The 144179-nt window shown below is 45.5% G+C and overlaps 4 protein-coding genes across 8 annotated transcripts; 2 read left to right on the top strand and 2 right to left on the bottom strand.

The window, feature by feature from the left end:
* The first annotated feature begins 25852 nt into the window (after positions 1–25852).
* LOC126522082 (uncharacterized) lies at positions 25853–59806 on the top strand. 2 transcript variants are annotated; one of them, XM_072288697.1, is made up of 10 exons: positions 25853–26248; positions 34106–34231; positions 35096–35257; positions 39845–40084; positions 46860–46982; positions 49559–49669; positions 50567–50701; positions 53360–53479; positions 54264–54386; positions 59426–59806. In XM_072288697.1, the coding sequence occupies exons 2-10, from the start codon at positions 34153–34155 to the stop codon at positions 59452–59454; spliced, it is 1122 nt and encodes a 373-aa protein (XP_072144798.1). In that variant the 5' UTR covers positions 25853–26248; positions 34106–34152; the 3' UTR covers positions 59455–59806. The 2 variants fall into 2 exon arrangements, with proteins under 2 accessions (XP_072144798.1, XP_054922128.1); XM_055066153.2 differs by having other exon boundaries at positions 25854–26267.
* Positions 59563–85006, bottom strand: NKAIN (Sodium/potassium-transporting ATPase subunit beta-1-interacting protein). Its single transcript, XM_050170583.3, has 7 exons — positions 84592–85006; positions 84262–84399; positions 84079–84159; positions 82025–82219; positions 78410–78470; positions 61175–70280; positions 59563–60078 (listed from the first exon to the last, which is right to left on the bottom strand). The coding sequence occupies exons 1-6, from the start codon at positions 84643–84645 to the stop codon at positions 69820–69822; spliced, it is 990 nt and encodes a 329-aa protein (XP_050026540.1). The 5' UTR covers positions 84646–85006; the 3' UTR covers positions 59563–60078; positions 61175–69819.
* A 133-nt stretch (positions 85007–85139) lies between these two features.
* Positions 85140–86362, top strand: LOC126521869 (COMM domain-containing protein 2). Its single transcript, XM_050170590.3, has one exon. It carries the CDS (start codon positions 85470–85472, stop codon positions 86073–86075), a length of 606 nt encoding a protein of 201 aa, XP_050026547.2. The 5' UTR covers positions 85140–85469; the 3' UTR covers positions 86076–86362.
* A 110-nt stretch (positions 86363–86472) lies between these two features.
* Positions 86473–128467, bottom strand: LOC126521866 (SH3 domain-containing kinase-binding protein 1-like). Of its 4 annotated transcripts, none has more exons than XM_050170580.3 (12): positions 128369–128467; positions 125862–126164; positions 123862–123992; positions 110597–110678; positions 109273–109457; positions 107560–107725; positions 103050–103475; positions 102117–102235; positions 99188–99292; positions 98863–98959; positions 97950–98140; positions 86473–94631 (listed from the first exon to the last, which is right to left on the bottom strand). In XM_050170580.3, the coding sequence occupies exons 1-12, from the start codon at positions 128370–128372 to the stop codon at positions 94479–94481; spliced, it is 1962 nt and encodes a 653-aa protein (XP_050026537.2). In that variant the 5' UTR covers positions 128373–128467; the 3' UTR covers positions 86473–94478. The 4 variants fall into 4 exon arrangements, with proteins under 4 accessions (XP_050026537.2, XP_050026538.2, XP_054922127.1 ...); XM_050170581.3 differs by having other exon boundaries at positions 123901–123992; XM_055066152.2 differs by lacking the exon at positions 103050–103475.
* Between the last annotated feature and the right edge of the window lie 15712 nt (positions 128468–144179).

The raw sequence follows: 144179 nt of genomic DNA, 5'->3' as shown, positions 1-144179 counted from the left end.
CTATATTCTGCTTCGCTGCTGGTGAAAACTTACGGCAGCGGCGCAATCATTAACACGATTACGCCGATTACGAAAATTTACACCAGCAGCTAAGCAGAATATAGTAATTGGCTCTGTGTTTGCGTGGTTCAGCTTTGCACCACCAACTGGCGCCACCAATCTGGCCGCTCACGTTTACGCCCCCGCTCATCCGGCAAACCGCCCACGCTTGCCGGAATACGGACGCACTAAAATTCTCCAATAAGACGACGACGCTGGCGACGGGCTCTAACCTCTGTTTAATTTCTCTTGCAATAAAAGGCCCTTAACATTAACCTATACGTATATATTACTCATATATACGACTATAGCCTATTTGCCCTTCCCGAAATAAATGATCTAGCCTCTGGAGTGTTTGCTAAAGAAACTAAATCACCAGCAAAAACACTCTGCGACCAAATTTGCACCATAAACGCGGACCCACTATACCCATCGTTTAGTACGGTTAATTAAATTCATATTAATTAAATCGATATTACATAAGCATCGTTTTATTACGGTAATCGAGCACTTTAGACGGCGGATGACAGCAAGCAGCAAGTAGATGACGTGGCACAAGTTGCAGCCAACTACGCATGACGTCATAAGTAAGAGATGCTCAGTCGAACAGTGAGCGCCTGCCTGCTTTGCATAAATAGTAGTTTCTGAGAACTTATCAAAGACGAATCGATTAGTGCCACAAGCGGATCGAATCGAATATCGAGGATTTTTCGAATAGTTCCGGAATAAACTCCAGCTTTCTCACCACCAATATAAAAAAAATGCCACATAGTGGTATTCAAAATATTTGTAAGTTTATGTCATTACACTGCACATTTATAACGCATAGCTTTTGCATTATCATATAAAGTTCAGAAAGGTGGGCTTTTGCGCCTGTTAATATCTGCTTGAACATTCGCGACCAAAGCAGGTATGTGTGTCCTCTTGGGGAGCGGGGGGAGCATCGAGCAGTTCCTGATGGTTAACGGTTACACTTCCTGCGTTAGGAGTTGACTTTTATCTTGCTTATGGAGCGCTTGTATTCCCCCCCCCCCCCCCCCACAACACACACTTTTATTTAGTTCGATTTGTCGCGGCAGATGGCGCCACTAGCGTATCAAAAACGTGGCAACAAAAACGTAGTATTAAAATTTACTCCGATGGAAGAACGCAAGTGCAGCATCTATAAATATGGTTCCAAACAATACCCAGCGACCAATGCCCTGTCTAAATAAAATTTATTTGCGAATGATCGTGGTCTAGCCACGATCTAGCCATGTTGTTGTCGGCGTCGCCGTAATGTTCCGTACAAAGTCCAAGTGCGATAACAGCGCGACCGCGCATCGTTTGCTGCAGGTGCGAGCGAAAGCTTGCGAATGTGAGCCGAGGATAGTGGCTTGATGCAGCTGTTTCATCTCGCGCTCGCAAGGGAGGAGGGCAGGGAGGGTGCGAGCCGTCTTTTCATGCGCGCAAAGGGAGGAGCGGGGAGAGCGACCCTGAGCGACAAAGCGAGCTCTAGCACATCATGTCCGGCGTGGATGGCAAGAAATGCAGCGCACTGTTGCTTCAATATTACGCTTGAACGTGCTCATGCAATCGCCGACCTGAAGTATTTTAAGACAATTGGAAAGATATTAGGATTTTCTAGTAGTGACTATTTGATTCGAGGAACGAATCGAATATAGGACAATATTTCGTTCGTTATTCGAGAGTTTCGAATATTCGCACCCCCTTAGTAAATACGCAGTCATCTACAGACAAAATATTTTGCGCACGATTTCGAGATATATGAGTAACATATCAAAATACGGAAAAGAAAAAAAGAAAAAGAGCTACGCAAACGGTAACGCGGCGCCAATAACTGAATGTGCTCTACAAACCACGTATTGACAATGTCAACATAAAGTTACTAATTAATAATTTCTAACTATTTTAGTATTAAGAATACGAGAAACACTGGAGGCTTATTTAAGAAGTCAACAAAATATGCTTGATTTTCTCCGCAGATAAGTATTTGAAGTTATAAGTTTATTGTAGACGTCCCTAAACATGAGTACCCCAATGAAACTTGTTGGGCTAACTAGTTCATAATGTTTTGAGTTTGTCAGTGTAGCTACCCTCTCGCACCTGTCTGTACTTTTTTTTTGTGCAGCATATTTTCCTAAACAATAGTAGATATACCCTTAGACTTTGTCCACGAGAAAACAAAAGTGTTAAATGGTCCCGAGCGATTCTAACAGCACATAAAGATTTCAGTTGGAAGTATGGGAAACAAGGATTTCTGTAGCAAACTGTTCATTGAAATAAGGCCACGGATAGGACCGCGCTTGCTCCGTGTAAGCTGTGGCACCCCGTATATCGACATATCGGAGAGATTTCTCGCGCAGGCTGCGGTTCGTTCTAAGTTGCCGTGACTACAGATGCTTCTTTTTTTTATCGGCGTTCCAAAGAGCGATGTTTCCTGCCAGCGCACACGGTTACACACTGCCGTTGCCATGGTCAGAGCATGCAACAATGTAGCCGGAAGGAGACGGCCCCCATCGAGGGCCAAGGGCGTTGAACCAGTCTGTTCGCATCGGCGCCCGGATGCGAAAAAAGTGGGCGCTAATGAAACGGCGCCTCGCTGCGAAACAACCCTTGTCCCCCCCCCCCCCCCCCCCCCCACCTCCGCCCCCTCCCCACCACCCCTGCCTTGAATGGCCCGCGCTGCGTGCGCCCTTATATGTAACGGGTTGCACGCTGCTCAACGAGCCCGGGAAACACTGAGCTCGAGCGGCTCCGCCCTGCAGTACCGACGCTGCAGAGCTTTCGCATAACGGTGCTTCCGTGGGAAACTCGTCTGACACTCTCACCGCGCGCTGGCGTTATGGGCGGGCCCGGGAGAGACGGCGAGCTGCTCTTGCCGACAAAGATATCGTGTGAAGTGAGGTAAATTGATGGTCGATGGCGATCGAACGAGCGATCGACATATCGACCAATCTATCAACCATCAGTCAATAAATCAATCAACCACTCACTCAATCGATCATCAGTCAGTCAGTCAGTCAGTCAGTCAGTCAGTCAGTCAGTCAGTCAGTCAGTCAGTCAGTCAGTCAGTCAGTCGATCAATCAATCAAACGATCGATCGATCGATCGATCAATCAATCAATCAATCAATCAATCAATCAATCAATCAATCAATCAATCAATCAATCAATCAATCAATCAATCAATCAATCAATCAATCAACTCAGTCAGTCAGTCAGTCAGTCTCGCATGGCAGCACGAACTACCGATGTGTGTAATTATGACTAGAGGATGAGCATATAGGATGACGAAACCCAAAGACCAGGTTGCGTGTGAGAAAAAATTTATTTATTTCTTTAATTTACCTACTTACTTTACCTACTTGCTTGCTTACTTGTGTTGCTCTCAGGGCCAGAGGCATCATTCATTCATTCATTCATTCATTCATTCATTCATTCATTCATTCATTCATTCATTCATTCATTCATAGTACCCTCTGAGCCATATGACATTAAAGAGAGGAGTTGTTAGAAAGCAATAGAAAAACAAGAAGAGTAACTCTGCTAACTTAAGGATCCTCCTGCTTATTTATACCGGTGTCCCACGTCCACGTTCGATCGCGATCAAGCCCGATCCAAATTTTCTATCGCGATTGGCTCCCTACTGCAGATTGCGCAAAGGAGCCAATTGCGACCGAGAGACTCGATCGCGATCGGGCCGTGTGACACCTGTATTAGCTAATGTTTCACGATAAAGTTGTTATTGGTGATGGCTACGACACTTGGGGGAGGTAATTCCATTCTGGGTGTAAGGGGATGAAAGACTGAAAGAAAGACTTCGTACAACATGAATCAATTTCTACCTCACTACGGTAACCGACGCGGTTTGAAATGTATTCAGGCCCCAGTATGAGGCCGTCGTGAAATGTGCTACGTCACTTCTTTTTCTTTTTTTTTTATGAGACAGTGAACGAGGGGCGACAGTGCGGCGGTTAGGTAGCGGAACAATAGCGTATGAGGTTACACTCGCGGTACCAGTACAATGTGAAAGGATGAAATGAACAATATTATTTTGTTCTAGTTCATGTGGAGTAAAAAGGTTAACGTGACTGGGATCCCATATCACAGATACAAATTCGAGTTTGGAGGATATTATGGTTTTGTAGAGCAGCTGCTTTAAACTAGACGGTGGTTGTTAATCCGTCAGCGTTAACAATTTCGGGGAACATGTCACTATCGTATGCGAACAATTGTATGTTAGAGGATATTATAGCAGCAAGATAGTTAATATAAATAAGAAACAATAGGGGGTCTCAGCACTGACCCTTGTGGTACAAGGGTATGTGCTGACTGTACTTTAGGGAGTGGAGAGGTGTTACTTTTAGCGGTAACTAATTGGAGGCGGCTAGTAACGAAATGTTCATTTAAGAAGTTTAGGGTCGACATTTAGCAAGCTTGGTTTAAAGAGCAGTTCATGGCATACCTTGTCAAATGCTTTACTAAAAGAAAAAGGGTCAAAATAAGAACAAGAAGAAAAGAACTGTTGTTGCAAAATTATTAATCTAGGATGCGATGTAACTGATGTAGATACAAGTTTAGTTTCACAGGAATATGATTTTTTAGAACTATGCTGTGCCTTGGTGAAATACGAGTTCATATGAGTATAAACGCGGACTTTGCATACGTAGAAACACGTTATAGAGGCTTTGATAGATTCATGTTAATACAATATTAGCGAAAGGAAAACAAAGGCAGGAATGACTAACACATGAAGCAATTGTATAACAAGCTAAACCAAACATGTACAGATACGTACTTCTTTATTAGTTACCTAGTTGCACAGTATTATTTAAAGCAATGCGTAACTGGGAGCGAATAACCGTTGACGTAGATGAACCCCTTCCCCCCCCCCCCCCCGAAAAAAAAAAAGAAATCAAGGAAGAAACAGCCCCGTGGAGTCTTGTGAGGTCCGGGGAGTAAATGATTGAGGGCATATTTGCATTTGGCATGACATAATTCCCACCTTTCGCGCATGATCGAAACGAGGTTTCCCTCCTTTCCTGCGTGATCGGAACAAGGTTAAGTTCGTTGCCATCCATCTGACTGCGGCATGCGGAAGGCTGTATACGCGTACAACGAAACCAATCTCGGTGTCCTCGAAATGCAAACTGCCCAGCTAAAAAGAAAAATTCGCGCTGGCTTTCGGGGATCGATCCCAAGACAGTGGTCCACTATCGGAGAGTCGCACCCTGAAATAGAACAGCGCGAGACGATCCAGGTACACACGAAGAGAAAAGGGCACGAGAAGAGCTTGTTAAAAGCTTCCTTGTCTGTCCTGTGGCTGGTCCTTTCTCGCCGTTCTATTCCAACGTTAAACCAACTAGTCCAGTTTTCCGTCCTCTTTTTTTCGAAGAAATGCGACTTAAGGAAACCAACGAGCACAAACTTCTGACAAGAGGAAACACAGGGGGCACCTCTCTTTCTGTCTTTGTTCTTGTTTTGGTAACAGTGACTAACTATCCCGACAACACATAAAATAACTCATCAATCGTAGTTAAGAGAAAGTTCAAGGCAAAATGCAATGGACTTGCTGAACTCCAGTCACTCACTGGGTTATGCGGAAAGTTCCGGCAAAGGGAAACATGCTGATAATAAACACGATCATGACCATCATGGTACCACTACTAAGACAACTTTAGACAGGTCAATTATTCCACACACACATAAAAAAAAAATAAAAGGAAGAGCTGTGTGCTGAATAGAAAACCTAAAAGAAGAGATCGCACAGCGCCATTCTTTTCTAAGCTTAACGTACTCAACGTTAAATCAGTTGTTACAACCAAAGTTCAGTTGCTATGTATACATTAAAGGAAATTCTATGTAACCAGTGTGCTCAGTCATCATCTTCTCTGCAGTACATTACACAATACCATCACAGGCACAACCGACTCAGAAAGCCAATGTTCAGAACTAAACATGGAACACAGACCACTTGCTTAGCGAATACCCGATTTCCTAAAGAGAAAAAGAAAAAAGGAAGGAAAACCTCGAAATTTCTGGTATGATTCGCCTGTGCAGGTCGGCTTATGGTCTAAAAAAAAAAAAGAAAAAAATGAAAGCTTAGGGATTATCTCCTGCATGGCTCTGTAGAGCAAAATTCTCGTGCTGTATATATAGTCCGGCTGCGATCGTGTTAGTATTTCTATATTTATTTATTGTGTAAGGATTTACTCAATTTCTCAACGTTGATATTTGTCAGAATTATTCGTGATTATTTCGCATTACTGAGAATAATGCATCTATAAATTGTAAATAAATTTCAGCTTCTTGTATACACGTTTGTTCGTTGCCATGTGCATTCATTTTTACTTTTCTTGGTGTTTTGATGATCACCATCTTCGTACCTACACGACAAATTCCACGAAAGCCAGGGAATTAAAATACAATAATAGACATTGCTGAGAAAAAAATATTGTGCAGGAGCCATCGAAGACGACTGTCAATGTAAGCGAATAGCCGGACGCTTCGCGAAACATATAGTCACTGTATTAGAGAAACGATGCGCTTGAAGGAGTATATACATTTGTTATAGAGAGGATATTTAAGCACCATTTGTTTGTTTCATCAGCAATTAAGCGCCCAAATGAACAGAGCCGTTAACCAGCACATCTGTATCACAGCACGCGAGTTTCAAAGAGTTTGGCAGCTGGCGTTCCGCGAACATTGGCCACAACCAAGGAGACAAAAAAAAAAAAAAATGCTGGACTGGCAGTTCCAGCAGTTTCTTACCAGTATACAGGTGAATTCCAGATTTTGTGTAGACTTCCACTCTGAAAGAATGGCCGCGACAGCTGAAATGTGCTCACAGCTCACTTCCTTTTGGTCAGTTACTGTAAATTCTTAGGTTAATTGGAAGTTAAAACTTCGTGGTCTCTGGTTAAAATTTTACCTTTGGCTGCGTACTTATATCATCATGTGCTGTAAAATGTGGCGTCTAGGCTTCCTTCTAAAACCAGTGACAGGAAGAAGTCCAGTCACCACCAACCTCCGACCTCCGAAGAAGAGCGTCGAACGATATATATTATATAAGGCAAAATTAACCGTCCTAAATAGCACGGAGTGGATAGAAACCTTTTTCGCTATTCACTTAGTTTTCATTTTCCCCTAGAACCATTGTGGATTGGAATAAGCTGGCCGATAAAACTGTAACACAGGACTCCTTATAACATTTCGAGACATACTTTTTATGAAAATCATTCTCCGCTTGCTGAGATTGTTTTGAGGTCACTGTTTGACTGTATGATTTGAAAATCACTGAACTACGTTGCTTGACTTCTTGTTTCTTGTTAATTGCTTTTTTTAGCGCTGGTGTGAAGAAACTTGAGTGCAGTTCCCCATTGTTTTGTATTCATTTATTGTTTTGTACTCACTCGTGTACCCCGCCGCTAAGATCTTGTATAAGATCGCAATATTTATAAATAAATAAATAAATAAATAAATTCGCTAACGTTCTTTTTTCGTGCCCATGGTAGATGACCTTCACTTTTTCGAGACATCAGCTCCACTCCATCAATTTTTGTATTAAACCTCCTCGACCGCAACTCATTTTCGCGACAGCAGGCATCCTTTGCATCGGCGCATTTCCATAGGCAGAGAAGTCCAGTCACCATCCGTTGTGAATCAGCATGCGCCGCTGACACGTGTTTGTTTTGTTAGATTCACCGGCCATGCCTCTTGTGAATCGGCAGTGGCTGCGGTGACGTCACAAGATAAATACTATAAAAGCCACACTAACCTTTAATAAAGCGTTCGTTCTTTGCCAACTGCTTCTCGAGTTACTTCACCATCGACCTCCGACCGCCGACCATCGCCCATGAAAACGGGCGAAAGAGCCCATTGGAAAGTTTTTCGCTTTAACAGCCGGCGCTATCATTGACTTCAAGGTCAGCGATCAGTATCGTGGAAGAGAATCGAGAGTTTTATATTAGGGCACGGAATTGCGGCTTGCGTACGCAAGAACGAGAGGCTACGGTACTGCGCATGCGCGGAGGGGTCCGCGCATGCGCAGTACCGTGGCCCCTCGTTCTTGCGTACGCAAGCCGCTTGCGTCCCCCAATCTAAAACTCTCTAATGTGTCCTGCATAGTAATGGGAAAGAGGAGCAAGACGAAGACGAAATTTAAGAGAAAATTGGCTTCAAACCCGTAAGAACAGCGACACTGGCTGATTGAACCTGTCTACGCATACGTCTGTGAACTCGCGCCAGACATCTGACTGGCTCGCTTGCCTGCCGACTCGCAGGTTACAATCTCAGTGGATAGCATACGAGTGGACAACGTGTTTGTATGGCGACGGTATAAACTGACAACGTTTATTTAAAGTGCAGGTTGTGTGTAGTTGTTTGTGCACACTTGCACGTGTACAATGCCACAACGAGGTCCCGAGAAATAGATTGCGTCCGAATCATTAACAGGAAACAAGGTCATCCGAAACGCGCACTTCCTGCGTCGGGACGCGGAAAACGAGACGTTAAAGAGGCTGCAGTGTAAGCAGATTTAAAGTATATATGTATATATAGTGGCCGCTTGTCCGTTATCTGGCCTCGACGAGTACAAACTTACTGCCCTTAGGCTTTGACAAGAAACGAAAAAGAAAAGGACGGAGAAGCAATAATTAGAATGCTTCGACGAGGAGATAGAAATGGGAAGAAAAATGAGTTTTAACACGAGGCGGACAAACAATCAAAAGACGGCAGAAGACGAAGCGACTATAGGGAAACGACCACCATGAACGACAACGCCGATGTTGGTGAATCAAAGAAGAAAAAAAGAATTATCGGAGAGGAAAGTAATTTCGGAGAGGGCAGGAGCAGCAACCAAATCCACGCGAAGAGAAAGAAAGAAAGAAAGAAAGAAAGAAAGAAAGAAAGAAAGAAAGAAAGAAAGAAAGAAAGAAAGAAAGAAAGAAAGCAGACCAACCGGCCCGTGAGGCCCATGAGTCCGCAGAGCGAGGGTCCTCCTGAAGAGGGAGAAGTTCTTCAGCGCTTGCTGCAACGCTGAAGGACGCCGATTAGGAAGGGCATGAGTGCGAACAGGTTCCCACCGAGCGCGCACTTTAGATATCAATATTGCCGGAACGGCGCCGCGGAACCACGATGTGTCAGCGCAGGTTTGAAGCGATATCTCCGCACGAGCGTGTAGGCATACACGCGCCGTACCCGGAGAGCTCGACTTCCTCGAAACGGACTACGCTCCGTTCCGCGCGGATTCAGTTCGAAATACGAGCACTTCGGCCCCCGCGTTGTTTCTTCGCTCTTTCTTTCTTCTAACTTTTGCCCTCGCGAGTTTGCTTCGTATATTCGAGAAGGGTGGAGTCGCGTGCCTGTGGCATTTTTAATGATGAGATATGCGCACCGGCTGCTTGAATGAGGGAAGAGAAACACAAGGCGTTCGCCACGTGTTCTGTTCGTCCGAGTGACCGTTGAAGAGAGAGAGAGAGAGAATAAAAATGTAGCCGAGTGTGCTGACTTGATGCGCAGAGCAGTTGAATGTGTACCTCAGCTCTGACGAATGAATGCAATATTTGGCCAATCAAGCGGACTGGATCAAGGATGTACATCCTGCTCTAACGAATCTCACGGTAAGGCTCGTATAATGCAGCAGCGTAATCATCTGTACGAGTTATTCGGTTTTTTTTTTCGAGGGTATAGCTGAATACGGAGTAACATCGCCCGCCAGGAACCTCTCACGTATCGAGCTATAGGTCGTCCATACCGCGGCGTTATACCTGAGTTCGATCGATCTGCCGAGGTGCTCGGCCAGTCTGAATGACACCCTGCAAATTACCGCCTCCCTTACGCAAAGCAATCCTACGGCAAATATCGAATCAAATCGATGAAAACGACAAACATAGGACTATGATCTGCTGGCGCCTGGCACTGAAGCTTTGTTGACAGTATGACAGCAGCATCAGAACACGAAGTATAGCGAGCGGTAGAATCAAAATAGGAGGGCTCCAATGCCCATTGGCCGTGGCACTTTGAGTCACTTAGTACGAGGCGAGAGTGTCCAACATCTCGGAGTGCCCATAGTGCGCGTGTTCGGGAATACTTCCGATTGAGATCAGAAGTGCGCGAACACCCCCGAGCATTAGCTCGTAAAAGCTCGTTGCACATAATAACGCTAAGACGAGCGATAGAGCATGGGTTACTGTGGCTTAGAATGTCGTTTCTAGGGAGCCTAGCGCGACATGTAGGCTGCCTAGTCGTTTCATTTTCATAGCAGCCCTAGCGGCCGGTATCGGCGACAATGGGATGATAAATGAAAGCATCGCAACGCCCTCTGGCCGCTGCAAGGTGCCCATGCGGCATCGAGTGCGGTGGTAGTACTGCGGGTAAGCAAGCGGTATCCGAACGTTACTGATGTACGAGCATAATGAAAGTGCTTGCAAAAAGGATTCTGCTTTTAAAAGAAGCCCTGTCAAACTTCGTTACGTCGAGGCACGCCATTGTTGGTGTAGCAAGGCACGCCACGTGACTTCGGAGGCGACGGCTTCGTCAAACTGCGGTCGTCGCTACCGTTCGCCGAGCTAAAATGCATCGCAAAAGCGTAGTTCACTCCCCTACGCAAACACTCGACAAGCAATATCGCTCGCTCGCACAATTAAACGACAGCCCAGATAGTAGGAACTAAGCTAAAGAATTTTCGGAATCAAAGACCATTGCTGGAAAACAGTGAGCTGCAAAATGAGTACATCGTTTGACATTAGCTTACCGAGACAACGACATGCGCAAACTGGAGCAGAGTAACGCCCGCGAATTTATTGGTAGGTACGGTGCCTCGGTCACCAGTTAGATACATTCTGGCCAAGTATTTGCAGTGAGAGAGAGAGTTGAGAGAGGGGGGGTCTTTAATTCTAGACTGGAGCGGTATGCCTGGCAGCATGCCTAGTATGCTACTCCAGATAGGTATGATAAAAAACGAAATTATGTGCGCAGTTTACAGTGGTATAGACATTCTGAAGTCTGTGAGTGAGGTCTCCATCTATACCTCTTCCTTTCCTATACCCCAGCTGTCCCTAACCACATCCAGTGCTGTGTCAACGACCGCGAGTCGATCAATTTCAGCGCTTCCTTCCGACGTGGGGCGGCACGTGCAAGAAGTTTGCTCGTCGAAGGTGAGTCAACTCCAGACCGCGAGCATTTCCCCCACCCCCACCCTCCCACCCCGAACAAGGCCCTGGCTAAACGTGGTGGTAGTGCCAGCCACACTACAAGAGTACGTCTACGGCTTGCGTCGCGTTGAGAGCAGGCGAGTTCTGTACTTCCGGCATAGTAGCGGCAGCAAGGCCTTCGAAGCTGACTGCCGCCGAAGCGAAGTGAAAAAACAAGCAACTGCAGAACCTTAGGGAACCAGACAGACTAAGGTGATGCGAACAAAAGTGGCGTCTACGTAGCTGTTTTATAAAGCAAAGGACATGTAGTGTAATAAAAGTCTGAAGTCGAATTCGGAGGGGGAAGAAAACAAAACAAAACAGAGAACGAAGAGAGCACACAAGTCGACGGCGCATCCCTGCGCCGTACCGTATACCGACCGGCAAGAAATTACGACCTGGAGAGATGCGCGCAACGCACGAGCAAGGCGGCCGGGGCGGTTGATTGCCAGTCGGTCGGCGTCTGAGGCGAGTGCGCGGCGCATTTTAACGCCGCCACCGCCTTGCATGCATGCGGTCGCTGCGGCAACAATGGACGGGCAGGTCGTACGGCTCGTTGCATTCCGGAGAAGGCAATCCGCGCAGTGGAGAACCCAATAATACGCTTCTCCTGTACGTGAGTTTGAGCTCGAGGAGGGGGTCAGCGACATACGGCAAGAAAAGAGACATAAAACAATTATTTCGTGCAAGTCACAGAAACCAGCAGGGGCGCTGCGCGGCGTGAGTGGAGTCCTCAGTCCAGGACCCCATGATCCACGGTCGGCTGGCGTGCTCTCTAGACTATACATCGAGCTCGCTTCGCGAGTCGACGCTAGACATCGTTGCAAGGGCACAGAATTTGCTTTTAACCAGAGGATACTATATTGAAACAGCGCTCAACGCCTGCAAACCATTTGCAAGGACAACGACGACGACGACAACAACCAAAAGAGCAGCGCAACGTACGGGCCATACCTCGTTGCGGCGTTGCGCTCAGGATTGAGAAAAAGCGCAGTGGCCGCCTAATTTACACGTAGGGTGATAATACAATGTAGGTCATTTTAGTATAAGTTGATGGGCGCTGCTGTCTGGTTGTGCATGCTGTGCTCTGCACGAGCGAACTTAATCAATGCGGCGCTAAAGATTGCTCCTCTGCCCACAGGTGAGTCGCAACACCGTACGTGAGGTCACCGAGATACGGCGGCGGCGCCGTCAATTTCGTGGTGCATTTTCGGAACAAAGGCAGTGTTAGCGACGATATAGTGGTGCGGGAGAACTTACTTGTCGATGCTCAGCCTAACCTTAGGGTATTCTCGCACCCCGTTTAAAACCGCACAGCCTTATATAAGTGGTGTAATTTTGCCTCATAACAATTATTCCCATCAATATTCTTACGTGTATATTTCTTTTTTCTTTTTTTCTTAAGCTGTGGGCCTTCTACTTTCCTGCTGGGAACACCATGCGCCTCTCGACCTCTCCTGACGAGAAATTAACGGGCGAACAGCGTTAAAGAAAGTAAATGCCCGCAAGATCGGGGATGATTAGATTACTGTTCACTCTTAAAAGAGAAAAAAAAAGCAAGCTTAGGTCTATTGCTCGTTGTATGTTTTCCATAAACAAATAATCGTAATCCATCATGTGTGCGTTTTCTTCCGCGAAAACTTAGTGCTCGGTATAATGTCCTGTCAGGAATGCTATACGTCGAGCTGATAACGAGCGTGTCATTCGTGACATGGAAATACCGGGAGCGCAGCTCTGAAGAAAGGAATGCCTGCAAGGTAGACGACGACCATTGTTTGGGGACAAGATAAGCTCCAACGGATAGAAACTGTATTTTAGGGCGTGATAAAACAAAAATTATACACTTGAGGGCTCATACTCCGTAAAAAAGTGCATTCACTGCCAGTGGCGTAGCTAGGTCGTCTGGCACCCGGGGCCCACAGGTCTTCTGTCACCCCCCTCCCCGGGTGTAGCCGGTGGAAAGAGGGGTGTCTTCAGACGTATATGACACCCCCCCCCCCCCTCTCTGGCCCCTTGCACCTGGGGCCCAGGGCCCCCCGCCCCCCCCCTGTTGCTACGCCACTGTTCACTGCTGTGGTCGGGCTTAATAAGAGTAAATGTACTCCACGGACGAATACAAGAACTATTCAAAATGGAGTTAGATATATCAGTTACTCTCGCATAAAGGGCCCGCGACGTCGCGGAGAGTCACCACCTCCCTGTCCCGTCGTGGGCGGAGCCACCAACTTGCTCGGGGAGCCTTCGGTTCCCCCCCAATAGAGTTCCTCAGGACATTCTAATGAAGTTCTTGTCACTGTCTCGCATAAAGGAGTTGTCATCGCTCCGCCTTATAGTGTTATAGGGCAAAAGAAATGTGATAATCCTCCTGAGTGAGTAAAGTAGTGGTGGCGCATCGTAGATGATTATGGGGAAGATTACGACAGCTCCACCATGCTCGTGGGCGGAAGTGGGCCACCTATATAGACATTGGCAGGTCCCACCGTCCAGATAGGCATATGCGACGCGCCCGAATGAGACTGCGGGCGTGATCGACTACTACCAAGTTCCCTCGGTCGCTTTTTTTCTTCTCTTTTTTTTCCGTAAAGAGGGAGGGAACACTTTTTCGGAGTAACCTCTGTTAACTTGTCCCCTAAAAATGGTCCTGCGAAGTGGCCGGGGGACAACGAAGAGGCGGACACACGTGGCCATGAACGACGCTGGCTAACACTCCCACGGTCGGACCTCGCGCACACGCACTGATAACTAAGAAAGTGGATGAAAATGTGGTTGGCAGCGTGTCTCTGTAGCTAAAGCATCGCACGCGGAAGGTGTGGGTTCGGCTCCCACCTGGCGTCAAGTTGGCCTCACGTAGTTGTGCCTAACAAAAAAATCGAACTCGCAGGCTTCCCGTTAAGTATATACCATACAGAGTTTCCTATAAAAATTATTAGAGGGCGCTATCACGCTATAGTGTCTGATGATGTACAGAATATTTAACAGAAAAAAAAAAACATCAGGCAGATGTAAGCAGAATGCTGGAACGATCAGCACATGTAGCGTACCTGATTCGCTCAAGCGGGCTACAGGTGACTATTTGTCACCGCCTCGTTTCAAAGGTGATGCCAATAAATAAACATAATCATCATCGTCTACGGTAGCTGCAAATAAGCATGGCTGTGCAGCCAGTTTGAGAATCGTAGGTGTAGTACACGGAATTCCCTAAACGTCGTCCTTTTGGTTTCAAAGGGCTTTCTGACTTTGCAAATTGATCATTTTCAGTAAACATCGCGTTATAAACGGAATAATTCGCAATGAATGCGCATGCGCGCGGAGGCCTTCATGCATTTAGAAAATTATGATTACACGATAACGGCGCCACTAAAGCGCCTGGAGTCGCAAGTACGAATTAGCCAAATGCATCTATACTGTATACCCATCGTTCCCATAACAGCTGAACGATCGCAGCGCCAGAGTTACACATATAGTAATTTTTTTGCATGAGACTCTGCATATGCTAGACATCCAAATCCGCGCCGCAGTACTCCCTTTGTGCATACACACCTGTGGCCCGAGATCGGCACACGAAAGCTGTAATTAAACAGCGTTTCGTCCCATCGCGACGCTACCCCCGCGGTCAATAATACAGGAGGAGCGGCGTAGACATCCCCCAAATGTACCGAAAACTGCCGAGCCGCAAGCGATCCTCCGGAGCAATGCAATCAGCGGCGGCACCGAAGTGGGTCATGGGCATCCGGAGCAAGCGGGAACGCTTCTGTGGAGCTGTGCCCCCGAGCTGTTTACACTTCGCGGTCCGTATGGTTACACGCACAGAAACTTGTGTGCCCGTTCCCTCCACGCACGCATGACATCACTGCCAACGTTTATATGTTAGAGAAAAGGTGAGGAGGTTAACCAGGAAGTGTCCGGTTTGCTACCCTGCACAGGGGTAAATGGCAAAAAAAAGAAGAATTGAGAGACATAGGAAGAAGCTAAAGGATTAGCGAAACGGAAATCGCCGCACAAAATGCTGAGGCGGCGCACGTCACTTTCAGAGCCTATCTCGCAGATCCGTAGACCGCAGGAAGCGAACGACTAGCGCTATCGCTGACTTTAGCACACAAGTCCGTTGACGACTGCATATATAGTATCTTTAGCTTCGACAGTGGCCGGCTGCCCAGTGTCCCTAACGCGACATGGTGGAACACTGAGCTGCGAAACAGTACTGTGGACACGGGTGCGAAGAATTAGGGCACTGTAGCCACACGTGAAGCGCATGTCACAGAACCAGCTGACCCATACAAATTTGTCTTTAACGCGGTATTATACATAGCGCCTGCTTCTCACGTATACTATAATGTGGGCTGATATGCCAGAAGATGTGCCATTGTTTTATCACAGCGACACGTGTCACAGGTATACGGCTGCCGACCCATCCACTTATAAACTATTGCAAGACTTGGAAGTATATAACTGTGAACACTAAAGGCACGAAAAAAACACACGAGACGTCACACCGCTACCTGCTTGCTGGGATAGCTGTTACGGCAACTATCCCAGCAACACCTGCAGTACATAGCTGTTATGTAACGCAGCGTTAGGAATGAGCTGTTAGAACAGTACATCCAAACAAGACAGATTTTCGCAGGAACATGGTGACTTGAGGCGATCAACAGTGGCCCAGAGAGGAATGTTTCAGGCTGGAGGCTACGCTTCGACAAAGGGACCGGTCATCGTAAAACAGTGTTTGCCCTGATGAAGACAGGTCCCTATGAAGAAACGTTAGTTCCAGACTGAAACATCTCTTGTTTTACCGCTGTTGATGAGAACAGTACATGTCTCTCGAAGCGCTAAAGGGAAAAAATGACCGTCTATCCCGCCATATGTAGGCGTACGCTTGATGCGGCGTTTATCGCGTCGTCCTCAGGCACTTGTCGCTGGTATCTAAATCTAGTAGATTAGTTGTTATGTGGGACGCGGTGGTCAAATGTTCTACACTAATTTTGGTAATATAGATGATGATGATATGTAATGCGTCACGTAATGGTGATGGCGATAATAGGTAATATGTCACGATGATGATGGCCGCCTCATAGCGGGCGCCAAAAGTTTAAGAGCGCATACGCATTCTGCCCCAGCGAATGCTGTTTGGGCACGACTCGACATTTAGAAAAAAAAAAAATCCGAGGAGGCCTAAGCACTTCTGAAATGCAAAAACATCTTCGTCCAATTGAACATCGCTGAGCTGTCCTTCGAGTTTTGCGCTGCGAGTAGTGTGCCATAACGGTCCGTGGTGCCCGAGCCAGCAAGCAGAAGCAGCAGCTGTTGGTGCCAACGCCGCCGTAACTGCTTCGTCGAAGCGCGCTGGTGACGCGGCGTAGCGGTGATCTCCTCTCCCCTCACGAAACACCTGGCGCGCTAAGGCGGCAGCAGATGTTCCGGTTCGCAAGATCTGATTGATTGATTGAAAACTTTATTGTTCCACCGAGCTGGGGTGCCCGCCTCTTAACCTACACGTAGGTAGGGGGGGGAGGACGAAGCAGTCCCCGCGCGTTGAGGACGGTGAGTCTTCACGGCCTCAACGGCCAGGCGGATTGCTCGACGCTGGTCGTCTTCAGCCTCGCTCTGGAGCAAGGCCTCCCAGGCGTCTCTACTGTCAATGTTTTCCTTGGCCCCTGGGGAGCCAGCACACTCCCATATTATTGGTCTAGCGTACCTTTTTGCTTACAAATTTTGCAGAGAGCGTCGTTATAGTCCCTCGTCTGTGTTAAATAGATCCAATGTGGTGATGTATATGCTCCGTAGAGGCGCGTTCGTGACGTGGCGCCGCAGCCAATAAGAATTTAGTTGCCGTTTCGCTGCTACAGACGCCGCCGGCTTTTTCGCTCAATGGGCTATTTGATGCTTTCGCATCAATAACTGCGGATTCAGAAAATAATGACGTCACATCACTTACCACTGTCGCGTTTACGTCAGCTCCTCCACCGAATGCCATTTCCGAGCCACATTCGCGTTGAAGAAAGCTGTAGTTTTGAGAATTCTGCTAACAGTTGACATCGATAACCAGATAATTATTATTGCAGGAAGACTCACACTGTTCTGTGCGGCGGTATCAGAGGAAGCACTGATATATAGCGCGGTACGCGGACTAGCTACATTGGAGAGCCAATATATATATATATATATATACCTTCCTCCTATTTTTATACGGCCGGTCACATCTTGCCATCGGCTTCGTTTAATTTTTATTTCCCGCTCGGTGCTGGTTCGTGCAGCGTATAGAGGCGCATATGGTAACTACCGCGTAGAGTTACTGTATAAATCAGAATTTGCAGCGCTTCTAGGGGGCAGCCATATTTTGCCGGGAATTCGCGGAAAGAACGAACGGGCAGCCGTGGTAACGCTTAGTCTGTTCGCATGCTATACTGCCAGCGTTCGCTCGTCATGACTGACGTCAGCTGCCCCGTCATCGAAACTGCAGTCCTGCGCGAGCTTTAAACGGGTGTGTGAGAGTAAAAGGCTCTGTAGGGAGCCTGTGAAGGGGCATGCAAATGAATGCTATAATATCGCCTCCTGAGGAAATGACGGTCTCTGCAGTACTCGCTCTAGGTCGATATCCTGCTGGCGCAAGTCGCTTGGAGTGCCAATTTTCGAAAGTGAGGACGCCGGTATCGGTGCCGATTGAGGTGCCTTCTTTTCTGCAGTCTTCAACACATACTTTATTTTGTCGTTATAGCCTGACACGATGATGATCATCATCATTATCGCAAAGCTAACGGTCTACGGCGTCAAAAGCCATCTCTGCACAAACAGTGGCGGCCCTAAAGCGTCGCAATTAAAGAGACCGTTACCGGCGAATCTCCGACGTTGCCGACCCACCGCCTCGTCCACGTTCCGGCGGCGGTGACGGCCTCGGGCCAAGTGCGGCAGCAGGCAAAGGGGTCGTCGCAGCCTTTCTCGGAACAGGACCAGTCGCTCGCACGCGGCGCGCGCTGCCTCTCAAGTTCAATGAGACGATTCTCGCGCTCTCGAGAGAGAGAGCGGCGCGCGGTCCAAGTTCAACGCTCTCCTCGGCCGTCTTAATTGGGCGCGCCGTCTACGCTTGCGGATGAGGACCGCTCGACCCCGCCGGAGGATGGGCAGCGAGCACCCGCACCTGCGCGCCCTCTGGGCAGCGCGCCGTTTATGCGCGGCCGGTCTGATCGTTTTCGGCGGGCTGTGCTTAGATGCGTGCGCTCTATGGTTGGCGACGACAGGCGCGCCTGCGGTCTGCCATCCCGGAAGCGCATTTGCAGAAATGACCCCCACCACCGCACTAGTGCTGCCGCCAGAAGCGAGAGGGCGCTTTCCGGGTCAGGCCTGGCTCCGCTCCCCGCCGCGAGTGGGGAACGCGACCACGGGGTCGGAACCCCTTTTTTGTTCTTGTTTATTGGAGGTGGTAATGGTGGCGGGGCCACCCACCCACCCACGTCTTTGTCCGCTCTTTACGGCGTCGGTTGTGCGCCCACCGTTGCTACCCCCCGATGCGCAGCAGCGTTTATACCGCGCCCTCGTGGCAAGTGCACGAGGATAGCTCGAGCAAGCATTCTCGCAACTTGAGTGCTGTTGTTGCGCAGGACGGACGGTTCGCGACGATGAAGAATAATGTGAGCGACGAGAATGGTAAAAGAAAGATGCTGCCTGCACGACATAAGGATCGCTGACTGAATTGGCTGGTGACACGCGAAGAGTTTCTCGAAGGTGACATGCGATTCTGCCGTCATCGGATTTTCCCGAAAGGAGGGATATTGCGGTTTTTCGAGCAAGGTTGATGGTGCTCTTCGTGAAATTAATGAACCTTTCATTGCAGTGTGCAAGCGAATAATGGATTTCAGCGAGCTTTCCAAGACAGTACAAGAAATGACAAAGCCTTTTACAGCGAAGCTGTTAAGGGCTACTTTCCCCACTATCATGTCTGCTTGTGGAAAAAAAATCCGGGCCGACCCGCGGCGGAGGTGAAGCAGGCGTTATGTACTCCCCATACGTGGGCCGATCCCGAAGATAGTGCAATTCTGGGCCGACCCGCGGCGGAGGTGAAGCAGGCGTTATGTACTCCCCATACGTGGACCGATCCCGAAGATAGTGCAATTCTGGGCCGACCCGCGGCGGAGGTGAAGCAGGCGTTATGTACTCCCCATACGTGGGCCGATCCCGAAGATAGTGCAATTCTGGGCCGACCCGCGGCGGAGGTGAAGCAGGCGTTATGTACTCCCCATACTTGGGCCGATCCCAAAAATAGTGCAATACCGGGCCGACCCGCGGCGGAGGTGAAGCAGGCGCTATGTACTCCCCATACTTGGGCCGATCCCGAAGATAGTGCAATGCTAGGCCGACCAGCGGCGGAGGTGAAGCAGGCGTTATGTACTCCCCATACTTGGGCCGATCCCGAAGTTAGTGCAATGCCGGGCCGACCCGCGGCGGAGGTGAAGCAGGCGTTAAGCACTCCTCATACATGGGCCGATCCCGAAGATAATGCAATGCCGGGCCGACCCGCCACGGAGGTGCAGTTCGCCATTAAGGGGCCCACGTACACAGCTTCGCTTGGTCATCCTTTTTCACACTGTGAAAGGGAACTGAGTTCTTTATCGATTACATGTATCTCTCACGGACGTGCGCAAGCGCTCCCAGAAAACAACCACATAGTATATATACTACAGCAACAACTATTTCGCTGTTCCTCTCCATCTCATTTATTTTATTTTTTAAGGTAACACGGCTTTTTTTCATGTGAACAAATCAAACGTGTATTATTAAGCCATTTTTTTGATGTACAGGGTGTATAATTCGTAGATATACACAGCATATAATTAAAAAGAAAAGAAAAGGTGAATACCCTCTTTGAATCTACAAAGCTTTTCGTTCGTACAAACCTGCCTGCCACTGGCTGGCTGCCTTCGCGCGCGCTAATATTATGTTCGTAATCACGGTTGGTCAAGGCCTGTTCTTCCGAACTGCTATAGTGTACAAAGTGTCTCGTAAATACGGGTCCACATTAATTTACGTAATTCGTATGCGAAATCCCATAACGGACTATTGAGGCGCAATGACATGAAGATAGAAAAAATAATATTTAGAAATTGGGGTGTCTGACGCGCGTTCCAGAACCTCGACTTGATTATGAGACAGGCCGTAGTGGAGAGACTCCAGATTCATTTTGACCACCCGGAGTTCTTTAACGTGCACCAAAATCTAAGTACACGAGCGGTTTTGCATTCCGCCCCCGCCGAAACGCGGCCGCCACGGCCAGGTTCGAACCCACGACCTCAGCAGCTACCGCGGCGCGTAGGGAATAAGTGACATACTTGCATGTCTTGCTGCCTCGTAGGTGCGCTTCATACTTTACTGCAACCGCAACAGTAACGGTCATCTATCGACACGATTATAACACTATGCTATTTATTTTCTGCGGCCAAAGAGTAAAGAAGTACGCAGAGCCAACGCAACATTGAAACATAAATGTTTGAGTTAGCAAGGTAGCAGCATTAGCGAAGAACACGAGCAGTGCCTCGACGCCTGTGGCTGTTAGCTGCGTGTGTCACTTGGACTAGGGCGACGTACGATGCCTGTTGAGGAGAGAATGTTGATGAAGGGTGTACATGTACAGAGAAGTACGATACACTGATATGTAAATGCATTTAACGGTTATATACGCGTTGTGTCACAATGACACATGCCCATTTTGAGATTTTCTATGAATGGGCGTATAATATCCAGTTGCACATACGATAGTGGCCCAAAGTTGTCTAGATCTGGGCGCATAGACGGTGACATAAAACGAGTGGCAGATACCTGCAGTGTGGCGCAGCCAAGGGGTGGCACACCGGACGCCTGCCCAACCCCCCTCCCCCCTCCTGAAATATTATATTAGTATGTGGCTGCCCAGCCCCCCTCCCCTTCCTCACTCGCCCCGTCCCTGGTCAAGTGGGTGACACCTCCACCCCTACCACCACTCGCCGAAAATAAATTTCTGGTTGCGCCACTGGCACCTACAACTTCTATCTCCGCATCCTTGTCATGCCCTCGTTCGCTACGAAATTTGACGTGGACCACTAACGACGGTGGCCCGGAGTATCCGAAACAAAAGCTACGCTATCTGCCCGAAGCACGTGACCTTGCCTCGCGCCACGCACGAAATCTTATTTCTTGTGTCGTTTCCATAAAGCGGGCTGTCCCGTTCGCAGGAATGCCCGCAGGCATGCATAGCAGCTGACGAACAGTCGGGCCATTGTCCTTCGACCTACCTGCAGAAGCATCTTCCGCCCACTTCTATGAGTCGGTAAATCATAACGGCAGTGCGGAAGTGCGCCGGCGCGACGGAGGCGGGTTGGATTCGGCAGCAGTGCAAGATAACAATGCCGCGCTGCTTCGAGTGACGACCGACGAAGCCGTTAGGGATGTTACTGCAACCGGGGTTCCTCCGTAGCTCGAAGAGGAAATCTAAAATACAACGAAACGACGAACGCTTAGGCCATGACGCGTCACTGAGCACACGCCATTGTTCGGTCATCGTTCCTCTGTCAGAAGGGCGAGCCTGCCGCCGGTTCCTGATCCAAGGTAGAGGTCATTAGGCGGTCCTTCCATGCTGCATATAGCCGAAGGTTGGGGTCTTGTCGCGACGACACCGGTTTTTAGAGATGTGAAGAACGGAAGACGACGACGATGACATCAACCCCATGTGGCCCGCTCACTGGGAGGAACCGGCCAAGGTTCGGGTGACGTGGACAAAGCAGTAAAATTTGAAAGCTAAATCAATTAAAAAAAGAGATCAGGAAGAAGAGAAGCAGGTCATGTAGTGCGCTTAGAGCCGTAACCGCGTGTCATGGAGATCGCTGGGAAAGGGCACCGCCCCACAGTGGACTTCAACGGGTCGACGATGATGTTAAAGAATAAATAGCAATAAAACGCGCAAATGAACAAACAGATAATTCCGGTATTTCACGTGCCAAAACTACAATCTGATTATGAGGCACGGCATAGTGAGGGACTCCGGAATAAGTTTGACCACCCAGGGTTCTTCAACGAGTACCTAAATATAAATCCACAACATTTCTTTATTATTATATTTTTATTTTGCTCTCATATGATGCGTTCGCCAAGGCCGGATCGCAACCGCAACCTCCAGCGCAGCACAGCGCCATAGTTATAAGCTACCGCGGCGGATGGTTGCGCCACATCAGAAGTGCAGCGAATTATTCAATGCACGGTTAAAATCAAAAAGGGAGAAAAAAAGCAGAAAATGAGAACAACACAAAGTATACAATTGTAGTATAGGCGGGATTCGCAGATGATGTCTTCATCTGCAGTGAATAATACATCCCTGTCTGTACGCTTCAGTACGGATGCTCGAAGAGATCGCGGGACAGGAATTACTCGAGGTGATGCAGGTCAATACCTGAGGCGAAAACGGAAGCTTTTTCACGTGCACTCGTAGAGTCACCACAGCGGCGGCTCGGTTGCTTTTACGTGATACTGCTGAAGCAGAGGTCGCGGGTTCAACTCCCGGACGCGGTTGCCGTATTCGAGCGGGGGCGGAACGCAAGAACAATCCTATGCTTAAATTTATACGCACGCTGCAGAACCCCAGGTGGGGAACATTTACCCAGGGTCCTCCACTACGATGTCCACTCTACGGTGTCGCTTTGGGACGTCAAACGACATCAGTCATTATCAGAGTTTTCAAATTTTGTTGAGGTAGGTCGGCTTACGGATGGAACTCGAGGACAGAAGGACAAAAAGACGCCCACGGCCTGGGCCGTAGCCCGAACTGAGCTGTCCTTAAGTCACCTTAGATCCTGTTCTTCTTCCGTCAGCTTCATTGTCTCATGTGTACGAGGTCGCTCTTGCTGACGACTTTATCACACTTCGCCCGATCGGTTATCCCCTTCCTTCCACAGCTTCTTGCTGCTAAGGTCATCCGTAATGGTGCCTTGCCACCTTTTTATAGGCGCGGACCTCGTGTCCCCTTACCGCCGGAATCCATCACCATTATCTTCTTACAGATGTAGCCATCGTATCTTTCTCACCAGATGGCCAAGTCATCTGTCTTCCCTCGTGAACCCTGATCCAGCGCGCTGCCCACAACCACGTGACTGCTCCTCGGACGTAATGGTGACCAGCTCCGTCTTCCTCTGTCACTCAACGCATCCGTCTTGGCAACCTCATTTCAGTCGTTTTGGCTCCGTTAGATTCCTTCGTTATGACCGTTTCGATTATATACTGCTAACCGTACCACCCTCTGTAAACATCGCTTTTAACTTGGCTGCAGTATACTGTCGCACAGAACACCTGGAACATCTGTACGATTATTTACTCCACCTGGACTCTTTCGGTTAACTTCTCTTTCACTGTCGCGCTCTTCCCTCACCGATGAACCAAGGTGTACTCAAAGCGAGCTGTTCTCTTGACCATTTGTCACTTATCAGGCTGCGACAGCATTTAAAAACTAGAAACCGGGTTTGCGTTGTCCGTCCTTTCTGTTACGCCGATGTCGTCATCATTATCAGACCGCTTCCTCATCCTTACTTTAACTCTCGTCATAGGGCAAAGTGAAACTAAAGTTTGCCCACCCGCGCCGCTAAAGGAGTCGAACTCACGTCATCGCGGCAATAATTGAGCATGTCGGTACTCGACGCACAATCGCGCAGCTTTGACGCTTAATAATTTTGTGCGGAGCCTTGCGCACTTCACGTGCTATTGAGAGTGGCGCCGTCTGCGCATGTATTTTCGGAGGTCGCAAGAGGCACTACTGTAGTGGACAGTGACGACGCTGTGTGCATCGCAAGTCGTTACTGAGAAGACGACGTTTCCTGTTGTGAGAGGTCGCTGCTATCGCACTAAACGAGTTGAGAGCCGGGTTGGGGAATCGCCGAGTTCCGCTGATTTCTTTTACCTCCTATCTCATTTGTCCAGCAGCATATTGGTATAATGCCATGATCCGTCCAACTGTCGAAGCTCCTCTAGCATGTAAGTTACCTTGCCTCGCGCGTGTTGACTTAAACTTCACGAGACAGAGGCTCGTGAAGAGAGAAGGCTGCGAAGAGAGAAGGCTGCGCGGTGGTCCTTCTCTCGATATGCTCTGGTTTCATACGATTGAGAACATTGTCGACGACGCACTTGTGCCCACGTCAGCGTGCTTTGAATGACCCAGAGGCTGGCACGCGGCACTGAGCTGCGCAAGCATACGTGATCAAAACGCAACCTCTGGATCGGCTAACCCACGTAGACTGCCCCACAGATTTACAATCGTGAAAACTTTAACTACTGCACTGTCTGAAAAAAAGTTTGCCACGGGCGTTTGGGCAGTCTGAACGCGTAGCAAGTGGATGCAGAGAAGGGCGCGGAATCAACAGGTCTATAGCTAGAATAATAATCGCTCTAGACACTGACCGAGGAATTCAACAGCGCCACTTTCACTAAGCGCAACGCCGAGGGGACTCGTCGCCTGCACAATTAGCCATGAGAAACAAAGACTAAGCGGACACATGGTCTTACTATACCGAGTTCCTCCCGAACATGGTATAGACGATGTAATTAAGCGTACGATGTATGAGACTCGTCTCATTTAGCGGTGATTTGGGCAAAACATGTCGAATCCCTTGCTATTCTTGAGGCCTCCAACACGTATCATCGGTGCGCCTCCGACGTTCAACACAACCGGTACAATCAGTCCACAACAAATTATATACAACTCCTAAACAGGAACGTCTTTCTCGTACCTTCCCGATCGAAAAGTCCCGATGAGAGCCCCAAATGAAGCTCTCGCGATAAACAATCAGCACAACGCGTCGCGGTAACGGAACCGCTGCGGTCTGCTTCTCGTGCCGCTAGGCGATGCGGGTAAGCGCGCCGTTCGCGGTTGTAGAAACGGGGCCAACGAGCGGATCAAAAGTAATTAACCCGAAGGCAACGTTACGATAGAACCGCAGCGTGAATTGGTCTCCTCCCACGTGCAGCACCACGTACACACACGCGCACACACCAAGGGAATGAGCGGCGCATATCGTTCGGCCGGCACGGAACCGCCCCCTTGTTCCTGCGTGTACACTCTTCGCAACGCCGTCTCCGTCCAGGAGAACGACGCATAACGAAACTAACAAGAAGCGAGGCGCGGCCTTACGACCCACGCACGCGCACACAAACACGCACGTGCTCCCGCACCGCACTTGGCCCCTGCCTAATCCCTCTCGAGGGCCAAGGGAGCGCGCAAGGCGCGAACGGGCCCCACACACCGCCGCCGCGCCCCCGCGAATCCGGATCAGAGCGATGGGACCCGAGGGCACGGAGCCCCGTCTGCCGTGGACCGACGACGGCCGTCGGCGCGTTTGTTTGAGTAGCACCGTCGGCGCAGACCGCGTGGTGCCCCAACCTTGTCTCTTCCTCCCAACCAACCCCCCCTCCCCGGTGCGAGTGCCGGCAGGAAGATCAAAACAGAAAGAAAGGAAACCCGTTGTTCTCGTTCCTTTTATGTATTTCCTCCTCTCTCTCTTATCCCTCACACTTCGGCTGGTCCCTCTTTCCTCCGGTTCATCGAGAGGCGCTTCTAAAGATGAGCGGATCGGAGAAAGAGAGAAGGGGCGATAATGGTCTTCGTAAAGAGAGGTAAGAAGAACGCGCACTCTTCGCAGTGGCCGGGGCTACATCAGCAGCAACAGCAGCAGCAGAGGAACCGCGCGGCGGTCTGGCGCGCCGACGGAGTCTTTTCCCCCTCTCCCCTTAAGAGCGGCCCCAGTGACCTGGGATACGCCCGGCTTCGAGGAGGGATTCGCCGTCAGTGGAGGCGCCAGATCCCCATCACCTGCGCTCAGCGACCGAGCTTGGCCTCTCCGCCGGCGCGTCTCCTCCGATCGTCTTTCGCCCAGCGGCCCATTGACGGCAATCGGCACGCGAACGAACGAAGCCAGCGGAGGTGTTCGAGCGACCTGCTGCTACCTCGTCCCGTCGGCGTCTGAAAGAAAACGACGCAGACCGGGCGGCCCAGCCGCTTCTTCCAAGGCATCTCCGGTACGCCGGCGACGACGAAGTGAGTCGGTGTAGCCCGCACGCGCGCTCGCACGCTTCCTTCGGCGCGTAGGTGTGGCGCGCCGCGACGGTCACTTTCTCCGCCACGCTCGCGGATGTTGCGGGAAAGCGTGAGCTTGTCAGCCGCTGAAGTGTAGAAAGACGACGGTATGGGAAGTTGTATTGCCAGCTCGGTCGAACCGTGGTAGAGCCTTCCGAGAATGTGATACGAAACTCTGTGGATAATAGCAGCCGAAGAAGACTCCTTACGGACGTCGCGCTTCAAAATATCGAACGTTGACGGGATCGAGTTTCGAGGTTTTACGAAGTGTGGCTTCACGGCACACTCAAGTGGTGCAGCCCGAGACAGCAAATACTTGTTTGCTTCTTGTTTATCTGCGATGTATACGGCTGTTGCATTTCAAAAGAAGCCGACAGTCACAGGAGTGGTCGGAATCTAAAGCGGAGTGTGCAATGTAGCTGGTGTGATGAGAATGCTTTGAATACCTGCGGCACCCCATACTATTCCGCCACAAACGTATGCTACGCAGACGGGAACAATCGTAGGCTTATTCTACATTCGTCTGCAAAAGTCGACCGCTTAAATACATTCTATAGGCAGGACGCGGTTCGTATGATTGCACCACTGAGGCCACATTGCGAAGCGCTCAGCGTCCGCGCACGATGATTTACAAATACGCGTAACATATTACCGAAACTTGACAGATAAAAACATAACTGTTCACAGCGTCCCAAGTAATGTTCGTAATAAGAAAAATGCTGTGATGCAGGGCTTTGGGATACTTTTGAGCACTTCACTTTTTGTTTTGAACGTGCAGCTTTAGATCTAACCGCACGGGCGTTCTTGCATTCGGGTCCCATCGGAATGCGGCCTCCGACGCCGGGAGTCGAAGCTACGCACAGCACCTGATAGCCACTGCCACTTATCTACACCCAGCGCGTTTGTGAAGTCGTACGAAGTGTTCTCTACTGGTAACGGCAAACAACTTTTAGAATGCTGCCCGACAGGACGTGATTAAACGCGTTTTTTATTTGCTGCAGTGAAGGCAGACTACTTAAATATGCGCACCATGGTGTGAATGCTGAAGTTTCGACATTAAACTGTCAAACGTGTTCGAAACATTCGGCTGTCCGTATGTCACGCATACTCAAGATGGCGAATTTGTCCTATCGCATTTTTGCGTCGTCCTGTTTGCGTTTTTTTTTTTTTATAATAGAGATGCCTCGACTTGTCTCTTCAAATGTATTCTGCTCAACCGACTTCGAAAAGGTGCTTCTGAAAGACCGTCGTGAGACAGGTTAGTTTTTTCCTTAGCAGATGACCGGTCCCTGCGATAGCCATATCTTCTCAGTACAAGAGGAACCGCAGATTCTGACATTTGGTTCACGTGCTCAGTGGAGAGACAAACTGGTCCGAAGTTATCATGGATTGGATTACGACCGAACGCCTCTAAGTCATAACCCCGTGTAAGCTACGCAACGACAATGTGTGCACTTGCAGAGAAAGAGGGTAAGATTAGCTCCAAGTCGATTGCGAGAGCAATCGATGATGCCAAATGAACCCAGTGAGCGCTGCACCCGAGGTCGAGCATTGTAGGCGCCCAGTGACCGCTCTATCGTTTGCATACGCACTCTTGCCGACATACGTGAGAATTGTATACTGACGTGCAGTTGCAGTGAGACCTATTCCGACCAAGCCTTTAGCGCTCGTTAATTTGTTTCTTTTGCAGGCAGAGCTAATGTTTTCCTGTATCACTGTCTCGCAAATTCTTACTTTAATTGGTCCGTCTCCTCATTTTTGCGTTTCGTGACCCGAGTCTGCAAAATAAGGCCGCTCAAAGAGGAGTGCAGTAAGTGTCCTGGTCAACTCTAGTGGAGGCTGTATATACTTATATACTTTGCCTATTGACTCACGAAGCTGGCTGAGCAGCGCTCATTCCACTGTTACTGTTGTGAAATTGGCTTTGAGAGTTGTAAACGCATTGGTGTCATGCTTACGTAGCACGAAAACTCGCAGTAATCGGGGCTCTGATTCACAGTGATTTTCATTCGTGCGGAATGTGTTTGCCTATGAGCGTGTATATTCGCTAATTTTTGGCGTATACCTCTTATAACTCTTAAGTGTATACGAACCGCTTGTGTGAATATGAGCCGAGCTGCACATGAAACGAAATATCGAGGTGACGTCCCCCTGAATCACGTCTCTGCAGGACATTGGTCGTAAGCGTTTATGAAAGTTGTGACGGTTACCGTCGTATCACGCGCAGCTATAGTATTTCCTCATGACGATGCGTATAACACGCAGGAGGATATTTTTTGGCGCCGCAGCACCGATTTAACTCAAATTGATTAATTTAAAAGGGATATGAAAGACCTAACGACTGGTGAATGGAAAGACTTTTCACTTCACTACTAATGGTTAATCCAAAGAAAGAAAGAAAGAAAGAAAGAAAGAAAGAAAGAAAGAAAGAAAGCTCAAATTAACAACGCGCTGGGCTCGAACCCAGAGTTCTCAAATTACGAAAAGGTACAACCAGAATCGACACGAAAGTGCCCGTATCGTACTCTCGTGTCTGTCGTTGTTGCACCAATCCGCACTTCTTCGAACGTCCGCGCTCGTTCCACTCAAGCAAAGCCAAACTTTGGTATATTGACATCATTCGCGAGGCTGGTTCGCCGATCGTCTCCATGCTCTAAAGCAAGGTGACGTCACGTGTATCATAGACGCATACTCAGAGTTGTAAGGCAGAGGGCGCCATTTAGTAAGTTGCGCTTGATAACGTACAATTCTGAGAGGACTCTCCAGCGAGTCTAGTGCATTTGTGTCAGAAGGAACGAGCGAGGTCTGGTGCCAACTGTAAACACATATATTTCGTATGGAGTGTTTCAATCCTCGACTGAGTGGCTGCGAACGCGCATATATACCGGCTGTATACAGAATTTCTAAAAATCAACCCGTGGCAGAACACAATTCCAGTCTTGAGATGGATTACTGCAAGAGGCGGACATCACTTGCACGGTGAATCGAAATGCATAATCGAATAATTAACAAGGTTCATCGATTAAAGTTTTTAAGTAATTACTTTACATATTACATATTACCTGCATATTGCAATTTGCGAATTGTAGCCGATGAATTCGCAAGGTGCATTCACCTGGAACGAACCCTCAAGATAACATCAGTTTCGAGATATTCATTCCCAAAGTATGTGAGGCGTTTCAATATACTTTCGTTCTTCAATGCATAAGAGTGAGTTTTCTTAAAGTGGAAGAAAAGTGAATTTTCCCGCAAGTTTGACTGCGCATATAGTATATAAAAGCTGGTGCCATCCTCAAAATTCATTCCAACGGGTTATGTCTCGCAAACTCACCGGCTACTGTCCATAAATCGCAATATGTGCGATAAAACAGCTGGTTAAAAACTTAACTTAAAATGATTTCTGCTCATAAATCAATTATCCATTTCGACTTCTCTGTATATCATTTCCACCTGTTCGAGCAATTAGAATTGTGCTATCTGCTACATGCGATTTCTATAAATCCGTCTAGTCTGAAACAAAAAAGAAGAAATCTAATTACCTGGCTATACACTGTGACACAGACACCGATAGCAAGCGGTTGCTGCACCGTCTTAAATGAACGCAAAACAAATTATGTAAAGGTTAACTATAAAATCGTGGTATACACCGATGAAACTGCGAATAGCCCAGTTTCGCCACAAGCGGGGTTTCGATATATCGAGAAAAGACGTGAAAACGAAGAACAGGTGGCGACGCCGCATTGAAATTCCCACACCATCTTCCCGTGACGATATATATTTTAGCGCTGTCTCGGCCACGCTGCTTAGCGCCTTACAAAAGAAAGGAAAAGATGCACTGCATTGAAAAATGAAGGGAAACGCGGCCTGGGAACTTCTGTATAATCTTCCTGTAAATAAATAAAAAAAAATTAAGGGCACAGAAAGTACCGAGCTTATAGATAACACCTCCTAGATAGCAGGCCTGTGCCCTCTGCTTTGTGATGTCGTGCCACTTGGACCAAAATTTCCGCTGCCAAACCCGCGGCTTACTCGGGAGCATCCCAATTAGATTCTATGGCAGTCGCGCAACGTAGCATGACGTCATGAATCGAAGTGCACCGCGACCTTGTACTATCTAGGTGGTGTTGGCTTACAGCACAAAATTTTTAAAATTTTACTATAATTTCCTGTGCTGACGAGCAATCCTGTACTGTCGAAGGAATACGGGGATAATCTTGAAAGTGCAATCTGTGGGTCTCGTCAAATTTCGCACAGTTCGCTGGGCGCACGCGCGGCACCGGCGTTGAATTGCACTGTGAGTATATAGTTTACGTTGTCTAAACTATACCAATACCCAATACACAAATCTTTCCGTTGGTATAAGCGTTCCTTGTCGTTGATCGCCCTCTAAGCGCTCCATTTCCAGTAACACAACTGACTGTCTTCTGCCCCCACGAACAGTTGTACCCTGTAAGAACCAGAGTGTCGGACCGAAAGTTTTTTTCCGTGCCGGGTTTAGTTTCGGTTCACCGAAAACGGTTTGGTTCCGGTTCAACTCTGGAGCGAGAAAAAAAAAAATAACGGTTCTACAAGCCGGTTCGAACAGGTTCAATTTCATTTGCATAACCGAATAATTATTACAGGAAAACAGCGCACATTTATTTTTTACAAGAACTCGACGCTACTGATAAGCTGCACTGAAACATCACGCTTGTTTGTTCTTCAGGCCGCACGCAGTTAAAAAATAATTATGCAGGTACAACACCAATGCTGGAATCTCTGTGAATCGAAGCTTTATTGAGGGAGAGAAAGAGAGAGAGGAGCATATATTGAACAAACGCATATAGAGTGCTCCAGCCTGCTACTCTGCTCAAGGGGAAAGGGAAGGGGAGAGAAATAACAGACTGAGGTGTAATGATGAGGACAGCATGCGAAAGGCCCGTTCACAGCCTCTGATATAGGCCTGTGTTACCTAAATGTTCTAAGAGAGCCTTGATGGCTCGCTTCATTGATATGTCCGGTCGATGGGCCAGTAAAGCATTTCCACCGAAAGGCCTGTTGTTAATTGGTGCTAACGAAGAGATCAATGCCTGCCGTTCACAGTCGTACTGGGAGCAAGAAACAAGCAACTGTGCTCCGCTGCCTCAGGTATTTTGCACGCATCACAGTGTGGCAAGTGCTCGCGCCGGACGCGATGCAAATTTTGTCGCGTTAACACACCCTGACACCCTGAGTCTGCCCCCTGATGCAATACGCTGAAAACCATGCTAGCAGTGGTACCACTTCTGTAATCACGGGAAGATGGTCATGCATTTACAAGTGAGATAGTATAGTTAAACTAGAAGCGCAGACAATGCATGGATTAAAAGCTCCAGAAATGGTAGCCAACCTGAACCGAAAACCGTTATATTTTCCTTTCGGTTTCACTCCGGAGTGAAAAAAATCGCAACGTGCGGGTTGGGGCAAATATGAAGGTTTTCTTTTTCGGTTTTCATTTTAGTTTCGCTTCAATCCCTTGCCAAGAATATTGTTTAGTGAATACGCAGCGTCTAGCAAGTGCCGTGAAACAGAGGGATGCCTATGCGCCGTCTCGCCTTCCCCTAATCGCGTGCCAAGCGCCGGCAACGACATCGTGCAATGTCAGAGCCGGGTTGCGTATGTCGACTGGCAGGGGCAACTTGGAACATGCACCCCCGCGGATGCAGTGGGCCATAGTGTTTCTTACTAAAATTACTACAAGGAACCCTGGCGCTGCGATCGACTAGCTACCATAAGAATGGCGGTTATTACATATATCTGTCCGACATTCGAGCTTTTGGCTTCAGACGTTCTCTCGGCTTTGTTTACTAAGCTTTATCTGCATACAGAGGCCTAAATTTCGAAGCAATCCTATATTAATTAACGCCACATTCATTAACGCATTAAGGCAACGAGACTCTGAGAACTTGCATGTAAACACCGTGAATTATGCCATTTATAAAGCAATATATGTTTGAAGGCACAGAGAACGAATTCGCTTAGGCAAATCCACGCTAACCACCATTCCCACGCTGGCTGAACCGCCTCGCCTGCAGCTCCCGTAGACGCTAGCGCCAGAGTTCCCCCTAGTGAATATTGCAGGAAGCTATACGCAGCGTGCGACCGAGATGTCTCCCAGCAGCCGCCTGTGGTCACGCAAACAGAGCAGAGTCCATGCCAATGCCGGCGCCGTGGTTGTGTGTATGCGAACTTGTAGCACCAAGAGTAATCCAAGCTGGCGCAGGCGCCGTTGCACATATATATATATATGCACACACACACACGTCGGAGCGCGGCTGCGTGGTACACGTCTCCGTTGCAGTTGCGGCTCTTTTCTGTATACAGTGTCGAATGTACGCAAGATGCTGCCCAATACCATGCGATGCCGCACACTGTGGAAGCCCGCAAGCTTTCCAATAAGGATCCACACTGCGAGAAGACTTACTCGACAAGGAGAAGACACACCGAACGTTTTAACAAAATTAATGAAATGCTTGGGTTTTACGTGGCAAGAAAACCACGATATGATTATGGAACACGTCGTTAGGGGGTTATCTCCTGATTAATTTTGACCACCTAGTGTTCTTTAAAGTGCACCCGAGGCATGTACACGAACGTTTTCGCATTCAGCCCTAATCGAAATGCGGCCGCACGGGGCCGGGTATCGAGCCCGCGACCTCATGCTTAGCAGCGCACAACGCCATAGCCACTAAGTTACCGTGGAGGGTCGAAAGTTCTTCGTGTTTTTTTTTCTTTTTTTTTCCAAGCCCTGTGTCTTCAGTAGCATGGCATAAAGAATAGGCTGTATTGCAGTAGAACCCAGTTGAAACATTTCTAGTGGACTTCGGAAAAAAAATGCATAATCCGGGAAAACGTAACCTCCGATAGCGCATGTGGCAGCACTATAGATCTGGCAAAAACCTAACCTTACGCAAAACTTTATTTGAAGCCGAATAAGAACCCAAGAAACTACTGAAAAGCAAGATAAATAAAACTCTCTGTCGCGGCTTGGCAATAGCCATCAAAATTTTAAACGCTTTATTTTTTTTCTTTTGACCGTAGCGGTGGGTCGCACTAAATGAAGTGTGTCGCGTCACAAGGCAGACATGTTATAAATACACTTGTGAGCGTTTTAAACTGGTGGTTGTAACATGGTTGTTGGGTGATGAAAGACCTACATATAAACACTGAAGTGAAGAAGCACTCCCTATTTGGGCGGTTGCTTTTGATCGCACTGGTATGTGAACTGAAGTAGGCGTGACAGAAATAACGTATTGCTCCTAACGTGACCTTCTAAGGTGCTCTTCCACAATGTGATTTTTTTAACTGCTTGCGCCATTAAAGCGTCCTTTAACTACATGTACTTCCACGCGTACCTTTTTTTTTTTTTTAGTCTAAGTGCATCTCAGAAGCGTCATTGAGTTTTTGTTCTAAGATTATGCTGTTAACCTGTAATTATTGGGAGGTTATGAAAACGAACACAAGTTATTTTTTCGCTCCCGGGATGAACTCAAACTGAACCGTTTTCTCTAAACAGGAAAAGGAAAACGGAATGGAAAAACAAAATGATTCATTCGACCCTCTACATAACATCAAATGGAACGAAATGCGTTTACCAGTCACTATATTTAGCGCCTCCCTTGAGAACATCAGAGTATGGCCAGAGGCCGCACGTCTAGACTGCTGGAACCTCTATAATGCGCTGTCACGCAACTGGTAAAGATCTATGCCTATACGACAGGGCAATCGGGCAAGAAACCATTCTGGCCAGAACCAACTCGCAGGTTCGCCTCCTCCTGCAGGCGATTCCGCGTTGATCTCGGCCCACAGCTGAGCCCTTCTCGAAGCCATGGATCTCGGAGGACGGCGCACGTTTGAGCTCTTGCTGCACCTCGCACTGGCCGGATTCGCCTACTCCTACTTCAACGGTGAGTTGCCCACCCGCTTCCATAGAATGGAGGCGCGAAGAGTCCATCCGGCCTATGCGCGGCCTAGTTTTCGTTAGGTTTTACAAAGCGGTCACGTGTTTCAGTGCAACCTCGAAATTTATTAAGCAATGTTACACCGAGAAAGCAACAAACATTGAAACAAAGTGACCTGTCAATATCATATATAATTCCTAGAAAATTCTATTTGCAGATGTTTAGCTGAAAAGTGTTTGGTTACTATAGCGGTAAAAAATGAAGAGCAAACATCTCCTAACTGAACTTCGCTCTGCACGACACCGCGTTGCGGGTAACACCAGTGTGAAGCGTACGTCATACATGGAGTTAGTGAACGACAAGCATGAGGGGAAAGGGAGGGGATCAATTTACTAAAATCCATACAAAACAGCGTACAATCAAGCTAAGGAAAGCGCAAGGAAAATTAACCACGTTCTTAAATGAATGTTGAAATCCTTAAGACTGGCGGTTAAATTTGTGATAAACTTCATATTCTTACTGAAGGAAAAGGGAAGTGTACGCACGAAATAACAAACTGCCATCTGCTGTTCGGCTCACACGCACCAATGCGCGAAAAACGCCGTCCGGTTCTAGCTTCCTCGCTGTGCGCGAACCACCGAAAAAAGCTGAGTCATCGTATTCGGTGCAGGCGGGTTGACCCATCCCTACTCAGCACTCGCTCAGCCATGTACCGGCGAGCGCGTGTACACAAAACCGACCGGCGATCAAGTACATTGCCACAGGTCGACCCGGCCAGCTGTTTCATGCAGACGTCCTGCGCCTGTGCCACACCTTCGGGAAGTTTACAGAGTCGGCACGTTCACTTGTCTGTATGCACACGCGACGCAGGCGCCGACAACTCGCTGTACACGCTGGACGGCCTGGGCCTGCCGCTGGTGCTACCCGGCAGGTACCCGTCGAGTCGCAGTCACGCCAGAAACGTGGCCAAGTTCTACGGACACCCCGTCCTGCCGAGGACGTCGTGGATGACCGAAAGCTCGTACAGGTCAGGTACGTGTGCCGCTCTCGTGGAAACGATGCTGCCGTAATCGCTTCAGTCGTCGAGCGAGATCGCCGTCAGAACTCGCCTCGCGCTGTGTTAGGTCGACCGTGTGACAGTGTGCTATTATCGTTCGACACCAGGGCGACGTCACGGCCTCTACAAGCTTGTTGCTGGGCAAATTGGTTTTTGGTAGTAACGCGATACGAACTGTAGCATAGTTTTGTAGCATGTGGCGATACAAACTGACCGGGCGCCGTATTCACGGGGCTTTTCTCTTCGTAACTGCTGTTTGCCATTAATCGGGTGCTTTCAGTAATGGCATGTCCAACACCGTAATTGGCTATAGCACATTCTCTTACGGACAGTTTCATAGCGTGAGAACGTTTTTGTGAATGTGAGACCAGACAAGTGGAAGTGGCACAGTATAATGACACCATCTTAAACATCGGAAATATGCGGATAAAGTTTCACCTTGGCAGTTATCTAAGCTGTAGCCAGCCAATAAGGAGCGTGATCGCACGAATGCGCGCGTGCCGCGCCACACGTCTTTCCGCAGCAGAAAGTAATTTTCATGCAAAGCCTACATATATAGAGCGCTGGAGCGCGTTTGGTAGCTTCCTTGCTAGATAGAAGCAATTCAACGAAGAACTGCAGCCACTTTTCCGACCACACCGGTGACCCAAGGACCGCAAGACAGACGCATACTACAAGGCGCCCGCATGCAAAATGGGATAATGTTTCGCGTTGTGCTGGACTCTCGCAAGCATAGTCAACGACTTGAGAAACGCCAGCGGGCCAATGACTGACTAGGTGTAGTGTGGTAGAGCGGACAAAATGACAACACAATACCAAAGAACGGCCCGACAGTTATAAGGTCGACCCGCACCTCATTTAATCAGATCTCAAGAAAACGAGTCGTGTTATTTGATGCTTGAAGGGCAAGGTGAATAAAGCGCCGTGAGTAGCTGGCTGAAACGCTTAGAATAACATGTCGTTATTCATCTCACTATAAGCTATAGCGCGCGATAAAAGCACTCGGTGGAAGACACCGCTTCTCTATATTCGCCCTAGCTCGGAGAAAGCCGTATCTATATGCAGAGATTATACAGAGTACTTGTACAGCAGGCCATAATACCCGAGTTTGGTACCCTTTACTCTACGGGCGCATATTTCAACACGAACCCCCGTGTTTATATTACTTTACCCAGACGCATACGGTTGGCGATCAAAAGCACCGTTTTCAACCAGGAAATATATATATATTTCAACACTGGAAACACAGGAGACAGGTGGTACTTTTTCATTCGAAACATTTTATACCCTGGTCGATAAACGAACAAGCGTCCGTTTCTTTTTTTCCTTCTGCCGACCGTATACTGTGTCACGCGCATGCATGGCCAGACTGTTAAGCCAAACGGCCTGGTTAATAAACACCGCTCTCAGGAGCACAAGGAAACCATGATCGCGCAACCTGTAGTCATCTATCTGGTCCTTGCCCTGATGCCCCACAAATGGTGTGCTGCAAAAGCGTATCGATCCCCGTTTGCGTCTAATGTTCATCCTAATCGCGGCTCTGAATCACGACGGGAGGGGGGGGGGGGGGAGACAACGTCCATCGCCGAAAATTTCCTTCTCACAAACACTCTCACGTGCTATAAGAGAACGCGCCAACAAAAGCGCTCGCCGTGCACATTTAGTCTAATCACTATACGCAAGACCGGTTGCGCCCACCCACCCGACTGCTCCACCCACCTCATGTCGAAGCATCAATTAGTGCTTTTCCCCCAGTGAACCACGAACTCGCGTGCGTGTGTGTACACACAGCAATCGGTCGCCGGCTACACGATGCATGTCAATGGTTCACGAGGCGTAAACAGACACAAGGGGCCCTTGAACCCGGGCGCCCAGCAGGTCGATCAGCGAAGACGAAGGGCAGCGAGAGTAAAGGATGTGCGTGCTCGTCCTATAGCGAAGGACGCGTATTAGCGAAGGACGTTCGCTCGTGGTGAAGGAGTGCCACCGATTCACCGCGCGCGCGCGTCTCCGCGGCCCGTCCCACGATCACGCCGCTGCGCGGCCTGTGTAAACACACTGCAGCGAAAACAGGGACGCTGCAGGCGAGGAAGGCGAAAACAGCGCCGATCCGTGTTTGTTGCTCATATGTGCGGTCTGCATGCGCGCATACATTATGACGGCCGGCGGATAGTCGAGAGAGACCACAAACGGGGTCGCGTTTCGCCGCGCCGTCAAACAACGCGGGCGCGCGCATCTTTCGCCGATTCTTTTTTTTCGGACAGCTAGCTACAGCGGGGCCGCGATTACCATGCGCCCGAGCGCGCCCTCTGAGAATTAAGCTCGGCGCATCCTTTCACTGGCGTGGACGAAACGAGAATAAGAAAACGAGAGGCCCGTCCCTTCGCGTGCTGCTTCTGCTGACACCGCGTCATGAAACATCCGCGATGACAGTCCTGGCTTGCTTGCTTGCTATAGCCTGCTTGCCCCGTCTCTGCTACACATGCAGGCGTCTTGGACACGCTCTGAGATAACGTGCGCGCTGGGGGTAATGAGTATACTCGCCTAGCATGCATCACGGGAGGAGCTCCTGTATACACCGCTTCGACCTTCATTCTCCGCATCTCTGTAGATGCCACTCGTGCTCTTCCAGGTTAATCGTCCTCGCTGGCCGCGGCCGCTGCGAGCTTCTCCCCCGGCCGTCGGGCGCCCCGTGGACGTGACGGGGGGACAAGCGACCTGACACCGAAATGAAAACGCCCGCTGGGCCGCCTTATACACTTATACGCTTGGCGGGAGTGCGCGCGTCGTATGTGCACACTTATATATATACTTACATACGTGCACACACCGCGTGACCCTGAATCGCTCCGTCCTTAGCCCGAGAGAAAACACGCGCGTCCGGCAGCCCCCGTTTGTGTGCGCACGTGGTCGTCGTTGTGGGGAAGTTGCCGTCGCACACGTCGACGTATCGTCGACGTATACACGCGGCTTCGGTCGGCGCCGACCTGGCGCCGAAATAAACGACGCCGAAAGCGTGTCGGCGGCGGCTCCGGTTTAGTTTCGCTCGGTTTGTAAAACGCGGACGGGGACGAAGAATTCGGAACGGCAGAACCGCGCATCAGATCAGATTCACGACTCGCTCGATCGACTCTTGCCTGCAGAGCAGACAGGGACGCCCCCTCTTCGGCTAATGTTGCTGGCTCGATGAACGGATAGGGCCACGTGTTAGACTTCTTGGAAGGACGCGCGTGGTCAGAAGGGGCGATCTGGGTAACCCGTATGGTATAACGCCGCCCGAAAATCTTTATTCGGCTATCAGCTCAGACCGGCCGTGCGGTCGGAGCGCGTTCCTGGAGACCGGTTTCACGTGCGCGGCGGTGTAGGTGAACGCGGCCGAGATAGCACATGGGCGCCCGTTCATTGTGACCGCCAAACAAAACCTGACTTCGTTTGTGTTAGTACGGGTGTGTGCTTTCAGAGAGATTCGTTCGCGGATATAGAAACAAGTGCCAGTCCGATTGCCTAAGCACCGTTAGTAGCAGATTGGTGAAGGGAATTTTATTGCGTGTATAGACGCGTGTCGCGACAGGGATTTGTACCCATTCCCAAACTCTGTCTCTTTCTTTATTTTATTTTTTTTTAGACATACCCTGCGAGTATAAACGAGCAACCTGAAATGCCTTGCATTTCAGTGAGGCGCAGGACTAGATTTTTTTTTCCCTTCTTTCGCGTGTGTATTTGCGTCATTGTGGAATGTGCGTGCGTGTTATGTGAGAGAGGAGGTGACGTCAATTTCTCAACAGTGTGTTAGGATAGCCGATTCTGCCTTACTTCCCATTGGTCTGCAGTACGCCATTTGCTCCAAGGACGAAATACGCAAGCTACTCGGCAACGAAAGAACGCAGGTTCGACTTAGAGTCCACTATAGCTAAAACTATCCTTTGAACGTTTATCATCAAATGAGAAAGAGAAAGGTGTTTAATGAAAAGCAGAGAGATCGGCCGGAGGCGCTGTTTCTGGTCTGTGCTGCTAGAGAGAAAGGATGAGGATGAACAATATATATAAGGAAGCAAGAAGTTAATTGTGATGATGATGATGGTAATTAAGTACAGTGATATGCGTCCCTTACAAAGATTTATTTGAGTAAACTACAGAAAGTCTACACATTCTTTATATAAGATTGGTCCAAAGGCAGTCTATTTATAGTGACCTTACACTTTTTGTCGCATGTTTGACTATAGAATGTAGACGAAAACCTACAGACAATATATATAGACCAATTCGTAGACTCCGACGCACTTATGGCCTCACATATACGCGTACTATAGTATACACATTTATACCTTCAAACTACACATCCGTTTGAGTTGTACCTCCACACTTTCGCACGTTGCAAACAGGGTCGGGTCGTGAAAGGTTGCTTTCTCAGATAAAGAAAGAAAGAAAGAAAGAAAGAAAGAAAGAAAGAAAGAAAGAAAGAAAGAAAGAAAGAAAGAAAGAAAGAAAGAAAGACGGAACGCCACTCCCGAGCGTTGTTGCCTCACGTGCTTTCTCTCCGTGTGCCCGCGGCGCCAACGCAGAGGCCGTCTGCCGTCCGCGGCAGCTGTCGCTGTGCAACGACGTGCTGCCGTACAACTCGACGCTGCTGCCGAACCTGGTGGGCGACCGGGACCGCGTGTCCCTGGACCGGACGCTGCTCTTCTTCGCGCTCATGCTCAAGACCGAGTGCAACCCGAGGCTCAAGCAGCTGCTCTGCTCTCTGCTCGAGCCACCCTGCCGCGCTGGGAGGACGCTGCTGCCGTGTCGCAAGTTCTGCAAAGGTATTCCCGTCGTTGTCACATCCTCTGCCAAGAGAGAGAATAACTTTATTGAATTGGGGAAAGGGGCGTATGGGATTAGGAGCTTGATGAGTGGCGGCCCAAGTCCAGGGCTCCACTGGCTTCTGCCGCTATAGCCGAACGTGACCAAGAAGAGCCTTCTGCACCTTCGGGTCTGAGCTGGCGAGTTGTGCCTCCCATTGCTCCAGTGTGTTGGTTAGATTATACCTAACTAAGTAGGCATTCAAATTCGGCGGACGATTTTGGCATCCCCATGAGGTGTGGTACAAAGACGGTGGCCTCTACCGAACCTGGCCATGCACATGCGCGAGAGCATATTCTCTACGGTTTTACTCGTGGAGGAAAACCAACCAAGTCAACGTTGAACGAGCACCGTGTTATCACTCTGATGCATCGGAGTATACATTCAAGCGGAGCAGAGCCCTCGAAATGTGCTCGGGCACGCGCATATGCCAATCTTAACAAATGCACAGTCTTTATTTGAAACGCGACATAACATATATGACTGAAGTTGTAATGCTTGTGTGTTCATTTGCTTCGAGTGTGTCCTAAGTTGCGTTTCAACGTTCTTCTGTATGTCTCACCAAGGAGGCCGAATTTTTCTACGCTCAGCTTATGTAGTAATTGCATGTGTTTTTCGTAACTTCTTTCCTTTATTTCTTTTTTTGCGGAATTCAGTTGAAATCTGGTTAAAACTCGCCTAAACCTGTTGAAACCTATTGTACACTTCTTGGACATAGTAGTTGTATACTAGTCACATGTCTGATTCCACTGTGTGTCTCCTGTTTAAGGGCTTCATCGCCGCACGATTCCAGCGAAAATATTACAGAAAGCTTAGAGGATTGATGGTACGAGAGAGGTATGTAGAACATACGCAATATAATAATATAACATAACAGAACGTTATTTATTACTTTTATATATCTGTGTAAACACAATAGTAAGTACATCGCACTGCCACCATGCGCTTGCTAGCTAGCGTAAAAGGTGTAGCCTATCCTCCATTCCGACCAGCTTTAATGCAGGTTTACACATCACCGCCGTCTGTTCGGGCCTCCGCCTAAGTTTTGCTTCACATTGAGGTATGATGTACAAATCAAATAGGGGTGAACGTGAATTATCACCGTGAATTGCCAAACGCGAATTGCCACGAAGCTTCACCAGAAAGTTGCAACACGAAGCATTGTGTTTGTTAACTGCAAACAGTCCATTTGTTCTCGCAGTGTATTAGTGCATAAGAGAAATTAATTCATTATCGGTTCCACAGATGCAAAAAAAAATTTGTCGTTTATCGTTCAAGCAGAGTGATGAATATGACGTGCAATAGGACGCGAGACGCTCTTTCCTGTCCTGTTCGTTTACATCGTTCCTCGTCTTATTACACCAATGACAAGAGTCACGTGACTGTTTACTTCTCACTGTAGAGAGAGCATGAAACGGGCGAACCCACAGGTTGCTAGTGGGGGGCTTCAAATGCTTCAACTTTTGCATTAGGTTCAATCGTCTGACTCTTTCCGATAAAAATATTGAATAATTTTCACATTTACCCTCTAACTACTTCACCGAGTCATATTGATGCGTGTAATTCTGTGGGAAAAGCAATCCCGTGGAAATCGCTTAATTGTTGAACTTCCATTTTTTTAAAGGAATTTCGAATTCGTGATACGGAACATCTTGCCACCATCGACAGAGTGTAATAATGAAGCCTATATACCACCGGCAAAGTTATTTTTCCCCTGTTTTTATTTTTATTTTCTTCTTTTAATCCCCCCCTCTCTCTCTCTTCAGATGCCTCCGTAAGAACAGACGCGACTATCGACCTCCAATAATACACTTCCCAGAGAAGGGAAGTGATCAAAACGCACGTAATTCGACCACTGCCTTGTCGGCTGTCCGAGACACTAATACGAACGCGCAGTTTAATCGAGCTAGGTCGACCCGCGGAGTCATTTCCTTCAGCGAGAGTGCCATGGGAATCGGTCCACACGGCGCGTTCCTACGCGAGCGTCCTCCTGGACTACTTTCGGCCGCGCAGGAACGTTCCCTGCCTCCTGTGCAGGGGCGCAGTAGCCTCTTTTCCAAGGTGGGGTCAACAGAGCAATCGTGGAACGACGCGAGAGGAGCGATGAAGTTAAAGACGACCCGGAGGGAACGCGAAGTTTATGGCGCAACGATCGCAAATAGCGTGGTGGATCGCGGACGGAAAGAGACTTGCCGGACACGCGACAGGCGGAAAGTGTCCGTCTCCCTCCCTCCTTTCTTTCTTTTTTTTTCCCCCATCCTGATTTTCCCCCTCCACCTCTTTACGCTTCATCGTGCGTCCGGGAATGAACCGAGTGGACAAGTAAATAGGCCTTGCTTATATAGGGCGGTCCGAATACAATATCTGTGCAAGATTTGTGTGCTTCTTTAGCCGGTGCATAGTTCAAGCAGATTACTGCGCTTCTGGTGTCGCCTTCTCCTCTCGTGTCGCCCTCTACGTATTGCGCTGTTAACTCCAGGATGGAAAACCAACAAGCTTAAGCTGCTGTACTAGCCAATTATGTTGTTCTAGGATAGGTTCTTTTTGCATAGATTGTGCAAGAGGCGAGAGAGGCGACGACAAGGAAAAAATATACTGTGCACAAAAAAGAAAAACGAAGAAGAAGAATGACCGAGCTGTAAGATTGCCTCCCCACCCATCAACAAGCATTACTGCTAATATTAAATATGGCTAATCAGTTCTGCGGAATTACGCAAGGTGCAGAAAGGTTCATGAAGAGGAAATTTGTCATCCATCGAATGTAGCACGAAGCTACAAAGAAAATCAAAGCGGTTTCCTCAGAAAGAAAAGCTTCGCAGTTCAGGAAAAATCTGTGCTTCAATGCGTGCACTGAATTCGGGATCATGAAAACTTCGAGCAATGCAGTATGTCGAATAAAGCGATTTCGTTATAAAGAGGTATCAGTGTGTTTGTATAAGCTGGTTGGCGTTTCTCAACCGGATAGCGACAATCGCACCCGTTGTTTTGTTCTGTTTCTCTCTCTCTTTCTCTTTGCTCTTATTCTTCGTTTCAAAACGCACAAAATGTGTCATAAGGCCTACCGGCCGGGTACACAAAATTATGTACAGCCGACGATATACAATGAAACAAACTTGCCTAACAGGACTGAACACGATCGTTTGTGACGTGACCTTCGAGAAGACCGAGTAGCGCGATGACCTTCTCGATACGGAGGTGCCGTCCAGCGACACACGACAATACATAGCTTGCACAATCCGTCCAAAGCGTAACGCTTCTTCCACCTTTCGCCGACTGTCAGTTTGCAGCTGTAGTGCTGCAACGCTCAACGCAACGCTCAACCGCATCGCTCAGCGTTAAAGTCGGCGTAAGCGAGTAGGACGATAGGTTAGCTGGTTTTCCGTCGACGTGACGAACACGTACTACACGCGGTTACATAGAGCTACCGTGAGGATGGCAGATCACGAAGACGGGCTGCTACCAAGACATAGTGCAGATTTAATCTTGAACGTCTAGCGTAGGTGTGCAAACAAACGCATTCAGAAAGAAACGAAAGCCAACGCAGCTTGGGTCTTGTGGGTGAAGTGTATAAGGTCAGGGGTAGAGATTCGTGTCTGCCGCAAACAAAGTGCGACACCATTTTATGTCTTGTACCGCTCCTTACTTCTAGCTCTCCCGCATAACCTCCAACCTCCCTCTCTCTTCCTCCATGTCTCTTGGTTAGCACAGTTCCAACAGGCACACCCATCGATGCGCTTTGGGCGGAACATTCGACCCGCGTTCGCCGGGCGGCTGCATGACGGTGAACCAGTGGGGACACCGCTCTTCTTTCTACATTCTCTCCGCTTCGACCGCCGCGGGTCGTCGCTGCCGTCGTCGTTGTCGTCTCGAGAAATAATCGTTTTCGAATTCCGCGTCGCAATCGATCGCCCAGCGGACGCCGTTCCAATGGCCCCCTTCCGAAACCGCCGAAGCCCCAAATAGTAGTCCGCTCCGGCAATATCGTGCAGCGTTCCGAAAGCTAGACGTCGAATCACTCAATAAAGATGGCGGCCGCGCGGCGATCAGCGCTCGGAGAGACGGGAACGCGTGCGCTTAAAACAGCGCCACATGTTGCGCCTTTCTTTATATATATATATATATATATATATATATATATATATATATAACCTGCTACTTTGCATTAGGGAAAGAAAAGGGTACTAAAAGAGAGGGAGAGAGAGAGAGTTGATGGCGAGGACGAAAATGGTGGTGAATTAACTCGAACAGCGAAGACTTTTCACAGTTTCAAATCCACACCGCTCTCGTGCAACTGTTGTGTCCATTGTGTCAACGCTTGGCTTTGCTCGCAGCAAATCGCGGACATATGCCCAAGACGAGGTGTTCTGTAAGTCTTGGGTACACCGCACTCGATCGCAGTCCGGACATTCTGCCCGGCCGATAAGCCGTATAGGTAAGCGCCGAGTGAACGCCACACTTAGTCGTAACCTGTGCAGCAAGGCAATCAAGGCTCGCACATTCAGACTGTTCGTTCGTAATCCAGAAGCACAATCTGAAATGGACGATTGCACTTAGGACTGCAGTGCTCAATTTCAAGTTACGTTCACAGGCGGAGATGATTGTAGCTTTGGAGAGTACACACATACATGCGGCATTCTTAAACACACACACCCACACACATACACACACACACACAGACACACACACAGAGGGAGACGGAATGCTGGAACCCATTTTACAACGGTTCTATAGTGTGCAACCTTGGGATATGAGCTAAGGAGTTAAAGTTTAACCCAAGGAGTTAAAGCACACAGGCACACGCACGCTCACAAATCCTAACGTCCACGATTACAGCAACGGCCGCCACGGCACCGTGCCAACGAGCAACACTTCTCACGTGCCAACAGCTTCGTGAGTATCGAGCTATAGCATTCACAACGCTGTCGTGTTTTAGCGATGCGGAGAGCGCCTCTTACGTCGCTGTGTGTCCGGCGCACGCCGGCGGACGACCTCGATAACCACGGAGGACGCTGCGTACGTAATGAACGGGTTACGTACTCCGGGCCGCGGGCTAGCGGTGCCCGCTGGGGCGTCCGCTCGCGCTGACTGACTGATTCGCGGCGGCTGGAAACAGCCTCCCCACGCCTCCGGCTTCGATGCGTTTTCCTTCGCGACGGGTCGTTCCCGCGAAAAAACGCTAATCCGCTCGGTGCGCGAGCAGCAATTAGACCGACGTGCGCTGCTGCCCGCGCGCTTCTGAGACGTGCGCTCGCAGTGCGGAGCAGGAAGTTCCCACGCATCAACTCGGCTATCGAAGAGGAACCGAATTAATGCTTCGGTTGAATGATCCTCAGCGTGGAAACCATACCGTGTTCAGTACAGTGCCTCCTCTATTAACCACGTCTCTATGGTACTCTCGAAAAATAAAGGAAGACGCGGAGAGGCGCTCATTTGCGAGCTGAGGCAGAGGTTGGCCTCGAGCTGATTGCTTCCACAGCCAACGATCCATAGCGCTGTTGTTTGGAGCTGGGAGCAACGGAAAGAGGGAGAGAATAAAAAGTATTATATGGGTGGCGCGGAGGTGCGACAAAACATGTCAGCAAATGGCCGATGGGCGCATGTAGACGATCGCTTCCAGACTACCGTAAAACTCTGCATACAATATATAGGAAGTGTACTTCGAGCTATTCAAGCGCTAAATTTGCTTCTCGTGTTAGGTACGGGTGGCAAAGTTCTCGTTTTTCTTGAATGACCAAGAACCAGGTGAATTCGTTAGCGCTTTATATGACGAAAAAAAAAAAAAAATTCTGCTTCGCATCGTTAGAATGATCACTTGCATTATATGCGGTTTCATGTATAATATGCGAGATATTGTACTAAGTAAAAGCCTCGATGAACTTGAAGTCGAATTTCGGTTCTAATAAGATCTCAGTGAAACCTGTTCTGGCAGCAGCTTAACGTCAATATAGGCTAAAGAAATACTAAATAAATCCGAAACTCCGTCCAGGCATTGTCACTGTAGAGAAGCGACATGTACATTTCTAGCATTTAACAGTGAAACTTGAGGCAAAGGGCAGAGACGGCGAGGCACACAGCGCTGGATTTCAACAAAGATTTACTTGAAAAAGGGAGGCGCGCTTAAACGCGAAAAAATACAGTGACAAAGAACGACAAGATACAGTGGGGCGGGGAAAGTGAGAACAGGAAAGGACAGGGCATAAATCTTTGTTGGAAGTCAGCACTGTATGGCTCTAATAACTGTTCTTTAAGTTGCGCTGATCTGCTAAATATGCCCTACCAAACAATCCCAAACCGAAGATTTTTAGTGACATGAACATTATTTTGTTGGAAACCCTGTATATCCGTCTCTTAGATGGCGTTTTAAAAAGGTTTTCGGGGCTTATAGTTTACCTTTCTTAGACTTACTGTGTAGAGGTCGTCATTATTAGTCCTCTTGGAGAACAAGATTGTTTTTGTATTTGCACAAACGATTTTATAGCTGGAGCACCAAAGGAAGACTCTGGAACTAACGGTGATAGAGAGCCTCTAGAAACATGCCCCTGCAGTAATCTACCTACCTACACAGCAATATCTGTCGACCTGGCAGCAGTCTGTCAGGTCTCGTCTGTGGCAATGACGAGAGAGTTGTGGAGTAATTTACCGGGCTAAGAGGGCTGACTCAGCGGTCTTCTTTGCAAATTAAGTTATAGTGTGTAGATGGCCTCTCAACAGCTCGTGCGGCGTCGCTATGCGCAGTGGCGACGGAAAACTGCCAGAAGCTGATCCCAGCGACGCTGGCACTGTCTCGAGTGTTCGACTGCCGCCGCTACCCGGACTCGGACAGCCCGGGAGTTTGCCTCAACCTGGCCAGAAGTGCCTGTGAGTATTTAGCGTACATATGGCCTACTTATAACACGTCCTCGAAGGTGTGCAACATGTATATGACATAATGGTACGTCGTCAGTGAACACACGGAGAATGTCTAATTGGTTGTGGCTAACAGGTAGGCGCGTATGGAATGATACGTCAGCTCATACCAAGATGAATATCGCGGAGTTGGACAGTTTGGGAAACGCATATAGCCAGGGCGGAAGGAAACGATGACTAGGAGAGAGCACGACGGCAGGCAGCTGGCCTCGGCAGGCAACCTCCTCTAACCCCCCCCCCCTTTTTTTCCTCTTGGGGCCCACCTGCTCGTTGAATCTTGGGGTATAGGCCCTACGTGATTGCCGTGCTTTTCAAGACTCGTCCAAATCGGCCCTCGCCAGCCACCTACGCTCCCAATACTATCCGCGAGCTCGGCGGCTAGAAATTACCGCGTGCCTATCACGTGGTGAAGGCGTATTGCTAATTAGTAAAGGGCGCGAATATTCGGAACTTTCGAATAACGAATCGAACAGTCACTATTCGTAAATGCAAACACTTCGTGGAACACTTTTCGAATATTTCAAAGCGCGCCGAATTGAACATAAAATTGGAGCAAAAGTACGGTAAATTTTCACCCCCGCGGGCGCAGTATATAGACATAAAACAGAACTTGCTTAGTGGAGCAGGATACGTCGCGTAGGTAGCCGTACTTTACGTGCTATACAGCGATCATTCGCACTCTCTGAAGAGTCCTGTGCACGCGAAGAAACTACTTGTTTGCTTTTAATGCTCCATTTGTGCTTTTAATAAAGAACGCTTCACTACGTAACCACAGAAACTTGCCAACTCTGAGAATATCAGGATGCGAACGTCGTTTTATATTAGTTTTCAAAGCGGTTGTTCACTATACAGAAACTATTCGATTCGCTTCTGGCACTATTCGATTCGTATTCGATTCGGCCTCAAAATAATTATTTGCACACCCCTACTAATTGGAGATATATTGGCAAGGTCCTTGTCCTGAAGTTGATTTGTAATAGGTTTTTTTTCACTATTAATCTAGCGGGGCCGTTTAGTTACAACGTAAAAAAGAAAGCAAAAGAACATAAGGTTCACTAAAACGTATCTTGCCCCCTTTCACCGTATACCCGCAATAGTTAAATGCGAGTCGACCTATAACGCTACCTATGCGGCAACGCGCTTTTATACAAATTTGAAGCAAACATGCAAGACGACCCGGATGACCTCACTTTGTATATATACGTCCATATACTTCTCTACAAGAGAGGTCAGGTTATGGCGAATGATGGATGCCGGCGGTTATATGTTCAGGCCTCTCTACACCCCACGGCACTTGCAGGACTGGGAACAAGGCAGTGCAACCGGATAACACAATATAACATATGACACGCTCGTTAACGTGCTCGCCTTTGTGCTGAGCGGTGAAAAGGTATGCTCGCAGGCCGAAGCAGCGGCAGTCAAGCCACTCCAACATTGATGTTGGACTAACAGCAACTAACAGAAACTGTGATAACACAACGATCCGACTAAAGTCGCATTCCGAAAAGATTCTTCCTAACCGCAGCTGCACTATAGTTGGTAATCGCCGTCTCCGGCGGTCACGTTTCGAATGGACAGCGAAACGACCATATTCGCTGATAATTTACAGGAAATCAATCGATCAATCAAGAGATTACAGGGCGATAATATTATTGATTATGATCACAGGTCACCACAATCGTTCGGCCCGCAAGGTGCTAAAGGTATAACAGACAGGCTCACACTGTTTTTTGTTTTTTTCTCGCTGCAGATGTGTCTGTTCGATCTTCTTTTTTTCTTTTTATTTCGGAAGAGAACTTGCCAGGGCAGCCGACTTCCAGATGCTGAAGCAGCGCTTGGGACGAGCACATAAGAAGGAAACACGATCGACACTCCGGCGCTGTGCCGCGCAATCTTTTCGCGCCCTTGTCCCAATTAAACGCTATTCAAGTGGCAGAACTGAACAAGCCCAACACAATGCGTTAGCAACTTATTTATTTACAAATACTGCTGTCTCAGATTTGAGACATAGCAGTAGTGGGTAAGTACATCAAGACGACATACAACCAACATATCACATGTAAACGAACTTCGTCTACAAAACTCTCATGTGGCAATTCTCGGAGTATGTAGGTTATTCCACAATTCAATGGTAAATGGCAAGAAAGAAAATTTGAAGCTATCTAAGTGAGCTCGAAAGGGAACAATAGTCAAAGGATTGGCTCTTCGTGTTACACGTGCCGAGGAGCTAAAAAATGTCACAGGTACGTCGACAATGACAGAAGCATGTACACTTTTGTGCAACATTTTAATCCTTTCACACGTGCGCCTATGTGCCAACGGCTCAAGCGATAGCTTTAGCAATTCTATTGGCATTTTCGCAAATCGTCAATCATTTTTTCACCGCAGCTGCTTGGCCAGCTAACGTGTAAGTCTGCGCAATTAACGCTGTTCTAATGACATCTGCATGCCCGCAATGTCGCACGCAAAACGAGCGCGACTCGATCGATTCCGCGACATGACCTGTGCTTGGTGCTCGACCGCACCAGCGTGCATGCGCCAGGAACACCAGTGTCCTGACCTGACGTGCATCCCGAAGCAGTGGCGGTGCGACGGCGTCCGGGACTGCCCGCTGGCCGCCGACGAGGCAAACTGCACCGGTACGTGTTGGCACCAGTTACTGCGAGCTTGTATACAGCCAGGGTGAGCAGCGCACGCTTACTGCAATTATCTGACCTCCACTGCAGTGATGCCCGGGGTAATGTGGTGCGCCTACAAGGCCATATATACACTTTTGTAACATAATAATGCCGACTCCAGAAGTATAGTAGATGCTCTCCTACCACCACCCGTCGTAACCGTCTTGGTTTTTGAGGTACTGAGGTACAAAAAGTTACATCGTGTTCCAACGGGAACACAAGCGCTCAGAACGTCTCGGACAGCGCTGTCGCCAGCTCCCCAGCTGGACTCGATGGTGCTGCCGAGACCGACGCGGGAATTCTCCAGAGCACTTTTCGAGCTGTTCGAGCCCTCAATTCCCACTGGAAAGCGCGAATAGGGCATGTATACTTACAGTACTGTGTACGTATCAGTAGTCGCGCGCTCGCACGCGAAAGGCATATGCTCTTGTAAACAATTGAGTAAAGACAAATCCATCAAGTGGGAGTAACTGCTTCCTTCATGCATGAATACTTGACTCCGTTTCCGAGTGTCCTCTTACTCCCCGCTCGCGTAAGTTTACTCTGCCTGCGCCCAAACGCACTCCCTTAATTAAAGGAGTACGCGATTACTCTCGGGTAAAGGAGTAAACTACGGAACACGCAATTACTCCCGCACAAAGGTGCTGCCAGCACTTCCTTTCTTGTGGCGTATACATGACGGTGGGTGCGGCGCGGACGATGTGCCAAATGGAAATGTTTCATAGATGCCGGAATTGGCACAAATTACGTTTATTCGGGATAGGCAGAACACGATTACCGATAATTTGAGTGTGCCGCGCCATGATTTGGATCGGAAAAAGAGGACCGGTGATAACTGTATCCCACGGCGGCCGCCAGGCCGGGGCGCGTCGAAGGTCTGCAGTCACGAGGAGTTCCGCTGCGACTACCGCTGCATCCCCAACACGTGGCGCTGCGACGGTGAACCGGACTGCCAGGATGCCGCCGACGAGAGGCACTGCCCACCGAAGCCAGGTGAGCCCCGTCAGCTCTCTTCCGTACGTAAACCAGCACCGGTGCTGGCATCAAGTCTGCAACCTCTCTCGCCAAAGGTGTAGTCCACTTAGCGCGTATGACACAGGCTTTCCTTTTTTTAGTTGCACAACATTTTTAAAAATTGCATGTGGCAAATAGCACGATTCTAACCCTTGATCTGAATTACTCGATGAGGCGGCCATTGCTTCTACAAGGAATCAAAATGATTAATTGCATAATTAGCATGATTACGCTAGTTAACATTCTAATTAATAACTTTACGGCACATATTTACATCTTCGAATTGTAGCCGGTCAGTTCGCAAAGCATATCCACCTGGAACGAATTCTCAGAACTCCACCAGTTTCCGAGGTATTAATTTTCAAAGTGTCCGACGAAATGCATTGGCGTTCCAGATACTTCTGTGCTTCAATGCATAAAACAGCGTTTTCCCTAAAAGGTAAATAGAACAGCGCATCTTTACCGCGACTTTAACGGCCCGTATCTCGAAACCAGTGCCATCCTCAGAATTAGTTTGAAGTCGCTATATATGCCTTGCAAACCCACTAGCTACAATTCGTACATTGAAATAGTACGTGCTGTAAAGAAATTATTAGATAGTTAATTAGCCTAACCACGTTAATTATTCATTTAGGCATCGTGTTGGGCTCCGAAAGCTCGCTTTCGGAGCCCAATACATACGAGCCCCTTCTTTCTGGATCGCAGCAGCGCTTCTGTGGCCTTCTGCAGCTGTGAAGTGCGAGACCATTGCATGATCCCAAGATCTGACACAGCGATGATAATTTTCGTTACGTTGGCGGCTGCTCCTCCGAGTCTTCTTGTCCCCTTTGCTTTTTACTCAGTGCAGTGTACGTCCTGTTTTACACTGTAATAAATAAATGTGAAAAAAGAACGAAAATTTATGTAAAATTTTTATTGTACTAGAGTAATCTTTTAATGGAAGAAACATGTTATTTCATTTTAAGAAATGACTCTTCTGTTAATGGTCAAACACAAAATTTTTCTTGATTTAAGCAGAAATTGGTCCGCTACGTCAAAGTGGAAAAAGGCTGTTAACAATACTGCGAGCAAAATGAGAGTTGTTCGTCTATGTACTATGATCAGTTAACATTTGTGTGCAGTTTCACCAGCCACGCAAGTATAGACAGACAAATCTCGCATGAGCGAGCCAATTGCTCTATAGTTTCGGAATAAGATACAGCTGCAATCAGGGCGAATTCACGCCGCTCGGAGCATGGCTATAGAAACTTGTGGAGTGCATGTGTCGCTGTCACGTACATAGTACCAGGTGTCTTGGAGCCATTTGTCTTGCCAAGTGGTCACATCTCATATGTTTTACATCGCGTATGTGCTTATCTGTACATGTATATTCAGGTATAACCACCATCCCAATAATTTACTCTCTAGTACTTCATGAAACCTGCAGTCATATGTGGGGAGTAATATTGCTCCCTTAATGGAATAAACTGAGTTACGATTCTTTTCTGTAATGTTACAGAAAAAGAAGAATGAACAGATTATTTTGGTTAAATCACAGAAAAACAAATCGCAGAAAAACAGTGTACCACGTGTCTTGCGTGTGGTCTTGGACTTTATAAAGAACAAAAAATCAGTTCATCAAACTGTAATGAGTTCTTTCGAAACTCTTCATTAACGTGGCGCGAAACAAAGTTGCTATTACTTCCGGAACTAAGGCTAAACTTCGGCTAGTTGAATTTCGCACTGTCATCACGTACTTCAATGTATGTTCTCGTATCTTTGCTGTTTTAGAGCAGGAAACAGTCCTAGGAGATTTGTAGAATGAGCTTGCTGCTCTTTTAGAATGCAATGTAGTCCTTCTTACCAATAAACGATTACCAACCTAAACAGGCCCAATTACCGTTGCAGCGATAGACTGCTGATCACAACTTACATATATGTAATTATATTATACGCACATGGCAATGTATGTAATATATGTTCGTGCTGTCATGTCAGCGGTGTGTTTGATTCTTGCGACATCCTTGAATATGTCCGCCGTTGCCTCTGCAAAGCCCCTCCCGAAAATAATTCCCGGTTGCGGCCCTGAACCTAACAATTCAGTAGCACCAGCTCCGCCCGCAAAATCTCATATGCACCATGCTTGCTGTCCCTTCGTGCTACAAAACGAAGTTCCCCGACAGACGCCAACATTGAAATTTCACCTCCGCCGCGACGTCCCGTAAATGAGACAATTTGATTGGTTGGCGCACCTATTCCATACATGTTCTTCTGGAGTTGGACAACGGTGGTGTAACTGCCACTGCATTTTGTGGTTGTCACCGGTCTGCGCTGACGCCGTCAGAATTCCGACGACGCCCGCTGCTGCGCGAGAAGCGCAGGGCGGCGTCACCATCATTTCGCGAATTTCGACGGGTGCGAAATGCAAACACCCGTGTACTTAGATTTAGGTGCACGAAGAACCGAAGGTGGTCGAAATAAATCCGGAGTTCCCCCACTACGGCGTGTTTCATAATCAGATCGTTGTTTTTGCACGTAAAGCCCCAGAATTGAATCAATCTATATATATATATATCTTCGGCGCCCCTTTAACACAGAACTCCGGCAAAACGGCGTAGCGAGAACAGACTCACACTCGGGGCTTTCTGTGCTTTGCAGTGTGCGGCACGGGCCGGTTCCAGTGCCGGGACGGGTCCGGATGCTTCCCGCAGCGCTGGGTGTGCGACGGAAAAGCCGAATGCCGGGACGGCAGCGACGAGCAGGACTGCGCCAACAGGAGTGAGTATAATACGTATACATGCGCAAACAAGGATTTCAAACATCGTTGTAACCAGTGCTTAAAGTCAGGAGAAAGGAGGGGGGTGGCGATTAGCGACACCACCTAAAGAATTCCGTGTAATCTTCCCGTGATGTCACAGATTTCTGGCAGCGCCACCCGGTGCCTGTTAACTGTATATATATATATATATATATATATATATATATATATATATATATATATATATATATATATATATATATATATATATATATAGAACACCACCACAATGAAAATACAGCTCGTAAACGTTCGCGCAGTGTTTATGCGGATGGGGGCGAAATGCGAAAACACCCGTGTACTTAGATTTAGGTGCACGTTAAAGAACCCCAGGTGGTCGAAATTTCCGGAGTCCCCCACTACGGCGTGCCTCATAATCAGAAAGTGGTTTTGGCACGTAAAACCCCATAATAATAAAAAAAAGTGTTTATGCGAACAAATGCTCAATATACACGAAAATACTGGGAAATTCGTGACGTACGTCTGGCTGACGTTATCAGTTACTCTGCGTTTCGGGCCCTAAATTCGAAACAGGAACGATTGGCCTTCATTTTCTGAGCAGCTAATCAGCGTCTTTCTGACGTGCAAGGGAGAGCTCAAAGCGACAGAAAGACGAGTAATGTGGCTACACTGATTTGATAAGTTCCTCTAGTGCGTCAGTAGTGTTTCACGCACAAAACGCGACTGGGATGGCGATCGCCGTAGTAGTCACATAATCATTGTCTCGCACCGCATCGATCGCAGAATGCACGGCCGGCGACTTCCGGTGCGACAACGGCATCTGCGTGCCCTCGCTGTGGCGCTGCGACGGACACAACGACTGCCGCGACGGGAGCGACGAGCGTCACTGCGGCACTTACGTCAAAGGTGCGCTCACCACTGGTCTTCTGCCACGCGTCGACGATGCTCGACATTTAGCGTAGCGTTGCCAGTTTTAGCATAGACTTACACCTTAATTAGCATATCGTTACCGTTCTGTATTTGTCGCAGTGAGAATATCTGGGTATGCCGTTTATTAGTGCGAAAGCATTACATGCCACATTACGCGAAAATCCGTCGGCGTATAGTGGGCGTGACCTAAAGATGGTACCGGAAAATGGTCGACGGCGAGAAGAGTGAAAACATGTAAAAAAATTTACGCCGTAGATTACGATACTCCCTACACTCTTAAGCAAAATGACACCCTTTTGCCACACAACACTAATCGTCATCCGTCTTGACCGCATTTCCTTTCTATAACGCGGCGAGCCCGGTACTTTCCAGTAACGAACGGCATGCGCGTTATCAGCATGACATCACGTTCCCGACAGGAAAGTAGCGGGCGCGGCGTTTTCAAGAAACGCAAGCAAGGCATATGACGGTTATTGTTGTGTGGCAGAGATACACCCCAAGGGGTGTAACTATGCCTACGCTCTTACTCTTAAAACAGTTGCACCCTTTGGAGTGTATTTTTGTCCCACAACAATAATCGTCATCTGTCTTGCCCGAGTTTCCTTTCTTTAACGCTGCGAGCCCGGTAGTTCCCAGTCACGAACGGCATGCGCGTTATCAGTGTGACGCAGCATTCGCGACTGGAAAGTAGCGAGCGTCGAATTTTCAAGAAAGGAAACGCAAGCGAGGCAGATGACGATTATCGTTGTGGGACAAATATGCACCCCAAAGAGTGCAATAGTTTTAAGAGTGTAAGAGTGGTGTAGTGCGAAGTATGAGCGCAACGTTATACGTGTTTCTATTTCGCGATATAACGAGGCAAAGAATTTGAGAGACGTGTACACTCTTAAGCAGAATTACACCCTTTTGCCGCACAAAAATACTCGTCATCTGTCTTGTCCATATTTCCTTTCTATAACGCGGCGAGCCCGGTACTTTCCAGTAACGAACGACATGCGCGTTATCAGCATGACAGAGCATTCTCGACAGGAAAGTAGCGAGCGCAGCGTTTTCTAGGAAGGAAACGCAAGCAAGACAGATGACGATTATTGCGTGGCACATATACACCCCAAAGGGTGTATATTTGCTTACACTCTTAGACAAAGTTACACCCTTTGAGGTGTATCTCTGACACGCAACAATAATCGTCATCTGCCTTGCTTGCGTTTCCTTTCTTGAAAACGCCACGCCCGCTATACTTTCCTGTCGGGAACGCTATGTCATGCTAATAACGCGCATGCCGTTCATTACTGGAAAGTACCAGGCTCGCCGCGTTAAAGAAAGGAAATGAGGACAAGACAGATCACGATTATTGTTGTGTGGCAAAGGGGTGTAATTTTGCTTAAGAGTGATGGCAGAGTCGGCAATCGTCGAAGATCTGCGGGTCAAGCGCGTCTGCTTTGATACGCGACTCGTCGAAAGTTCCAGTGTAATCGCTGGTGCCGCGTGGCTTCCAGAAAGTACTATACTCGCGGACAACTGTCTCTGGCTATGAAGGGAAAGCTACGGAGGCAAAGCGCGCACAAGTGAGTGTGCTTCTGAAAAGATTCCAGCGTTTTAAGCTATGTTGGTTTGGGCTGGGGAAACGAAAACAAACACATTATTAGCAACAGTTAAATAAGACAGAACACACCACTGAGTGTAAATGTTTGCTTATTTTGCGGCTTTTTCCTTCCGTGTCTGGACAAACGCGAAACCGTCGCACGCGAAAACTGCGTCAATTGAGCGTCTGTTCCGAGCAACGAAAAGCAGTCAAACGCTGCTAGACTATTTGGTGCTGGACTATTTGGAAAGCCACGAGCCCGTAGCTTTCCCTTCATAGCCACAGAAAGTTGTCCGCGAGTACAGCTGCATTACACCTTGCGTCCGTGGTGTAATGGACTACGTCACTGGATGCTGTTCTTTCCTTCAGTGATGGTAGTATCACAGGTGCCAACATTTTTACGTCATTAGGATTGAAGCCCGGCCACAACACAGTCAATTGGCTGAAAGGACTTGACCACAATTGACGATACTTTGCGGGCAGAGCACCACGGCAGCTCACAAAGAGGCAAGGCAAGCAAGACGACAGGCTGAAAAGCGACAGAATAACTTGGCTAACGAATACCAAGTTGGTGGCTACTAAAGAAATGAGTTGAACGATGTTTGTGGCAAAACATATATGATTTTCAGCTGTTTTCTTACTTGTATTTACAGCTGTTTTCAAACTCAATTTCTTAGAACGATGTGTTTTATTACATATTTAGCATTATTTCCTACGTCTTCCAGTAAACCAGTTAAATTTGTTTCCCTCATCTGTATAAGTGCAGACAACTACTGTGCTAGAATTGAAAATATGCACTGAACAGTTTTTGTTACAAATTTTGATATGTGCAAACAAAGCCATAACAGCAGGAACAATTTCACCAGACTAGTAATTTTAGTAACATTTTAGTAAGTCTAGTAAAGTTAAAGGAGCGCGAAATTTGGAATAAAATGATATGTGCGTTATGTGGATACCTCTTATAGTTACCAACAAAACGGTTCCTCAACATTGTCGAGAATGCATGGAAAATATATGGCCTACCTTGTGCCCTTAAGACTGCTTACGCGTGGGAATGCGAAAACACATTACAGTCCCCGTGATTAAACGTTTCTTTCCGGACGTTCCTTGTCCGCGCAAGCTCTCGCCTGTGTTCTCGCGAAGCCTGCAGGCAAGATCAAAAGGCGCAAGCCTCAACGTGCTCGCTTGCCCGCGAGTTCGTAACTCGAAGAAGCGCTCAGCGGCGTTCAACAGGATATTAATGCTTATTTGATACACTCATGACGTGGCGCCACCTACTACCTACTAGCTGCGCCCTCACGTGCTCAATAACGCACGCACTAGGCACACCTTTAGTCAACAGAACCGGGGAGCCGCCGGGGCGTCGGGGAAGAGCGCTCGTGTAGCACCCCGACTAAAACTTACCGCATTTTCTTTCCAAAGCCATTAATTTACTTTGTTTACAGGAACCTCCCCGGGAAATTTGACGTCAATCCGGGCATTTTCTGATGAGATTTTACTCATTGCGCCGTCGGCCATTTTTGGTACCATCTTTCGCTCCCGCCAACTATATACGCCGACCGATTTTCGCGTAATGGGGCATATACAGGGTGTCTACCAAGTTGGCGTTTCCACATTCCCCCGAGTTTTCCCTGTTCCTTCACCTTCCTCCTGGGAGACTGCGCTGACCAGCTTAGAGCCGCAAGAGCAGCGACGGCTGATCCGGCGGGCACGCGGAGTGGCGCGAGCCAATGGAGCCCTGAACTAAGGGCTTCACCCTACGAGGAAATCACCCCATCTCATTACAAATAAATGTTCTCTCTCTCTCCAGGTTTTCCCTGAGTGACGCAGAACTATGTTTTATGTCAAAACGGGCTGAAACCATGTCGCCCGATGCTGTCACTCTAGTAAGCATGTGATTTTTTTAGAACGACTTAATCGAGTTTGAATACCAAGCAGTAGTGTTTATTTTATTCAAAAATAGAATAGAAGGGAGGAGTTAGTAAAATGCACAGCAAATAGAATGTCTTCGAAAAAAATTACAAACCAAGTCGGACATTTTCAATTACGAATAAAAAGGAGATGCATACAGAAGCAAGTATGTTCGAATGTGAGCTATTTTTATCAACTGACAGCAAGCTCAGTGTTACGAGGCCCGAACATTGTCACAATTGAGATTCTCTCTAAAGTCAACCTAAACTGTCCTGACATACCCTCATACCGCGCACGACGCCTCAGTGTTGTGTTCCGCTGCTTTAGAGAATTTACTTTGGCTTGGATGGGGGACGCCTCATTTACTTTTGCGTTTGCTTCACCAAGGAACGTTTTTGTACAGAGGCGAAGCTGACTTTCGGAAACCGACATTATGCAACGCAACGTGCTTTCCGAGCTTCGAAGCCAATCGCGAGGACCGCAAACGCAAAGTAGGTGCCATTGCTGACAGCGGCGAATTCTTTCAATGAAAAACACGGCACCCAACGGCAAGAAGTTTAATAGCGAACGTCTAAGCAGCGAGTCCTAGCGTGCCGTAGTGGTGGCTACGTTTGCCAGCGGATCTGCGTGCGAGAGCGCCAATTCGAGGCGTCGAGGTAATCAAAACGGCAGCAGTGGTAGCTTTAATACCGTTTCGGACCTGCGGTCATGGCAAAAAGTCCGTAAAATCGGGCGGCAAAGGGCTCTTGCGTCCGAAATTCCAGACGTTCTGATACATTCACTCTAAGGGGCACGTGGTGGTGCCGCGAAGTCGTCCGAATTATCGGACATCCGGAAAGTCTGTCGTTGACTGTACACTGGCAACTCCTCCAGCCTACGGCAGGGCGTCAAAGTACGATTCGTTACTATTCCTGTCTGTTACTCGAGCCAGCATTACCGCGACTTTCGTTCTCTTTCAATAAAATTAGTTAATTTTCCCTGATAGAAGCACAAATTCCCAGACTTTTTCAGACTACTCAAAATCCCCGTGATTTCCCGCTTTTGCAGGTTGGTAGATGTCCTGCATATAATGCTTTCGCAGTAATAAACTTAATCGCCAACTGAACGCATGCGGAGCGGTTCTTCGAGTATTGAACTCGGGCAAGGGAGCGCGTTGACACGCTTAGTGCGTTTTATTTGGCCACACCGAGGCGCATTAGAACGCAGGCGAGAGCTTTCGCGGAAAAGGAACGCGAGAAAAAAAAAAAAAAAAATCCCCAAAGAGACTATAACGCTTTCGCATTCCCACACGTAAGCAGTCGTAAGTGTATCTGCCGAATTTTTCTTTCACCACGTAATTCTGCACATAAGTCACAGACACATACGAATGGCTAGTACTGACGGGGCTACGATTATACTTATATATGAGCTATTTGGCGAGAAAAGACAAGGCTTTGCTTTAAAGTAACCGCGAGATTTTTTCGGTGGACGCTGTTGCGATGCTGCACCTTTTCAGTGCCAATATGTATTTTTCATGTTTCAGTGAACGGCCGACCGAATACCAAACACTGAAGCTGGGCAACCAAAGAACATCGCGTATCAAGCAGCGGCCAACAGAAACAATTCTTGAGCGAGAAGCAAGTGCACCTGCTCGCGGGCCGGACAACAGAGGCCAAGATGTGCTCTTCGCCGCCATTCCTTCAACTCCCGTTTATTTCCATTCACGTGTGCCGGGACGCACGGAAACAAATGAAACTAAAAGGGCCACCGTTAAACTAAGAACCACTCTCCGGACGGACGTCGAGCGAGGGGAGAGTCGTGTTATTCATAGCAAAGCAACATGTCCAAAATGACGAGCCTTGGTCAAGCTGTCAGGTACGCAAGTCAACAGCGGAGGTAAACAATGAACAGGAGACAACCACTACAGGACCGCAGCACTAAGTTTGAGAAGCGCGCGTTGGAGAACACCGAGGACTTGGCGTCTCTCTAATCTTAGTTTTGACGCGCGCTGCCGCTTGGATACTTTTCGATGAGGCTGCTCGAAAAACACTTGGGGCACTTTTCCATGTCCATCAAGTGTATGACCGCAGGATGTTCCACGCACGCCTTCTGCACTCTGCTCATAACGGTGGTGCCGCAGGTCTGACACGTCACGTAGGCGACGGGCCGATTACACACGCAGCTGCGCTCCGCTCCCTGCAAGCAAAAGAACATCGATGCTCATTACAATAACAATTAAAAAAAATTTAGGCTTCGATGATTCCACCAGTTTAAGAGACGACACCGCAAGTAGTGCGTATGCGTAGCCGAGCTTGCGAAGTACTGGTCCCCGTGAATGCGGCACAAGAGTATACCGAAACTTCTCTCACTGACGAAATGTCATCAGCGATCTCTGTGGCAACTTTGGCTTCGATGCTCACGTTTACTCCCATGCCAGATGTAAAGTAGTACCCTTGCAATTGTTTAACAATTTATCGTGCGAGCGTTGACCTTACCGCTTGTCAGCGGCCTTGCAGCGGCGAGGAGTACTCCTGAAGCGAACACCGCAGCAAAATGCATTAGATTTGGAGGTCGCCCTGCGCGCTCGCGCCTACTGCCGGCGATCCTGCCGCCACTCAACACAAGGCCGCTTACACGCCGTGCGGTCGACGACTTCGTGATATTATTAAAGAATTGCAAGAATTGCATCATTGCGCGTAAGCATAATTCATATGCGGTAAGTGGCTTTGGTGTTCGGGGAAAGCAATTAAAAATCTATGAACGGAAACGGGCGGTTACTTCGTCCTCCACTTAACACTGACCACAAACGTTAACGCCTGGATTATTGTTTACTGTCCGAAACACCCATATGACAACCTAACGTTGACTGAACCGGACGTCGTGTTGTGTACCGACGCTCAAAGCTCCGTTTATCTCAACGCACACACTCAACGAGGTCGCGGTAGCCACGGCAATGCTTCGGACTTTACTGGACTAAAGAACAAAGCCATGACAGTAGTGCATTGCAGTGGCAGCAGCATGCAAGGCGGTGCCACAAGTTCACACACGCGCGCGACATCGGCAGCTCCTCGAAACAATAACAAATAAGCGGTCCCAGGTTCATAAAGGCCCCATGCAGCCGTCTAGCGATGCAGAACCTTGGTATCTTTACTCTTAAACGAAATCCTGGGAAAGCAGTCGTGTTTAAATCACCGTATTCGCAAACGATGCAGTCGACTGGCAAGGAGAGCGAAGCGCGTTGTAAATACAGACACAAGCCGACATAGATATGCATGTCAGGAGTCACACTTACCCGCGTGCTCCGCACAGCTACGAGCCGTCGTTCAAGTTGGGCGTCCGAGAGTGCAATTCGTCGGGACATCACCAAGCCAGCCAAGTCTCGAATACACGAAGGTGCACACGAGCACTTTCAATAACCACGCGCGCACGTTAGTAAACCAAGTGAACCACGACTGTAACCGACGCGCCACCTGCCAACTTCAGATTTAAAACGAAATTATTGATAACTGACAACAGATATGCGACGCAATCTACTACACGATAGTCTATCCCAATGCAAAAAAAACCTGCCCAAGCATAAACACATGGTTTATTTTGTTTCTAAATTGGGAATGATGCATTTGTAAATTGTAATTAACCTTAACTTCTGAAAATCCCCCGCGCACGAAACCGAAACTACGAGAAAAACAAAGCCCACGCCGCCCAACGAAACGCATCGATAGCGCTGATACTGTCAATCATTCTCATCATTTTCGCTATTTACTCATGACGAAATTGTGCCGAGTCTTGTGTTCAAAATAAAGTACTTCTTTTTTTTTTTTATTTATACAAGGTGCTTTCCTTACAAACTGGCAGTGAACAAAAGCAACACTACACCTTTCTACCATCATAACACACATACACACACACACACACACACACTAAAACGAAATATGAAAGTACACTAAGAACAGTTTACACCCTTTGGCTTGCCCCTTCTGCCACACAAAAATAATCGTCATCTGCCTTGATGCGTTTCCTTTCTTTATCGCTGCGAGCCCGGAACTTTCCAGTAACGAACGGCACGCGCGTTATCAGCATAGAACAGTTTACACCCTTTGGAGTGCCCCTTCTGGTAACGCGCGTGCCGTTCGTCACTGGAAAGTTCCGGGCTTGCAGCGATAAAGAAACGCATCAAGGCAGATGACGATTATTTTTGTGTGGCAGAAGGGGCAAGCCGAATGGTGTGAACTGTTCTTAGAGTGTAAGATGCCCCGTACATTAAAGCCATTCAGCGACAGACTTTTGTCAAGTGTACAGAACATTATGTATAATGGCACTAGGTTTGTTACTGGGATGCAAGAATTTACAGAAGTCCTTTCAAAGTGACACAAAATGGTCTTGTGAGCAGCCCAAATTGAGATGCACTAGAAATATTGACCCGCAGTATTTACCTCATACAGGTAAGCACGTCTTGAAAAAAAAGAAGAAAAAAAAAGGTCTCCTGAAGCTTTCTTTGTTTCAAGCACTTATTAGAGATAAAAATGCACTCATAAAGCAAAACTTCCAACAAATATGAATAAAACCTACCACAATTAAGAGAAGTAAATTAGTGATACATGCTTGCAAATCAGCTTATTCGGACCCTCGCAGGTAACAAAATTTAAAGAAAAAGTACAGAAAGGGCACTAGAGGTCTTTAACTGTAACATAAGCACCTATCAAAATCTAAGTGCTAGCCAGCTGCTTTTAAGGTACCTTTAGTTTATTTACGAGACTCTTGCAATAACCCTACCCAGAACAGTGGTATGATTATTCTATTGATGCCTGCAATACCACTTTAGCCTACACCGGATAGCGTGTGTTTGCTCCATCAGTTGCTGCTTAGGCAACTGCAATCTTTGTTGCAAATGTAAGAGTTATAAATTTGCTGTTTATATTTCTTTTACCTCAACAATTTCCACCTTCCTTTCTTTTAATTAAAGATAAGGATCGGTCACTGAACAGTCAATTTTCATCTCAAATGCCACAAATTTCATCCATACTGGCTATGCCTGAAGCACCACTTCAGCATTTCACATGCACTTTTAATATACAGGGCCTTAAGTAAAGCTTGCTCTTAAGGCTATGGAATGTTTTTTATTGACAAAGTTCATCAAGGAGCAATAACTCATTTACTAGCTCCAAATTTTATGTAATGTCTAGTTACAGGTGTATAAAGAGTATGAAAAACTGCATTAGCCATGGCAAAAAACTTCTCCACTATGCATACATTGGCAATGGTTCATCATTTCCAACAACTATACAAATACCTTTTAGCAGTCAATCAATCTTGCACTGCTACTGAGATCATTATGCCACATGGCCACAAGCAAGATGCCATCTGTGTTCTCACAGCAAGCACTTCCTCTGAAACACTTTAATGTACACGAAATGCATTAAGCTCTTCACTTTGTAACACGACAGAACCATTATCACTCACAATAACTTCTGCATTTTAAAAGCTTTAGGAAATCCTACATGCTATTACGTAACTAGCATTATGATTTCTCTTATCAACAATTTCCAAAGTCTTTTACAAATAACGGCCTATGCGATTCGTTTGGCCCTTTGAGCAACAGCTTCTCAAAACCTCATCACTGTGCCAAGTTGTACAAGGGTGACAAACATGGTCGAGAGGCTCGCATGAAGCCTCAACATATGTGGTTCTAAATAAATAAGTGCTCACTTCAAAATGCTTTTCACACAGACAGGTCAACCAGGAATTATTTACATGAAAGCACACGGAGTCTGCAACAGTTTCAGCACAAACCACAAACAAACACGCTAGACAGCAACCTCAGTGCTGATGAAAATGAACTTAACATAGTCACAAGTACCTCAGCTCCAGTCACACGCAACATTACAGTGTGAATGGGCTGCAACACCAAAGCAGGAATGCCAGCAACCACCACTTAAGTGTCAAAAAGCAGCTGCCCTTAAAACATTATCGGCACAAGTCCTTTTGCACATTCTGCACAAGACAGGTAGAGGACAACGAAGTGCATTAAAGAGGCCACCAGTCGAAACAAGAACACCATATTACAGTCGAACCTTGATATAACAAACTGCATCATTACAATAAATTAAACGTAAAGCTTGTTTGGCAATGCTTTATTTTATGCTTCATGGCTTTCTCGAAGTGCCATTCCTTTTTTAAATATCTGGTTGTGCTAAGATAAGAGTAAAAATGCCGAGCACAGTTTGAGGGTGATTGGTTATATTAATTAAGCAAATGTTTGTTTGTTCACAGCTAGAAATAAGCAAGCTACCAGTAAAGAGCTAAAAATTTGCAAGTGTAACTCACAAATGCACCATTCCGAACAGATAACTCAAATGACTAACAAAAACAAGTCTTTCGAGTGCCGACACAATCCATGAGCTTTCACAAAATTTGCACAGCAATGTATTACTTGCGGTTGCAACAAGCCAGCGCCTATTTTTGCGCATGCTCTTGTTCTGAATTTCGAAAGCTTGTTTCTACTGCAACTTCATTACATTAAGGTTCGACTGTGTTTCATAGAGATTAAAATGCCACCCAACATGTCACTAACACACAATAGAATGTATATGTAGTGCAAACGCCATAGGTAGAATGAAATGCCCTTATTGTGTCAACTGGATTTTTCTGTCATTCAATTTCTTTTCCTTCCCCCAACTATACATACGGACTACTTTCTGTGGCTATGAAGGGAAAGCATGGCTGCAGCACACGTTACTGTCCCGAATAGACCGGCAGCGTTTGACAATACTTTTGGTTGCTCGAAGCAGACGCTGAATCTACACAGTTTCCATGTGCGACGGTTTTGCGTTTGCTCAGACATGGAATGGAAAAGCCGCAAAATAAGTAAACTTTTACATTCAGTGGTGTGGTTTATTTAATTGCTGCTAATCCGGTGTTTATATTTCCTTCTCTCCAGCTTAAACTAATGTGAATGAGAGCACAGGACTCTTTTCAGAAGCACTCTCACTAGTGCGTGCTTTGCCTCTGTAGCTTCCCCTTCATAGCCACAGAAAGTTGTCCACAAGTATAGTAATACACATTGTCTGAACAATTTGATCTTGCTATTACTTATAAGGTGACATAAATCACTGGCTTGAATGCTCTCTTGTCTGCAATATGCACCTTGAAAGACCATTGTAAAGAAAAAGTCAAATATGCCCGAAAGCTGATAAAGACATACTGCAAACACATTGCAAAAGTATGTTCATCCTGTCAATCTCTGAACATGGCACAGGATTTTCGAATGCTGCCCAAAACACAATTTCATTTGAATTGACAAAACCACTGTCAAATGGAAAATGCAGAACTTCGCAACAGCAAATATGTCGAACTTTTTCTGATAATGCAGCATCCATGACCACTTGGTGTTAAGGGGCACAAAATTAGAAATGGTAACACTGAAAGGTGACCTCAAGGAGAGGCCTGGCACACAAAACGTTTTCAAACAGGGTTCTTTTGCCAAGGAAAGACACCATCAAAGTGAATCTATGAGTGAAGTTCATCCAATGACATAAGAGTCCTCTCAATTTCTTTCCGCTACCTTAAAGCCATTTGTGCAATGGCTCATCACAAAAGCAACGGTCATTGCCACGCACAATGACTAATAGCTAAGCAAGATTCTGATGATTTTAACCCATGAGCAGCAAAGTGTAACAACTGCTTTTAAATTCACATACTAATTTTTCTGGTCTCTAAGTAAGTCACACCAAGGCAGATCCACGAGGTGAGCATCCTCAAGTTTTACTTGTGAGGCAGTGTCTTCAGACCTAAACCTACGTCTATTCGAGAAGAACCACTGTGACCAGCTTATAGAAGCAGCATCTGACTTCTCCAATTCGTGCACTGATTACAACCTCACCTTTTGATTTTCGGTGCCTGACAATACTGGTGTCCCAAGTACCACGTCACTATTATCACCCGCTTGTGGAAAAAGGAATAATACAGGAAGTGTACAGCTTTACAGGAACAAAATGTACATGATGGCACACACAACAGCGACACAAGGATATTGATGGCCACACAGCTAACTATATACAAGAGGCAGTCAGACGAATGCACTAAGGGAGAAAAACAACAGACACAATGCTAGAGTACCATCGTCTTTGGTTCTTGGAAGACTGAGGAAGACAGTCTTCTCTGAAGTTGCAAGCAGCACGGAAGGAGAACACACAAATAATGCAAAGGCTGTGTGAGCTAATGTCAGGATTCACTCAACACCATCATGAGAGCCCACCTTGTCTTAGAGTCATGGAAGGTTGCGTTAATGATTGCACAAGAAAACAAGTAGGAACTAGCAGAATGCCAACAACAAAAGGAAAAGGACACATAGATAAACAATGTTGTCAAATAATTAATAGAAAATTTAGGCATTGGCTGCCTAGAAATAGACAGCAGTTACTGCAATGCCCAGAAAGATTTCATAAAACAGGGATATTCAATTTCAGACATCAAAGAAGACAGATAAAGGTAAATGGTTTTCATGTATGCAGCTGCTCATTTGCTCATAACTATTAAAAAAGAAAGCTAAGGAGTAAAGTCCATGAAGATTCTTGAGGCCATGTCATAAATATAAAGCAAGAAAAAGTCAACTAATAGCTGTAGTTTGCTACTTCAGTACAATTAAAAACATCCACTCTTAAAAATTAAATGAGAACACTGTTTTGCTCCAGCCGTTCTATATACATTCATTAAAACTAAATGTTTCATGTCTCTCAATGCATTGCTAAAAGTTCTACACCTCTTCACATGCATGCTGCAAATGTGCACGCTGATTTCACAGTGGATCCAAAGCCTCACCATATGTGAGGTTTACGGTAAACCAGTAGAGTAAAACCCAAGTATGACACATAGAAGAAACTAAAATAACTCAGAACGAGGTAGAGACTGCAAAGAAAGCAAATGCTTGCAAATATTATCGACATCCTGCTCCAAACAGTCAACAATTACAGCAATTAAAAGTCGATTTACCCAAAAATGGCACGACAATAAGCAACACATATGTTTGAAAAACCAGCTGTAATGTTGTGCAGCTTTGAGTAATAATTAAAAACAAATATGATTCAGGATAGATTAACCAATCACAATTGACTCGTGTTGATTCAAACTCATACACTGAGGACCTTGTAAAAAAATTTGGCAGTTTAAAGAAAATTCAGTTTGAAACAGAATTACTAGTTGTTACGTGAAACAATGATGCACAACTACTTGTGTTCATGCATATATACTACCAGAGCACTTACAAGTGCTACACAGACTCTATTGCTGTGGACATGCAACCATGGCTGCCAACACACAGCATGAATATGTAATGGAAGCATGTTTAGAGTATTCATGACTTTTTCATGTACTCTCATCAGTGGTACCCAGTCATGCTGTTCTGTCCATGGGAAGAAAGAATGTTCGAATTGACTGAAAGTCCTATTTGAAACAAAACAGCGTGGTATTCATGGGGACAAGAAGGGAGAAACGACACGGATGAGCGCTGTCCGTTTCAAATATGTCTTACCAACTCGCCCAAACGTCCGTTTTAACTGAAAGTCCTGCTTTGATTGAGCACCCTCAACTTTAACTGAAAAGATAGCAGACCAACCAAAGTCCGAGATTTGTTTAGATAAACCAGTACTTTGAACTTTATGAGCTTGAATTACCATGAGCTGACTGTGTATCAGCATGAAAATTGCATGAACAAAGCAAATGACAGAAAATTGTGGATGAAAAGTTGCACCTTCCTGCTTGAAAAAAAGAATGCCTCTTCTTGTTTTTTGCTTGCAACATTATGCCCAGACATTCTCAGGCAAACGAATGTATTTTTTGAGGCAAATACCCTCTAAACTTTGTTCTCCAATAAAAGCAGCATGTTGCTTGAGACTCACTACAATGGCGTTTACTACAAGTTTTTAAATTATGACCCTATGGTCTACAGATTAGGCAGATTGATTAAGTGTTCTGGTGTTTCATGGACCTTCCAACAGCCTTCCTTTGATGAAAATGTAACAGGCCACAAAATGACTGTTAGGACACGAACACCTGCAGCATCGCTGTAATACTACCATATTTATTCGCATAAGATTGCACTTTTTTGTCAAATAAATTGACGCAAATTCAGGGGTACGATCATTACGAGAGTTAAATTTCCCGCAAAAAGAAACTTTTTTTTTTCATCCCGCGTTTGCTGCGGGATGACAATAGGCGGCTGCCGCTATCACAGTGCGAGACACCACAACAACAATAGTGGCCGGCGGAGCAATCCGAACACAAATTTTTTTTTCCCTTCTCACGAGTATATTACGGGCATTGAAACAGTTTCTTCTGTATCAGTAATGAATAATATTGTTACTTTCGGCAAGTTTGCAGCAATAACGTAGCCATGACAACTTTGAGGGGACAGAAACAGAGATAGGCGCGCTTAGCTGCCAGTGACAGAAACCCATGGCGGGCACGCTGCGGAAACTCCGGCATTTGTCTTCACTACTATCCTAATACGGCCCGCTTTTGCTAAGGGTGAGCGAATATCTTAGCTGTGTTACAAGCGGTGCCGTATGAATAGGGTACACTTCTAATGTATCAGTGTAAACGTGGCTACTATCGCTGCCGCTCGCGATTTGTTGCGTGCCCACGAGTGCAGAGCAGAAGAATCGAAAAGCGCCTTTTTTGTTGTTGTTGTTGACCACAACAGTATAAAGCCTACAAATAATGAAGCCAAAGCAAGTTTGGTTGTAGCTTTTTTTTTCATGGAAGTGCAGAAAGTGATGAAAGGAATGAAATGAGGCACCTGCTTAAGAATGTTCGGTGTGTGCAGACCGCTTGGTATGTTTTGGAAGAGTCGTTCGCATAGCATTCGACAGATGGTAAGCGCGATCAACATTAGATAGACGTGGCACACGACATATCGCTGTGGCAAGTTCGGGGTGCGATCGTTACACGGGAAAGGAAAAAAAATCGAATTTTGACGACAAAATTCCGGGTTGCGATCATTACGCGAGTGTGATCATTATGCAAGTAAATACAGTACTTCCAAACAACCTGCAAAGGCTTGACCAAAACTCCAATTGTGCAAGAGAGATTAAATGAAACTGCACAGTTTACACATGAGAATGCTGGGCATAGTTAGCAAGCAGTGTGCCATTTGAAGAAATCAGAATGAAACGTACGACAGAGTCAAGACTTTGCTACTACAAGAAATACAGCAGGAAAAAGAAAAGAAAACATTATGTTTCTAAGAAAGTCAATTACACAAGTGCAGTGTGGAAACATGGTACGACATGTTTGTGCCCTGGGACGTCTCGTCGCAGTGTGCAGAATGCATGAAATGTTTCCGATAAATATGGCTGCACAGTAGGCAGGTGTTTATGGCAATAAATGGTTAAAACAAAAACATTCTGGCCCATATTTTTGCTCCTGCTGACATAACTTAAACGCGGGGAGAATTTTATCCAATGTGAGCACAGCATAGCTGATTTGCAACAGCATCTTGCTCTCTGAAAGACATTCTAGCAGCATAGCAACAGTACTAAGACCTCTATTTCAGTGAAGTACAACTTACAAACCCAAACAAACACACATGAGAACAAGAACTGCGCACACTGGTGAGCAGTATGAGGTCCTACACCTGATTCCATCACAAATTTAACGCTTACTAATTATCTTCAAGCAATCACTACGTGTAAGCCTAGGACATCCTATCTTCTGCTGACCTTCAGGTTACAAGTTGAAGCCTGAATGCTCTATCCTACATATCACTATCTAGATATTAATTTTATATTGCTTACCAATGTGCATATGAGACGTTGTAGGACTGGTCAAGCACTGCGACCCAAAGACCGAGCAGAAAGGAACCAAGTTAGGCTCTCAGTAGAGAGCACAGCTCTACATGCATACACTTCTTTGCTCGTACAATGTGCACATACTGTTCAAAACTCATATCATTGTCTCAGAGCTGTCCACGTAGGGCTGGTGGCGCCCCCTTGTAGAGTGCCTTGTAGAAGGCAGCCCCGTGGCTGCATCATGCTGGTGGGTTGTTCGAAGAGGCCCGCTGAGGTTGGGGTTGGCCTTTCCATACAGCGAGTGGAGGCTGGTGCGGGACCCCAGGTAAACTGGGTTGCACTGACCGCCAAAGTGGGCATAGCTGTCATTGCTTGACGTGTCTAGGGACCGGTCGAGCAGACGTGTCACAGGATTCTGGTACTGTGCCTGGCCGGTCGACCGCTTGGACCGTGTTGATCGTCGCTTCACTCGGCGGGGGGTCATGGGTGCGCGGCCCAATCCAGAGCCCATGGAGGGACCGCCACCATCTGTGGCAGGAGGGTCGGTACGGAACTCGATGCTATAAGGCAGGCTGTTCAGTGGTTTTCTTTTGCTGTTTCTTCTTCTGGGTGCAACTGTAGCAGCAAGGAAATGGTATGAGCAGTGTTGAAAAAAACAACACAAAAAAAGGTCAGCTAAGTAAATTTTCTCACGAAAACACTCATCCAAAAACACCTGCTCAAACAACATGTTCACTGCCATATCAGCCACAGATTCCAAAGAGAGTACAATTCAACTAGCGATCATTTGACGAATCAGGCATTGATTGCTCGAAGGCAAGTTGTCTAGACACAGCAACATCTAGTCGATGGCACAAAGGCAGTCTGCACTGTACCTACAAGTGCTCAATGATGTGTTTGCCTACCTCTCTCTTAAGAAAAAACTAAGTGATATTCAACCTGAACATTCCTTCTATGAACGCAAACACTTACACATATTCTTGTAGTTGCAGTGTAAAAGGTTAACAGAAATAAAACTTCATTTTGCTAATATGGTTATGAGTTCGTAGTATACTGTATACTAGTATAGTAGTAGTTAGTAGTGGAATTCATTAATTCGACTCCAGTTATTTTAATTTGCCAGTTAACTTGATCTTGAGTGAGGGTTCCGGCTGGCACCCATGCATTTCTATGGACCCAAACTTTCATTATTTCGATCCTAAAATTGGCCTTCGCTGGATAATTTGAACTTGACAGTCAGCATGCTTACACCTGACCCATATAGCAACCCCTATAGTGGCAACGTCTGTCCCGACAGAGCTGAGGAGACAGCGACTGTGTTGAACACATGTCATCTCTTGTCGAAAAGGTCTATTTCGGGCCCACCCTAGGTAGATTTTCAAGCGATAACCATAGCTGACAACATCTGATTACGTTATTTACCCGATTCTAACGCATACCTTTCTTTTCTTTAAAGAAAATTGGACCGGAAATTGCCTGCACAGTACAATCTGGCAGGAAACCAAAACCGCCTTCGCAATGATCGTATGCTGTATCGCATAACACGGATGTATTGCATCGGAGCCAACTGTAAATGACAAGTGGCGGAGCCGACTTTAAAAATCTGGCCGCCTTTGTTGAACAATTTTTTTTGCTAAAATATCGGGTGCCTGTAAGATTTCTACTTTGTTTAGGTGCTTTAACGTCAATTCTTCGTTAGTTTTCTGCTTTGGACACATTGAAAGTGGGTGTGCGTTTGATTCAGGGCCGTGTTAGAATAGTGGTGTGCTCTGGAGTTATTTCTGCATCTTGCTTAATTTAACCCACTAGACAAGCCAACCAAGTACACCAGTTCCATCAGGGTCGAATTAACGGACGTCAACTGCATACTACCAAAGCAACCTTCCCAAAGCTGCAGGGCTAGCAATATTTAAGTTTGTTTTATTAACAGCCGTTCAATAGCTCCCCATCAGACAAAGTGGGCACCTGAAGGTTAGCAGATGTGATGCAAGTCATATATTGAGCACATGAGGCGGTGTCTGATCTCAGACGTCATGCCCAGGTGCAGCACAGGTTCTCAACGTCCTGGGTTCATTTCTGGTGAGCGGTAATGGCAGCATTTCTCTTTAGCTTCAGTATTAAAAACACCCTGAACACCAAATAAAAATGTGTCTAACATGCCAATGCCTCATCCAGAGCCGTGCGTATACAAGGCACATACCCAAGAGGCCCCTCCCCCACTCGAAACTAAGCGGCATACCCCTGCCCCCCCGCCCCCTACCATGCCACCACTCCTCACACACATTCATAAAGCGCCACCAAATCAAACTTGAGACTTGACAGCTAATCAGCGGTCAACATCTTGCTGCTTCTTTCACTCCTTTTGGATGGCGGTAGTTACGGCATCTCTTGGGGTTTGAAGGCCAGTTTTCTCATCGATTCGGTGCCCGCGCGACTAACGCATTCAACCGTCACCATCTAATGCAATGAGCATGCACATCACTGTTGCTTCATTAGTTCAACCTTCTTTGTTTAGACTGATCCAAGGACAAGGAAAGGGATTCAATTCATAGACGGCTGGCCTGTATGCTCGTGGAACGAGTTGCGACCGGAGACAACACCAGTTGCGTTGCCAACAATGCCAATTGCATACTTGGTTGCTTAAGGCACAATTTCTCTATGGCACCATCCTCATTAAAACTTTTACTCTATAAATCGCTCGTACACCCAAAGTTGGAATATGCAAGCTCGGTGTGGGATCCAGCTCTTGAGTATATCATTCAAACCTTGGAATCGGTGCAAAATCGCAGCACAAGACTCATACTTCACAACTGCTCTCGTCTGTCTAGTGTGTCCACCATGAAAGCTACTTTGAACCTTTCTCTTCTTTCCTTATGAAGAAAAGTGTCTCGGTTATCACTCTGTCACAAAAATTTATCATCATGGCCATCTTAATTAAGCCCTTCTATCAGAGCCAGAGTTCATTTCATCCCGTAGAGATCACCTTCATAAAGTAGGCGCCCCGTTTTCTCAAACTAACTCATATTTTTACTCATTCATTCCTAAATAACGATTGGAACCGCCTGGCCGCCGCAATTACCGACACCGACTTGTTTGAATCTGCTATTGAAGTTATTGTTTATTTTCAGTAATCTGCATTTTGCTGCAACATAGTTAACTGTTGTTTCTGTTATTGTTTTTTGTATTGCCGCATTTCTGTGGTAATACATTTGTTTTTCATGCATTCCACTCCCTTCTGTAATGCCCACGGGCCCTGAAGGTATTTAAATAACTAGATAAATAAATAAATAAAGTTTTCCTTTTGCTTAGTTATTTCCTTGAGTGACAGCTCGCCGCGGCGCTGGCATATCCTCAGGACTATATACAGTCACCGACTGATTTTTCGGACTCCAAAAATTCAGACATGCTCGATTATTCGGTCTGTTTCGTGTGCCGGCACCGCCATTCTCCCCATAGACCATAATGTATAACAACTGCTGAAAGTTCATACACCTTGCAACCCCTCGTCTGATTTTTCAGACACTCCTTGAGCCAACTCGATCGAGAGCACCATGCACCGACTCTGATCGGTGCATTGTTCGACTTGCTGAACGCCATTTTTGTTTTGAACGGAGCCTCCTTGCTGCCCCACGAAGTGGTGCTACTGCAAATCCTCGCTCATCATCATCGTTTCTGCCTGGTTCGTGGCCACAGCAGCTTTGGTCTCAGCTTAGTAAGCCATGCCAAGACAATCCAGCAGCTCATTTGTTTCTTTCTTCGTGCACGACGGTGCGAGTAGGCCACGTTTTTCGTTTGTGTGACTGGTGTCGGCGTGATGGCATGGTGATGTTTGTGTGGTGTGCTGTGTCGAGGTTGCGGTGATCCAACATGGCATACGGAAACATCGCGTCAAGTGCCTAATGGTGCCGACAGTGCCCGCGCATACTGCGCTGGGGAATGCCGGCAAGCGAGTGCCGGGAGGCCTAGGATTTGTCGCCTTCCGATGTGCTCCCTACTGACGCCGAAAATGTTCTGCTGAGACCTGCACAGTGGTTGCATTGCGATTCCGGACACAGTCTCATTTGACAGTTTCACAGGTGCTGACACTGCTGTACTAACATGCGCAAAACTCGATGATGGCAAGATCATTTGTCAGGTTTCTGCTGCACCGCCGGACGACGACTCAGTCGGAATCATCGAGCCGTCACATGCGGAGCGTGTACAAGCAGTGACTGTGCTTTCAGCCACCTATAGTGACCGTATGACCCTTTCCAAGATTCAGGCTTATCTGATTGCGCGTAAACAAAACAGTGTGCAACGGCGCATTCACGATTTCTTCAAGCCTACTGCCAAGCCTGAATAAGTGCGTGGAAATAAAGGATTTCTCTCTTTTTTTTTTTTTCTTAATCTGATTTTTCAGACACCTCTTTATTCGGACATTTCCGCAGTCCCCGCGAGGTTGAACCTCTTTGCATGGATGAACCTCTTTTTATTTAAGAAGGAAGTAGAGAAAACACCACCAGAAGTGGAAACGTATTTCATGTGTTTTGAATGACGCTTCTACCGTTGTCAGTCTAACCGCCTGACGTAGCCACTTCTCTGCTATGCTTATGTGGGTGTTTTTCTAGCCTTCCGCGGTGGGTACAGTACGTCTAGAACCGCAGCATCATGTGTTCTAGGCCGTTGTACGGGACTGGCACCCACGCATCGTTATGCAACTTCACAATTAACGACACGAGTCGGTTTTGGCACTTCACTTGGTAGAGCAATAAACGAGCGATCTAAAAGAACTGCGATTGTTCTGCAAATACATATTTCTTTGTATTTCTCCAGAGCTAATTAAAAGCTATTAGAAATCTTTATTTTACAATTTCGCTTGTTTACTTGTTCTTGGCAGTGTTCTTCCTGCGCGAGTCCATTTGATGTGGTTCCTTGTTTGTCAAGCAAAGAAAAGGTCTATCTCACAGGAGTATACCTGTGAAATACACCTTATTTCATTTCTTTTTTGTGGGTTTACGCGCTTTTATGGCGAACAGTGGGCATTATTCACATTTACACTAGTAAAGGTAGAACCCCCCCCCCCCCCCCCCCTCCACTCATTTGCACAGAAAAGTTACCTTGGGTTGGGCTCCCCCCGAAAAGAAATCCTGGGTACATGCCTGGCGTAAAAATATTATTCCCAAGCCATTTCACTTTTGCCAGAGTGCTCATGAGTATGGGGCGTAACACTACACAGTGAAAAGTCAATTGAAAGTTAGTTTTGTGCAGCAGGGTAAGTTGTTAGTAGGTGACACAAGCTCACAAGAAAGGACACCCATCCCAAGCACAAGAAACAAGAGAAGAGAGAAAGAGAGAATACATACATTGTGTTCTGCATGCGACACGGCTTTGGCGGTGTTATATATGCAGAGTAAGTGTCAAAGCCCCCAATGAAATCAACTGAAAAAGTAGAGAGAGATCTCATATTCTAACAGAACTACCAAATCACAGAGCTCGTATACAACTTGCAAGGCTAATACCAGTGCCACATGGGCAAGTTTATCAGCAGTAAGAGCCGATGTATTTCTTTAATGCTATTACCATTTTTCCATGTATTACACCCAACAGACGTTCAAAAAGCTAGAGTGCAAACTGGAGTTTATGTTATAAATTAATTTAGCCTTGTACAGTGGCTTTACTGCAACACACAGCTCTGCATTGCTTAAAGTCATCTGTTGAATGTGCTGTAAATACATACTTTTGCCTTACAATGCGGCTTCACTATGATACGCTCCACATAGCTGTGAAACCGCACGCCATCTTAACTAGAGGCAGCAGTGAAGATTATAATCATTCTGTTTTATTATTCTTATTCTGTATATAAAGTTATGCACATTGTTGCATATGTAGTTTAACTACGCTAATTACCCAGACATGAACATTTTTTTTTCTAAGGAATTTGTGTTCAGGTTTAGTTTATAAAAGTATGTACAAGTGAAAACACGATATTCTTGGAGTAAGTGATGATGTAATCACAAGTTTCAGAATATGGTGCTGCTATTAACAAAGGCGCTAACAGCGACATTAAACGATTATTACATTTTAATGTCTCTTTCTGCCCGTCCAGTAAACCACCATTTCTTAAACAAAGGGTGCGTGCTTGGCAAAGAGATTTTCGTGAAGAGTGCTTTTATTTGCTTTTTCGATGATGCCATCTTCTGTGAAGAGAAGCTTGGTGGTCAAGTGATGTTTTTCCCAAGGTCTGGGATGGTTGACTCAAGAGGTGCCTGTAGTCTACAGAATGTTAAACAGCGATTCCAAACTGCCCTATCCTTTTTTGAGAAATAGAAAGGCGCTTAAACGGCATCAAATTAAGAATTTTCATATTACACTTGTCTCTTACTATCATCAAACTATCTTGCTCAAGACAAACATTGTGAGAAAGTGAGCATACAGGTTTGGCAGCCGAGTGCAGAGTCGGCAAACTACTAAATGAGAGTCAGATGCCAATAAATTTACCTATATGGGAGCGTTAGGTACTTAATGCCATTTTATGTGCCCATGTGGCATTATTTAAGGCATTAGAAGACAGGCACAAAAGTACAATTAAAAAAAAATGTGTTAATGACTGCCTGATAGTAGACGTTCATTAGTTTAGCAAGTTATCAAACATAAGGTCAAGAATACTGACTGTTTAGGAAAGAATGATCAACAATGGTTGAACAAGGGATGTCTATGGAGCCAACATTTCAAGAAGGGGTCTTGTCTACTATTCCCCTTGTTGAAACACTCGCTCCAGAGACATCTTTTGTTTAACCCCCATTTTGGGTCACTCCAATCCACGTTCCTATTAACCTTTATCTTGCCTGTTCAATAAGTAAACATGACAAGAATGACACATCTTGTTCAATTTCAAAAGGATTTTCTCCTTAATTTTCCTGGACAAGAGATCTCTGACCTTACATTTAATCCTCTAAGTGCCATGCTCCAGCATACTCATTTCACCATCGATGCACGTCCCTGGCTGTGCCTGAGATAATTCATGAACTGAAACATCTATAGCCTGGCAGTGCCATCTACTCAGAAGTTGGTAAAATTAAAATGTTATGGTAGGTTTTGTTTTTTATATGACAGATGACGTGACAGAGCTTATCGACTGTCGGCACCATTCACATCTCTCAATTTTCAGACGTGGCAAACTGGTGCAAAAAGCCCTCGTGTTTGTTGAACAATTTAGAAATTCAACAACTTTTATGAACTCTGATTAGGAAGACTTTGATGTTGATTACGAGGTGTCTTCAAGGGGCAATGACAATGACAATGAGGATAACCCAAGAAAGAATTACTATTTTAAAGATATTGATCTTTGTTTGAATTTTCAGATGAAAACATTTTTTAAATGTTCAACAACATATTGCCAATAAATAGCCTCAGAATTCAAAGCCTGCTAATGTGTTGCACTTTACAAAAACACCCGGCCCCAAAGGGTTAATCGCACTGCTAGTTATGAAAATGTCACTAATGTCTTAATTTATTGGATGCCTCAACATCCAGCAGAAACCGTCTTCATCTTAGAGTTAAAACAAATTAAACAATGAGACTACTACAAGATCACATATTTGCAAATCAACAATGCATAGATCTCACTCTTTGCTTATAAACACTATGTTTGAAAACTGACAATCATTATTGAACAGGGGAGTCAAAACAGGAAATATCTATAGGCTGTCAATATTGTTGCACAAGGACCTTGTGTACATATAACATGCAAGTGTGTATAACATGCCACTGACAACGTCTTTCACACCCATCCAATGGAGGAATATCACTTTTGAACCATAATGTTTGTGTGTAATAGAGGGATAAGAAAGCAAACTGAAAAAAATTAATTGAAAGGGCACACACTATTTATTAAGCTTCTCTTCAATTAAGAAAGCCTGTACTATTTGCATACAGTCAAAATGGAAACAAAAGGCGCAAGAAATTAGACATAATTTTAAATTTACATGTAGCATGATGTAATTTACATTAAGTAATTTATACCATATTTATTCGATTATAAGGCAGTACAGTATGCACATTGTAAAATATAGTATGTAACGCAGTAAGCTTAAGTATGCACACTAATATAAGACTGTACAGAGTAGTTGACGAATTATTCAGATTTGGTGGGGATTGCCCGAAATACCATATAATCGAAAACCCTCAGGATAATCGGTGCAGGTTATAGTATGCGAATGTCACCCTGAGGTGCAACTTCACAGCAGTGTGAATTTCACGTTAAGGTGTGGCCTCATAGCTGCACATTCTGTCCTGCTGTAAAGTCGCATCATAAGCGAAATTCACGTATAACCTGCACCCAACCTTTACAGCAACAACTTTTTCATTCTTGGTCAGCGTTATACATTCAAAAATATGGTACTGCCTTACCTGCCAGGGTTTATTGGTTGCTACAATTTGTGCTGCCATCTAAAAGCTGCATCGCTGAAATATGGCACTGCAGCACCGTATATAAGGCGCGAGGTGACTTTGAGGATCAAGATTCTGAGAAAAAATTTCACCTTGTATACAAATAAATATGGCATTTGGATGTATACTTCCAGTATACTTGATGAATAGCTACACAGTGATGCTGAACTGCCTTTTCAGTTAACAAAACGTTAGAAGTGTTCCTATGTCGTCTTTTTTTTATGTTGAGATTTATAACGTTGGTGGCCCATCAACTAAGAAGTCATAATAGTTTGTTGTGTGAATGTAATATCACTGAGAAAATGTTTCAAACTCACATGAGTCATCTTCCTGAGTATAAAGGTAGATCAGGTAGCAGCCTCCAACAAATCCCACAAACTGCAGAGCAAATACAAATGAAATTAAGTTTACAGGCACCAACAATGCAGAGCTTGTCAATGCATTTGAAAGACATTACACAGTTCTACCAATTGACAAGCGTCCTACTGCAGAAAATAAATGTGGCACCTTCACTGATAAGTTGAACCACCCAAGGGCCACCTTTTAGTTTTCCAGAGACATCAAAACAATCTAGTTAACCCTCTATGGATGAGTGCTGCCTACAGACAACACACCAGAAATAGTGTTTTTCGTGCTTAGTTAAACCGTTGAGAACATCAGTCGACAATGAATGACAGGCATCAAGAGTCATTGGTTGGTTTAGAGCAGGAACATGGGATGAGGAAGAAATATGGTACTTGAGTCACTTTCTTTTGAAAGCAGTCAGTGGAGACTGACGGATACAAGATCTCCAGTTGCAGTGGTACATAACACACATACCGTATTTTCCGGTGTATAAGACGCGGTTTTTTTCCAAAAATCTTGCTGGTGCGTCCTATACAAGGGTGCGTCTTATATGCGAATTTTTCGTTTTTTTTTGCGGGTTCAGAAATTACTCAGGTTCATGCTCAAGCTTTTTTCACCGAAAAAATATCACTACCAATGATGCGGTAGTAGCACGGTTAATACTTCAATACGGGGACCGCCGTGCGCAACTTTTTTTAGGTGAACTTTATCATGAAACGGCGGGGATGACGACTTCCAGAATCGCAAACACGCGGTCGTTTCGGAGGCGCAAGCAAAAGTAATGTGAAATTCCCAAAGATGGCGACAGTCGCGCTTCTCGACATTGTCAAGACAAGCCAAGCTGGCGTTCTTTTTTAGTCATTCTTTGCAACTTCGCAACCGTGTACGTATTACGTCTGTGTTGGCGACTTCGGCGTGTGTTTTCCACTATCTACACCTGTCGTGCTCGGTCTTACTACAGTATGCCACCGAAGTTGCGCAAGAGCTACACCGCAAAGTTCAAATTATCTGCGGTCGAGTATGCTACCGAAAACGGAAATCGGGCTGCGGGCCGCCATTTCGACGTCACCGAGAAGATGATTCGCACGTGGCGACAGTCGTCCGCCAAACTGCAGGCGATGAAGAGCGGAAAGAAGGCTGACCGCGGGAAGAAGGCGCGGTGGCCTGAACTTTAAGACCGGCTCCTCAAGTGGGCTCTTGAACAACGGGCTCAAGGTAGGGCTCTGTCAACCGTGCAGTTGCGCTTGAAAGCACGCACTTTGGCGAGTGAAATCGGTGCCGCTGATTTTGTTGGTGGGCCGTCATGGTGCTATAGATTTATGCAGCGCGAAGGCTTGTCAATAAGAGCGCGAACGACAATGTCTCAACAACTACCAGACGATTTCGGAGAGAAAGTGGAGAAGTTCCATGAATTTGTGAAGAAGGAAGTCGAAAAGAATAACATCATCGACAGCCACATCGTAAACATGGACGAAGTGCCTCTAACATTTGACATCCCTATGTCAAAAAGTGTCGCTCAGAAAGGTGATAAGACTGTCACAGTACGAACAACTGGGCACGAAAAGTCTCACTTCACTGTCGTACTTGCGTGCTGTGCTGACGGAAGAAAGCTGCCGCCGATGATAATTTTTAAAAGGAAAACGATGCCAAAAGAAAGCTTTCCGCCTGGTGTTATTGTCACAACTAACCAGAAGGGCTGGATGGATGAGCAAATGATGGGAGTTTGGCTCGAAAAGTGCTTTTCGAAGCGCCCGGATGGATTTTTTCACTCCCGGAAAGGCCTTCTGGTTATGGATAGCATGCGGGCGCACATTACTGACTTGACACTGAGGCAAATCAAGGCGAAGAACTGTACCCCTACAATAATACCCGGTGGTTTGACGAAGGTTCTACAGCCTTTGGATATTTCCGTCAACCGCAGCTTTAAATCTATTTTGCGACGTATTTGGGAGGCGTGGATGACGGAAGGCGAGCACAGCTACACCGCAACTGGACGCATGAGGCACGCTTCTTACAGCGAAGTTGCGAAGTGGGTCCATGAGGCCTGGAGTGCTGTTAGAGTGGCAACCATAACTGCAGGGTTCCGGAAGGCTGGCCTGCTAGCTTCATCGCCAACCGAGCACGACGACAATCAGACCAGCGGTTCTGAGTATGAAGAGAATGCTTCAGTCGCGTTGCCTCCAGAAATGGGCGAGCTTTTTGAGAGCGCATCCGAAGATGAAGACTTCGATGGTTTTAAGTAAAAATAAAATGTTGTTATGGACATATGGGAGAGTTCTTTCATCGTATTTTTCTTTCTTTTTTGCTAAAACGTGGGCGGGTATGGCGTGAGTGTTGCCTTTTGCGATCACTTAGCGTTGCTTAAGAACTTCTCACAGGCCGCCGCGGTGGCTCAGTGGTTGAGTGGTGATGGTCGATCAAGCGTGTTTAATTAACCCTGACTAGCCTAAGTGGGTAAATTGGGGTGCGTCTTATACACGGGTGCGTCTTATATACCAACTTTTTCAATGAGAGCCTTCATATATGGCGAGTGCGTCTTATACAAGGGTGCGTCTTATACACCGGAAAATACGGTAATGTAAAGCAAATGCAGTATACACCTATGGCTCGCATTTTACAACAGAAAAGTAATTATTGAAAAGCTTGCCTTGAGCACATGCCTTTTGCGAGATACATACACACTTTATTGATGATGGTTTAGCTTTAGATGCAGCAGAAAAGTTCGAACAGCTGAGACTGACAAGCAATGCATTGCTTTTTATATCACAGTAAGTGCTGCAGCGACTCTGCTGTTGCAGATTTCATATGCTTCAGGAACATGCTTGAAGCAAGCGTCCCTCTTGCACCCTTTTACCATGGGAAAATTTTGAACGGAAAGTTCGGAGACCGAAAAGCAAAGCTTTTTTGTGAACAGCATTTCTCCTGAAGTGATCCCAAATGCTTAAAGTTGCCGAAAAATTTGGGATTTCTGCCCTAGCTCTGCTTTAGTGCCATTTAATTTGTTAGCACCCTGGTCCCAAGGAGTCAGCCTTTTGCACAATGGCATTGTAACGCCCCTTTAGTTTATAGAGACGATGCCTATTGAATTTATTTTACATAATAAACATCATCTCCAGCCTACAACAAAGCTTTATACTAAAAATACAAGAGGGAGATGTGTTGCAATCATTCAGCTACTGTGGAATCTGCCATCTTTATGCTTGTGCCTTGAGAAGTCCTCATGGCATTACTTATTGTTGATTGTTTTTCTAAATTTCAAAGCAATCATGTGTTTCTTAATGCACGAAGGCAATGAATCTAAGTACACAAGAATAATAACTGCAAATTATAGCATTTATAACACAATATTTTATTGAAAATGACCAATTTGCAAAGCCACATGGCCGTTTGAAGCCATAAGGTTGCAGTTACAAAGGCAAATTTTTGTAATACCCATAATTCTGACCTTGGTTCAATTGCCTGTGCACACTTAGACAGTAGCACATTATATTTCTCTAGTAAGTTTTGAAGGAACCTTTATGCAGCCTGAAATGTGGCATTGCCTTGTTTCATGAACTTGGAGAGATATAGGTGTGTGGCATGCTTACCGCTAGCAGGCACTGCACACCAGCTTGAATGCACTCAACATGGTAGTATGCAAGTAGGCACCCCGTCACCGATACAGGCCTGGTGACAGCCAAGATGTCATCGGAAGAGCTGTAGTTGAAGATGGCCACACAACCAAAGCCATTTGCCTCCCACCAACTCCGGCTTCCAGTGCCCATATTCAGAATGCTGGAGTCCTGAGAACGAACATCAATCAAGGCACTTTGAGCGGCGCACCAAATTCTCCAACAGATCTCGCAAAATACACCAACCACACCTCCCCGCATCCACTTACTTTGGACCCCTGGTCATACCTCGCTGCCGGGTAACGAACGCGCACATGCGGTTGCCCGAGAAATTTCCCTCTGGGCGACTCTGCGTGGTGAGGCGACTAGTTCAGGAGTGGGGGGATCCCTTGCTCCGTTACAAAGACATACTCCGTCATTATACACGCATTCGTCGCACCCACGCCGCACCACCGCCGTCCTTCTCGCGGGAGGAAGCAGTGGCATTATGCCAGTTACAAACCGCAACTTTTCCTAATCTTGTCTCTCTCAATAAATTCTACCCACACTGTTATGCAGATCATTGCCCTGGCTGTGGCAGCTCGCCCACAATCTTCCACGTCACGATTGAGTGCACTGCAAACCTCTTTCCTCCCTTGCCAACTCTCCTTTACCCCCTACGCAACAAAGAGCTGTGGGACGATGCCCTCCGCGACGGACCTCCCGAGGTCCTCCGAGCTGTGATACAACGGGCTCGAAACATAGCCGGAATCATCTTAGGGACCCTGGACTGAGGGTTCCTCCCACACTGCTCTCACCATTCAAATATTTTTAATAAAGATGTTTTACTCTCTTGCTGTATGTCAACACTGCAAGATGTTTTCTTGACTCATTTGTTCATAACCAAGTATGCAAAAACATATCGCACTAAAGACAAGGATGAAGAGTGAGTGCTATGCTTTAGTATCTGTCCAATGCTAAACAAGAGAACATGTGCTTTCAATTAAGAATGGAATTAGCTCACACCGGCGCTTCCACTGTGGCTTGCGAGGTGGTGTACCGCCGTTTGAGGGCACTCTCAGAAGAAGCCATGATACAATGACATGTAAGCTAACGAAAGCATACTATACCAAGAAGAGGGGGGACTTACACATCAGTGTCGCTTCGGTTGCACTTTGCAAGAACAAGTTTCAGTTTTTAGATACGGCTGTGTGACAACATTTCATATATTTTCCGTTTGCTCTCTTTGGACATGCGCATCCAAGCAGTCAATGCAGGAGCTCGTGTTGTCCATTTTACCTTTCCCCAGCTTATATTTTGTGCCACTCACATCAACAGCTATGCACCGACTAGCCCAACATCGTACTTTGCTAATCTTGGAGTCTATCCCAGCCCAACAAACTGCGTGCGAACAAGGTAGAGAAGGCGCAGTGCTGTAGTCTAACTGTATTCATTTGTGATGCAGCAAGGATTAGATTTCATCAGCCGATGTACTCATACAGCGCACGAGCCCCTCGTGGCTGCACAGCACAAAGGATGCATGCCACCAATAAAATATTGCGACAGAAGTTTTTCGTGCACGCACCAAAATGTGAACAAGGACACATACATTATTTTTCTTAAGAGGCAGAATCCATTGCTGCAGCATTACTCATGCCATATAAATGATATACCAGGCAACAGTTTCGCTTTTACAACAACGGTCATTTCACAGCAAAGGGGCTCGACGTAAAATTCGATCCAATTGTTGGCCGCGTCTGATAACAGCCATTTAGCAGGCCAACAAGTGCACAAATCTGAGCGTGCTGGTTTAATCTTAATCGTAGCACGAAGGAAACAAAAACAGGCACGAAATACGCACCTTGCTAAACCTCAACAAATGAACAGAAGTGTTTCAACAGAAAGCATTATTTAGAACACATAAAGTCAGCCCATATGCCAAACAAGTAACAATGCATACAAACATTGCATCTTTTGTTACTAGAGTGCATCCACTAGCATGTGTACTAGTTTAGGTTTCTCAGTACTGAATCACAGCACGTTGCTCTTACCCTGTTCAGGGCGCCGATTTCCATGTAAATGCAGATGACAAAAAGGTTCCATCCAATCCACAAGAGAGTCCAGATGATGTACTGCAATGGAAATTTCATACCCCCATTGTATCCATACTCCCATCGCTATCTCGAGACGCTATACACCGGCGCTTGTTGGACAAAATGCTTCAATGCACTCACGGCAACAACATATCTTGGCCGGTAGTGGTACGTTCCGAAGAAACCGAAGATGACGAATATGATCTGGAAAAAGTTCGCCAGGATCGGCGCCCACATGTACCCCAGGAAGTCGAAGACTTGGCGTTGGAATGTAGCGATCTGCACAAAGACGGCTCTTCGCGCTCAGAATACGCAGCGCAACACGTGAGCGCACAAATAAAATAAACAGAAAATATAACGAGCTAAGTCGATAACAAGAACAAGCAAGTCCCTGCGCTCCTTTTACATGGCTACACGATAAGGCCGCAGCGTTTATCTGATTACGAGAAAGGCAATGGTCGGTCAACTTACCAGCTGAATGATGCAAATCGCCAAGACAAGGATCCTTGCGCCGCAGCAAGACATACTTTGGCAACAGTAACGAAACAGTGTCTTAACTCTCCATAGTCAAAACAACGTGGATATACATCGGAAAACAATCCTTGTCTGATGCGGCCTCAACCGCAGCACTGCAGGTGACACTAACATGGCAACCACCGCATCACAAATTCACGTCACATACTACATTTGTCCCGGCATTTTAGAGTTTCCAGTGACAAAGAGAAGTCCCGATTGAGAGGCCTCATTTCTTCGAGCGCTGAATAAATTCCAGACTTGTTTTCTCCAACACTGGTTGGTAGAAACAGCACAAACGCACGACACAAAACAGAACTCCGTGCACACAACGGGCAACTTCAGACCAATGAGCATGCGCGGAAGAGCGAAAGAAATGCAAAGCGACAGCGTCGCCATCTAGAACAAAGTATGTTGAATAAAAGAAAGGCTGCTACGTAATGAGCTGTCTTCGATAGAGAACTTGAAATTTCAAGTTATCCTTGTGTTATCTCAAAACAAAATTCTTAATAAGTAAAAAGATGGTACAGTTCCTGAAATCACAGGTCTGCTGGCTCAACCATTGCAATGGCATGTGCAATGGTTCAAGCAGGATCAAGTAGCGCGACGTATCAGCAGCCTGTTGGCTACCATGTGAATGTTTTTTTTTCTTCCTTTTTTTGTGCGTGCGCAGCTTCGTGCTAAGCGCTGTGGTTTGTGGGCGTTTCATCTGTTACATGCAGTTCATGGAAGGAAACTCAAACGCGTGCATCACTCCTTGTTAGTCGTGCGTCTCAACGAATATTTTTGCTACGTGTGGCCGTGATCAGCGCCAGGTGAACCCAGCAGACTTCATCATGTTGCTCATACTCGACGACGAACACAAACAGCACCTTCAGTTTATCACCAGCGTTGACGAGCCGGTGGCAAAGGAGTTCTGCAAGATCGCCAACGAGTTCCTCGTTCGCGGAGTGAACCCCAAGGTGTACCACTCTGCCGCGCAGAAGCTCCAAGTCGACGACGACATCGTTCAGGGTGCCGTCGAGGGCCTTTCCCACCTTCTCAGCCAGGCCGCGAAGCTGAAGCTCGGCGAACAACACTTACGAGAATCGCTATTGCTGCTGAGCTTTCCCGAGTCTGTGTGCGAAGAGCTCGTGAAACACCACGTCGATAACGAGAGGAACGTGCGCAAGCTGCTGTCTGAGAAGTCCATTCCCTGCTGGAGCTTCTCGCATCTCCAATGGAGACTGGAGGCCGAGGTCGCCAGTCGCTGTCTCAAGTCGCACGTGACGCCTCTCGTTACCTTCAAGTTTCATCTCAAGCAAGGAGATGGCAGCGAAAACAAAGAAGTGGTGTTGCAGACGGACCCTTTAAACCTATTACACATGACCGAATCACTGGAGGAAGCGCTACAGAGTGCCAAGTCTCTTCACATGCGAAGAATAGCGAAGCACGTCAAGTGATAATTGAACGCGATAACGGCTCTCGACATCCGGATCTTTGTCTTACCCGTGTTGTACTCTAGCGTTTCTTGCGCAACAAGAACGATGTAATGCAAGCCTGAACCATTTGCTGCGGTGCGATACTACAATGCAAACAAAAATATTGCTTACCGTGTTGCTTGATAGGTGCACCATAAAGGCGTTCCTTCACATGAATGGGGGTGTTTTCAAGTGCTTTGTATCTGCATAAACTACACTCACTGCCACTAATGCAAAAAGAAATAAAAAAAATATGGGAAGAAAGCAAACGTCGGTGCATTCAAGCATTACTGCCAACGCAATAACCCAAGGATGACCAGGCTATCTGCAAATGGCAAGCATGCAGGATGGGCCAAGCAAAACAACCAACAGAGGCTAGTTTCATTCAGTGGTTATACCATTTATTTGTACGAAAGGGCTACACATTCAGGTCACCTACATATCTTCTCTTTATCATATATAAATCTATTATATTACATACAGACTGAGCTCAGAGGATTGTCACAGTGTGTACGCATTCTTGTGACAAAAAAGGGGGGAGAAGGGGGGAGATTGCCCTGCTTTTATTTTCCTTGCAGAGTTGGGATATACGCAACTAAACAGTGCTGTAGCCACATAAAAGGCGTGCAACGCACAATCAGTTCTAAGGCTTAAAAATTTCGTGCAGCAATTCACTGGACTACGTAGAAGCCACGTTTCCAAGGAGTGAAGCAACCAGCTGCTGTTTAGGCTTTGATCTGCCACAGCATATTACATCACTACAAGCAAACAAACACCATCACGTAAAAGGTCCTTGTCACTTCGTCTCAACTCCAGAAAGTAAAGGACTGCTCTGCCCTCGACTGAAGTTGACGCCATGCTTCAATGAAGCTCCTCGGCGATTCTCGAGCTATTTCATTAACCACGCTAATTGTTTACTCGAAGGCACTAAAGTAGTGATATTTCTCAAGCAGCTCTTTACAGCAGTAATCGCCAAAGAGCATTACTGAAGAACACTGTCGACTTCAGTTTATGGCAGCACTGTCGTACACTTTATGGAGCAGAGGAAGAAATTCTTTAGGCACATATCTTACACACACCAAGCTATACAATTCATTATAATGAACAGCACTGATTTTTAAAACAAAAACCAATCTCATAAAGGCCATGCAAAAGAGCAGGGCTTAAAGAAAAAGCAGACGGCCTGACAAATGGGTCACAGCCCTTCGCTAGCTGGAATGCTGAAATAATTTGACATCGGTGAAGAACACCTTTGCTTGTGCCTATCTACAGCACCTGACAAAAATTAGAAAAAAAGTTTGCTTTTCAGCAATACTGTTACTCTGTGTTGACCGCTCTTGTCATGTGCCGGACATACAATTCAATACATTCGCAATACACAAACACTATTGTACAAGGGGACACAGATTAGTGCAGCCAAGTGCACACCGAATTATAAAGGATTGGTGCTCGAAACCAAAGCTAGCGCACACACATTTCACACACGATGCAACACACAAGTCAGTGTATGGCATAAATGTTTCACTGCTCTACACGTCAACTAGACCAGTACCCACAGCTTTATTGCTAAATTGCATCACAAATCTTACAATAACTATCTAACAACATAAGTCAAGGTACCTAAGTCATTGGCAATATATTTATTTAGCACACAAATGTTGTGCCCCATGATAGGATGCCCTTTTGAGTTACAGTAGCATTAGGGGCCCCACTTTTTTTTTCTTTTAACCATGTTTCTCCTAGCACCTGGTAATTAAGAAACCTATCTCTGCAAACTGGAATGTAGGAACATTTTCATTTTATTAAGTACCATGGAACTGATGCCATGCTCTCAAGCATGGGTGTGCCCACGACAAATGCAACTTGCTCAGCTCCTATTCAAGAATAAGAAAGTACGGAAGTATCTTCCAAAGAATCCAAGATTGAGTGCACCATACTATCGAGTGGGACATACAATTCAAAATGCTATCAAATACAATTCTCAAGTGCCAGTAAAACACATTTAGAGGTGCAGAGCAATAGTTCTTAAAGTGGCACTGAATATAAACACTAAATTACTTTGGACTCATTAAAATTTTGTTTTAAAGCTCTATTTTAATTCATTTTAAGGTAAGAGGAGGACTGCGCACTGTAACCTCAGCACCAAGATGTCGAATGATGTCGCAAATTTCTAAGTATTTTGTGGCGCAGCGGGTTGTTAAAACTTGCCAAGTTGAGTCTTTGGCTGCTTTAGAATACAATGTAGTCCATCTTATAACTAGGCCCGAGCAGGTACTGTTGAAATCCACGGTGAGCTCATGCAGGACCTTCAAGATGGCATTGACAACAGTTTTGTTTTTATATCTTTTCTGGCTTATAAAGCTTCATCTCATCGTACGAGTGGCTTTTTTGGTATTGCAGAAGCGTCTTACTGGTACAGCTCGTTGTTCTCTTTAGTGTCGCTCTAAGGTACATCACTGCTCTGCTTAAGTTAATTTGTTTTCTTAACATGATTACCCACGGAAAGCAAGCACTTCAAAGAAATTTAGGGTAAAAAAATATGACTTCAAGGTGGTATTCTACAGTACAGCGCACTCGGCCAAAAAAAAGTTATCTTGAGCCCAGTTCACCAGTAGAGAATCAATGATAAAAAAATGAGTCATCGGTCAGCACTGCAACCTGGAACAGTGGTTCTGCAGTGGTGCATTTGTGCCAAATGCAAAGCTCTTACGGTAAAAATGATGCAAGGTGACTACTGAAGATAAATACATCTTTCAGATAGGTAAATTTCGCACTGGTTGGTGGTTTGAAACAAACAATATAAAAGAAGTTATTGAACTTGCTTCCTGCTTGCCTCGTAAAAGCCACATTACATTTTTCAGCATTTTAAACTTGCACATTACCTACAAACATGGTAGAAAACAGTCGCAGGTAGAAGAGACTCAAGCGCCACACACTGGCTGCAAAAGGATATGTACTTTTGTATATAGATAAGCTAGCTCAGCAGATAACAAGATGCACAAGAAATTTGCTATCTCCTGACGCACTCACTAGACTATTCAAGTACAGGAACATTTAATAACGCCTCATTTATATCAGTCAGATCACACGAGAGAACAATGTGTAGGATGTTCTCATTACTTTCTTATTAAACAACATAAAGAGAGCATGACCAACATCCCCCCCCCCCATTTTATCCACACCCGTGTGTTAAGAAACTTTTCATTTGTACAGTTATTTATATCCGGAATGTTAAGATCACAAAAATCGATGGATATACCATTTTTATGTCACAGCCTGCACAAAACATGTGAAATCTTGTTGGCAGCTGACTCTTTGAAGAGCAGATTCACTAGCTCTTGACAAAGATGACCCAACACTCCTATCCTTGTAATACACAATTCCCAGCACAGTAGCCAAGTTCCTCAGAGTATGCCACAACAACTATGGTCAACAAATCAAACTGTACGCTCACCACAGCATCCTAACATTTTGGTCAAAATGGTGTCGGTGCAGCCAGTGACTACTGCAACCATGGATCCTCAAATGCTCCATGGCATCAGAGGTCAGCGTGTAACTCTAGCCATGTAGTAGGCAAAATGAGAAAATTCACCGATGCGTATGTGTGGCATCGGGGCACTGAACGTGATTGCTTCTTCGATGGAAATTTTCTTCTTACAAATTTTGGGCCGCCACGCTGAGGGTGCGACCCTTATACGAGTCTATATGGTAACTGGAGCAAGTGCCTTTTTTTGGCCAAGGCAAGATAATTGCACATGAAAGCCTGATGCAAAATGCTACACTCAAAAGAAAAAAGTACTATATATACGAATACATTGCTTGATGACCCTGGAGATGGCTACCTGCTCTAGAAATGGTAAAGACGCAGGTTAAAATTTTTTTGCACTGGCCTTACTTGCTTGAGAGTAAGTTAAAGAAGTCTCGGTGCAATAGTTCTATTCACAGTATGCAACCTGCGTTGCTGTCATTGTGGGCGCACAGACTGCACAACTGTTAGAAGCTACACTCTCTCGATGCATGCAACCTTGTGAGTTGCTGGTATTATCTGGGAAACTGCGTACAAGTTCGGTGACCAACGCCCCAAACTGCACAGTGTCACTCAGTCATACTGAGAGCACCAGAGGTGTATTCATACGATAACAGCTGCGAGATGTACACATGGCAAACAATCAGCAAAACATGCGAATGTGCAGCTCACACTCCACAGAGCGCCAGTGACACAGCTATAATTCTGGCAGCACTGTGAACATGGTGCAAAAAGCATTGTGCAGTTGTTCCCAATAGGTATCATAAGTCTATGGGCTGCAGGATCATAGAATAGGCTGACAGTTTCTCCAGCCTGGTAGTTCGATTTCCAACCTCTACTAATATACGCAAACATAGTGCTGCACAGTTTTACTGTCTGCAGTCGCAAACTACTCTATTTCAAAATTTAATGAAATCCCACAATCCTCGCTGACTCTATGTGTGTATGTGATAGTGAAATAAATACTATTGCTACTTTCGATGCATCATTTGCTAGGGCAGTAGCACTTGAACAAACAAAAACTGCTCGGGTTATCAGTTGCCATCCATACAGCAATCACTGGCAGTTTGCCTGTCCTGTGATGGTTGACCAAGAAATCATAGGTTGAAAAACATTCAGCATGCGCGAGGAAATTTCTTCTTCAGGGCAAGATGGCCAGCACATGACCCTGTAGCATAAAACAGTTGAGGTGGTGGCCATTGTGCCTTCCACACCAGTACTGGACATAAGGGTATGTGTATAGGCTTTTGTCGCTGCTTCCATGTGGAGTGAGAGTTGCAATCACACACATTTCCGAAAGTGCAGTAAACGCCATATGTCTACTGTCGCAAAGTTATGCTCACGTCAGTGATGGCTGGATATCCAATAACCACAATGCGAGATTAACAATACAAAGTTGAGGATCATTCCAGCAATGAGTAACACATGCTGTTCAGAACAGGGACCTGGCCAGGCATACGAAAGTGGTAGTACAAGTCGTTGCATAAGTTCCATAAGGAAAAAAAAAATCACATTGCACTCACTCACAGAAATGAAATTTTCTCGAGACATCAAGCTAGGGTTACCGAGTAAGGAGACTTGAAAAATTCAGTCAGAAGTCCCAAAACATGCACTTCTGTGAAAAACTCGTTCCAAAGCCATAAACAGGCCGTGTAAAATGACGGTATGTATGCAATTAAATTGGTTATACAAAAGGGGAAGCGGCTCAGGCCACAAAGCAAGCCTCCTCCGCATTTTTAGTCCTGGTGCTTTATAAAAAAAGAGCACTTCGAAAAAATGCAAGATGATTTGCACGGACTGGCAGGCCAAAACTGGTCTGTCATGGGATGTGCAGTCAAGAATTGCATGAAGTCTACATGTGACATTACGTACGTCTTTCCTCAAAGAGCCATCTTGATGTGAAATTTATCTCTGTTCAATAAATCCACAATCCAGGTTGTTTAAACCCTGGCTGCTCGACAGCCCCCAGCGAGTCTAACTGTGGACTTGACATCACAGTTTTGTACAAGCCCACCAAGAACTAATAAAACTTGCTACATCAATCGAAAGATAAACTTTCAGACTCATGAACTAGAAAATTTAGTGAGGGTATGTATGAGACCACAAGTCATGGTGGAAAAAATGAAATCAAGCAATTCCAAGACCTAACACCAGACTGCATGCAGAAATATCAAGAATTTCAAATCACAGAGAAAATTGATTACATTGAAATTAGGTAGCATCTCAATGAGCATAACAAATGTTTCCTATGAAGATGTTCCCCCATCATAGATTCGTTATGACAAGATTGATAGTTTCATGTCCTGTCTGACAATGCCACGCTAAGATACAATGAAAATGAGAGGATTTGCAGCAATGTATGGGACTATATTGCTTATCCGTGAGAAAAGATATTACAAAACCAAAGCACTAAACTGACAGTTTCTATCGCAAAACATGTGCCAGAACAGTCAAGAAGTATGGAAAAGAATTGACAGAACACTGCTGCCAGTATACTAATCTGCAGCTTTTACAACCCATTAAGAACACAAATGAAAATGAACATTCAGTATATACAGGTGTTATGATGAATCACACATATTAAGAAAGATGAGATACTTTGTGCATGATATTTGAGCCGATTACAGTACACACCAACACAAGACGGTTGGCGCTAACTGTATTCGGAAAGGTCAATGGCTTACCTTCAGTGAAATACACAATACAGCAAAACCAACATTGCCTGCAACCTCGTCAGAGTAATCGGCTCCACACATTCACACATTCGTGCACCAGACCCACTGCAAGCTCAGAACAAACTATTTTACACTCACTCGAGAAATCTTTCACAGGCCACAAATCACATTACCTATACATCACAGTAAGGTAATAAGACAATGTTTAATAGAATGAGCAATTTAGATTGCTACCTATACCTGGTGACAGCCGAAGAATTCAGTACCGGCTTTACTAACAAATCCGCAATGCATATAGCCTTTGTGTATTCACACTCTGCAACACAGTTCTCAAGAGATTGATTGTGAAAGTTTGGCCTCTGCCATGACATCATAGAAATGAGCAAACTTAACAGGCTGACACATGTACAGTCAAGCCCGCATATAACAATCGCACTCAGAGCTAAGTTTCAGCTACTACGAACAGTTTCTGAACCAGTTACTTTGAATTGGACATTGTTTTATTTAGCCCTGAATTCCTGGGTTGTCACCAATTATAGGTGTCGCATCCAAACCAGACCAGTGGTCATAAAATATCTTGAACAAGATGACAAAAAAAAGCAAACTTCGAGACAGAACGATTACACATAGTCCCACCTACTCTCAACCGTTAAATCTACAGCTAACAAAAGTGAACTGAACCAACTCTTACTGAAGGAAAAAGCAGATGGTTCCCTTAGGTGAATATTGCCATGAGCAATATCACCGCATACACTGGGGTTCAAAGGGGTGAAAAAAAGAAGAAGGAAAGCCCAAGCAGCAGAAGAATAAGCAGATTATGTAGCACATAAAAAAAAAAAGATTATCAGTTATGCTTAAAAAAAGGGGGCTGTTGATGCCAGCATAACTCACTGCTTGGAAATACAACAGATGAGACCACTGCACTCACATCCAAGGCCAGCTTGCTTGAAACTAGTGTTTTAAGCAGACAACAAGAACACACTTTGTTATCAATAAACTTGTCACTTGAAAGTAAACTTCTGACCACTTTAAAAGCGGCACTCTTTTGTGATTTCGGAATTTCCCAGCTGTACTATCCATAACAGAAGTAAATGAAAGTCTTGAGATAGAGCAAGTGAGGACTTGGTTTTGTATTCCTTAAGCCTTGTTAATGTGGCAAAGCTCACACGCAAGCCATGATCGCACCTTAAGTCCCTCCATCCATGCTGCATGCACAGCAAGCCCCACTGAAATCTCACATAAATCACATCACCAGAGCAAATATTATGCAGCAGGGCTCACCAGAAGCGAGATGCGGTGACAATGCTGGTTGCAGTAGTTATGGTAGTAGTCGTATTATTGTTAAATGGCACAAAATTGGCAATGGTAGTATGGTACTGTTACGAGTACACAAATGCAAGTTATTTTAGTGCAGGAAACCATTTACACATTTCCTAATTCTCTTGCAAAATGCGATCATACTGCAGCGGCAACTTTTGTTATTGGATGTTAAATAGGCCAGTGCTTAGCTGCACGGTGATCTACTTATCGGACAGCCACTTCTGCTATCAAGCCTACTCAGCGACACCTTCTCGCATCGCAGACAGCATTGTTTTTTGGCCCCTGATATCTTGACTAAAAGGAAAGCTCCTCATAATGAATGTTAATCACCATCGCAGTAAGAGCATGGCTGATGCCTTGAGAATGCAAGACACCATTCTAACGCATTTTAGGTCTCCTAAACATGTACCAAGACTCAAATTAAGGCTAAAGTACCCTTCAAAACCATCGCCGACTGTACCAAACACCAATGCCACAATTTCCTTTACAATTGTTACACCACAATACAAAACAAAAAAAAAAAAAAAAAAATGAAACTCTCTACGTACTAAAACACTACTACAGTGCTTGGCCATTGATGCCAGCATTTTATAGCTTGACACAATCTCAATTTATAAATACGCACTCATTGGTAAAATTTAATACTTAAAAAATTTACATGCCCTGAAGCAGCCTGTATACACCCTCATTCAAATACTTATGCACTTCCGAGATTCTGAAGGGAGAGGGCTACACTGGTCTTCCAATGCTGAGTCGACAAGTTGGCTGGAGGGTGGCCGGCGTGCCGGGGCCTCTCTGCCTTCAGACGGGAAGGTTGCACAAGTCTGGTGCGACCGCCTAACCCGGTCAGACAGCAGCACTGGGTCAGACCGTCAGGGTCAGCTTTTTGAGGCGGTCGATCTCCACCTGAAGGGTCATGCGTAGCTTCTTCTCCTCGTCAATTTCAGCCATGAGGTCGCGCACCAGCTTGCTGTACTGGTTCCGGTTGGACTCCACGGTTTCTTTCAGAGAATTGATCTGCGAAAGTTTACCAATGTCGTATTAGAGAGGGAAAGAGGTGGTTGTTGGTCTATGCAAGGCTCTCAAACATAAGTCTTGTGGGCTGTGGGCCACTTGCGTATGTACTATCAAGGATGAATAAAATGCAAACACAAACTCAAGAGAAATATCTCGGGCCGTTGCTTATCTGGCCATTAAAGATACTACAGGCTTCAAATTAAGCGCACAAACTGAAACTGCACGCATATTAGACATATTGGCATAAGCACAAATGAAAGACTGTGATCTAGCTGACCATTACTAGTTTGTAATTCATTTGTCCACAACTGTACAGCTAGTTGCAGAAGTTGCAAAGTTGAACTTCCTGACAACTTCTCCATTCATCCAAGAATATAGGTTGGAAATGTGGTAGTCATACAAAGAAGTATCCACTGCTCTTCTCTATTTGGGAATCGAGGCCTTGGTAGCGACAATTTTATTTCCCCCTTGAATATTGTGCTCTGAAAACACGCTAACTTGGGATACAGTCTGCATTCGCCTCAAGTATTCAGCATATATACAATGAATGCCTATGTCTTAGGAAACTCGTGAATCGTTAAAGTATGGGCTATTCGCTTTTACATCTTATTCCATTGTAAGTTTAAGAAATCACAAACAGGACAAAGGAAAGAAATGCACTCAAAGCTAAAAAGCAGAGTGAAGTAAAACTAGGACAACAAAGGCGACGTAGGACGTGTTCTGCACAACTACTTAGACATGTGAGCACATGAGGTCTATGAAGGTTTTTCTATGCACTGCATGAGATTGTCATGTGTCAGCGCGCCTTCGATTGCCTCGATTGACAAGGAGGTTGAATACCTCCATGATTTATCAATTCTTAAATTTTCGGCATCTGAGTAGGCATGGGTGGTTAGAAGAGCCTGAGCGCCCCTTCTGATGGTTGTGGCCGCACAACCATAGAGAGAGAGAGAGAGAGAGAGAAACAACTTTATTGACCAAGTGTGTGTGCTCACATACACAGTTCAATTACGCTTTGGACATGCGCGCTGATTGCTCTTCTGCAAGAGAGTCGAGCGGCAATTCCTTTAATACCAACTACTGCCCAAGTGCTGAATTGGAATATATCTATTCCAGTGTATCTACTTTCTTATTTTTATGAAATACTTATGCAAGCCCATCCATATTCATGAACAGTCGGATGCAGTTGTTTAACTTATGCCCATGTAGACTTATGTTCTTTCCACTCCTCTAATAGCCTATAAAGGCTATTATTAAATGAATGAATGAATGAATGAATATAATGCATGTTTACCTGCAGAAAACATTTTTTGCCACTTTGTGGTTACTAAAAAAATTGTGGCAAATGTTTTTTGATATAGGTCCCTCGGAAAATATCATCATCATCATCAGCCTGGTTATGCCCACTGCAGGGCAAAGGCCTCTCCCATACTTCTCCAACTACCCCAGTCATGTACTAATTGTGGCCATGTTGTCCCTGCAAACCTGAAACCTGAAGGCCATGTTGTCCCTGAAAATATTAAATTTGCAATAAAAAAGTTGAACCGGAGAGGGGGGCTAAAAAAATTGCCCCTCAAAGAGTTAACAGGGTTCTTTGCAGTTTTAGACTTTGCTTCATTCTTTGTTGCTGCTTATCATGTAACATATGCTCAATAAAGATAAAGTGTTAGTCAGTACTTTGCATTGTGCAGTTCCTTTGTTCCATTTCTACGCTCTTCCACACAGGTTTCACAAAACTGTACTCTTGTATCTATGAGTATGCCACAGTGCAGCTAGTCACGGTATTTCTGTATACAAGGTAAGTCAGTTCTGTGCCTAATACATAGTAGGGACGCTCAACTCCCCCTCTCATGTCCCCTGACATTCCTCTTCCTTCCACGACTCACATCTCCTGACGTTTGGTTTCCCCACATGACATACACGTGATGGTGGGAGTCGGGTGTCGTAGTTACGCAGTTGCGATGAGAGACGGTGCAAGCGTTTCAATGTTAACGTCCCACGACAGAATGAACAACTTGGACATGCATGGAACTTGCTTCCTGTTCTTTCTTTTTTTATTGTGATAGAGACTTGCCCTTAAAGCATAATTCTTGGTGCGTATATGTGTATTGTATGTGTGCTGTGAGGCCTGTGTTGTGTATGAATTGAAGCAGTGTTTTGTGGAATCTGTTGTCATGTATCCAGCTTCCTGTTCTTCAGCTGCAGGATGGTGATGTGCGTTGACGGTGCACGCTGCAAGACTAACCTGTGGAGTGCTCCCCGTTCGGCTTCAGAAAGTGAAAGCGGCACGAGCGAACAGGATCTATTCATAAGACAGCATCCAGCAGTGACTTGGGCATTGGTGTTGGGCGAACATTCATTTGTGTGGTGAGTTGAACTTCCTTAATTCCTCAGCATGTTCTATCAAGGAATTATTTGTATTTCTAGCTGAAATGCTCATACAGCTGGCACAATATGTAAATTTTTTTTTAGTATGTTGGCATAGACGTGTGCTGTGTCTTTTGTTAACAAGAGCATTGGGACCGCACAATGACTTGATTCCGTTTTCACCAAGACATGATTTTTGTGTCATAGCAGCTGCCACACTCTGCATGCTTATTAGGACACTATGCATGTTCATCACTGCACATCTTACCTGCAACTTATTTCAAGCTCACAAAGGCTTTCAGCAGTTACACTTTAAACCATAGTTGACCACACCCTTACCCATTTCCATGCTAGAACAATAAGAACAAGTGCGCTGACAATCGACCACTTCATGATGGTTTTCACAATTTAAGAAACCCATGCACGCCATGGAGCCCTGACAAGTCTCGATTTCAAATGCATGCTTTCTGCGTTTATATAGATAAGAAATGAAGTGCGGCTGCACCATCCCATGCAAAATATCTGCTATACAACATGGAAAGGATGAGTGTGCTGCTGTCAGCTAACAGACTATCTACCATGTTGACCTTCAAAGTTTTCGAACATTCCGCAAATAACACCGGGGCACACCTAGTGTGTCGACGAAGCTACCAGACGACACAGAGAACGCATTTTAGTAAGTAGCTTCCATGTTATCAATTTCTGCTAAGGAGCATGCTACGTAATAGCTGATGAAGCTTGTAACCAGCCTCGTTTTTCTTCCAGTTTATTTTCAAGCAGACACATCTAAGTATGCTCGCACAATGTGTGAAAGCATCAGGATCTGCTGTCTTCAATAGAAGAAAAAATTTCTTACATGAGCAGATTTTATTGCAAGTGAGCTTACTATACTAAATATTTACAGTGTCACTTGCTAGCAGATCATGCCAAGCAGAAGACTAGTACACCCACCTGGTGCTGGAGGCTAGTGAGCTCCTCCTTGGGCACGCAATTCTCGCGAAGCAATTTTAGCTCATTCTTGAGCTCCTGTACAACATCACTTTCAGCTGAACACAGGCCCTTCTGGTTTCGCAGAATTACAGGTGCTGCTGTCACTGCCGGAGCTTCCTTGGCAACCGGGCTCCGGGACAGCACAGCTGATTCTGCACAGCAATGTCGGCACCAAAATAAAGAGTCTCTGCTAATGACGACCAATGTGTGGGCACACATCGGCCTTGTAGCATCGGTTTGCAAGTCTTACATTCCATTCCCCTAACTCCCTCCTCACACCCAATGTTATGCTTGTTACTTGTGCAGGTTGTGCATGCATACTGTGTTTGAGTGGACCATTTCACGAGTCATCAATCTCATCTGGAGAATCATGCCAGGTGTACGGCCAGGCAAACATCTCCAGCATTCTTTAAAAAATGTCCCTCTCTCTCAAGGTCTTGTTTATGAATGCCAATTCATACTTTCCCTTCCAACTTTCACTCTAGATTTATTGCACTGGTTGAAATTTAGCTAAGTGCAAAACTTTGCCAATACACCCTTCTCCATATTAATGTGTGTTGGCTAAATTTATAAGAGAAGCCGCCCCCTTTTTTTTAATTGGACTGCTCTCACTGGCAAAAAGTTCAAACATGGCCACAATTAGTACATGATTTGGGTAGTTGGAGAAGTATGGGAGAGGCCTTTGCCCTGCAGTGGGCGTAACCAGGCTGCTGCTGCTGATGATGTAATGTTTACTTTAACAAACCGAATTACAGAAGTGAATTCCATGCATATTGGTTCTCATTAGTATAATTCCCACGGATGTACGCATGCACAAACACATGCAGTTGAACCTCAATGCAAGAACAATGAAATAAAAAGCACGCTGGCCCACCTTCTCTGACGGAACCAGCCAGGGGCTTGTGCGCAGATGGTGGCGATTTCTGAGGGTACATTCTACTCGGGAGCTCCTTCTCTGGGCTGCTGGCAATCTAGAGACAAATGTTGCAAACTTGCTTATGCAGTATCGTACTTCAGGAAGAAGTTGGCATTTGTCGGATTTTCAAAGAAAAAGGCACTGAACTGCTGGCTCTCCATTGGGACTTGGCTCATCACAGGTGAAAAATAGAACCCTCAATTTTTTTTTTTTTTTTAACTCAACTGCAACCATGCCTGCATGGGACACATAGGCAATGCAAATTAAACTCAAAGATGGTCACCTTTGTGTCCTTGCCCTCAAATGTAGGCTGACTAGAGAATTTGGCCTGGTGCCTCTTTCCAAGATCCTTCATCCAAGCTGGCTGCTGCTCACTTGGTTCATTGCCCTGCAGAGAGAAATGGGAGAGCAGAGGAAACCATGAAGTACCGCATGCAAGGCACCGTCATTCAAAGCTTCTTCATTTCAACATCCCTCTGCTTCTCTTTATGAGCACCAGAATGAAAGAATGCACTGAAAGCATAACATACAAATATAAATAAAGCCTCCATGCTGCCAAGAAAACTCGCTGCTGCTAAATGTGAGATGAGTCGTGGGAACTGAGGAGCTTGATATTTCATGCCAACCATATGAAGCCATCAGACAATGAACACAGGAAAAGCATAGGGGAAATAAACCAGCTTTTAAATTGAGCTTCTTGAATTTTAAATAATTGAATATGGATAATATGGTAATTCTTAAAGGAAGGGCCCCCTCAGCAGGTTAAGGCATTGCAGACAGACAAGCATCATGCCTTGATCACGCGGTGTTTATCCTGTCTGCAAAATATTGAATCTAAATCTCAAACAAAAGAATGTGCACCCTTCTTAGCAAGGGAGCCCCACTTCCTGCCGGAGAATCAAGGTTAAGTGCATAAATGCCTCTATGCAAGATGCATTACATGCAACATCCCCAATAACGGCATGTGAATTCAATAAATCATTCAATGCAGAATGCACAACACCACAACTTTGGTTATACAGTCAACTGCCATTAATTCGACCCTTGTGGGACCACAAGATTTGGTCGAATTATTCAAAAGGTCGAACGAAGAAATCACGGAAAAATGAAAGCATTCAAATCTTTTTTTATTGCTTGAAGTAGTTTGTAATGTTTTTTGGCTTCTTTCTCTTAAAGCACAAATAAACCACCATGTAGCAAAACACGCTTAAATGTTTAAATGCTGTTGCTGTCCCAGCATTGGACTGTCATTTTTCTAAAGTGCCGCTGTTGGTGAGTGGCCCACAAATGCACAGACACAATCCTTAAAAAAGAAATGCAATAGCATCAGCTGATGAATTTCTTGTGTTCTTCCAAGGTTTTAGTAACTGCTATGCACACGAGGGGGCACCGGCTGAGGTCAATGGGGTCCACTTAAACAAGCAGCATGCTTTTGCCTTTGAACGCGTTTTCCTTCCGTAGCAATGTATGGTTTCCTGCCAGTGCTTTTCGATGCAGTCAAATTAAGCAAAAAGTCTAATTAACGGAGATCGAATTAACGGAGAACGGAAGTCAACTGTAATCTGGAAGACCTAAAGTGGCACGTAGGGGGCACTTAATCACAATAATTTTTCAAATTGATTAATCATTAGAGGAGATAGAGGAAATTGATATGCTATGTCACCATGCTGCCAGAAGTCGAGCCTTACTTCAATGTGGACACACTCTTTTAGCGTTCGCAAGCTTCCTGTCTTCCCTGCCTTCTCCCACACTGCAGCCAAGAAATCACACAGCAATTGCATCACGAGCCCCGATTCCTTTTTTTTTTTCTTCCTATAGTTTTTTGCTGCACCGCACACTTTCAGTTGTGGTACTGCAATTGTATGATTTACCGAAGTCACACGCCATAATCGGTGATGTTAAAGGCAGTGCGTCTGATGCAGAGGTATTAATGCATGTGACATTGATTCTCTGGCAGGAAGCAAGGCTCCCTAAAGAGGAAGGCTGTACAGACTTTTGTTGAAATTTCAGCTGTTTTCGTGCCATCTAGCGGTTCGGTACTTTGCAGACACAATCTTTACAGCATGATCTATGCATAGCACTCGTCAGTTTAAAATGCCCAACGTAGTGAGGGGCCCTTTAACACTTTCCTGTCCATGCCTATTCCCATCAATAGCCCGATATAAGATGGTTGCAAATTTGCATTTTACAGCTTCTTGAGCGCTCTTGCACAGTTGGCGCTAGCTATTTGGTTATTTAGGAACTATTTAGTCAGTTTCGCTTTCCCGTTTTCTTTTTCTGCCACACGGATATTTTTAAAGCGTCTCTGAAGAAGGGGCGTGGTTGGCGTGATGAGCGCTCATAGTTTCCAAGATGGCGTCTGCAAAGCGCGCTGCTCATGCACGACAACATTGCATTTCTTATGATTCTGATGCATGCAGAGTTTCTGGACTTTGGAAGCAGCATTGATGTGGAAGACAACTTTGGTTCGTAAGATTTCAGAAAGGGATTTTGCTGTCTTTGCTGAACCGTTTCAAAACTGCCGCATACTAATATAAAGATATCCTGCGTGTTCTAAAGGTAATAGCTATGTGCAGGGTGTTAACATCCTTCAGTCAGGACTATTTGTCTACAGCAAGCAGGGAGTCAAGTTTCCTATGAAAAGATGGCTGGGAGTCGACGTGGCTTTGCGCTAGGCCTAGTCACTAGGATTAATATTTTGTTTTCAATTTTAAAAAATTACTTATGCAGAAAGCTAACATTTGCTGGAATAATGCACAGGTCTCTTGCATTAAAAAGGTATATTCTGAAAATTTTACAAGTTTTTTTTTTGTAAAGCAAAAATGACATATTTGTATCACTTTCTTCTGTACAACATTTGTTAAGATATATGAAAATGTTGTTTGAGATTAGTACATCTTAAAGATAATTATTTTCCTCTTCAATTTGATGCTATACCCTTTAGTACCAGGCATGCTCTGTGATAGGAAAAAAGTATTTACTAGACTATACAGGAACTGCTGCTTTTCCTGTGGAAAGGAAAGTGTTAAGGACATTTTGTAGGTTTTTACAACTTCCACAGCATCAACATGGTAATATCTGTGAGATCAAAGTGAAGCTTTACAACACAACCAACGTATTTTTCTCAAAGACTGAGGATTACAGCCATCATGACTACATAATACAGGAGCCGGTATTAAAATGATTAGGTTAGCCAGTAGTCATTCACTTACGTTTTCCTTGACGATTGTTATATGTGAGGGAGGCCTCCTGTTCATGGGAGGTCGCACACGGTTGGCAGTGGGGTGGTTCAGCTTGTTCTCCGAGGGCTCGATGCTGTCAAATGTCGCTTCTGAAATGTGCAGCAGGTGTTCCCCTTGCGCATTCAGTTAAACATAACAGATGCAACCAAGCCAATTGCTTGACATTAAGTTTTAGTTAACTCTCACAAGTACATGTGTATGCCTTGAGTGCTCTCAAAACATTTTGTGCGGGTTACGAGAGGCACAGTAAGTTTGTCACTACAAGTACAGCCACAGAACAGACAGGAAGAAATACTTGTTGGAACATGAAGTACTTTGAGAAAACGCAACATAGAGCATTAAATACAAAAAATCAGAATGCCAACGAAAAAAAGTGAGATCCCTTTTTTGAATTGGGTTGAAGAATGCAAGTGGGTAAGACAAGAAAGAGATAAGAGAGACCTTGAAGGGCACAATACCAAGCCCATCGAATAAACCCAGCATTGAATGCCCCACAGGTCGGAAGCCTAGCAGATTGACCCCCATACCAGGCGAAAGCAGCATCTCTAGGCAACAAACAGCAAGACAGAAAAGTGAGTGAGTGACAGGTGAGGGATTTAGAGGCACAGGAGAAGAGAAAGAAGCAGCTAGAGAAGACTTGCTAATTTCGATAATGAGAGAGTCCAAAAGGCAATCAACTATTGTCACAGCTGGCTAACACTCAAGGAAGCTTTTGCCAAAGCGCCAGATGACACTGGATAGCAAGCAAAAATCACCAGCAGCAAAGCGGAGCAGCAACACTTACAGGAAAGGTGAAAGAAGTGCACAATGCACAGAGGCTGCTCCTAGAACAAAGGAACCTCACACAAGCTCATGCGCACGAGCAGATTTACCAGCAACAGAAGGGCAAGGACCTTTGTTTACCAGAGTACTCTTCCTTGCTGGACGAGGCCGCTGACGACTGAGACTCCTTGGAGTTGACAACTCCATTGGCCGTAATTCGCCTCACTTGGGCATACACAGGGGCAGGCGCAGCAGCCTCTTTTGTTTGCCCTTCAGTCTTCCTAGCAGCCAACAAGGGAGGTGCAACTGAGGGCAGGGCAGGGCTGGAAGTGGGTGTAGCAGTGGGAGTAGGACTGGAAGGTGGCAGAGGGGGCGGGGACGAGGGCGGAGGCACATCTGCATCCTGGACAGGCCACTGGGGCAGGGGCTTCTTGGGGGCGGGGCTTGCCGAGGTGGGTGGAGACTGCAGGACAAAGGGCTTCTTGGCCGCTGCCAAGCAGGTAGCGGGGGGAGGGGCGGGTGCCTTGCCTTTCTCTTCCACCACTGCCACGCTGGCCGATGATGGTGCTGTGGTGATAGAGGGGTGTTGAGCAGCACCCACTAGAGCAAGAGCAAACTACCAACCTCTATTGTTGTGTGGAGACTGTGGCACAAATGTAGTTCTCAATATGTAATTTTTGTTCTGAAAGCCCAGGTTCTTCTTCCCCCCCCCTCATCCAAAGCTGCAGACTAGCCCGTCAGTGCCTTTGTATATTTCTTCGTATGCTCGTACTAGCCAACCTCCTCCCAAAAGTATGCCGTATGTCTTACCGCGGGCCATTTATCCTCCACAAGCCAGTAAAATATTTCAACACAGCTTCCTTCTATGTGCATCCAAACACTAGAATGACCTTGCCATCAACATAAACATGAACATTTCGAAATAAATGAATATCATTCCTCATGGACAAAGTGTGCCGTATCTTCTATACATCTACTCACCATGTAATGCTTCATAACTAATGGACCCTTGCTTTATAACAAAGTACTATGCCACCATTATTCTTCAGGTGACAGCCATAGTATACAATAAATCAAAAGAATGAATATTCTCAGAAAATCTCCATAAGGAGCTGGAATTCCCTCTAAGGAAGGTACCAAAAAAATACTCTACATTCAGATATTTATGAGGAGACATAACAATGCCAAAACACTTAATGCTGTTGTTGCTCTGGCAGGTCAGTATGGTGTCTACAGAAGCTGAGATATGTCACTGCAGGAACTAACCTAACCAATGGACTCCAGACAGAGCTCTGTTCAACAAATCTTCTGGACCAGTAGAACCATATTGGCAAATTCAGTTTAACTTCTACACATTTGCTATGGCAGGTTTTTCGAATAAACAAACATTTCCATTTGTATATTTTGTATGCACAGAACCGAGGACAAACTGGAAAGGTGATCAACCCATGCACAACATAAGTGGTCGTACTGGTCTTATTACCAAAACATGTTAGCAAAATATCAGCCAAACTCTCTGACACCCCCAACAATCTGTTACAATGTATGCTATGCATATGGTCTCACTTACATAGTGTATGCTGAAGCAGAAATTACGGCCAAAAATTAATACAAGGGAGCAAAGTGTACATTTCTGCACTAGGACTGCTTACAGTAAACCCTCGTTAACACGAACTCGCATATGTCGAAATATCGGTTAAGTCGAAAGTTTTCCACGCCGCGCCTTCCCCACCCATAGGTGTTATGTATTCGCACCCGTTTATCTCGAAGCATTTTTCGGGCGTAATACGGATATCTCGAAATTTTGAGCGGGACGGCTGAAGGCAAAGGCCGTTACCAAAAGGTGATACAGGCTCCGAGCGAGCGCTTGGTTCCTATTAAAGTGCCGAACGCGGTCACGATCGAAGGGCGAATACAAAATTCCCGCGGATGCAGCCGTTTTCCGTCAACCACGTAAAGTAACCTTGGAAGCAGTCACGTGGTGTGCGCCGCTTGCGCGCGGGGGCTCATGGGTTTTATCGGGTAGTCGCGCCACTGCATTTCGCACGTGCGGACGTTATTGTGCGTGTGCGATTCTGTTCTTTGTTTCGTCGCGCTGTGCGCACGACGCGTTGACTGCAATTTTTTTTTTGTTGTGAGTGTGGTGTGTGGTCAACGGACGACGACGATCTCCCGCCCCAAGCAGTGTCAGTCTCTGACGCTGGAGAAAAAAGTCGCGTTAATCAAGGAAGTGGAGAAGGCGGGAAGATTGAAAACAAGCATCGCCAAAGAATTCGGCATCCCCTTGTCGACGCTGTCGACAGTTTTAAAAAATCGGCAGAAGGTCTTCGATGGCTTCGAGCAAAGTTTTTCCAGCGAGCGGAAGCGGATTCGGGCCTCGAAATTCCCGGACGTCGAAGCAGCACTCATGCTGTGGCTCCGGAATGTCAGGGCAGCCAACCTTCCCGGGACAACCCAAATGATGATAGAGAAGGCAGACGCTCTGGCGTTGCAGATGGGCCACACAGACTTCAGTTGCAGTAACGGCTGGTTTGAACGATTTAAAAAAAGAAATAACGTGGCCTCGAAGCCTATCCACGGCGAAAGCGGTACTGTTGATGAAGGGGCTGCAGACACCTGGCGCAACCACCGCCTCGCTGAGCTGCAAAAGGCTTATGCGGACAAGGACATTTTCAACCTCGACGAAGCAGCACTGTTCTATAAGATGCTGCCTAGCCACACATACACGCCGAAGGAAGAAGCGTGCTCAGGTGCTAAGCAGCGCAAAGACCGAGTGACGATACTTTTCGGAGCCAACTCCACCGGCGATGAAAAACTGCCGCTGCTTGTTATCGGTAAGTCGCTCAATCCAAGGTGCTTCCGAAATGCACGGCTCCCGAGAGATGCGACTTACCGCGCCAATGAAACGGCCTGGATGACTGCAGCGCTCTTTGAAGAGTATGTACGTGCTCTTGACCGCAAAATGGCAAGGGACGGCCGGAAAGTGTTGTTCGTTGTGGTCAACTGCCCCGGCCACGGAAAAATCAACAACTTGGAGGCAGTCACGCTGGAGTTCCTGCCTGCTAATATGACATCCGTGCTCCAGCCGATGGACCAAGGAGTCATTGAGGTTGCTCGTAAGTTCTATCGGAAGAGTCTCCTGCACCGCATTTTGTGCTCATACGACAGTGGTAAGAAGTACGAAATAGATTTGCTGGGTGCAGTCCACCTGATCGCCGAAGCCTGGCGACAAGTACGTCCATTGACGATTGCCAATTGTTTCGCGCACGCAGGATTTTCGCGCGCCGAGAAATCGCTCGAGCCAGACACTGACGAGTTCAGTGATTGCGATGAACTTTGCGACGAAGTCCGCAAAGCTGCCGGCTGCGCCAGCGATGCCGAAGACGGCGAAATCGGATTTGAAGAGTACACGCTCTACGAGTCTGACGTGCCCGTTACCGGAATGTTGTCCGACGCCAACATTGTTCAAATGGCAGTGAACGACGGCGATCACGCTGACGAAGAACCACCTAGAGAAGTGCCGACAACTGCAGAAACAAGGGACTTGCTACATTTGCTCCGCAACAAAGTTGAATGCAGCAGCGGCGAACAACGGCTCATGCTCATTCGGCTTTCTCGCGCCGAATGCCAACGCCAAGCAGGCAAGCATCACCAAGTTCTTTTCAAAACAATAAAATTCAGTTTTTCCTGGGAATTCTGCGTTTATTGCAAAAGCTCCCCTCGTGCTGTGGAGCGTTTGTTAGCAGTGCTGGTTATCACTGGCTCTTTCAGTGACCCGGTCACTGAAATTTTCGGCATTTTGCTTAACTCGAAACTCTGCTTATCTCGAAATTTTTTCCGGATTTTACAACTTCGAGTTAACGAGGGTTTACTGTACTTGAATGTTTTAGTAAATGAAAATAAAAAGCAAGTGCATCAAACACTCTTACTTCCTGTGAAAGTGAAGTCCTATGAAGCACTCGATAATGGCAACTATCGGAATGAAGATCCTGGGCAAAGTTCAATGTGTCTCCAAACAATCTTCTATGATAATGAAAGACAAAGGCAAGGTATGAGATGTCAAATTTAGATGCATCAGGACATGCAGGAGGTGTGTGCAAACAATGGCACATGAACACTTAAGTGCATTCAAGGCCGATTGTCCCAATGAACCAGATTCGTTAATTGTAAAGCTAGATTTCTCACCAGGCAGTTTACCAAGCTAATGGCAACATAGTCATTTTTGTAATCAGTATGTACTAAAAAGTTCACTTGTCTAATCCCACAAATAAATGTAGAGATGGCTTTCATGATGAAACAAAGCGCAAGAGAAAAGCAACAGCAAGTGCAACTAGCACTGTCATTTGAACCACGATCGGTGCCGCTATTACTTGGGCAAATGTGCAGTGCAGGAAAGCCTACATGCAGATCAGGAAAAGGGGCTATTAGTACTGATCCTTCAACAAAATAGGCCACAGCATTACAATATCTAAATATTGCTTCATTAATGACAACGGACAGCGTTTAAAGTTCACCGCAAGCTTTACGTGTATATGAGTCTCTCATGCAAATTTGAAGCATGTTAGAATGCGGAATCCTTTCTTCTGAGCTGCACAGATGTAGGTAAGGAATGCAACCTCGCAGATCATCAAAGAGCGCATGGCATATGCACCTTTCTTAGAAATTTCGGAAGGCTTAAAAGGAGGCACTTTGGAGACGGGCCGGTCCGAGCTGTTGCCATACTCCTGGAAGGCAGGCTTGTCAGGCAGGTCGGGCTTGCCCACCATCTTGCCTCCTGGGGGCTTCTCGGGCCGCTCCGGTTTTACAGGTTGTGGAACCTGGGCACCAAACAAAGCATTAACTGTTTTTGTGCACACGACCTGCCCAAGCAGATTATCAACATCTACAAATATATTAACCATTAAAAAAAAAGAAACGTAACCCATGCATATATCCTTCAACTCTTTATAAAACTGAACTGGCACAAATGGCAGCAGAAAGCAAAGCCCCAAAAGGTGTCTTGTTTTGCATATCTGCCTTGCCATAAAGCCACACTTGAAGGCGAAATTATGTGGTCCCTCTCTCACACCTCCAGTATGGCCAACTAGGGGTCTTCAAATAGAGAAATCCTTTAATCAAATCAAATATTTTAGAAAAATTACCCTCAAATGTACAATATTTTTAATTTCTCAACAAAGTTAAATACTATAAAGGTTGCATGAAGTTTATAAGGCTAAAAAAAAGGGCATGTTAGTTGATAAATTTAATACTGCCATAACTGTGTGCCAGGTAAAATGAGAAGCTTTTAAGTGAGAAACAACTGAAATGTGATCACATCTAATGCACCATGGGAATGACAGTGTAATGAAACGAAGGAACCGTGTGCGATCACACGCATGTAGTAGAGCGTTGTGCTTAAAGCAAAGCATGTTTGCTGGAAACTAATCTGCAGAAGTGATCTGCTTCATGCATTCACAGAGGAGCTGCTATGCCAGAACAACCATGGTTCTCCAGGGCAGAATCATTCAAAATTAAGAGCCTCCACTTGAATTGGCGTTTCTTCCTGTAGACTGTAACTGTTGTTATCCCTTATAGCATTCAAACAGAAATGAATATCTGTCAACTTGATAGCTGTGCATTGCAGTTTCAAAGCTATTTTGATGATTAAAATAATGCACGTAAATATTACTATATCTGTAAAAAAACATTACTAATGGCGTATTTATGCATATGGAAAAATAATCATCTACATTGCACAAGCACACACAAATTTTTTTTCACCACATTAATCTCGCTTAAAATATTATTTCTCAATATAAGTAGCTTTAATGACATTACAGCTGCAATAAAGATATTCATTCCAAGGGACACATATTTTGGGGAGATTTACCCTCTAAGGGTTATAAAATTTCATAAATTTTCGGTGAGGGTTAACACACAAAGATACGGCAGTCATAACTGGAGTGCAAAAGGGTCTGCCAGGTTCAAGCAGATGCTCATGAGAAACACTCGAATCAAAAGTTTCCCAGGAAAGATTTTCTAAAGCTCACATTCACACTTGTCAGCTTTATCCTGTCATTTACACATCAGGAGTCAGCACCTGATATATAGTATTACAGGACTAATCGTCTTGCTTGCAATATATATAAATGGTGCCTCACCCTACAGATGGCAGATTATGGTAATGGCATGGCTCCAGATCCGATTCTGACCAGCTGGGGTTTTTTAAACATGCACCCAATGCTCGGCATACAAGCATTATTGCTTCCCCCCACCCCCCATCGCAATGTGGTCACCGCAGCTGGGATCAAACCTGTGACCTCAAGCATGGCAGCGCAAAACCATAGCCACTGCGCTACTGCAGCAGATGGGGCCATCAGCTCACCTCCTCCTTTATGAGCTTGACGAAATTGTCCGGGAACACGCCGACTCTGCCATTGAGCTCCCCTTTCCACCAGCCTTTGTCCTCCACCTCCTTTGTCAACACCGTGATCACATCCCCTTCCTTGATCGTCAGCTCATCGTCGTTCTGTGCCTCATACGCGTACAGCACCTTGGCTTGCTCCCGTACTGCAGCAGAAGCAGACGCAAAAGCCTCAGAGCAGCATGGGCTGCAAAGCTCATGAGCATACATTCTTTGCAGCTGCCTAAAAAAAAACGCAAGCATGCTCTAACGGAAAGTCTCGGAAAATGTGCGGCATACACTCGGCCAACAAAGCATTGTTCTGCCAAGGAAAGATTGATGAGGACGCACGAGGTCTACCGGTCGAAAGGACAGCGGTGATCAAAGAGCACTGGACAAGTGCGAGTTGGGCCGTCGAGACAGGCTAACATGTGCTGACCCCAACCAGAGAAAGTCAACATAGACGCAAAAGTCTGCACACACTCTGCGGCGCACATAGAATATGCTGGCAGATACAAAATGACAAGATAGCGTCTTTCAGCAATTTTTAAATATCACAAATTACCAAGAACACTTAAGAGGATCAGCGGCAGCTTCAAGTGGCAATTCCAACCTACAGTTATTTCTACACTTATTCCTTAATTTGACAATCATCGAAATAACTTCAAGATAGTAAGCAGCAGTATCATAGTGTAACATGCTGATGGCGAAAAAGACACCTTTTAAAGCATCACAGTGATCATTTCTGGAGCATTGTGATTAAAGTGGGCAAGACGTCAGCAACCAAATATGGGGCGAGCTTCTTTTTAAAAGTAAATAATGCCTTCCAGTGAAACTTGTATACATAAGTTTATCACATACCTTGAAATCAGCTCTCCGTCATTATGTATTCCTGTCAGTGATTTCGCTTCTTTGAATAAAATGTTTTGTGTTCAGAAGGAGATCATATTGTGACACGCTGACGAAGAAGACGTCAGCTTGGTCGGAAGAAGACGACACTCTGGACTTCGCGCGCTGTCTACCATCTTGTCAGCCGTTATGATTATTGTAAATATCCTGTAAATATACGTCTGACTATTTTTAACCCTGTAACAATATTTTTGTGAAAGTTGCCAGAAAAATCTTGAACTATGGGCTGCCAGACAACTAGAACCTGATTTCTCCTACGGTTTTCCTCTCAGAGTATAACACCCAATTTTTACCCCCCCCCCCCCCTCTGAAATTATAAAATGCATAAACCCAAAAACGAAGGGTGTTAAGTATAGTCAAAATATTCCATTTTGCTGTGAACATAGTTTCTACTCACTCGGCTTTGGAGGCAACTTTGGGGCTTCTGTCGAAGTTTCCGATGGCACGGGGGGCGCAGGTTTCTTCAGTGGCCCCAGAGCCTGCAAGGACGTACCACATTCACACACACACTAGTCAGTACAAGCCTAGCTACAATTCTACACTATGATTATTCACCCAAGCCTTGACATGCAACAACGAAAGGCTAGGGGGAATAATCATCTGAGGCTTACAATATGGTTTCAGGAAAGCACAGTCGCTGCGAGAGCTCCCCACTGACAGCTCTTTCTGAAAAGCAAACCACTCTATTTTAGGCGGTTCGAGTTCGCACACACAAGAGCACACACACAGTTGCCAGAGAGTCGTTCAGCAAGAAGAGAAAAAATGCTGTACGACACATCTCAATCACAGATGACCTGACCACGTCTTTTTCTGTACATGCATTTGCATATGCATTCCTTTCTGCCCTTCTAAAAAAAAATATATCTCGTCTTAGAGTCCCTTACTTAAGCACGCTTCTCCTATTACTGCTTTGTAGCATTTGAAATCAGACAGTGTTTGTTGCATTTCATCCATGAATCTCCACCTAGCTTCAACACAAGCCTTAGTCAGGTAAATCAAATTTGGTTCAATGAAATCAAGAGACAATAAGGCCCTCAAGATATGACATCTTCGTACAGAAAGTCAAATTGCAAAATTTATTTTTAAATGTGAGGTGGTAGAGAAAAGAAACAATATAGGAACCCTTTGCCTGTACTGGGAGCACACGGTATTTATGACGATGTGAGGAACAGCAAAACTATTTCAGACATATATTTCACACATGTATATATATTCATTCCAAATTTTTTACTTTGTTTCTTTTACAACTGTTTCCTAAGACTGTTTAATATAACCAGCTTCAATTTCAATTAATGAATTTGGCTTCGATAACAGCTCTAGGTACAGACCAGATAATTTTTGTGGATGTTGACTAGTGCTTCCAAAATAGCAGCCTTTAATAACAAGCTTTGGCATTGTATGGCTGCTCTTAAATCTCCCTCTCAGTGACGCCCCCATACATGTCAACATAGAAGGTTAAAATAGTGGGAACAGTGACACTAAGTTGAGAGTTACGTGGCCACAGAAGTTCACAGCACTAGGTCATGTATAGGCCCTGTGAGAGGAAGCAAATCCATTGCTTAGGAGTGGTGCCTAATGCCCTCGTGGACAGAAAACCTCACTGTTGACTATGCCATCAGGTGCTGCTTGGCAATGACTGTCACTGGCTTTTCAGGTTTCTCACTCATGATGGCCTCCACCTGCTGGAGAAACTCGGCCATACAAATGACGTCTGATCCCTGGAAGCACTTTTTTTTTTGTTACAGATGATAGTCTGCATTGATCTCTTGTTTAACGCAGAAAACAGTACTTTGTTAAAATCGAGAAGTTGGTGCTCTCCAATTCGCTGTGGCCGGTGTGCAAGGTGGCTAGGATTGCATGCGGTCTCATCTCTTGCGTCAGACATGAAGTTGCTACATTGAAATAAATATGCTAAGTAGTTGACAAAGGGGTAGGCTGAAGATAAATCTAAGTGCCTAGACCAACAGAATGAAAATGTTAGTGTCTATGGCGATCATAGCTGTACCCTCAAATACCTCGTGCACCCTGCAATTTGGTCATTTTAGAATAGCATCGCCTCATATCAGCACTAAGGAGCTTGTGCATGTGTTATGTTCACAGGCATGCACATGCTCCTGTAAGGAGGTAATACTCAGTCGATAGCCTAATGCGAGCACGCTCTTCAAGCATGTCTTATGTGAACAAAAGCATCTTCTCTCTTTCTTAAAAGGCTGAGCACTATTGTGAACATTTAGCCACAAAGCATACAGTCAAGAACAAAGTTTGTGGAACATAAATGCTCCAGTAAAACAGGATATTTTTGTGGTCTAAGTGGGTAGCCTAGCATTAAAAATTGCTCCAGAGTTCCTACACATGAAAGCTTAGTACACTTTTCAATGCCAAGTCGCATGCCCTGACTGCAACGATATTAAGATTTCCAGTGGCCACCTACGATCCACAAACTCTTATCCTTGACTGCACATATAGGAATGCAACAGAAATTGCGTTAATATTCACCTCTAGTGATTTGAATTTTTTTCTGAAAAGCCTGCACCCTCGTTGAAAGAAAATCTGAAAGTACGAAATTTTTGTCAACAGTAGGTTATGGTCCATGACCAAAGACGCAGAGGGTGGTGGGTTGATTATGTGAAAATGAGTGCAGTTCCTTCAATTAGGTGCAGAAGCTAGGTGGAAAAAAGCAAGAATGGTGCAACCTGTCCATAGAAACCAAACCAGCTGCCTATGTACCAAATTCTTTCAGTATCAAATGGATTATCAAAAATCTTATTTATCAAAGCAACATGCACAAACATTGCTGACTGCAACATAAGAGGTGTTTCAGTGAATACTGCTTGAACTATTAATGTGAATGCATAAATTGGCTCATTGAGCAAGAAAGCTGACATCCTACATTAGAAGCACCGTAACGGCACCTAAATTGTCATTGGCTGCGATGCCACGTTACAAGCGCTCCTTAATGGAGTTTCCATGGGCTGCGATGCCACGGCATGAGCACATCTCGATGGAGCAGAGAGGGCGAAAGAGAAAAGCTGCTGCCACAGCAGTGTGCCAGGTGTTGCGTGAGGGGAGAGGGCATCCCCACAACGCCAATCACCCTTGCTCTCAGAAGCCTGTGTTATCCACCCATTTCTTGTACGTGCAAGCTCTCACCTGTGTTCTAACTGCACCTTGGTAAGGCCAAATCAAAACGTGCCAAGCGTCTCAATGCGCTCGCTTGCCCGCAAGGACTACATAACTGACAGACCGCTCAGCGGTGTTCAAATGGACATTAATGCTTTTGCATTCATGACTCATCAGAAGTGCTTAGGTGTACTCAAATTTTTTTAAAAACAAGGGTAAGAGAAAAAATTTTTCCTAGTCAAAATTAATGACAGTGGTGAACGTCACAAGCAATGGTGGCTAGCTTCAAGTATGGAAATATGTTATGGTGTCCAATGCTGCTACATCATTTGAGCAGAAAAAAAATTCAATGTCGTTAATCTCTTAATAATTGAAGTGTCCATTGAAACACCTTTTATGTTGAAAGTACCACAGTGCCATACTTTTAACTATTCTTTGACGGGGACACTTCCCACCAAACAAATTTTGGTTTCTTGCTGCAGGGCAACAATTTTTGCTATTAGGCAAACCAATGTGCTTGGTTCCAGATTTTTCATTGCCTGGAGTTCCTCTGGTGTGTCCAGAACTGTCATTGCAGCTCCAGGCTCTCATTAAGCCTAGTCTATGAAATTGAAATTATGGGGTTTAACGCGCCAAAACCACTTTCTGATTATGAGGCACGCCGTAGTGGAGGACTCGGGAAATTTCTACCACCTGGGTTTCTTTAACGTGCACCTATATCTACTAGTCTATAATATTAACAACTAACCTAGAATTTAAGAAAAAGTGCAATGCCATGCAAAGGATCAGGACACTGCCGGTAAGACAACGCCCATGAACTACTATTCAGAGACAGTGCAAGAAAATGGATGATGAAGGAAACAAAGCAGCGCAAGCCCTTTGCACAAAATAGAATAGGTCACACACCAGCATCAAATTAATCAAAACGTAAAAATATGTTTAAGAAATTTCTTGAGCTAGCACATTACTAATATAGGAGGGTTGCTCTCCCCGTCATTTGTTAGGGGAACCCACAGCACTGGTGGTCGCTGTCATGTTTGCGGTCCGTGGTCTTAGTAGATAAATGACAAGGATAGGCACAGGTAGTTAACTGCAGCCGTGCCCTTTTCAGTGTAGCCATTCAACTGTGTAGCATGTCCCATGTGTCTCAGTGCCTATGCACGTGACTTGCACAGTGCACAAGGGTGCCGGTATGTCAAAAAGGTTCAGTTACGTGGAGGCATTGACCCCTACGGCTCAGACCCGGTGATATTAGGCATGACAAAGTTGTTACCACGTGTGAACATTGCTATTATTAAAGTGTCCCTGAAGCACTTTGTGGGCATAGTAAGAAAATGTTGCCAATCTGTCTTAGAGGCTGCCGTGAACATGTGAGCCAAATATTACTGCACTGCATGCAGCAGGGTATTTACAAGATTGTGAAAGACAGCGAAAAATCACTTGCCACAATGCTATCATGCAGCGTCTGCAAAAGCATCTGGACCCACCAATGCTATTGGCTGCGTCCGGACATATATATCGTAGACATATTTTTCATTTGTTTAACTCAAAATTAGCAATTACGTATTACTGAGAATGTTCTCACGATCACGAAATCAGCTGACAGCATTGGTCCATTAAGTGCTTTCGAGGACGACACTGCGGATGTGAGAGCAAGCGACTGTTCACTGCTTTTGACATGATTGTAAATTCCTTGCTGCATGCTGTGCAATAATATCTTGACTCATTTGTTCACAGGAGCCTCCGTCGACAGAATGGCAATGTTCTTTTACTATGTTCAAAACATGTTTCAGGGCCCCTTTAATTAAGGATTTTGGCACACGTGCCAAGAGTTTTGTAATGCACGACGAACTAAAAGTGATCAAAGCGATGGAGATACACAGTTACTGAAACAGAGGATGGTTACAAGAGCTAAGAGTCAGAATGCTTGCCAACAGCTGCCATGCCGTCATAGGTGAGGTAAGTGAAATAAATGTCTTCTTGACCCTTTGCAGTCCATTGTCAGCCCCTCCCGAAAACATAACACGGCCGCAGCGGTCTGCTGTTGGCCACTGCCCGAAGAGCTTTTTCAAAGTTGAATTGCACGCTCATTTTCTCATTACGCATGAGGCACCATTGCTTAAAGGGACACTAAAGGCAAATGTTAAGTCAAGCTAAAGTGATAAATTAGTGCTTGAGAATGCCCAAGGCGTCAATATCATTGCGGACAGAGCCTTAGTAATCAAGAAATTGAGGTAAATGATTAGAGACTCCCCAGGTACATTCAAGTACTTGATTGATGACGAAGGCACTCATTTAAATTATGTCACGAGTACTCAACCACTTGTTATAAAAACATTGCATTGCATTATAAGACGAAAGAAAATGCTTTTTATCCAATCGTATTTCATTTTTATAAAAAAGAACTTATTGACGTTAGCTTTGGCAACGACACGGGCGGTCAAAAGATTTCATTCTCGGTTGACTTTGCGCCGCCTGCGCAGGTTTTGCTGACTAGCAAACTCGCACAAACTGCAAATAGCAGAGAATTCTACTGTCATGTGATGGTCGTGGGACGCCCGAACGGTGAGTTTCCTGTGTGCAGTTGTCTTCTTTTTCGCGGTGCCCAAAACTAGCGAAACAGTTTCTGGTCAGAATGACCGGAAAGGGGGCAAAAGTTTCAGACTTTGCATGGAGACAAGTTAGATTGAATGCAAACATTTTCTCTGGAGGATGACACCACAGTGTGCATGCCCACAGCTATTCAGCAAGGAACGCTAATGTGTATGGGCAGAAGGCTGAATCGTGCTCTGTCTGTGCTGCAGGGCAGACTGAGCGGAGGACGGCAGTGCACCTACCTGGCTGTGTCGTCTTTTTTCTTTTCCTTGCAGCCAAGTGCACTGCACACCGCTCTCATCATCTCTGGAGACCTTCTAACACCGCGCAGTTCACCATAAAAAAGCGCCACGACACTGCTTTCTGGGTCACACGGAGCACGATATAATGCGATCAATATGGCCACACGACCGCAAACATAGTGCTGGAGTCTGCAACAATGCTCACACCACATCAAAAGCTCTGCTTCTATGCAACCCTCCTATATGAACGTATATTTGCGACTATCTTTTAGCAAACCTTGCATGATGAAACAATGAACAAAATATTAATCGTTGCAAACTATGTCTTGCACTCAAGAAGCATTAATTCAAACACTGAAGCATGATTCCACACACGAGAGTTGCTATATGTGGAATGGTATGCCTTGCTTGGATAAACAGCAGATATTAAGATCAATTTTCCATTTTTAAAGTTACCGCATCTGCTCAATTTACATGCTGAGCTCAAGATTTCACGCTAGGATATTTGGCAGTGCAGTCGTTTACAAAGCAAGGGTGCATGGGAAGTCCACAGCCAACATAACTCAGACTGCGCAACAGCCGAAATCCAACTTGTATGTCAAGTTGAGCTAAGTATACATTAGAACTTCACGATGTCACTTCTACAAAAGAACAAGGTGTTTGAAACCAAGAAAATGTTAACATTAGTGCACAGAGTGCAAAAATATGGTACAAGCTTCAAGCGACATACCCCTTAGAGCAATATGAATAGGAACGCCTAAATGGCTTTCAAGGTGCCCTCACCCTGCATAAAGGTGCTATATTAACTTCTGCAGTTTTACATGCCAAACCCATGATCCCACTGTGACAAGAAGAAAAGGAACCGAGGTGTCTGATTATCCACTTCTCTGGAGTATGTAATTGTTTAATAAACGAATGCAGTGTTCCCCTTCACATTGCACATGACTACAATATCATTTGTGCATACATTTAATTCGTAAATAATGGCCAAGCACTTATGTTAAAAGGCCAATAACATTGCGTTTGACCACAGAAATAAGTGCAGCGTGGCAAATTTTTTTTCTAAAGAATAAATTTGATTTTACCAGTTAATACCCTCTGATAAAAATTGGCATTGATTTACCAGAGCATGCACTAGTACAGTTTAACTTCAATATAACAAAATTCTCGATATAACGAAGTATTTAACTTTTCATAAACTCTTGTCCATAGAACACCATGTAATTAGAACCTCAATATAACGACATTTCGCTTCTACAGGAAAGGAATGCTGATTCAAAAACTTCCTCTGACACAGATGTTGAAATGATTGAATTATAAGCTGCTGCTCGCAAACGTACCTTTAATCGCGCGCAGTGCAACAAGAGCGACCGCCGAAGTGCAGCCGTATCATGTTCCGCAGAAAGTCCAAGTGCGATAAGATCCTATCGTGCCCCGAAATAAAGATGGTGGCTTCACGCACAAGTGCCACCTCCCCACGCTAGCAAAGGAAAAGAGGGGGAGGGAGCGAGCTTGCTGTAACGCGATCCAAGCACGCACGAGGGGAGGGGCTTACTAAACTGGTGCGCATCTCGGCCGTGTATGCGTATGGCTGTAAGTGAGGCTGAGCGCATACACAGCCGCGCACACTGCTTTATTAGAGATCATCTGCCCCATGTGCAAAGAGTGGGCATGCCAAGATGGCGTGACATGTAAAACTGTCTTCCCGTGCGTTTAGTATTGAAGGTTGCGCAATCTCGAGTTACACTGACCCATTGGAGCAAGGCGCAGACGAAGCATTCGCTCCCCGCTGCCGGCGCTTTTTATGATAGTCTCGTCCCAGTGCGGGCGACGCCATCAGCCGCGGAGGCGGAGTGAATGTGAAAACGTGGCTGGCTTCGCTTAATTGGTACCGCCTATGTGAAGTTATCGTCGACGTGGCAGGAAACCGTGTCATTCGTCGCCAACTGCCAAATTAATCAAAATGAACTGTTTTCTCATTCAAATTTGCTTTCTTCGATTGCCCGATAATTTGGAAAATTCTGCGGCCCCTTTCCATGTAAGAAAAATCGATCAGCGACTACACTTATTTGCATAGAAGGTCAAATTTCAATACAACGATATTTCGATATAACAAAGTAAATTGCAGATTTTATCTACTTTGCTAAATCGAGGTTTTACTGTACCCGGCAGAGCACAGCCTCCATAATGGTTGATACAATGCCAGGCTGCATCTGCTGGCAACACAGGCTATCTGCTGTCCTTAAAGGGACTGACAACCAATTTTTCATGGTACAGTCAAACATCGTTACTACGAACCCCAGATTAACGAATCTCTCAAATTTACGAATATTTTAAGTATTCCCGCCAGATTGCCTATATTTCAGCACATATTTCAGAGTAATGCACATAGTTTATTTTAGCCTTTATAATCGAGAAACATCAGTATTACGAATTCGGCTAAAAGTAACAGCATCGCAACTCTCGCGTAAAACAGAAACCGCGAGTGCAGTAGCTATCATCATCACCATGTGACAGTAGCTATCATCGTCACAATGTCAAGTGCCAACTACTTCACTACAAACTTCACCAAGAACTTCACGACAAAGGTTTGGCGTTGTTCACGCGAGATCCAACGATGGATGCAGCTAGCGATAGCGCTGAGAAGAAGCGAAAGCAGTTTTCGCTGCGGGACAAATTAGATGTATTGCAGGAAATTGATGCAGGGAAACACCAAATCTATGTGTGCAGACAGCATGGCACTGCCCCATCGACGGTCGCGACCATTTTGAAAGACTGAGACAACATTGTCAAGTTTCACCGGGAATCGCTACTCGCTCCTATGAGGAAACGGCTGCGACTGGGAAACTTTCAAAATGTGGACCACGCTTTTTTCACATGGTTCAAAGATGCCAGACTGCAAAACGTTTCAGTGTCTGGCCCAATGCTCCAAGAAAAAGCCCACGAATTTGCCGATGCACTTGAAATAACTGGGTTCGACGCGAGTACGGGTTGGTTTTTTCGTTTCCGCCGAAGGAACAGAATAACCTGGCAGGTAGTCTCGGGCGAGGAAAAGGCTGCTGACAGAGAAGGTGCGTATTCCTAGGCCAATAATTCTTCTCTAGAGGTGGCTGAATTATACTCTCAAGACAATATTTCCAATGCGGATGAGACTGCATGTTTTTATCAGCTCCTGCCAGACCGGACAATGCACTTCAAAGGGCAGCAGTGCAAAGGAGGGAAGAAGTCACATCTTTGCGTGACAGTCTTGCTCTGCTGCAATGCAGCAGGCACAAAGAAAAACCGCTCGTCATCGGCAAGTACGTGAAGCCTTGCTGCATGAAAAACATCATGTTGTTACCGTACGACTACCACACCAACAAACAAGCCTGGATGACCAGAGAACTCCCTTCCGAGTGGCTCATCAAACTTGACAACCAAATGAGGAGGGGATGACCGAATAATTCTACTGGTTGTCAACATCTGCTCTGCTCACATTGTGAATGCTCGCTTGACGCAGTTTCGCTTGGAGTTTCTGCCACCAAACAACACGTCCTTGCTGCAACCCCTAGAGCAGGGCATTATAAAGACTGTGACAGCAGAATTTCGTAAGCACCTTGTGCAGCGCTTGATTATCAACCTCCGCCTAAGGCAGCAGACTTCAACCAATATTCGCCAGGCAGCAGAAATGCTCACAGGAGCTTGGTGGAATTTCAAGGCGTCCACAATTAGCAACTGCTGGTGAAAAGTAGGGCTTGTCAAAGCACCTGTGCAGCTTCAGGATGACCTGGAGGTGACCGACAACAACCCAAGAGACCTGTGGACAGAGGTTGCGGAACTGCTACTCGTCATCTCTTCCTTCGACGACTACGTGGATAGCGACAGGGCAGCACTAACAGCGGCGGACCTGCCAACCGAAAAGATTGTTAACTGCGTTCGCGACGTCTCCAGTGGCAATGACGACTGTGGGTGAGCAAACACAGAAGATGATATCGTGTCAAACAGTTATGTTTTAGTGCACATGAACAAAGTCTGCACTTTCATCGCTCAGTGCAATGTGCAAAGTAGAAGATGTAGATGCATTCCTAATCGGTCGTGCAAGCTGCATGCGCCAGAAGATTTTTTTCAAATAGGTGATTTCTTCAAATAAAGCAGCTTTGAAGTGAGCGACACATGTTTATTTGACAGTATGCTTGTCTGCACATGTGTCTACTGCCAGGGTACTTCATTTTCATTCCTAGGTTTGTCCACTGGCTTACAACCGCAAGTTTTTCATTACAACAATATTTCAAAATAACGAACGATTTTCGGTGATCCTGCGTGATTTGTTATTGAGATTCGACTGTACATATTTTTTTTATTGCAATGGAAAGCTTACTGGTCAGTGTGTCTAACCATGAAGCGGTAGCACGGAAAATGCTGTGGAACATTTTTTATCATAATTTTTCGAGCTGCAGTGAGGATGTAGTCCTTCACTGGAAGCATGCTGAAAACGGTGATAGGTGAGCACAATAGCAATTATATGCCGGCATTAGCGGGAGGTAGACGACAAGTGCGGTTGTAACTGTGAGAAGGTATTTTGTTTATCAAGTCAATGTTCATGTTATTCACGTATTCCGAAGTGTTAAAGTATTTCTGCGATAATAGCTATGTGTTTTTGTGGTTTCCTGTCCAACTGTGTTGGCATTTACCTAGTCAAAACGAAACTAGTTGGATCGAAAACGAAACGACACTTTTGCACATGATACGCCGTTCAGCACGTTGCTGTAGTAATGCGTGCATGTTTAATTTCCGAAGCATACAAAAATGCGCAAGTGTCTAATAATATAGCAACTGCAATTTTAAGAAATAATTATGTTGTACTTAATAACAGCCGTACAGTAATCTCATTGACTACATCCGAAGGATCAGAATTTTACTGCCAGGCCTCGCCAGTAACTGGTTTTTGAGACTACAGTCGAACCCGGCTATTTCGAACCCGTTTACATAGAATTATTCTATATATCGAACAATTTCTGGACACAGTATAGTTACAAAGAGTATATATTGAAAAAGTTATGCTTACATCGAACAAAAATAGTAGCAACTCCCGGTATATCAAATGTCAAGCGGCGAAAAAGTGCCCCCAGAAGTTGGATTTCCCTTGCAGTGGCGGGGAAACCCAGCAGCGTGGCTAGATCCAACCGCTCCCCCTGCCGTGACCGCACTGCCTCGGACGAGCCGTCGACATCCCCCCCCGCAAAAAATTATCCTGGCCCGACCGTAGCGCTTGCTCAGACAGCCAATCAGAGGCTCTTGTGCCCTCGTCGTGCAAGATGGCGTAAGTGCGAGTTGTCTTGCTGCTTTTCCGATTCATTGTGTGTGCGCCTTGTGGGCCTTCTCCCGCAGTCTTGCCGTGGTGAAGCGGCAGAATTTGCCTTTCGTCGTGAAGCTCGAAATCATAAATCAGGTCAAACGTGGTGAGAAGTCGGATGCCCCTGCAGCGTGCACGATTCCGAGGAGCACTCTCGGCACGATCTTGAAGAATAAGGAGGAGATTAAGGCTAAAGTGGCCAAACTCACCACCTGGTGCCCGTGGCGCCCGACGCGTACGCACAGCCATGTACGAGTGGTTCATCCGAAATTGCTTCAGCTGTGCTCGGTGATGATTGTAAAGTCTGATGAATGCGACGGAGTCGTTGCTGGTGTTGCCGAAGTTTGGAGCGAGCTGTCAGAATTCCCGGAAGCTGTTGAATCAACAATGGACGAGTTTGTGAGTGCAAATGATGGTGTCGTGACCACGGGAGAGCCCCAAAACAGAGACTACATTGCCGACATGTACCGAGCACAAGTGAAAGTGGGCACAATTAGGAGAGCAACGACGGTCCTTTGCCCACCACATTTGCCAAAGTGATTGGTGTGCTCGCACTAGTCCAGTGCTTCTGCACGAATGCGGAAGGTTGGGGCCTCAGCTGCTTTAGACAATGTGGACAATGTGGAAATTGCCCAAGCAAAAGAAAATGCAGGTCTATTTCATGTGAAACGAAGCTAGTTTCATCAATAGTGATTTTATATATGGTATGTTCTTTTATGACATCCCATTATTTGGCAGGCTTATATCGAATTATGCTCTATATCGAACTGATAGGCGTATCTTTTAGAGTTTGATATAGCCGGGTTCGACTGTATCTCTGCCAATTTAAAACTATAATTCCTACTTTAATTGTGAACAGCGTGCTGGATTCTATCACAATAAATCATGGTCGTTCCACTTCCATCAACGTCTCAACACATTCTGGCCAGTTGTCAGTCCCTTTAAGAGATGTGTTGCCACCCACGACAATCTTCCCAGCAACTAAGTCACCTCCCAGTGCATACTAAATTTTAGAAAATTCCATGAGACAGCAATCTGTCTCAAGCTAGACTGCCTTAAATACCTCTAACAAATTGCTACGACAAAGAAAGTGCTATGACACCCCTGAAAGTGAATGTTCTTGGTGTACAGTAGTTGTAACAAGCTGCATTATAACTTCTGCCAATACTCCTTGGACTTCAGTGTTGAACAGCCATCTTTACAGAACAACCATCGGCTTGTTCGACGCTATTTTAGTTTTTTTCAAGATGATGCAAAGTGACAAGCGTACTCCTTTGCAGGTTCTCTGCAATTCAGAGTGAAAGAAAGAAAGAAAATAATGATAACAACTAGTGAGATAGTGACTTCGCAACCTGTAAGCTCAATACGTCACAGCCGTACAGGGTCAACAAATTTAGGAAATTTTCCTATGATCCCAGAAGCAAGTTCTTGTTTTTACAAAATGATATGCTTTTATTCTCAACCTGAAAGGAATGAGAAAAAGAACTGTGGGGCCAGATTTTTTTAGTCACAATCATGTGAAGCCAAACGACAATGAAACTAAGGAAAGCATAAGCTAAACTACTGTATTTGCACAATTCTACCATGCCCCCGATAGTACTGCACAGTTATATTACCGGCCAAATGTTAAAAAAATTACTTGGTGCCAATTCTACCATGCACATCAAGTAACAAAACCTGAGTCAATGCGTAGCATGTTGAAGCAACGTTATGGAACATAAAACGGCACGCAGATGCCCACACAGCTGAATCTTAGTGGCTAGTTGCTATTGTAGTCTGACGACACCTCCTTTTCGCTGTCTACCAACCACAGAAAGTCATCTTCAGTGCCATATAATGCATTAGAAACGCCACACTTACAACAAACTGGAAAATGACGACCACAAACCGAGGCATAAAGAAAAAAGAAAAATACTGTTCGATGACAGTGTGGCTAGCTACCTTGTATTGAGCCATTCTTCTTTAGTAAGAATGTTTTGTTTTTGATTCTCAGTAGAATGAGCTACGATTGTAACATGCATGCAAATTTCAGCACATTTTATTCAAAAAAGGTGCACGTTAGAATCGTGCAAATATGGTATTTGTTTTAATTGAAATGTAGAAATGATAAAGTAAAGGGAAACAAAAGTGCACGAAAAAGAAAAAGTTACGCAGGTGGCAACCAGCGGCAAGTTGTCTTTTTGTGTACTTTCTTTTCCCTTTACTTTATCAATTCTACATTTCAATAAAAGCAAGTAATTTAGCCTCTGCTTTCCTTAGTTTCATTGTCTGTTGGCTTCACATGACTGTGGCTTCCATCTGAAAGAGCATACATGGCAATGTGCCATGTATTTAAAGCAAAAGCAAGGCAACCACAGCAGTTCCCAAGCTCACGCGTTTGTCATTGGGCGAGTCAGTGACTTTGCTTTTGACCTTGATGCGGCTCTCCGGCAGGATGTTGCCAAATCCAATGCCTTTGGCGACGGGTTTGGGCTTGATTTCTAGTGATGCTAGCGAATGGTCACCTGGAGGAAAAGAAAGGCAAACTTAGGCACGTTTCAAGCAACACCTTTGATAACTCATAATTCGGGCATTTCCATTACCAAAAGCATGCAGCCCACATCTCAGGGCCAATCAAATATTCTCAGCTTATTTTAGATCATCAATGAACAACTTTATGGCCATGGATGTTAATGTGTGATTAGTGAAAAGCTAGAAGAGACCTTAGTGCTACTGTAGTGAATGCAGTTCACGATTCTCAACGTAAAAATATGCTACAAAAATGCGGGTTGTACTTGAAGTGATCAATATGACCTAGAAGACATAGGATAATGCCACAGAATACGTTCATAAAACTGAAATACGCACTGCACTGAATTTCGTTGAAGTGAAAGGCGTTTGCATGTGGTTCAATGGTGCTTCGATGAGGGATTTAAAAAAGTTTCTACAATTAAACAGCTCGCTTAAATGACGTTCGTTCAAGTGGTATTTTACTGTAGTACTTGAAAGTTTTAAACTGTTTGGGAGCTATGTACACAATTGTGTACGCCAAGATAGTGCATCAACAGCAAAAGCATTCATTAAAGTAATAATACGTAAAGCACGTCGCATGCATCTTGAAACACTTCTGATTGGAATCGCGCTGCAAGTTTATATGAAATGTGCAAAATGTTTTAGTAAAACGAATGGGAAGGTAGACAGTTGTGTATTTTTGCATGGTGTGAGTATGTCGTTCTATGTGGCAGGTTCACGTCTTTCATTGCTTTTCACAATGTGTTGCACCAGTCATAACTTATAAGTGGCTGGATCGGCGGTTTTCAAGCCTGCAAGACATGAAATAGTTGATGCTCTCATATCTGATGCTCCTGCAGTGAGCTTTCGCATGGAGCCCACATTCTGTTATCTGGTCAAAACTCACTAAAGAACTGAAAACTCTTATTCTATTGTGCAGTATGCTTCTTACGATTCTGAAGATGTAATAATGTGGCGAAAGTAAGTTTTCAGTCAATAAATTTAACTGTCACCTGACAAGGATAATTGTAAATTTCTCCCTAAGAAGGAACGTTAATAGAGCATAAAACTGTGAAGTTTAACGTCCCGAAGTTGCACAGTGAAAGCCCGGGGGACATGGTAGTGACGGTGTCCAGATTTCGACAACCTGGGATTCACTAAATGTGCACTGAAAGCATGGAACATGAGCATTTTTGCATTCTCGCCCTCTGGAGTGCAGCCCCTGCAGCCACGCATCGTACCTGCAACCTCATTCTCAGCAGCACAACCTCTGTGCCAAGGCAGCAGGCCTACAGTGTTTACAAAAAAAAATGGTAATTAATCAGCCCAAAGCTGATCTATAGATTCTTTGTAGTATCCAAAGCAACAATGAAATTTTGAAGTGCATAAAATGCCGAGTTTCAGATCGTGAAGATATAAAGCAGCCTCTGGGCAAAATTTTGTTTTATATAAGTTTAAATAAGAGTGGATGCGTCATGAAAAGCTAGCAGAAGTATATATTTTTGGTACCGAAACTAAAGAAAAAAACTGCCCTCATTGTCACTCACTGGAAATCATACAGAACTCTGAACGCCGAAAACTACTAGCATGGCTTCTCTGCATGAACACCAAGATTAGGCGGGACCTGAAACAAGCTAAAAATCTCAGGGGCGATCTAGTGGGATTTGCATCACATGATAACAACCATGTGCAGTCTTTTAATCAGGCCATTAATAAGAACACTCTGCAACACTGCCAAAAATTGCCTTAATAGTATACGCTACTTAAATATAACCAATCTAGCCAAAGTAAAATTCCATCACAGTCAGCCTTAAGCAAGAAAATGTGTATCTTCGCAAAGATTACCAAAGTAAGCATAAAGGAGTGCACTGAATGCTACTTACCTGTGATGTCCCCCGAAGATTCAGGTTTTTCTGAGTGGAAATCGGAGGTGACTGAGTTTCCCCAGCGCGACTGGTTGTTGGCAGTCGCCGTGGCCACCGCACGGGGAGAGGCCGGGGTAGCCTCCTCGAGAACGACAAAGTTGGAGGGGAAGACACCTATGCGGCCCTTGAGCACACCCTTCCACCAGCCTTCCTCGACCTCCTCAAGCACCTCAATGACATCTGACACCTCCAGCTGCAGCTCATCCTCGTTCTGGGGCTGGTAGCTGAATGCCACCCGAGCACGCCTCCTGTTCAGCGCCTCTGTATGGGTAAGTAATAATGCCCGCGCACATGAAGCAAGTTTCTAGCAAGGAAATGCTTATAAAACACTATCAAATTGCAGCTATGGAGCTACAAAAAAGTTATGTGAGGCTTTCTAGTCTATTCAAAACTCGGGAAAAAGAAAATTCATTTCACTTTGAGGTAGAAGAGGTATAGGCACAGGCCCAGACAACTAGAAGATTGACATGCTTTTTCGGGCTCACCACTGTAAAGTCTAATACAATATAGAAGTGTGTGCAGGGGCACCAACCAATCCTTCGTGCATTGGCTTTATAAGCAGGTTTCACATGCCCTGCTCCTAAGTTATTGCTCATGCCAATAACCTTCATGGAAACACTCCTTTTAGTTAACCAAACTGACAGTAGAACAGCCTACGTTGCACGCTTAGTGGTGTAGGTCATGTAAACAACATGCCACAACTCCTTTTAGGCCCCCTGCTGCAGTTTATTTCGTATATTCTAAACTCGGAGAGCTAAGGTATTTGGAACTTCTGTAAAATGTGTCTGCAAATGTATGTGCCTGATGGGAGACTGGTGAAATAAGGTCTTTTAGTCAGATGATACTGCAGAGCTTTGCTTAGAAAATGAAGAAATATATATAAGAGGGTGGGCTGACACAGAACTGCAACACAGTTTTAACGTAGCGCAATGGTCTAAAATTGCAGCCAGCAATCACTTGTCTCAGTACAACAGATGTTGACATGTAATTATTTAGGCAAACAGACATGTCAGTACCAAGAGATAAATCACGTAAAAAGATTGTAAAAAAATAACCATGACAAATTAACGGCTTACTCAGTAATCCCCAACATACTTGAATATAATAGCTTCCAGCTCTTTTCTGGTAATGCTCGCAGGTCTGCCTCAGTTCAGTTGGCCTTTGCGGGATGCTGATTTCTGCTTGAACTTATTTTTGGCAAGCCTTAATCCTCCCCCCCCCCCCCTTATTTCGACAGCGCAGCCTGCTATGCTACCTCCTTCGCATGAGGGATAAAACAGGAGACGAACTGTTTTTATTCACTGCGTTAAACACGGAACTCTTCTCCGCACTTTCTGTTCCGGTTTGCCTCCACACGCCGATATTATATTTCTACTCCTGGAGAGCTGATAACCTTCCCAATGAAAGTCATCATCGGTTCAAAGATAAGCAAGCGACTGCTTTCATCCCTCAAGAGTTTCGCAAGATGGTCCGAAGGTCGTTCCCGATGCTTCGCCTACTCAGCTCCTGCGTCAACAGCTCACTCGTTGAAGCGTTTCTTGCGGAACGCTTGACGCTGCTGTTTTCGCAACTTGTTGTACTCGAGCTATGCTCGCGGCACACAAAAAATTAACGCAGTAAGCGCGCATTATGAAGCGAAATAGCGCGAAATTTGCACGCGAGGCAAACGGTTCGGAAACTTGAGCGCTCAGCGGCCTTCCTGTCAAACCGGGAGTGCCACAATTTACGCCGCAGCTTGAAGTGTGGCTGACGCTTGCTCGAAACATTTCGTCGCGCAGAACCACGCATGTGATCGCCGCCGTACAAAATGCGAAAAAATGAACACGCACGCTGCTAACATGCTCCCGTAAAAAGAAAAATATTTTTAAAAATAAGTGACGTTGCTGGAGTACCGCTGCTGAGTAAAAGCCGCGTGAACATCAACCCGGAGTTGACGGAACGAATATAAAGTCCTTGCCAGCGATGAGCTCGGTCAAAACAACCCAAACCCGTCCTCCAGTGTGGCCCCCATTCGTTATCAGCTGAGTTGACACAATTAGGCCCCACTTCCTCTTGTTGAACCGACAGACCAGGCTGAAAAATAAAGAGAAAATCGAATCTGGGACACACATAAAAAAAGTGCACTCTGCCTTTTCCCCGTTTATTGACGCTTGCTCACACTGAGCGCTTCGCTTAACATTTAATTAAGGGCAATGCTGTCTCGTATTCGTGTACGAGCGTCCGCAAATGCGATGAACAATACGCGACACTGTCAAATCGCTTATACTTTTTGGCCCTGAAAAACTACAAAAGCTTGACGGCGGCGGGATGGCCACTCGGCGATGGGTGTAACACGGTTTTATGTCTCTCACAGACATTTGTCGGTTATCGCATTCTTCTCGGCACGAGTCAAACACATTCGGGTTACCATTTAGCAAGAATATGTCGCTTTATATCGTGAGAAAACGCAAGAAACGTTAACGAACCCATTCCAGTTGTCTTGTCATTCGATTTTGTAGGTGTAGTCCCCAGCGGAAGTGTCACTGACTTCCGGCAAACGCGCCCCCACCGCACGAGACGTTCACAAGCCCGTGAGCCCGTGAGATTCGCAGCCGACGCTAGCGCCGCCTGGATTCTAAGGGTAGTTGCACTGATGCCAGAAAAATGTTTACTTACTTTCTGAATATTATTCGCTTACAATATAAATTTCAAAATGCAGGCGACGTCTGAATAATTTCTAGTTGCTTAGAAAGTTAAATGTGTATCGAAAGCGCAATGACGCTTGTGAAGTACCGCACAGCAGACGACCGACGCCGGCGTCGTCTGCTTCTGCTATGGGCGTCTTGCGCTGGAGTTTGAGGTATAGTAGCGGCGCCTGGTGGCGGCGCGGGAAACGACATCTGGGTCGTACCAGCTTGGGTCGTATTGAGCCCTGGCTGTGGCGAAGCACGTTTCTAGGCCGAGTTTTGCGTCGATTCGCACTTTTTTCTGCCCTGTTGCGAGTGCGAAAACGCTCGTCACTTCTCACAGACCATGCTGACCACGCTGCGAGCTCGCCGCAGCCTATACTTTAACGAAAACTGACTCTCCGTGTGCCGTGGGACGTAATGCTGGGAGCAGAAGGTATCGGTGACGCCGATCCGGAGAGACCTAGCCCAGCCTCGAAAAGACGTCACCCTCATTACTTCTGCGTCGTGGGCTGCCATGAACAAGAAGGCCTGAATCCCAACATCAGATTCTACCGTTTTCCTTCAAGGCCTCACGAAGTGGAGCGTCGGGCGCGCTGCATAGCTGCAGTTCGTCGCGCTGAGTAAGCGAAACTTCGCGCCATGCTGACTGCTTCGCCTGTCTTGAAGCTTGCTTGATTATCTGCGTTCTAAATTAATTTCGGTCTTCTGCACCTACAGTCCCGACAGCAGACCGACATAGCAGCAGGCATGGCTGGGAATTCACGATTCGAGACCCGGCCACAGCGACAATTAACAATTCGACCGATGCGAAGTGGTGAAGTGACCAGGTGTGTGCAAATGACCACAAATGGCCGGGCTGATTCGGTGACAATTCACTACCCCACTACGAGCAGCACAGGTTAGAGAGTTAAATGTGCTCATACTTGACCTCAAGCCAGCATCTTGAGGCAGCGCAGCAAGGTAGTATTGATTACAGCAGATCGATGTTCGCGCGCTGTCATAAAAAGCTACATCAAGCGAGCAGCGCACGAGCTCGCGCTGCAGCGCGATTCGCACGTACTTACGTGCGAGCTCATATGCATTGCATCAGTTATTACCAGTTACCAAAAGGGACAGATGGCAGCTGCTACAACTACTTGTTTAGCGGTATGCAGTCAACAAAGATTGCAGGAGGCCCGCCGTTTAGCGGCATGTCGAAAGACCGCTGCCGTCGCGGCGCGTTATCAGCATAGAACAGTTTACACCCTTTGGAGTGCCCCTTCTGATAACGCGCGTGCCGTTCGTTACTAGAAAGTTCCGGGCTCGCAGCGTTAAAGAAAGGAAACGCATCAAGGCAGATGACGATTATCGTTGTGTGGCAGAAGGGGCAAGCCAAAGGGTGTAACTTTACCTGAGAGTGTAGAGTGTAGCCGCCGCCCGATTCAAAGGGTTGAGCCTCATTCATCTATCCACCATCCATCCATCGTCTGCTACTCAACGGTTGACTGGTGCGGCGTTGTAATTAGTACGGCGGCTGTTGCATTGTGACGAACTGCTTGTCTAGCTGATGATTTTTGCGAACACAGCGACAGTGATATCACAAGGCTTTGATCGGTCACTTGGCTCCAAAAGTTGACTTCCCGAACCTAAAAAATGTCGGAGCGTGTATATATACAGTTCGCAGCTCTCTAAAATAGAGTTAAATAGCAGCTCATATATTGCCCTTTTCAAGCAGTAGCAAACCGCACAGATCTTGCAAATTGTTATAAGTCACATTGTTTACAGAGTTCGTAAAGTACACAACAGTTTCATTGTATACGTTGTAAAATTCGTTTGTGCGCTCTTTAGAAACTTGAAACCACCGTAATGTTCGACGACAGAACAATTACCACTCATTTTAACTCTTAAAAGTTGTCCGTGAATGCGTCGTGAGCTCAAAAAGAGAATTATGCACACAGCTTCACTGCGTATACCTTCCACACCACCGTTATGCTGCTGCTGTGCCACGCAGAAAAGCTAGCTTTACAGTTTGAAAAGAGTTCCGTGACGCAATTTAATTAAGACTTGCAGTGAAGCACGTTTCAAAGCATTGGGATCGCTTTTGTAAGCTTTCTACTGAGCTAGACATCCAACGACAGTAAAGACAAGATATGTTCAGCTTTCTTTGAAACAGACTCGATCAACCTATTGCACATATCGGGCGGAGGACTTAATTATTCGGGGATACATTAATTTACCCATAGAGTTTATCACTATAACATATAGTAAGAAACTCTGTGCTTTTACCAGATCATCTGCCTTTGACTGCGGCACACAGCAGTAAATCCTAATGTTATCTACGGCATTAGGCTATCTGCAATCAACTCAATAAAGCTGGATTATTCTATGAATCTTCTAAAACAATTTTTCCAGTCTCTTATGGAGGCTTTCCAGTAACGAACGGCACGCGCGTTATCAGCATAGAACAGTTTACACCTTTGGAGTGCCCCTTCTGATAACGCGCGTGCCGTTCATCACTGGAAAGTTCCGGGCTTGCAGCGATAAAGAAAGGAAACGCACCAAGGCAGATGACGATTATCGTTGTGTGGCAGAAGGGGCAAGCCAAAGGGTGTAAACTGTTCTTAGAGTGTACTCTAAAAAAAGTTTGCACCCTTTGGGGTGTATATCTGGCACACAACGATAATCTTCATCTGCCTTGATGCGTTTCCTTTCTTGAAAACGCCACCCCGCTACTTTCCTGTCGGGAACGCTGTCATGCTGATAACGCGCATGCCGTTCGTTACTGGGAAGTACCGGGCTCGCAGCGTTAAAGAAAGGACAGCATTGCGTCTGTCACCTATGCTCGTTGTTTACATTTCTTGCACCGCTCTCCTCCTCTAGTTTCACTATTGAAACGCAAAGCATTCGCAAATTTCTGTTTTCTTTCTATTTTTGTGAATTTATTCATTTACCGCCAATACAAGCGCTTTTCGCCTGCCGAAATGGCAGCACGAGCGCTGAACCAACGCCTCCTTTACTAGATGCCTGCCGCGTGAGCCGAGAAGCTGGTTCCTGCCACTCTCCTCTTTAACTCTTCCCGACCCGGGTTAACCCGGGTCGGCTGCGAGCGCTAGCTGCGGTGGCCGCTGCAAACCTAAATCACGTAGCATAGAGTTAGTAGAACAACTCTAGAGGAAAAGCTGGGCCGGAAAAGTGGGAACCTCTAGGGCGCCGCCCTGTTGCTACTGGTCAATGTGGCCAGCGCAATTACTATTGAAAGAGCTGAAAACAAGTACAGGTCACCGTATGCTTTGTCACCTAAAAACGCATACCTGAGGTTTTATGAAGGTGATGAGTTAATATTAAGTTTACAGAAAGCGATCACTAAGTCCGTGACTTATGTAAATCACGAACTACGCATTAATTTAATAAAGGATGACGCGAATTTCGGTTTCGAATCTGTTTTTTGGAAGCGTAGTAGTTTCGTACAGGGCCGTGTCTGCTGTGCCCGGGGCACAGCAGACGAAAGGTGCCCGAAATGTCTACGTTCACCCATGACGTCACGTCCGCTATAACCCATGATGTCACATCCGCTCATTTCCATGGCGGCCGTCTTACGGAGCCGGCTGCTCTGCGAAACGGTCCGTATTCCGTGCCCACTTAGAGCGTGAGTAATTCATCTTTCCACGCTATATGCGTGTAATAAAGGATTGGGGCTGTGAGCAGTTTGATGCGTTACCATTAGGTACCTTGTGCGCATATATGCCTCCTGGCCGCGTCAAATTGCAGCCGGCATGTGGAATGGGCCGTGGCATATTACATGGAGCTGCTCATGTGAGTGGTATTGCCTCCGTCAGGATCGTCAGTGCGTGCACAGAACCATTCAGTAGTCTGGTTCAGGGAGGATGCGCGAAAGAACGAGGACGTAAGAAAACACTGGCATGACGAGCTGTTTCGTCAGATCGCGTTACATCGCGCTTTTTTTCCAAGACCATCTCGCTCGAGCGAGAGGATCTTAGAACAGCATTACTACTGCTTTTTTACAGCTTTGCTGCGGCTCATTTAATCGTCACCTGCATTCTTTTAATAATACAAATGACATCGCTGCGCGGAAGAGCGTCTGTTGAAGTTTCCAAACAAGAGCCAATGCCGCCGTGCCTGCTGCATACACGCTTGCCTTTCCTAACGCAGTTAAGACGCGGCGGCACTAGCTCTGCTACTGCGTGATACAGGGTCACTGTGATAAGAAAATTAAAAAAGAACAAACGAAATTAAGGCAGAAAATGTCAAACGTTGCTAAGCGTGATAAACGGACCTGCCTCGCTAGATGAGTTGAAGAAATCGGGGTCCTGAAGTCAGCTTCGCCGCAGTAGACTAGTGTTACGTGCTGAAGCATGTCAGAACTGAAGAGTGACCGCTTTCACCGACATAAATAATATGTGTTCCTTAATGATGTGCGCGTGCACCTGTCGTCTCCTGTTACATTACGCGCGCCGAGGCGCCTAAGTGTACTGGCCGGCCTTCAGCGCTATTTCGGACGTGGCTGTGATGCTTTGAACCGTTGGTTTGTCGACCTCGTAAGCCAGTTAATGTTTACACGGCCATTTTTTTCTGAGCTGTTGATTTCTTCCATAACAGCTACGTAATTTCGTAGTTTCCTGTTCAACTGCTTTGGTCATATGCGAGTCAAGGTTGTTCTCTTTAGCCAAGCGCAGTTTTCGAAAGCGAAACGACGCTTTTGCATCAGCATATAGTGCCGTCGCCCATTTACAACACAGTCAATCAATGTAATTTTGTATGTCACTGGGAAACCGCCGAACGCAGGGAACTCACTCGCATGCGGGGAACTGCATAACTAACCACGGCATTACCGTGCCTCTTGGGAAGCTGCTTTGCATCAAAGGCCGGGTACCCTTGCTATGATTCACCGCAAAATATTTTGTATGTCTAACCGCTTAACATATTTGTATTGCGGTGAAGCTAACCTTACGGAACCGAATTTCGCAACGCTTTTTAGAGTCCTGCATCTCTACCAGCCACTACCAAACGCTGGTCGGTACGTCTCTTGGCAAAGGTCCAGGTAAATCTCCCCTGTTGGGAGTTGGGGGCACTCACGTATATGAAAACTGCCAAGGAAAGCAGTTGTCCTGATGAAGGCATGCTCCCGTGTCGAAACATTTGCACCAGCCTGTTCGACCACCGTTATCACCGCAACATAGTTGTGTGTTGCGGTGAAGCATGCCGATATTGGGAAAGATTTACGTGAATCTGGAATGTATGGTTTCTGTCAGCGACTGACCTAATGTTCTACTCTCATCAAAGCAGATTTTCGTGGCAGGATGCATGATGTCTTGAGAACTTTTGTTGGCTAAAGCCATACGTGCCAGGTTAGCTCTTGTCACAAAATACGCTTTACCGCAATACACAAGAGGCCCCGCTGCAGGACACGCCCGCCGTAGTTAGCCAAAACCTTATGTGATGGTTCACTGCAAAACACCTCCTGTATTGTGGTGAATCGTAATAAAGCACATTTGTCAGTTTAGAATGTAAAGACCCTTGCCCTTCGCTTTTGTAATAATATGACTCAGTTTAATGAGAACATGTATTCACTGCTAAAAACATCCACATTGAAATGGAGATATGAACACTGATGGCAGCCTGTGTGATGTTTTATCCCTTTACTTTTTTGTGTACCTGTCACGCTGCCATTATTAAATTTTCCTGTACTTTGTTAGGTGCTGACGTACATAACATTACAGCCACTGTGTAATTAGTGTTGAAGGACCAGTGTGATGGCTTTACTCAAGAAAGGTTTGGGTTATGTTGTTGTGAAGGTTTTTTTTTAGAGGTAGCTTTCTGAGAAGAAATCAGATGTCAGGAAATAGATCTCAATGGCACAGTAATCTTGGCTGCCTTTTGCTCAAACGTGCCCTAGACGTAATTGAGTGATTTGCACTTGCAACTGGACAGCAGCCGTAGCTTGGGAGACCAGTGATATGGCATATTTTATCAAACTAGGGGACACATAGCATTACCAGTCCGAATAGAGACCTGTTTAAATGTTTGTCACCTTTAACACCTAGATTTTCGACCATGAATTCAGAAAAATCTGTAGCACATTTAGAACCTAGATTTTAAATGCTGTATAAGTTGGCTTCTTGTTCACTGCAGCTGTGCTCGGCTTCTGTCCAAACGGGAGAGCACTTCTGCACAGCTTATTAGGGAATATTCTTATTTATATACCTTCTTTTTATTTATCTCGCCTACAATCACAATCAAATGTTTATGGCACATGAATGTGCTGTGCATGAATCTAACTTACAATGCCATGTTCAACAGCACAGTGCATGTAGCTTGTGTTGGTTCATTCAAGCTAAGCATTGCTACAGCCTTTAACTGTAGGTATCATGGTATGAGAGCAGAGAAATGGATATGCAAAGACAGTTGGGCACATTGAGACAACATCTTTGTTGTGTGTGAAAAGGTGACAGATATACAATATGGGGAGAACGCATGCACTTTCGTATTTTCTCGTGCACAAAAAAAGCCGGAGGAATAAGGTTTCTTCACTGTGCCATAGAAACTATATGTTTGCTCTCAAAGGTAATTCTGATTCATTGGGTATGTTCCTGTGCTGTGTTTATTTTCTTGAGTGTGCTTTAGTTTTTGCACGTTAATGTTTCAAACTCGTTTTTATTTTCACAGGCTGAACATCCCACGTCTTGGTTTGACTTCCTGGTACAGGATACTTGCACTTAGCATGGAGTGATGAAGCAGAGCAGTGTACTTTTATTAAATGTGCAGATTTTAGCAGTATAACAGCAGTTCATTAAAAAAATGTGTGCTGAAAATAAAGTGTTCTTACCCACATCCCTCGTCTATTTATTTATTAATACTGTCAACTCTCATAGAGGGTCATAACAGAGAGGACAATACAATTACATAAATCAAATATGGACAATGTCAATGTACGTAAAGTTGCTTAACACTTGTCAATTCACAGTTAATAAGATGTTCACTTGAATGCTGTTCAGCACACTTCTGACATTTATCAAAATACGTACAATGAATATCAAGTCGCACATATCACTTGGCACTTCAAAACTAAATCGAAAACTCCCATAAATATGCCTCAGCAGCATTTTCAAAGTCGGTGACATCTTTTAGGCTAACAATAGCGTTTGGCAATTGGTTCCACATTTCTATCGCATCCAGGAAAAATGAGTATCGATATGTATCACTGTTGGTATGGTCCGGCTTATGACGTAGTCGTGGTTAGTTCGCGGGTATCTTTTGCCTGGAGCATGTAGATATTTGAGCTTATCAATCTTAAGTTGATCCTGCATTATTTGATAAAGCACCTTCAGCCTATATTTTTTCCTACGTACCTCAAGAAGATCGAAGTTGCAACACTGTAACATAAGCGTGACCGATTCCTTCCTTCGGTATGTCGAACAAATAAAACGCGCCGCCAGACTCTTTCCAACTTCCTCTAAAGTGTCACTTGATGGGGACTCCAAACAACGGCTGAATATTCTAGTATCATCCTAATGAAGGCGGTGTATGCAATAAGTTTTACATTACACGATGCACGTTCCAGTTTTTTTTTCTAAGAAAATGTAACTTTTGATAGGCACTTATGCAGACGTTATCTATATGTTGGTTCCATGTCAATTTTGCTCATATTCCTGTATTCTCTTCAGCAAAACCACTTATATGGGGAACTGATCATGATAAGTGCTCATGAGCATTTTAAAGAACAGCCTTGAACCCTACTCATGCACTGGTAAAATGTATAGCTGCAGTGAAATTGAAACAGAAGGCAAAATAGCAAACATGATGCAATATTTGTCAGACAATTATGTCGGCAATTTTTGCATAAAACGATTTACTTAGAGCATACTAGCACTACAAAGCACCCATCTTTCTTGTTAGGCATACATTACTACAAGGTCTTTAAAGGTGGCCGCAAGAGAGATGCTGGCTTTAATGAGGAAGTATAGAGGTTAAAGGCAGCCATGGAAATGTATTAAGAAATTATGCAATGCATAGCATTTACTCAGTTCAGAGAGCTTCCAAAGTTGCCATAAGGCCTTGATAGCTGTGGATGAGGGAACAGTTGTAGCCCTATTTGGAGCATGAGAAATGAACATTAAGATTGAAACATAAGTAACAACTCGTAATGCAATTAAAAAATCTTGCTATACTTTTAAAAAGACAGTGAAATGAAATTAGTGACACAATTTCCTTGTCTTTTTACTTCATTTAGGTTCAATATACTTATTTTAGTAACACAAAAAAGCAGAGTGGTGAAGCACATAAAAAAAATGCGTCTGTTTTTATATTCTGTTTTCTCTAAATTCAAAGTTCAGTAAAGTTAACTTAGAAAGCTACGGTGAAGCCATTGCTTCAGCCTGTATGGTGCATAACAGCAGCAATCGCCAGCCTAACTGCTTGGGTTTACAGTGCCTTATTTGTATTGTATACCTTTTAAGTGCTGAGCTACTGGAAGATTGATTAAGGTGACCAACACGCTGAACCAGTAGTTTACTGAGTAAAATACATGGAGAAGGGTGGAAAGATAGGACAGAGAACAGGGGATGTATTCTGTGTCCACCTAGTGGAAATGTCCATTTCATCCGCTCCTGAAGTTCTGATTGGCTGGGCTGGCGTATGCATGAGAAGGAGACATGCTCCCCCAGCTACTTTGCACTTCAGCAGAAGAGGATATGGACATGTCCACTAGATGAATACTTACAAAGCTATTTAATAAAGTACTTCTGTAACCAACATGCCTGCTATGCCATCCTTGCTTTCAATGTCTGTCTTAGTAAAAGTGTGAAAGAACCAGGTTTGTTCATGAAAAGTTTTCCTGAGGGTGTGTGCCTTGAAGCCCGTAGTGGTAATCACAGGAAACGGGGGTGGATCCAGAGTAGCACCAAAGGGCAAGCCTTCATCGAAACAAATATGGAGGGAAGTGACTCCATGCTCAAACTTGTCAGCTCACAAGTTTGCCAAGACCAAGTGATATCAGAAGTTGATGAAGCCTACATGGTTAATGTATAACCGCTTAGGCCAAAATTATTTAGATACTTTTTATGAGGACTACATATTTACTGGAAATCTCAAAATAATTATGTTAGTGCAGAATACCTTCCACTAGTTGTGACGTCCTTGAAAGAATGAAAATGTTTGAGTTGTACTTGTGTGGTGCATGAAGTTACTTTAAAAAACAACAACTCAGCAATGGAAACAAAATGCAAAGAGTAGTATTCAAAATAAATTGCCACCTCTTTAGGGCTAGATGAATTCAAATAATAATAATAAGCAAATGAAGATCGGGCATAAAAGATAGATGTTTCGGCTCCCACTTGAAAGCCTTGTTCACAAAGATTGTGAACAAAGCTCCAGTTGAACCAGTTCTTATTTTTCATTTTTATGGTTGGCATCTAATTTTAAACTACTTACCGTGCCTCTTTTGACCAAACCAGACAGGCTGCCATCAAACTCTTCACTACTTCAATGCAAATAATTGGAGGTTGGTAAATACATTTTTCTAATAGGAATAGTAGGTAACGAATAGTCAAACACTGATGCATACAGTTACAGCAGGCATATTTATCTTGGAATTAAGCACCATGCTTATATTGTCTAGTAAAAAAAGGACAGCTATCAAGGAAGATTAGGATTATTTTTAAGCAAAAGTAATTATACCTCATATACTTGAAGCAGATGTAGTGCTTCTGAAGAATCACGTCCAAACTGCACACACTAAAACATTAAGCTGGGATATTCATAAAGACAAGTACATGTTTTGCTCGCCAAGTGACTTTTAGTGTGCTCAATTATGTAAAGTGTGCTATTACATGATTAATGTAATTTGCTAATGTAAAGAAAGAACAAGCCAGGATCTCTTGCTTCATATATATGTGCTGAATCAAGAAGGTAATTAAGGAAGGAGAACACCAGAAATAAACACAAATATTTGTGTGCTTTCTGGCACAAAATAATTCTCATGTAAGCCACGTAACATGCTTTCCAAAGCATCCCCTACCTTAACTTACAGCTGCATCACATGAAGGCACTTTCTAAGAACACACATGCTTCATGATCATTCACTGTGTTAGTGACTCCCACTGAAGTAGACTGAGAACATATCTGGGCATTGCATTCAATAGCTGATGTAAAGTGAAAAGACTGCTGCTTGTAGGTATGAATGAACCAAGTGAATAAGAAATATAGGTTCTCAAACTTCTAGTAGTAAGTGTGGCAGCACTTAAGAAAAACATATTGCAACTAAAAATTGCAACACATGATGAAATAACTGAAATAGCTAGGGAGAGTTTAATAGACCAATAAACAGGAAACTGCAAATTCCCAGCATTTCTGAATACTTTTCTTCACATGTACTCACCTCATAAGTATGACTTCCCTTAATGCTCGAACCTCTGCCTTAATTTCATAATTCCCCATTCTCACTGCTTCGCTCATGCTGATTGACATCTAGCACAAAGGTTGGCGAAAGTAGCTGAGCATGTGCATGTGTTGTGAGGCAAGCTGCCCACATCTGGTAGCCGCATGCCAATTTCTCAGAGTAGATGAAAGGGAAGCCTTGAGGGTAAACCATAGAGAAGACGGATACCTTGGTTCAATGATAACTGAAAGCACCAACATGGAAAATTTGGACAGCCCACAGAATCAGCAGAATTGGCATAGTTTGGAAAAACTGAAAAGGTGCATTATGATATTTATGTTACACAGGTTCCAGTCAAGTTGAAGATTTTCACTGTCTAATAAACTTATAAGACAATACATGACCAGCAATACTGTATGGAACCTAAACAAGTTTAATAAAGTCACCTAGAAGTCAGGATGGAGAAGTGACTGAATTGAGGATGCTAAAATGGATGAGGTGGAGGCAGATTGTGAAGACAGGTCTTAAAAAATTAACATTCAACACACACTTAAGTTGGCAAAGATTGGACTCAATGTTCAAGAAGAAATTGACTAAGATAATTTATTGGTATACGTACATGAGAGAGCAGCAACAATACAGCAGAGATAACTGTCATGCAAGAGGAAAGGACGTCAGTCTAAAAATTAACATTTGATCAGAAGAATGGTTATGCATGGGCTCAGGCTCATGTACAATTCTGTATGGTACGCATGATGTCAGAGCTGCATAGCATAAGGAACTGTGGCCTTAGATGCCTCGATTATGAAATGATGTGGGCCAAGAGCGGAACAAGGATAGCATCAAAAGGGGGCCTCCTCCAAAAGGAGAACCGTAGGGAAACGGGGTGAGAGAGGTTTCCTACGCAACAGATACAGAGTCATATGAGTCATAGAAACCATGACCCAAGGAGCTGCACAACAAGGTATATAAATTCAAATCTCTATACAGTTAAACCTCAGTATAACGAAATTCTCGATATAACGAAGAATTTAACTTTCCATAACCTCTTCTCCATAGAACACCATGCATTTAGAGCCTCAATATAAAGAAGTGTGTTTGCGTGCAATTTCAATATAACGAAATTTCGCTTCTGCCGCAGAGGAGTGCCAATTGAGACAATCAATGGTAACTTCCGCGGACGCAGATAGTCAAATGACTGAATTACAAGCGGCTCCTTGCAAACGCACCTCTCAAACTGCGTGCAGCGCGACAAGAACAACAGCTTGGAGCCGCATCATGTTCCGTATAAATTAAGTCCAAGTGCGATCAGATCCTATCGCGCCCCGCGCACTTGTGCTTTAGGTGAGAGTGAAAGTGTGCGAGGGTGAGAGAAGAAAGATGGTGGCTTCATAAGTGCGGCCTTCCCACGCGAGCAATGGCAAAGTGGGGAAGGAAAGCGAGCTCGCGGTAACGCGATCAAGCGCGCGCGAGGGGGCGGAGTGGGGGGGGGGGGGGTAAGTTGGCGCGCGTCTCGGCCATGACTCGGCTGAGCGCGGCTGAGTGCATACGCAGCCGCGCACCCTGCTCTAGAGGTAATCTGCTGCGTGTGGAAAGAGCGGGCATGTCAAGACGGCGTGACACCATGTAAGCTGTTTTCCCGCACGTTTAGTATTGAAGGTTGCGCAATCTCGAGTTTTGATGACCCGTTTGAACGAGAAGCAGACGAAGCATTCGCTCCCAGCTGCCGGCGCTTTTCATGATAGCGTCGTCGCAGTGCGACCGGGCGACGCTTTGGGGGCGGAGTGCACGCGAAAGCATGGCGTCACTCAATCAGTACCGCTGATGTAAAGATCTCAACGTGGCATGAAACCGTATCATTCATCGCTGACTCCTATATTCATCAAAATAAAATGTTTTCTCATTCAAACTTGCTTTTTTTTATTGCCCAATAATTCGGGAAATTACATGGCCCCTTTCCGTGCAACAAAAATCGATCGGCGACTGTACTCATTTGCATAACAGATCGAATTTCAATACAAGGAAATTTCTATATAACGAAGCGAATTGCCGATTTTACCTACTTTGTTATATCAAGGTTTAAGTGTATAAAGAAATTTCCTGTTCTCTACACGGGGGTGGCAATGTGGGCTTGTTCGTTGATCATCATGGAACGGCATGTAGTGTAGCGCAACAAAAACAAGAACACAAGAAGAAATGAAACACAGACACAAGCGCCTAATTATGTCTGTGTTTTCCTTTTTCTTGTGTCCTTGTTTTCGTTGCATTACACTACATGACATTCAATACTTTCACTGTCACATTCATGAGCACTGAAAACCTAGAATCAACTAATATCTTGCCTGATTTGTCATAATTAAAAAGAAAAATGTGGGTATAGCAGGTCTAATTGAGTTCTGGGGATTTTAGTATCACTGACATATAGCTTTTAAGAATGTTTAATCGTTTCTTCCGTTAAGGCAGAGTACATGCTCAACTGCTACAATAAGTGTGAACGTAGGCAAAAAACGACATTTTTGGCCCTCGCATCAATTTTATGGCATGTTGCGTGATCTAATCAAGTGGTTTCAATTTGACGAAGTTCTCGATTTAACATAATAAAACCTCACATCCCAATAACATTTATTAACTAGACTTACTGTACTTTATAACCAAAGTACTGTATAACTATAAGCAGCTACAGCCGCCATGAGTGGCGAGCAGAATTGAAATGAAATTGCTTTAGTCGAAACACGCCGAGCGCTGCTGCTAAAGTATGCGCCACATGCATTGGGCAACTGTGGGAACCGCGGTACCACACGCAGTTATTCAAAGCAGCACATAAAAGTGCCGTGGACTCAAATTGGTTAGTAAATGCATTCGGAACCAGTCTTTCGATTACTCAATTAATATATCAGCCACACACTCGCATAGCATGGCCACGTGGCAAACGCGGCCATGCGGATGCTTCACTATGCGTGGATCGGCTGGTTGCAATATTGGGGCACTCTATGGGTGCATGTTTAAAGCACAGCGTTTTTTGCCTATCGTGTGATCGTTGCGGGTGCTCCATGGCTGAGTGTATTGCATGGTATAGAATTGGCCCCAGTACCAAAAGTACACAGGTAGGGCGGTCCGTGCAGATGAAGTGTGAACGCGAACTCAACATAACCACGTCGTCATTATTCTGTAGCGATTATTTATGCCAAAGCGTCAAATGGCCCATTGAGCAAAAAAGCCGGCGTCTGTCGTCTCAGCGAAACAGCGCCTCAAATCCCATTGGCTGCGACCACGTCACGAGCGCGCCTCGACGAAACAGAGCGGGTGAGAGGGTACACCTGCTGTCGCTATAGTGCACCAGGTGTTGCGTGAGGGGAGAGGGCATCGCCGCGATGCCACGTCATCCTTGTTCTCGCAAGCCGCCGCCCGGTCCGTATCTCCCCCCTCTACTGGGCTTAGCTGCCGCGCGTGCCTGCCGGCCTTGGTGGCCACTGCTGTTTCCTGGTCTCTGGTCATGCAGCACGTCGGTGGCATGCGGTGTTGGCACCGCAGGCTGCTGCTGCTTGCTATCTCGGGCCCAATGTAGCTCTAGGGTGCATCACTTGCAGCGTAAAACTCGAAGGACTGCTCAGTGGCGTTCAATTGGGCATTAATGCTTTCGCAATCACAACTCAGATAAGACATGCTTAGCTATCCTCATATGTTTTTCTTTAGTTGCCAAGTGGACGCATCATTGTTCACCATTCACAGTCTTCAATCTGTCGTCATCATTGCATTGTCATTTCAAATTAGTTGTAATATCACGCCGTCGGATGCTGCCGCCTTCACGCTGTGTAGTAGATACGCAGTCATTGCCATGCATGCACTCATCATCCCAAAGTTGTTATGCCTCAATCGTGATGACTCTAGAATTGTCATCCCATCGTCGATCATGCCATCGTTGTCACCGCATCAGCATCATACTGTTGTCGGCATTCGACAGATGCATTACATAGATTAGCATTACCTTTTCAGCTTCTAGGACAGAATGCACGTGGTGATCTGCCGCAGTAATATTATGAGAGACACTTGGGCGGAACAATTGCTGGCCTCAATCGCCAAGCCTCCCTAACATCATTTATTTCAATCTCCATAATAATCCTAAATTGTGTCACAATACTTCTACAACAAATGTCAACATGGTTGCCATAAGACCTTGTCTCGCATGAAAAACATAACTATATTGTCATGTTCACTAACTTGATCTCCTCCATTGAACTTAGTTCTTGCGTTGAATGGATGCTTCTAGCGTTTTAAATTCTGCTACTTTGTGCCACTGCCTCCTTCTCCTGAATAAGCTAACTTAATATTGATCCACATGCAATTACTAAAATTCACTGAATGCTTTCTTCATGACTAAACACAATTTGTATGTTAACAACTCCAATTCACAAATCTGTCTTTTGTCACTTCTGGCATGCCACAATGCTGAGTGTTTAGGCCCTTGATTTTTCTCATTTTAGATCTAGCAAAGAACTTAACGTAGAAAACTAAACTTTCTGTTGATGACTGTGTGTTTTGTCGTGAAACAACCAAACTCTGGCAGGTCCGTTTCTGTTCAAACAGACTAAACAAATGGCCCACTGAGTAAAAAAGCCAGCGTCTGTCGTCTCAGCGAAATGGAACCTCACATCTCATTGGTTGTGACCACATTGCGAGCGTGCCTCTACGGAGCAGAGCGGGTGAAAGGGTACATCTGCCATCACTCTAGTGCGCCAGGTGTTACGTGAGGGGAGAGGGCGCCGCCGCAATGCCACGTCATCCTTGCTCTCGCAAGCCGGCACCCAGTCCATATCCCCCCCCTCCCACTGGGCTTAGCTGCTGCACATGCCCAGTGGGGCAATGTCTCCACTAATGTCTCTTCGGAGTGCCATCACTAGTTTAAAACCTAATATCAGTACCCTAGCAAAAAAAACTGATAGAAATTTCTACAAGTCTCTTAGGAATATGTATAGGTTGTATGGGTCCTTCTAAGAGTGATATATATTCCTACCTGACCCATAGAACTCTTTACCAAACTGGCAGGCAGCAGATAGATCTCACTGTGCTGCCTACAAGACCAAATAGCATGATGTATCAGTCTTTTAAACCCAGATAGAGATCATCATATGACATACAGGAATCTGATTGAGGCACTGATAAAGCATGTTAGAAATAGCACACATGCCAGTGCCCACACGCCTGAAGAGACGTTTTTAAAATGAACTGAATATACAA

This window comes from Dermacentor andersoni, chromosome 6 (assembly GCF_023375885.2).
Source record: "Dermacentor andersoni chromosome 6, qqDerAnde1_hic_scaffold, whole genome shotgun sequence".
NCBI classification, from domain to species: domain Eukaryota; kingdom Metazoa; phylum Arthropoda; class Arachnida; order Ixodida; family Ixodidae; genus Dermacentor; species Dermacentor andersoni.
Note: the sequence above shows the minus strand (reverse complement) of the source record. Positions and strands in the feature narration are given on the sequence as shown.

Excerpts from the sequence above, each read along its gene's own strand:
- NKAIN (XM_050170583.3), bottom strand. The coding sequence starts at position 84,645 with ATGTCTTGCTGCGGCGCAAGGATCCTTGTCTTGGCGATTTGCATCATT. Across the intron at positions 84,400-84,591 it reads CGATTTGCATCATTCAGCTG|ATCGCTACATTCCAACGCCA; the intron begins GTAAGTTGACCG and ends GTCTTTGTGCAG. Across the intron at positions 70,281-78,409 it reads TACTCAGGAAGATGACTCAT|TTGCACCCAGAAGAAGAAAC; the intron begins GTGAGTTTGAAA and ends TTGCTGCTACAG.
- LOC126522082 (XM_072288697.1), top strand. The coding sequence starts at position 34,153 with ATGGATCTCGGAGGACGGCGCACGTTTGAGCTCTTGCTGCACCTCGCA. Across the intron at positions 34,232-35,095 it reads CGCCTACTCCTACTTCAACG|GCGCCGACAACTCGCTGTAC; the intron begins GTGAGTTGCCCA and ends CACGCGACGCAG. Across the intron at positions 35,258-39,844 it reads CGAAAGCTCGTACAGGTCAG|AGGCCGTCTGCCGTCCGCGG; the intron begins GTACGTGTGCCG and ends GCGCCAACGCAG.
- LOC126521866 (XM_050170580.3), bottom strand. Across the intron at positions 102,236-103,049 it reads CAGCAAGGAAGAGTACTCTG|AAGCGACATTTGACAGCATC; the intron begins GTAAACAAAGGT and ends TGCACATTTCAG. Across the intron at positions 98,960-99,187 it reads TTGAGGGCAAGGACACAAAG|ATTGCCAGCAGCCCAGAGAA; the intron begins GTGACCATCTTT and ends ATTTGTCTCTAG.
- LOC126521869 (XM_050170590.3), top strand. The coding sequence starts at position 85,470 with ATGTTGCTCATACTCGACGACGAACACAAACAGCACCTTCAGTTTATC.